Source organism: Anopheles gambiae, chromosome X, assembly GCF_943734735.2.
Source record: "Anopheles gambiae chromosome X, idAnoGambNW_F1_1, whole genome shotgun sequence".
NCBI classification, from domain to species: Eukaryota; Metazoa; Arthropoda; class Insecta; order Diptera; family Culicidae; genus Anopheles; species Anopheles gambiae.
Genome location: NC_064600.1, coordinates 11,808,848 through 11,917,708, shown reverse-complemented (window position 1 = coordinate 11,917,708; position 108,861 = coordinate 11,808,848). Strand labels below are relative to the sequence as shown.

General features: G+C 41.2%; 8 protein-coding genes and 1 long non-coding RNA gene across 41 annotated transcripts in view; 3 read left to right on the top strand and 6 right to left on the bottom strand.

Moving 5' to 3' along the window:
• Positions 1 to 2,941: 2,941 nt before the first annotated feature.
• On the bottom strand, positions 2,942 to 17,035 carry LOC1272412 (dopamine receptor 2). 7 transcript variants are annotated; one of them, XM_061642566.1, is made up of 6 exons: positions 16,378 to 17,035; positions 15,866 to 16,093; positions 13,396 to 13,634; positions 10,732 to 12,079; positions 10,458 to 10,542; positions 2,942 to 5,795 (listed from the first exon to the last, which is right to left on the bottom strand). In XM_061642566.1, exons 4-6 carry the CDS (start codon positions 12,042 to 12,044, stop codon positions 5,706 to 5,708), a joined length of 1,488 nt encoding a protein of 495 aa, XP_061498550.1. In that variant the 5' UTR covers positions 12,045 to 12,079; positions 13,396 to 13,634; positions 15,866 to 16,093; positions 16,378 to 17,035; the 3' UTR covers positions 2,942 to 5,705. The 7 variants fall into 7 exon arrangements, with proteins under 7 accessions (XP_061498550.1, XP_061498623.1, XP_061498420.1 ...); XM_061642639.1 differs by having other exon boundaries at positions 15,866 to 16,142; positions 16,463 to 17,035; XM_061642436.1 differs by having other exon boundaries at positions 16,463 to 17,035.
• Positions 17,036 to 20,759: 3,724 nt separating this feature from the next.
• Positions 20,760 to 25,037, bottom strand: LOC1272450 (ubiquitin carboxyl-terminal hydrolase 16/45). Its single transcript, XM_311192.6, has 3 exons — positions 24,846 to 25,037; positions 23,989 to 24,387; positions 20,760 to 23,866 (listed from the first exon to the last, which is right to left on the bottom strand). The coding sequence occupies exons 2-3, from the start codon at positions 24,343 to 24,345 to the stop codon at positions 21,251 to 21,253; spliced, it is 2,973 nt and encodes a 990-aa protein (XP_311192.6). The 5' UTR covers positions 24,346 to 24,387; positions 24,846 to 25,037; the 3' UTR covers positions 20,760 to 21,250.
• A 1,848-nt stretch (positions 25,038 to 26,885) lies between these two features.
• On the top strand, positions 26,886 to 52,615 carry LOC1272442 (solute carrier family 41 member 1). 6 transcript variants are annotated; one of them, XM_061641771.1, is made up of 9 exons: positions 26,886 to 27,029; positions 37,803 to 38,941; positions 43,051 to 43,424; positions 44,764 to 45,088; positions 45,194 to 45,340; positions 45,427 to 45,574; positions 45,679 to 45,884; positions 45,989 to 46,137; positions 46,216 to 52,615. In XM_061641771.1, the coding sequence occupies exons 2-9, from the start codon at positions 38,602 to 38,604 to the stop codon at positions 46,489 to 46,491; spliced, it is 1,965 nt and encodes a 654-aa protein (XP_061497755.1). In that variant the 5' UTR covers positions 26,886 to 27,029; positions 37,803 to 38,601; the 3' UTR covers positions 46,492 to 52,615. The 6 variants fall into 6 exon arrangements, with proteins under 6 accessions (XP_061497755.1, XP_061497798.1, XP_061497609.1 ...); XM_061641814.1 differs by lacking the exon at positions 26,886 to 27,029 and adding an exon at positions 28,253 to 29,817; XM_061641625.1 differs by lacking the exon at positions 26,886 to 27,029 and adding an exon at positions 36,832 to 36,971.
• On the bottom strand, positions 31,744 to 32,412 carry LOC133391151 (uncharacterized). Its single transcript, XR_009764636.1, has 2 exons — positions 32,277 to 32,412; positions 31,744 to 32,114 (listed from the first exon to the last, which is right to left on the bottom strand). It is a non-coding gene; the product is annotated as an uncharacterized LOC133391151 (long non-coding RNA).
• A 1,795-nt stretch (positions 52,616 to 54,410) lies between the features above and the next one.
• LOC1272427 (forkhead box protein K2) lies at positions 54,411 to 72,294 on the bottom strand. 21 transcript variants are annotated; one of them, XM_061641021.1, is made up of 8 exons: positions 67,779 to 67,939; positions 67,512 to 67,555; positions 67,079 to 67,334; positions 61,474 to 62,745; positions 60,223 to 60,880; positions 59,928 to 60,139; positions 57,984 to 58,270; positions 54,411 to 57,870 (listed from the first exon to the last, which is right to left on the bottom strand). In XM_061641021.1, exons 4-8 carry the CDS (start codon positions 62,241 to 62,243, stop codon positions 57,728 to 57,730), a joined length of 2,070 nt encoding a protein of 689 aa, XP_061497005.1. In that variant the 5' UTR covers positions 62,244 to 62,745; positions 67,079 to 67,334; positions 67,512 to 67,555; positions 67,779 to 67,939; the 3' UTR covers positions 54,411 to 57,727. The 21 variants fall into 21 exon arrangements, with proteins under 21 accessions (XP_061497005.1, XP_061496878.1, XP_061497084.1 ...); XM_061640894.1 differs by having other exon boundaries at positions 67,512 to 68,049; XM_061641100.1 differs by lacking the exons at positions 67,512 to 67,555; positions 67,779 to 67,939 and adding an exon at positions 67,967 to 68,039.
• Positions 72,295 to 75,331: 3,037 nt separating this feature from the next.
• LOC1272437 (TATA element modulatory factor) lies at positions 75,332 to 79,000 on the bottom strand. Its single transcript, XM_061663622.1, has 3 exons — positions 78,653 to 79,000; positions 75,712 to 78,575; positions 75,332 to 75,642 (listed from the first exon to the last, which is right to left on the bottom strand). The coding sequence occupies exons 1-3, from the start codon at positions 78,915 to 78,917 to the stop codon at positions 75,394 to 75,396; spliced, it is 3,378 nt and encodes a 1,125-aa protein (XP_061519606.1). The 5' UTR covers positions 78,918 to 79,000; the 3' UTR covers positions 75,332 to 75,393.
• Positions 79,001 to 81,527: 2,527 nt separating this feature from the next.
• Positions 81,528 to 97,614, top strand: LOC1272415 (protein sidekick). Of its 2 annotated transcripts, none has more exons than XM_061663444.1 (13): positions 81,528 to 82,909; positions 84,814 to 84,912; positions 85,875 to 86,051; positions 86,127 to 87,002; positions 87,067 to 87,186; positions 89,347 to 89,502; positions 89,585 to 89,711; positions 89,796 to 90,283; positions 91,403 to 94,792; positions 94,875 to 95,153; positions 95,220 to 95,540; positions 95,649 to 96,034; positions 96,164 to 97,614. In XM_061663444.1, the coding sequence occupies exons 1-13, from the start codon at positions 82,567 to 82,569 to the stop codon at positions 96,401 to 96,403; spliced, it is 7,002 nt and encodes a 2,333-aa protein (XP_061519428.1). In that variant the 5' UTR covers positions 81,528 to 82,566; the 3' UTR covers positions 96,404 to 97,614. The 2 variants fall into 2 exon arrangements, with proteins under 2 accessions (XP_061519428.1, XP_061519505.1); XM_061663521.1 differs by having other exon boundaries at positions 81,528 to 82,924.
• Positions 97,615 to 101,700: 4,086 nt separating this feature from the next.
• Positions 101,701 to 108,386, top strand: LOC1272418 (pyrokinin-1 receptor). The gene is made up of 5 exons (XM_061642161.1): positions 101,701 to 101,966; positions 102,457 to 102,580; positions 103,967 to 105,144; positions 105,665 to 105,885; positions 106,579 to 108,386. Exons 3-5 carry the CDS (start codon positions 104,334 to 104,336, stop codon positions 106,666 to 106,668), a joined length of 1,122 nt encoding a protein of 373 aa, XP_061498145.1. The 5' UTR covers positions 101,701 to 101,966; positions 102,457 to 102,580; positions 103,967 to 104,333; the 3' UTR covers positions 106,669 to 108,386.
• Positions 108,387 to 108,479: 93 nt separating this feature from the next.
• LOC1272421 (sodium channel protein Nach) overlaps positions 108,480 to 108,861 on the bottom strand; it is a 5,983-nt gene continuing 5,601 nt past the window's right edge. Inside the window, exon 6 of the mRNA XM_061642262.1 lies at positions 108,480 to 108,861. This exon is cut by the window's right edge and continues 253 nt beyond it. The gene's annotated coding sequence lies outside the window, so the exon portion shown is untranslated.

Below are 108,861 nucleotides of genomic sequence, written 5' to 3'. Positions count from 1 at the left end.
GAATAGTGCGCACTGTGCGAAGTGTGCGCATTGTGCGAAAAGTGCTAGCACTGCCCAAGTAGCCTTAAGAAACTCTATTTGATTATTAACAGTTTTTTTAAGGCCTTAAAAATCAAATAGAGTTTCTTAAGAGAATATGACATTTGCCAGCGTTACAGCATAACGACGTATTCCGTTACCCTCGTTTTTTTATTCGGGTCAATATAACACACAGTGTTTTTCAAATTTTATCTACACCATTTCCAATTTATTCAATTTTCGAAAAATCATTTTCTTATTTATATAATAATGCATATTTATTTTCACACCAAAATATTTGTTTTGCTTAACTGTACGAAAACTATGTGTTTTCTTTTATTCCTCTATTTGTATCTGCGGTTATAATAAAAAAAAAGAATTTAAAAATATAAAAAAATTCATAGTTTTTAAATAATACATGTGAAGAGTTTGATAAAGGGTATGCAATATTTGCAAATGAGAAAAATCTTCATAAAAATATTTATTTTCTTGGGCAAAATAATATGCTCTAGATGACGATAATTTTTAAGACATACTGTACATGGTCACGTACATGGCGCCTCCATTTCTTATGTCAAAAAGTTCGTCAAGCTTCGTGTGTATAGCTTGTGTGTAGATGACAACAAAACCAAGCGTCTGCGACAATTTCTATCAGCTATTGTTTAATTTGTGTATCATCGTGCTTTTACAACAGGTCAGTGTATCGATATTACCATTCTCTTCACATGAGCTACATAAGTTTTATATTTCGCAGCATTTTCGATTCCGATAGCGTTTGGACATCATGTTTTCCGTACACGGCAGCAGCTGACCTCCACGATGAAGATTGACGAAATCCGCGTAATGAAAGAAAATTGTGTGATGCGGTTACCTAGTGAAATTGTGTTTTTATTCAATAAACGAATAAGTGTTTTATTTATTAATTTATTTCACGAAAATATAAGCACATTAAGCTTAACGAAGACCTTGCATGTCCCTAACGAAAGAGAAAGAAAAATACAGCCATCTCTGTCGATTTTTTCGTTAATTTTGATCTTTTTCGTTAAAAATACCGGTTAAATTTTAAGATTTAACGAAACATTGACGAAGAAAGGAAAGCGTTACGCAGTGTTTTAAGCCCTGGAATTACTGCTGTATGGAAAGCTAAAAGTAATACTTTTAGGCATACTTTTAACGGTTTCTTAACAGGATTGTGCTACATGGGTGTGCTAGCACTTCCGCACTGTGCTCAGAGAGCGCACTGTGCGAAAGTGCTAGCACTGTGCTAGCACTGTGCGGAAGTGCGCACTGTGCGCACAGTGCGCACAGCACACTTAGGGCAAAGTGCGTGTGCGCACAGCACACTGAATTGTGCTACTTTACCCAACACTAGTTGTGACCCATTGCTATGATCATAATGCTAAAATGCATGATTCTAATTTATTTATGTACCTATTTCGTGCTTCTTTAACAAAATATCGATGATATTCAGATGTTGGAGCTTTTTATCGTTCTTGTGTATATTTTTGGTGCGGCCACGAGAAAAGCTCTTTTTTGCAGTTGACAAGCAATTTTGATACGGACGTCACACGATGCGTAAACTTTGGCGTAAACTGGATTTCAGCCATACAACCCTGAAATCTTTTGACAGGAAGTTTACGCTCTCCCATACAAATCAAGCGTAAACTTTTTGAGTTTACGCCTCGTGTGACGTCCGTATGACAAAGTTGAAAAAAATTTCAACATTTTGTCACCTCCATGGCCACGCGCTAATTGAATTCCGGGAAAATATGTCAGCGCTGCCATGTTCATGCAGAGTGACCAGAAATACCAATTTATCTGCACAGTCATTATCCGATATACGCTATCGTACGGGACCGAGTTTACACTACTGGTTCCAGGGTTGAAAAATATCATAACAGAATTTAGCATATAAGTTTTTTGTTGTAAAACAGGTATCTTTTGCACAAATTTAATGCAATATGCTTTAAGAAGATTAAGGAAATTCAAAAAGAGCATAACATATTTCAAAGAATTAAAATATTTGCAAAAATCACATGAAGCTGTCAAATTTAGAGGAATCGCGTACTGCGAATTCGCATATATCGAGTATCGCGTACTGCGGACGATTGCTGTATTCCTATTATTTTTTTCATATGCCTGCCGATTGACAGATGATAACCCTGAAACTGCAGATTTTTCATTTGTTAAACCGAAAATCATAGGTTTTCTCATAATACTAACCAAAAAGTAATAAAAACATTTCCCAAATGTTTTAGTGCAGTAAACTCCATATGAAATATGAAAATCACTAGAGACCAGAACTAAAAGTTCAACACTGACAACTAAGGCCCGTGTGTGTGTTTCATGAGATGCGATGAAATTGGCTGGTGCTAGTAATACAAATTGAAACGCCTACTGAAAACTTTCGATAAAATTTTGACGCTTCTACCGAAAACCGCCAAAAAATGGCCACACTGTGTTCATGTTTCATGGAGAAGCTCTGCAAAAACGGTCTTTTCATTGAGCTAAGAGTTTGACAAGCCTGTTCGAGTCAAATGTCAACGGTGTTTCTAATACGGACGTCACACGATGCGTTAACTTTGGCGTAAACTGGATTTCAGCCATACAACCCTGAAATCTTTTGACCGGAAGTTTACGCTCTTCCATACAAATCAAGCGTAAACTTTTTGAGTTTAAAATAAGAAAATAAGAAATATTTTTTTACACGAACCCAAGGTGTTATAAATGACAAGGTTAAGTTGTTCAGAGCAAAAAGACATTTATCGACTTGACATATTTCTTCCGGGGGCTCCGGTCAAGGTGGAATGTATAATGAGGTGTAGTTATCCCAAGTGCCACAAATCCACTAAACGACTACTAAACGGCTTCTAAACGACTCAAGTTCTCTACCTAAACGGAATATAGAAAGACTTCGTTTAGCAGACGGCGAACGACTCATGCATTCTAAAAATAGCAAAAAAAGCTGGTGGCGCTACCTGTTGATGGGATACCCCAACCAGTTGAGCTTCATCGCTTGGAGGATAGCTTTCTCATTTCCTCTGTACTGTTGTATGGTTTCGCATTGAAGTTATGCATCGCTAGAACTAGAACGGCGATACGATTGTTTAAATACTAAACTCTAATGGAAACCACCAGCACTGAAGCAAGTGAGATTTGAGTAACCGTATTAATACACGATGCGCAATCTCAGATTGCGCATATATTCGTTTTATCAAAACATAAGTCATTTCGCGTAGCCAACCCTGAGCTATAAACGTCATTTCCATACATTTTCAGATTGCGCCAAGATTGCGCATAAATTTTCAAGATTATATGTCCGAGATATATACATTTTTTTTGACAGATAAATATATCAAACCGACCCGTTTGACAGATAAATATATGCGCAATCTGAGATTGCGCATCGTCTATTGCTACGGTAATGGTCGTTGGTGTTGATACCCACGTATCTGACCACACGACCATTCAGATTTTTGCTCAGAAAGTTAGGAGGCTATATAGGTCATGATAAGATGAAACTTGTCGAAACACATTGCAAGAAAAAGATAGCAATATAATAATCAGTTTTAATACGCCATCTATTGATCAAACCAATGAAGCTGTGGAGCTTTCATTTTTTTCTATGGATATTCAATTTTCCAGTCGTTTAAGCTTAATCTGTGCCGCTTGGGATATTATTTCATATCATGAATGATAGTGATTTCAACACCATGCAATACAACCCTGCTCAAACAATGCCGTATGCTGAGTTTTGGGGCATCACTGGACAAACTCAGCAGAAAGCTCAAGCATCACATATGGGGGTTAAATGGCTGGAACAGCGATCTCCAATCTAAAAAAGCCGTTTCCGTTCAAATAGACATAGAGCGACAACGTCTCGCGCTGGTTTTCGATGAGTTGCGTTGATAAATTTCATACCGCGTAGATCAAAGTAGCTCATTTCATCCAGTCAACCTACTTATTTTTTATTTGTAAGCATACACAAATAAGTCAATATGTATGTGTTTTTTCTGAGTTTTGCATTAAACTAGCACGTTAACAAACTGGATAGTTCAAGTGTTTCGGATGAAGCAGAAACATCGCGCGAGGCATGTAGCTCTGTTTGCGAAACTGAGCTACTTTTTTGTCGCGCGAGACGTTGTCGGAATATGTCTATTAGAACGGTTACACATCGAGCGTGATTGAAACGCGATTGCAACTGCCATACTGGCCGTTTAGAACCCGTTTAGTGGTCATTTAGTGGATTTGTGACACTTGAGAAACTGTCAAAATCGTTTTCGGGCTTGAATCAGCGTAATTGAAGCGCCGCATGCTGCCTTTGAGAGCGTATAATGCGGCCCGTGATGGGCTTATATGTATACGTTATTGTTGTTTTATTTTGACAAGTTTAATCAAAGTTTTAGTTTTTACTTTTTCAAGACGAAAATCAGGCTCCAATAACAGCTCAAGCGTCACAATTGCACTAAACAACTACGGGGTCTAAACGACTCAAGCTCTCGCTAAAATGACTAAAAGGAATCCCAACCGTGTGTTTACATTAGCCCTCGAAACTGAGCTACTGGATACCCGCATGTGATTGAAAACCCATCCATCGAACCCATAGTACCCTCAACTCAATATAATTTTGACAGGAGTTCGATGGGTTCGCTACTGGCGATTGGCATGTGTAAACAGGGGGATAGACAGATAGCGCCACGAACTATTTTTTTATATTTTCGAAATGCTCCAGCCGTTTATCTTCTGCTAAACCGAGTTATTTAGGATTACTTTTATAGCGACATTTTGAGTCGTTTGGACCCCCTGTCATTTCAGTGATTTGATGCGCTTGGTATCTCATTATATAAATGAAAGGTTGCTTGGGGTATGTGAAAGTTTCGGATTTATTCAGACCTACAGAAATCACGCCTGCATATGGTCTTGCTCAAGGGAATCCTGAGAGACCCTGCCAAATGGACAGTACTCTTTCTTTCTTGTGTGCCTCGCTATTCGTAGTACTGAAAGTCTCTTGGTATATGTTGTAAAGAGTTAACAAAGAGATCCATATGAAATGGTGGTAAAAGTGTTAAATTAATACGTTCCCCCGGCGCTGAATTTCATCAACTTTCCGTTCCACCTGCATCATGAACGCAAGCAGTTGATTTGAATGAATCAAATAAGTATGTATCAAACTTGAGTTTTTTGCTATCATTTCAACTATTCACTATTCATAAATATTTTTGTGTGTGCGATGAGATTTTTGCTTACTGCAATAATTATTAGAATACGATTATTCTACCTCCATACTGCGGCTGTTCATGCGGATAGAATACAGTTGTTCGCAATGATTGTTCTACTTCTAAAGTATTGTTTGGTTACTGGCTTTATTATATATTCGTGCTCAATTTTGACAAAAACAAAACTTACAACTACACAACCTACTGATAGCACTGACACAATGGCGATAAAAGTACTTTGTTGCAATCGACTAGGAATCTCTTTCTTGGGCATTATTTTTCTTTACATTAGATTTGTACGTATTGTTGAAAAAATCGAAGGGCTTCCAGTCTGAGTGTTCAGTTCTTTCCAGCAATCAACGGCAAATAGAGATTTTAAGTCACTCATAAGAACACAGCATAGAGATTGAACTGAGAAACATAAGAAACTAATAGAAGGCTCGTGCGGTCATCCTATCGTATTGGTGAAAACTAAATATGCGTCTGTTCGCATGAGTTTTGCCGCACTTGTTGTATCCCATGAAGTGAGCAGGTGGAGTAGCATCGTCTCGAAGCCAATCTCTGGAAAAAAACATGGATTGATAATGTTACATTTAATAGTCCACAATAACTTTAGGCGCCTGGAAAATATAATTCTATGTCGAAAGATATCATTACAGAATATTGCGATATTCCCATGATAGCAAGGCACTTTTACGATTAATTAAGTGGCTATAACCACACCCTATTTGCAAAATTACACGAAAATTAGTGATATTTCTGGAAATCACGAGAATTGTACTGATTTGACATGAACCGTCGACATTAAAAATCCGCGTAACTCGAGTGTCGCATAGCTCTTTTCCCGAGTATTTTCTTTAAGCTATCGAAAACCACCCAGAAAACAAAATCGACATTCTTTTCATTCTGGCAGCATAGTGGTCTTTTAGGATTGTTGTTAACTGGGAACTATTAACTTCGTGATAGCTTGCTAAACACGCTGTCTTGCTTACCGTCCAAATAGACGAAGTCTCGCGCGAAAAAAAGTAGCTCAATTTTGCAAACAGAGCTACTCGTCGCGCGCGACAATTTTGCTTCATCCGAAATAATCGAATTACAGTAGAGCGTCGATTATCCGGGCAGCTCGGGACCGGACGGTTGCCGGTTAATCGATTTGCACGGATAATGGTCCAAGAAATGTCAAACGCATATAAAACATATGAAATTCACTAGTTTTATTATTAATTCACCTAGAATCAATCGATTTATCGTTAGGAGAATATTATTTTAATCAATAACTGTAGGTTTAACAACTGTTCATGAACAAAAATGAATTTCGAAAATACCCCTAGACACTACAGAGCTACACAAGAAACTGGTTTCCCAATTGATTATCGCTGCAAACTTTCGCCGTACACAGCTGCCGTATTTATACGCACGGTTAAGCCGCCCGCCGGTTCATCCGTCCCCGGATAATCGACGTTCTACTGTATCTAGTTTTTTTACAAGCCAGATTAATGCCAAACACAAAAAATTAGATTTGAACACATTTCAACCTATTTTTGTGTGTTTTCAAATATAAAACAAGTTGGTTGACTGAGTCAAATGAGCTACTTTGATCTACACAAAGTGAAATTTAGAGCTATTTTTCGTCGCGCGCGACGTTGTCGCTGTATGTCTAACTGAACGGTTACACACGCGCATCGCTCAGCGCACAGAGTCACTTCCCGTTCCAGAGCGTTTCTACATACACCGAGACTGCAGCTGAGAAATGGCTGTGAGAGAATTGACAACCGGTTTCTCACGCTGGTGTGTGTAGAAGCTCTGAAAAGCGCCGAGATGATACTTTTAAAATGATGTTGAAAAAATCCATTTTAATCGCTAAAATGAATTCAAAAAAGTTTATTTTACTTTTTAATAATAATTCTACGATTATTACGATGGCAAAAATGCAAACTATAATTGATCGTTCGCTATAAACTGCCAATTAAATTTTTTCTCAGCTCCATCGTTCTTTGCAGAGCGTTTCTACATACACCGAGAATGCAGCTGAGAAAATAACTGACAGCATGCTTTGACAGCGCCTGACATCATTTTCGGTGAGAGAATTCTCCTCGGCATGCAAAGAACGATGGAGCTGAGAAAAAATTGAATGGGCAGTTCATAGCGATCGATCAATTATAGTTTGCATTTTTGCCGTCTAATAATCGTAGAAATATTATATTATTAGCAAAAGAAACTTTTTTGACTTCATTATAGCGATTCAAATGGATTTTTTCAACATCATTTTAAAAGTCTCATCTCGGCGCTTTCCGGAGCTTCTACACACACTGGCGTGAGAAACCGATTGTCAATTCTCTCACAGCCATCTCTCACCTGCAGTCTCGGTGTATGTAGAAACGCTCGCATGCCGAGGAGAATTCTCTCACCGAAAATGCTGTCAGTCGCTGTCAAAGCATGCTGTCAGTTATTTTCTCAGCTGCATTCTCGGTGTATGTAGAAACGCTCCCAGACAAAACCGCCTGTCCAGTTCGATGGTTCGCGCTGAGTAATTGCGCGTATGTCGATCTAAGTCCCGCGCGCCGGTGCTGTGTTTCCAGTCAAGTTTTAAAGTGTTAGGAGATTATCGTTTCAATTCAAAAGGTAGTTCACGTAAAAAGTACACATCAAGAAGAAGAATAGATCTATTCGTTGTCACGACTTTGCAGATCGGATGCCTCGCGGATTGGAGTCATTCTATAGTAAGTTTGTCAAACATTCAAATAAAAATAAGCACCAGGATCATTTGTGTTCATACAAAGTGAAAGCGTTTAAATGTGTTGTGAAGATATAAAATTATTGTTAATAGCAGCCAAACGTACCCTTATTTCTAACGTATAGTATATTCGCGATACATATATCCACATATATTTCAATGATATTGCAACTGGAAAGAAACATTCCAAGAAGAACTGAAGTGTGTGATAGTTAAATAAGAATTTGACACTCTTCCGTTACATAGCCGACAAGAGGCTCAGACCGGAAACTCGCCGTACGGACAAAGACTGTGCTGGTTGTTGAGCACCAGGCTCTCACAATATCGCTTATAGTTAGTGGGGGCTCGAGAGAGCCTTGTGCTCAATGCGGAATGATGCACTTGTGACTCTTTCCTGACACAAAACGTTCAATACACCTACATCAGCGGATGGGTAGCTTCTAATCGATACGAATTTGCATTTTTTAACTCTCACTATGAGTGATATGATACACAGCTACATGAGCAACCATCAATTGAGTTTTCTTGTCCCTCATCTGCTCAGCCCACCAGTATGGGGAAAGAATGTACACCAGATTTTACTCATTTTGTTTGGGAAATATCATTCTGTGTAGAATATGTGTCACAAGTGCATCAGCTATCATACACCGTATTTCATTGGCAGGTGTTTAGTCTAGTTCTTGATTGGGAAGAGCTCAAGTTTATGCAATTTACAGGTGAGTGACTGCAGGCAGCAATTATGAGATACACGCGGAGGCGAAACAGCATTTTGTTTCTTCACAGTTGTGACTAATTGACACTATAAAAAATTGCGAATGTATACTTTTATTATCAGTGATAGGCTTATTAAACGAAGAAAAATACTGTCACCGTCATTTAGTTTTTTTTTAATCGGTTTGATCGGTAAGAAAATCGGAACCAGTGCTGCAAAATGTCACTATCAATGTCATAAAAAAATCTGACTGAAACAAAATCCATATCAGCGTCACGTACTCAATTGTGATAATCAGAAGTGATACTCAGAACGATTGGTGTGACTAATACATGCTCATGACATGTTTGCGACCATCGCTTGGTCAGTCACTATATCACGACTTTTTTTTGCTGTAATCAATTTTGCAAAATGTCACTGACATAGTCATGAAAAATTCTGGCTGAAACAAAATCATCTCAGCGTCACGAGCTCTACTGCGAAGATCAGAGGCGAGCCTCAAACAGTTGGTGCGACCATCGCATGCTTGGTGACATTGTGTGCAACCAACTCGTATTCAATCACTTGGTCGCGACATTTTCAGTCGGTGATCATCGCGATGGTCACGGGAGATATGCATTGCGTGCGAGTGGTTCCAAGAAACAAAATGAGTATGTTTTCTCGCTCTGTTTGACCCGACAGATAATCAAAACAGATAGAGGGAGAAAGCATGCTCATTTTGTTAATAGAGCCTACGCGCCAAGTATACTCCAAGAATGTCGCGATTATCGCCGACAACAATGTCGTGACCAAGTGAGTGATCAAAAGTTGGGTGCTAAACTAAATGTCACCAAGCATGTGATTGATTCTTCAACTGTTTGAGTACAGTCACTGATCATCTCATTTGTGTACGTGATCTGATTTGAGCTTCGTTTCAGTCATGAGTGTTGATGATTGAAACAGTTGCATTTGGCAGCACTGTTCACAGCCAGAAAAAAATCATGATAATGCTTGCGACGGCATTAAGCTAAGCTTGTCAGTCAGAGTATCGCGTTGGACTCAAGGATTCACATTCACATTCAGCATGTCACGGCGCACTTTTATTGACTATCAGCAATGAGCATCAAGCTACCACGGATATGTTCATTGTTTTCGTTGGTGAAAATCTCGTGATACTCATGACATTTTGCAGCACTGATCGGAACTAGACATGCTTATCTTCGATTTGTTCCCTAGAGGACTTGTTCTTTCAAAACTCGTTAGAGGAATTTGAATTAATTCCTAACGTTTTATAAAAAAACACAAGTAATTAATAACACTTGCCAAAATTGCCAAATTTATTGCGTTTATTCGCGGCATATATCTATATGTCTAAAAAGGCACAACTGGAATGAAACATTCCAAGAAGAACTGTAGCGTGTGAGAGGTATATAAGAATTTGACACTTTTTCGTTACCTAACTCTTGTCTGGCTCAGACCGGAAATACGCCATACGGACAAAGACTTTGTTGTTTGTTGAGCACCAGGCTCTCACAATATCGTTTTGCACTCGAGAGATATTTCCGCTTTTGTGCAAAATCGCATCTAACAAATACGTTTTGTCTTCTAAAAGACAGCACATATTTTCTTATGGTAGATAAGCTAGTTGTGGCTATGAAACTGCTGCAACTAGAACCAATGTTCTTCCACATGTTGTTTTATAAAGAAATCGCCAGTTATTGATAGTTTCAGTTCAACCCAACTTGATCATGTCTTTTTCAAACTTGAGTGATCTATGAAATATGTATTTATTATTTACCTGTGATGCTATCGAACGCCTTGTCGGCTGGTACTTGAGTCTTAATTTTCGTGGGCAGCAAACACACAAAATACGCAGAAATGCCCTGAAAAAAGGGACCCCAGATAATAAAAATTGAAGTCCAACAATATAAATACGTGTTAAAACAATTCAATCATTATTGGTATTTGTTAATCGTTGGCATTGTTTTGTTGGATAACTGGCCTCAATTAAGGTCTTGGACAGCAATTTTAACTGGGTGTAAATATATTTTAAACTATTATAGCATACTTACCTTCGAAAATCCCGACTCCAACAGGCATAAATAACTGGATTCATGCCTGAGTTGATCCAGCCTAACCAGGTTACTACAGCTGATACTATTTCTTCGTGAGCAATGCAGTCCATACAAAAGCCAGATAACAAATTTACGACAAAAAATGGCATCCAACAGACGATGAAAACTCCCATTACAATTCCTAGAGTTTTGGCAGCTTTCTTTTCTTTGGCAAATTTTGTAAGCTTCCGGGACAGTGAAAAATGTTTTCCCATATGAACGCGATGTCGTCCTCCGATACCGTTGTTCTCTAGGGCTGATAACGGTTCTTCATCGGGATCGTCTGGGGTAGAGTTAGTTGTCTGCAGCTGATGAAGTTTTTTGAGCGGAAATTGATGCTGAGTTGACAACGACGGCTGTGTATTAGGTTGCATTTGATCCAGATGTTGGAACTGCTGGTAGTGATCGGAAGCAGCCAACCGCGGATGGTTTAGGCGCTCACGAGTGGTTCCACCACGATGTATTCGTAACGTGAGCTGAAGTTCGCCAGATGCCATTAAGACTTGTTTAGTGCCAAGTTTTAGTGAGCGTGTTTGAACGGCGGCCGCTCGATATATTCGGCAGTATGTAAATACCATTACTATTAATGGTAGGTAAAACGATATGATGGATGAAAATACAAGGTAACCAAGGTGCTCAGTGAATGTACATTTAAACGGTAGCATATCTGTCTCGCGAACTGCTCTCCACCATAAAATCGCCGGGAAACTGATCGCGCTAGAACAGATCCAAACTGCCGCTATCAGTACTACCGCTTTTTGGCGCGTCATTTTCATTGGATAGGAAAATGAATCCGTGATTGCCCAGTATCTGTCGAGCGAAATGACGCACAGGTTCAGAATTGATGCAGTGCTAAACAGAACGTCAAGAGATCGCCATATGTCACACCAGTCCGTGCCAAAGAACCAAGTATTTTGTAGTACCTCGTACAATGCAGAAAAGGGCATCACTACTAATCCTACTAAACAGTCCGCCACTGCCAGGCTGGTAACAAAGTAATTGGTAGCCGTATGAAGATACCGCTCACGAATAACAGCTAATATAACTAGTGAGTTACCAAACACAGTAGTGAACGAGAATAGTAATAAGAAGGTCAGCAGGCCAGCTTTGTCATTTGGAAGCGAAACTATGTAATTGGAAAAATTCGGTACAACTGAACCACAGTTTATGCTGAATTCCACCGAACCATGAGATACATTATAGAAGGATATATTCGTCAATGCTGTCAGTTGCAGAAACTCCCAAGGAACTTCGCTTGCATTACTCATCATTCACCGCCACTTTAGTTAATCTTGTTGGTAACCTGCTGAGAATTGTATAGAAATATCGTAAAATAGATTTGACATCATTATCAAATAAACATCATTATGATACAGTTCAATGTTCAGCAGAAATAAAACAAACTATATTTCTAAATACATCTTTCTGGAATTACTAAAGGATCATCCATCAATTACATACGCAAAGGAAAGTAATATTTAGCAACCATGGGGTAAAAAAGATGACACATTTTTATATACCAGTAGTAGGAGAATGACAAAAAAAGAAAGTGGCAGACAAAAGCATTTGAATAGTTTTTATAAAATAGTTTTTTACCCAAAACTTTCCAATTCCAAAAAATGCAAACTCATTGGGCCCAAATTGAGTGCAACTGCAATTGTCACAATCGTTGTCAAAATGGTGTTTTCAATCGCGGTTGCGCTGTGCATTACAAGTCGCATACAAAATAAGATAACTATAAAAGCCAAAGCTTTGTATAATATAAAGATTTTTTTATAATTGGCGATTCACAATATGAAACATGTAGTCTAGCTCACGGATAAGTAACTAATAGAGCTCACTGTGAAGCTAACATTGCAAACGGTACTTTGATAATATAAAACTTCTCTACCACATTTAACTGGAACAATTTTCGCACAATTTTTCGATTGGTGTTTGTTTGGAGGAACATTTATTTTAATATTACTGGGATTGGATAATACTTATATCATGTTTGAAAAAAAACCCTTTACAATCATTTCGTAAATAACGCCAACAAGAATAAAAATCGAAACCACAAGAGCAAAACCGATGAAGGCGCGAGGATACGCTTTTGTAAATTCCTCATCCCCCCGTGCAGTTACGAGCAGATCACCTTCTCTCACCACATTGTCAGCTGAGCACGACTCTTTTGATCAGCCCCCCCCCCCCCCCCCACCTAAAGCTGACACCATAGCTTGCCCACGAGATTGACTCGATGGAAGATAATAATGTCACATGAAAACGACCACAGCACATTCAATTAATAAACAATAAACAAATAAACACGGCCATCGAACAGAACAACGGGTAGTGTCAAATTTGGTATGAGATAGAGTCCAACGCAGCAACACGCTTTCTGGATGTAATAAGTAAAACATTGGAAGTACATAAAGTAAAAAATATATAAACAGAATATTTGATACACACATATATATATATACACACACATATACAAGATTTACAAACATATACATCATTTTAATTGCTAGACTTGCTACATATTAGAGTATAATTGTTCATGATAATTTTATAATAACCAACAACTAATAATAACAAAAAAGTAAATTTTACTTGCAAAGCAGGGGCTTTGATGTTACTTACATAAAAGTTAGCTCTTATTTCTGGTGTGGTATTTTGTCGATACGTCTATATTTATTAATAGTCTATCGATCGAAAAATTCAATGAATCCTGACTACTCTTGGCAAAGGCAAAGGCCAAGCATGTGAGGAGAGTTAATTCAGTCATGTGGAAAAAAGGTTCTATAGATGTACAGTCGATCAATGAACCGTTGAGCATCGATTTTGATTAGGACATCCTATATATTTTGTAATGATATTAGCTGTACGGGAAAGAAACGTAAAATATAAATTACGAAATTGAACATTTTTAGATAACAAGAAATTTAAACATAAGCTAACGATAATATTGATTATAATTATGGCTTATCGATATCTCCTGTATTCATTTTGAAACAGACTACGTTACATCGGAAATAGTTATGGGTTCTCGCTTCCGCGCATTGTTACTCCAACTGAGTCGAACCCACGGTTCCGCTCATCATATACTCGGTTCCTTCAGAGCCGTCAGGAGTTGTTGAGGCTGTCGGAACCGCCAGACACATTTGTAGCCGATTGCAGCCGCTAGTTGGCAGCCAGAGTCGTCGGGGTTTATTTGGAGTCGTGCGGAGTCGTAGGTACCGCTCGGAGCTGTTTATGTTAACGGTTTAGATGGCTCCAACCAGCTCTATTACGTGTGGTAAAAAATAATCGTAACAAATTCCTGTATGTTTTGAATGAGCCATTTTACAGCCCATGAACATTACCACGTTTCTATTTTGTTACTGGAACTAATCCAATTCCTTGTTAAGGACTCATCCTTTTTTCTCTCATTGAGTATATAGATAAATATTCTGTTTTCCAACACATTTCCAATTACGGTCCATGGTTTGTCTTTGATTGATTATTTAAATATTATGGACTGATTGCAACCTCAGCGAAATTGTAACAGCGTAATTAAATTGTCTTGAACTCAAAGACGCATCCTGACCAAAGATTCAGCCGTGGCAGTGCCATATCTATATAAAAAATACAGGGAAATCTCTCTTGAAGGTGAATTATTTCTTTAAGATGTACATTTTGATGGTCCCGTTATATTACATAAATGTTTTGTCTCTCTAAGATGAATGTTTTTCCAAGGCGAATATCCTTCAAGCTGCATTTGCGATTTGGCAGCCAAAATTCTCGAAGATTAATTTTTAGGTGGGCTAACAAAAATATTAGTCACAGGATTCCATGTTTTTTTCGTGGTTTCTTAGATACTTCATAGTTAGTTTTCCTCAACATGAATATCGCTCAATGCTGACGGCCCCTTGAAGATTCACCTGAGAGAGATTTCACAGTAGTCCAATATAATTAAACTCTATAGTCTTATGCTCTGCTCATGAAATATAAACTTTCACCTGAAAGATTATAAAGTACCCTACTGTTTTTAAAGAATGTTTACAGTCCTGGTCATTATTTGAAAACGACAAAGAGAGCTGTGGTGGACAGCAAGCACATGACGATTATACGTTCTGTACATAGAACGTCTTTGGTGTACATTATATTGCCACATTAGGAGACAGAACAGATCAGCAACAAGGAAACTCAACTGACAATCACACACTTTAGCTGATCAGTTTTAGTGAGAAAAAAGAGAGCGGCATAATCATATCAAACAGGTACTGCAATTCCGATAATTTAACATTCAATGAAAGGAACGTGTCAGAAGTGTATCAGCTCACATACACCACATTTCTAGTCTGGTGAGTATCCGTTTTGGTAATCTGAAATTGTCGATCCGGTTGTCTCTGCTTCCACCTGCACATACTTAAAGGATAACGCAAAGCACTGCAGAAGTTCAGACGCGCTACCTGCGTACTTACAGTAACGGTAGCCAAAAATTCGAAATAAATGTGCGCACTGATCAACGTCGATATGGTCCTAACTAGAGATTTATACACTGAGTAATATATTTTTATTAGTTGAATCCTGCAGGTAAATGTTAAGATTCAACCCAGAACTGAGATTGGATACAAATATTTTCATTATTTACTCTGTTTTTATAACATAAACTCTTTGGGAATATATTCACGCTAATACATGAGATAGAATCTCAAAAGAATACTGATCTAATCATGCCTTTCAGAACGGAAAGAGAAAAGATCCTCGTTATTATTGAAAAAATATTTGAAACTTTCATATCCACAGTAGCTTTGAATGTTTGGTTTCGATTCACTTGCCTGATTTCTTTAGCAAGATATTGTACAATTTGTAATATTGGTTATACTTCTTACGAACATTTCAATCACAATCACCCTATTACACTCTCATCTTGTTGTTTTCTTGATAGCTATCATGCAAATATATATATCATGCTATGACCAATGCAAACTTTCAGAATTGTTTGGCATGAAACAAATATTTTGACGTTCAACTCATCGCCTACCGTTCGAGATGCTTGCTTAAGACTGATTGTCTAGAATAGTATATGTAGTTCGAAATGTAGGTGGTAATTAAAATAAAAACTTACGTTTCAACACCATTGGTTCCTCGATGATGTGTCTCGAAGTGTATTACCCATTTTTTTTTATTTCAGAAGATTTAGACAATTCACATTTAGTTCCACTTGCGCTATCAAAAAAAAGTGTCATTTATTCACACACTCCAGGATACTGAATGGAGCTTCTGTCCACACTTTTCATAGATTCTCTTCGGGCGTTTTGTATGTCTTTGTATATACAAGGTCTCACTAGAGGATCTGAAATTCACGAGAAAAAAAATTACCCTTCATTAGCACAAAAATTGCGCTATGGTTATTGGCCCGTTAGTATTGCACTTTTGTGATCTAGTATACCCTAGTAGCCACCATATCTTGGCTTAATAGAAACAGTACAACGTTCAATTTTAATGCACTCACTTCATATTTTAAACATAAAATCTGTGCGATGCTGCAGTAATTCATGATGTGAATATGAAGTAGAGATTTGAGTGTAGTTCGTTTGATTGAGATTGATAGCCGTGTAAATAACGTTATCATCTTACACGGTTGAGGTACTCTAACAGCCGAACGAAAGTGGCCCAAAACACTGGAACTACGCATTCACTTGATTGAATATACATAACTTACAATGATAACGAAAAACGAACTTTCTGTGGTATGTTGTATCGCGTACGGATGGCTTCAAACACAGCGAACAACATTCATGGTTTGAGTAACGATGTCGACTGACGTTGTGGCTGACGTTTAGTTGAAATTAAAGCTTAACCCGTTTACATTACGTTGGCGTTATCCTTAGCCTCAAACCCAAGCAGCAGTTTCCATGCTCCCATTTTCTCATGTTGCGGGCTGTCCGTTATGGTGTTGTTTCTTCAGGGAGAGGAGGGCTTATAGGATCTCTCCGCAAACCTCCTTGCTCGTTGACAATTTAGAGTCCTGCAGAGAATCAAAACCAGAATACCCAACCAAACTCTTCAGGAAGGCGCATATCCTGGGGCAAGGGGGTGGATTTACATAACGACGAGTACGTAGTGACCAGCTGTAGGGAGAGACCTTGTAGTTACTGAGTTCTTCAGGGATTCTTTTAACTTTGGAACACTTTCTTGTAGGAAGTTAACTTTATGTGATGGGAAGTGGACTCCTGGGTACTTAAGGTTTTGGAGAGACCCATTGAAAATTGGTATTGGATTCCAAAAGCACGATATGCCACTCGTAACCGGATGGAATACATTATTGACAAAAATTAAAACAAACCTTAAATAATTGATCCTTGAGAGCCTGAATCACTATTATTATATTATTATTATAAATAAATAAATAAATAAATAACTAAATAAATAAATAAATAACTAAATGAATAAACAAATAAATAAATAAATAAATAAATAAATAAATACACATACATTGATATGTATCAATCAATCAATCAATCATCCATAAAAATCTTGTAATTAATTTATATTCTAGTTCTTTTATTATTTGATGGTTATATTATTATTATTTTAATATTAGTATTAGTAAAAATAGTATATTATTACTTAGTTTATTAGTAAATTAAGTACTAGTTAATTATTTTATTATTATTGTTATTTATACTTCTTTTTCGACCTACTCTTAACTAGTACATATATATTTGGTACAAGAACTACATATTTTGAACACCAAATTGGTCTAAGGCCAAAAAGACTACCGAAACACTTGTCAAGCTTGGGACGTTTGATGGTGTGTTGTACAGAGTACGAAAGCATATTGTTTTTGTTCGTAGCTAACTGCTCAATTGTTCTGCATGTGAAACGTTTAGTGAGCAGTTGAGTGAACAGTTGCTGCCAAAGGAAACGATCGGCGGGGTTTTCTCGCATCCGTCGTCGCCGTACCGTTGACGAGCGAAAACCGCACGAATGGGTAAAATAAGGGAAGACTGTTGGGCTGGGTCGCTCGGAACCCTTGCATTGTTCAGCGGCTTATTCTATTTTCTCTGCCATATCGCTTTTGTTTCTCAATTGGCCTGTCTCGAGACTTTATAATGCAGTCGTGAAAATGGCAGTGAAGTCAGTCTACTGTCTTTTGATGTCTGTTTCTAGCACAGTTGGCACAGCCCCTCTTCAATCCTCCTTCGGGCTTACAGAACGCTTTCATAGGATATGGCACGAGTGAGACTGAGAATTGTTTTGTGTTATCCGTTTTGCTTCCCGTGTCGCGTGGGGAAGGGCGATAGAACATTGGTGACATTTTTTTACACTACATTTTCCTTACAAAGTTTTCTTGCACTGGCTTAAAACATTTTTTTACTTACATTTGGTCACAATTTCCTTAGAAATTTCCCTACTTGTGAAACAAAAGTAGGTGATATGTTATGTTTACTTTCACTACATGGGCCCTTCAAGTTGTACTTGACCCACTTTTGTTGGCTTTATTTTGTTCGGATTTTTTCAGAGATCTATTCAAACATTTTGCCGGTCTGGTGGTACAGTCGTCAACTCGTACGACATAACAACATGCCCGTCATGGGTTCAAGTCCCGAATAGACCGTGCCCCCATACGTAGGACTGACTATCCTGCTATGGTAACAATAAGTCACTGAAAGCCAAGCTCACTTCACTAGTGGGTACAGGCAGGCCTCGACCGACAGCGGTTGTTGTGCCAAATAAGGAAAAGAATTGAAAGATTTAAAGCAGGATTAAAAAAAGGTAAACATAACCATAGCTAGTTTCTATATCCGCATTCGTATTTTTTGGGTTTTTTTCAAGCAGTTATAAAACGCCTCGTGGTACAGTCGTCAACTCGTACGACTTAACAACATTCCCGTCATGAGTTCAAGTCCCGAATGGCGAACGTGCCTCCATACATAGGACTGACTATCCTACTATGGACAATCAATAACAAAGTGGTTGTTGAACCAAAGAAGAAGAAGAAGAAGAAGAAGAAGAAGAAGAAGAAGAAGAAGAAGAAGAAGAAGAAGAAGAAGAAGAAGTTATCAAGAAGTTTATCAAGAAGTTATCAGGTTGTTTAAGGCCATTTATTTTTTAAAAATATCGTAGAAAAAAGTAAAATTTTCAGCAACACAACCGACATTTTGTAGTATCCACACGAATACGGTTACAAAAATGTGATTCTAGGACTTAAACAAATCTTACTTTGACGTGTTCGAAATTCTGATCTGAATTTGGTAGAAAATATTTTGAAATAATTATGACAAGGCTATATGCAAACAATATGCAATTTTACGATGCAAATGAGTATAAAAAGCTATTTTGAAAGCTGGGATGTAGTTTTTACAAGCAATACTGAAACACTTGGGCATTTGTATGCCAAACAGGACATTCGATGTAATTGCAGGTGCACAAAATGCAAAAAAAAATAAATTAATAGAAAAAAAGAAATCTAAGCAAAGTAAACATTTCTTAATAATTTGTTAAAGTGCGCCTAAATAAACTACACGTTAACAACGTTCATAACGTTAAATAATTAGTGTAAGAACTACATGCATGGTAAAAATAATTAAAAAAGGGGCAAATTTCCTATTTTACAACCACAAACAACCATCCCAAACTTATCGAAGATATAGCAAAAACACGAAAACTAGAGATGTGGCTATAATAACTAGCCGCAGTGTAGTAAGGGGTGCTACGGATAGCAGTAAATTGCTGATAGTAGTAGGAGTAAAGTATTTCTTTTTTTTTTTATATTTGGTTCAGTGATAATCATTTTGAACCCACCGGCCTGCCCAACCCATCCCATCTATACCTAAGAGAGGCGAAGGTGGCATAGGCCCTACCAAACGCCCTAAAGCGCCATCCATCAAATATGTAACGCTAATAGGGGGTGCGGGTGGGGGGAGTGGGTGTCGTCAAACGTAACAATTTGTTACATAGGGGAGAGGGGGAGTTAATCTTTTGTTACGTAACGCAAAATTTTAACATTTTGAATTTATATTTTTTCGAATAACTAATACAGGGGTTCCAGTAGTTCTCATAGCTGTGGGACACTTCATTGACTCTTTCATACGTTGCTTTGACTGCGGTTTGTTTTCTAATATCTCTTTCATACGTGAAATGAACCTAATGTAATGGGAATTGGAGCAGCAGCACCCTTGTATAGGACCCTTGTTCAACAAATCTAATAGGATTTTCCAAGCAACCTGTCCAAAAATGATGCCAATCTGTATGATCGAGTCCAATTTCCAACATATGAAGTTCACTTCCAACAAGAAAGAGTCAAGGAAGTGTCCCACAACTTTGAGAACCCCTGGAAAACCCTGTAAGTTATAAACGAATATTCTTCTTCGTGACTTAACAACCTTCGCGGTTATGCCCGCCTAAAAAAGATCATCCTACTTTTTAGGCAGCCGAATAGTCCGTCATTTGGTCCGTCTAATTTGGTAACCACGGACGGAAAAACTAAACAAAGGATCGTCGCAGTAGCGTTGCATTCCGTTACTGCGACGACCACAGTGTGGGTGCCCCACTCGATTAGTAGGCAGGCAGGCATTTCGTGATAGTAGCATACGATTCACAAGTAACGATACGCGCTTAGAAGCAAATGGCACAAGAATTAACTGTAACGCTTTTAACACGATTGGTCGTAATTGTATAAATACATCGAAAATGCAACCAAAACTCTTGCAAACATTACCGATGTTGTTCGTAAGTTGTAAGACATGCGTAACATATTTAACATCACATGTTATGTGAAATAGAAAAATTAATTTGATGATGTTACAACATCTAAAGCCAAATAATCATTTCTGGAATATTTATGGAGGACCAGGAAGATGGCTGGAAAACGCTTCTGATGATAGTGATGTAAGAACATTGCAAACCGTGCTGAGGATCCGATTATCACAATCTAGTTGAATTTGATTGCTGCATTTTGCGTTTCGTAATTGATGGGTGACGCCTTAAGTGTACGTAATGCAATCATTAACAAGTTACAATTTGTTGTTGTTGTTGTTTATTGTTCTTTAGCACAAAAGTAGTAGCTGAGAAGCAAAGAGTAACCAACCCACACATTTTATATCATACACACGCTGTTCGAGAAGAGGATTTGAAGTTTACCTTTACAACAGTCATTGATTTTTTTGTTTTGTTTTAACAACTTCATTTTAGCCGCATCAAGCCGCACGGCCAAGCAAAACATACAAATTTAAAAATGTTATACGAGAAATTGTGACGCTATAGTAACATGAAAATAGATGGCAAAAAATATAAATTATTGACCACTCATCAAAATTGAGTAAACGGCTCACGATTGCTGTCGGTGTACTACGGACCAAAAAAAAAGAATAAAAATAAATTTCTTCTACACTGAGTAGAAGATCCTAGGGAGTAATAACATAGTAACGAGACTGGCGGTAAACATGCATCTGTGCGGGTAACGAAATGCAAGAAAGATCACGGATCGGATGGATGACGAGAGCAGTTAGAATATGCGCTCATAGAATAGCAGGTAGGCCTGGACCTTCAGTACGCTCTCCTCCGTGACCTCGCGCACGTAGCTGTCCGATACGCAGTACCATTTGCCGGGCGGCGTTTCCACCTCCTCCGCCGCGGGCCGGGCTTGTGGCTTGTGGGCGTACCCGACCGCACCTTCCAGCTCGTCCTGCGGCTGCCTGTCCCGCGGCTGGGACCGCTTGCGGCCGCACTCGTCGTTGTCGCTGGGCGTGTGCGAGGAGCTGAACGAATCATCACTGTCCCGCACGTGCAGCCCCATGCGCATCGCCTGCTCTTTGGCCATCTCCTGCTCGGACTTGCGGTCCAGCTCGTCCTTCGTGCCCTGCGGAATGAACTTCCACCGCGGATCGCCCGGGCCGAAGGTCGGCCGCACCTTCACGTACGCGACATAGTGGCCGCCGTGCATCGAGCCGGAGTGTTCCACCAGCCCGTACAGCGCGTACAGGATCTTTTTCTGCCCGGGGCGGATGTGCGACGCCCGCTTCACCTTCGACCCGCAGAACGGCGCAATGTCCAGCACGAACGGGAAGGACACCAGCTTGTTCAGCTTTTTGAACACACTGCGCAGCCCGACCTGGAAGCGCTTCAGGTGCAGTATCAGCACGGCGGGCGGTTGCGAGATGAGGAACTGCTTGGTCGCGTTCGTGTTGACCGACGGGCCGCCCTTGCCGTTGATGCGCTCCGTGCACGCCTCGCAGCACACCTTGTTGTTGCCGGTCATCAGCTCCACCGCGGTGAAGTTGTTGAAGCAGGACTGCACCGAGTACTCGCCGTCCTCGCACTGGTACCGTGGCGCGATCGTGTTGCTCCAGTCCGCGTGGCTGAACGTGCGCTGCCGGCCGCGCTTCGGCTCGCCGGTGCAGGTGTCGACGTCGCCCGCACCGCCGGCCCGCGCGCCCTGCCGCTGCCTGCTCGCTTCCTCGTCCGTTTCGCTGCTGCCGCCATTGCCCCCGGACAGCTGCCGCACCATGTGGGCCGCCCGCTGAGCGCTGATCCCGACCTCGCACACGATGTTGCTCCCGTCCGACTCCTTGTTGCTGTTCTCGGGCGCATCGTCCGACTTCTCCGGCATCGAGCGCAGCTGATTGCCGTTCTGGTCGACCGCCGGCGCGGAACCGCACTTCGATAGCGCGTCATCCGTCACGTCGTTGTCCTCTACGTCCGCGTCGGACGGTTCGCTCGACTCGTCCGACGAGCCGTCGTCGTTGCCCTTGGCGCAATCCGATTGGAATGAGTGATCCTCCGTCAGCGGTACCATGTTTGCCATCGCTTCGCTCTCGTCGCCGGCGCTGGCCGGCTGCTCCGCCGCGGCAGTCGTTCCAATGCCCCCCACAACGCCTCCCACCGAGGACAAGTTGATTCGATTCTTCTGATGCTTGGCAATTCGCTTGGCCTTTTTCTCTCGCTCGCGCTCCTTCTTGCTCGGCGCCTTGGAGAGCGCCGTGTGGCCGCCGGTGGCTGCCGCTGCCGTGCCCCTAGCCCCAGCCGACACCCCGGTCATGCCCGGCCCGTCCGGCTCGGGGCTGCTGCGCCGCCGGACGGGCGGCTGCGGCTTCTCCACGCACACGGGCAGCGAAATGTCGAGAAAGTACTCATGCTGCGACGAGGTATGGTGGCAATCCTGGCAGGTGAGGGTCGACACGAGCGAGCCGCGGAACACCTGCTCCGGCCGGAACACCCACTGCGAGATCTGCTCGTTGTAGTACTTGGCCAGCGCGCGCTGCGTGCCGTCCGTGTTCTGCCGACTCTTGCGCGACTCCAGCCCGAGCTTTTGCAGTATCAGCGACTGGTAGCGCCGCAGATCGTCCGTGCGCACGCTCTCGAGCAGGTGCCGCAGCAGCTCGTGCGAGTCGTGCTGGTCGCCCCCGTCAAACTGGGGCCACTTGCTGGTCAGCTCCTGCAGCAGCCGGTTCGGGGAGAGCGTTTCGGGCGCGTTCGCCTGCAGGTCGGTCAGCAGCTCGGTCAGCGCCTCGGTGAGGCTGCGCCAGTTGTCCAGCACGCCGTCGATCGGGGGCGCCAGTATCTCCGTCCCGTCCGGCAGCTTGATCGTCCCGCCCGGTATGTGCACCTTTTCGCCCTCGGTCGCCGACTGCTTCAGAATGTCGGACAGGTAGGGTGTGCGGGCGAGACACTGCAGGACCGCGTTGAAGAAGCACGTGTTGCCGAGATTGGACAGGCCGCGCACACGCGGCAGCGCGTCGATGAGGCTTTTGGTCGCGTGCGGCACGAGGCTGGAGGACGATGCGGCCGGTACGGCCGCCTCGGGCCCCTTGCCGCGCGCGCTCTGCTCGTACGTTTGATCGCTGGAGTTAAACTTGGCCGCGTCCGGCACGTCGAACGAGCTGTTTGTGGTTGATTGTAGCGCGTCCAGCACCAGGTTGCGCACGGACTCGGTCGCGTTCTGTATTTGCGCGTCGGTATGGGCGGCAGCCGCTCGCACCTTCGCTATTTCGCGCTTGACAAACTCGACTATATCGAGCAGCTTCGGCTTGGCGTACGGATCGACCGGCACGCTGCAGGTGTAGCACCACACATCCAGCGTGGTGGTGTTGATTGCAAGGGCGTGCATATCGGAGCGAGGCGTCTAGAGGGCGAACGTAGAAGCGAAAGAAAGAAAGAAAGAAAAGAAAAAACAACCACACACACACACTGTACTAAACGAGTTCAAACAGTGTCACTGTACGCAAGAACGAAAAACAAACTTACTGCATAATGCTGCAAAGCGTGCTGGTTTTTGTTCCGGCCACAGAGCTGTGTGCCACATTTGAGGCAGAACCACAGCGAGGTATCACCGTTGATATCGTTCGGCGTTTTCAGCGGCTCGTTGACATAACTGCCGCCGCGGGCCGCCTGCTGCTCGTCCACACACTTGCTGCACGTCCTTCTGCACCACTCCTCGTTGCTTTTGATCTGTTTGCGTATCGTGTTCAGGTCGATGGACTTCTGTATGTGCGTGCACATCTCGCCGCCGTTCATTTTGGTGGCGAGTAGCGTTTCGTCGTTCGATTCGGTCGAGGAGGCACCACCGTCCACACGGTAGTCGCTGCGCTGTCGTTTGCCCATTGCCAATGTCAAATGCCACCCTTTGCCGTGTGCCTGCTCGCTCTGGGGAGTAAAGGGAAGGCGCTTTTAGAGACACAAAATCGGTCGACAGTGAGCAGCGCAAAATATGAAATAAACTGCTTCTCGCACAGATATTGGCACAGGGCTATCGGAGGAGGGATCGTAGAAATGTCAGAACATGCACATGAAACAGTCAAAATGTATTTCTCACGTCATACGCAATATTGCTTCGATATGCCCATTCGGATCGATTTTTTTTTTTTAGTTGAGGAAAACATGCTTCACCGAGTACTGCATCCAATTTATTGGGTATACACACGAGCATTCTTGCATTATCGAACGATTCATGCTTTGTGTAATAATAAAAATTCCAACTCGCTGTACAAGTCAAAATGCAGTGGCATAAAAAAAACAGCTACCCCACAAAAAAAAAGATAGCCAAACCCCGTGTTAAAGTTTCGGCAAGCGAAGAGGAACGAAATGTAAAAGGGGTCGCTTACCGCTTTTGCTATTCCTTTTTTTTTATTTTTTGCTTATATTTTCGTGGATCCCGACGAATTGGTTCAATGCGTCTCCACACTAGAAACCGCACACATATAATACTGAGTTGTTCAGCGCACCTAGTTTGTACAATTTGTACAGGATGTGGCCAGCCGATTACACCGCAAATGTAATAGGATCTGTCATTCGGTAACGTGCACGCAGTGGCTCGATTGCTCTAGATCATTTTGACAAGGTGTAGAGAACGAAAACACAGTGTAACGGAAAGGTGTATGGATTCAAAACGGGATGTAGGATAGGTCTACCAATTGTTGTGCTATCGCCAAAAAAGCCAAAATTAAGAACAGAATCTGGCAATTGGCGGTTGCATAACCGCACCATAGCACAATATTTGGATCACATAACACAACAATTGGTACATGGAAAAGGTTTTGCAAAAAGGCTACAACTTTTGTAAAGTACTATATGTTGTAGTGTTCAATTTACAAAATGTTGCTAGTATATGTGTCTATCTACTTCACCTTTGTTTACGAATTTTTATTCAGTAGTTTCGTCACAGTTCTTATTTTAGTCCAAACGGTGTACAAACTCGTCCATAATTAGTGCACTAGCTTGTAATAAATTCCACAAAAGCATTTCCATGGCATGCATCGCATCCCAAGCGCCACAGATTAAACTTAAACGACTGGAAAATTGAATATCCATAGAAAAAAAATGAAAGCTCCACAGCTTCATTGGTTTGATCAATAGATGGCGTATTAAAACTGATTATTATATTGCTATCCTTTTCTTGCAATGTGTTTCGACAAGTTTCATCTTATCATGACCTATATAGCCTTCTAAATTTCCGAGCAAAAATCTATACGAATGGTCGTGTGGTCAGATACGTGGGTATCAACACCAACGACCATTACTCAAATCTCACTTGCTACAGTGCTCGTGGTTTCCATTGGAGTTTAGTATTTAAACAATCGTATCGCCGTTCTAGTTCTAGCGATGCATAACTTCAATGCGAAACCATACAACAGTACAGAGGAAATAAGAAAGCTCTCCTCTAAGCGATGAAGCTCAACTGGTTGGGGTATGACACCAACAGAGAGCGCCACCAGCTATTTCGCTATTTTTAGAATGCATGAGTCGTTTGCCGTCTGCTAAACGAAGTCTTTCTATATTCCGTTTAGGTAGAGAACTTGGGTCGTTTAGAAGCCGTTTAGTGGTCGTTTAGTGGATTTGTGGCACTTGGGATCCGACAAAAATCATTTTTTTCAGTACATTACAAAATTTTTACATCAAAATGAATCTAATAGTTTTGAGAAGTATATATTAAACGTCCAACATGATGTATTTAATTTTTTTCTATAAGTCATAAAAAGATAAAGAAGTTTCTATTTGAATAAAAACCGTTATATCATGATACTTCTTGGTAGAAAGACACCAAAATCAAATAAAATTTACACAAAATGTTTAATTTCAGTCTCTTTACAATGTATATTCGGTTTAACTAATACATAGAGAACCATTTTCAAAAGTTTTTGCATTTGTCGCAATTGCACATTTTATAAAATTATGATGACAAGTGTGTTGTAACGTTTTTTATTCAAATTTGTAATAGACGTCTAATATACAGTTCTCAAAAATATTAGAGCCATTTTGATCAAAAATTGTATAGAGTACTAAAAAAAAGTTTATTATGCTTTGTATTTGTTTTTCCTAAAAAAAATCCTGTCAACTTTGAAAAGCTATTACATAAAAACGGTAGCAAATTGACCCGATCTATGCACAGTTATAGAAACTGCATAATTTTATTCAAATTTTCATCGGAATATTGCATCAATATTGGATAACGCATTCAAAAGTTATATGCCTCAAAAGTCGCCCGGTGTCCCGGTAGCCTTACATATTGATGTTTTTTTTTTTTTTTTGGTTGCCAGTGACAGGGTTAGCTTCATACAAGTCCGCTTGCTTGTTTCTATACACCTCGCAGATGTCTGTCACTGTCACACCTTACATATGCGTCTCTTGGCCGTACAGAAAAAAAAACACTTGCAAACAAAACACCAAACAAAACATTAAATTTGATCGCCAAACCCCACTGGCGCACGCTTGTAACATGTGTTCGTGATTGTTATAAAAGTTTTATGTATTTTGCTACGGTTTATTTTGATGCTGCTGTGTCTTGCCAGGTACGTATACAATGTAAAGCAAAAAAAAAAAAGTTTGGAGGACAAATACCGGAGCATTGCTGAAATTGGTCGTTGTCGTTTGTCGATTGGACACTGATTGTTGGGCAGCTCTTCAAGGATACCGTTCGAGGCTCTTTTTTCGCTGCAGCACCACTTTCTAAACGATCAAGGAAAAAACGACACGAAACATCGTAGAATAAGCAAGAATCCCATGCCCACTGTTACACCCTGCTAAACAAACATAGGAAGTTTACGAGCGCTAAACAAACTGAAAGCAGTTGGCGAGCTCGTCCTGAGCCCTTGCAATTCTAGCTTTTGTCTACACGTGCAATAGCCGAAGAATAGTTGGTCTGTTAGTTTTTTTTAACTTTGCATAATTTACTGATTATTTAGCTCTATCGCATGCGAGTAAATATTCATGGCTATGCAGGCTTTTTTTTCTATTATTAAACACCACCAACAAATTCAAATCAAACTACACACTTTGACAGTGGGGAAAAAATCCTCCCGAGAACAAATCGGAAATGAGCATGTCGAATTCCGATTCCCAGTTTTGAATTGTCAAGCGTAATTTGACAGAAAAATACCACATAAAGCTGACAGGACTTTCCTGGGTTCAACAAGCCTTTGGCATACAGAATATGACGCACGGTTTTACAGTGCTATAATATTCTTTATGTCCGTTCTAAGATTCTTTTCCTTAAATTTTAAGCCAATGATCGCTTCGATTAATCTTTGTCCAATTCATTAGTTTCGGATAAAATAATATGCTTCACCCTCACGAATCTCAACCTTTCGCATTCAACGTATTCGTTACGCACAGGCGGTAATGCTTTGACACGGTTAATAGTGAACATGAGTCCAATTATAACGCTACAAATGTAGAAGACGTTATTATAACCCAAAAAACAATATCGCGCTACGCTAAAGAAACCTTCAATTTAATTTTTATTGCTCTGATTTCTATACCTTTCCTGCTTACACGCGCACGCGAGCGTTTCAGTGTATTTCCCTCGCCCAGAAAACAAAATGAACATGCTTTCTCGCTCTGCTAGGTACCGTGGACTGTTCGCTAGAACGAGCAAGCGTGTTAATTTGGTTCCCTGGACATATACGTTTCTCGTGCCATCGTAAGAAGAATGTAGCAGTGCCTATACAGCGCACTTTGCTTCTAATTCCCGCGCTCGCATACACACACACACACATACCCTGATCAGCAGTGCGGTACAGCTGTGTGCCATGGTGCAGCACGTGTAATAGCACGCCACACTGCCCGTTCAAAAACCACACTTGTATTATTCTTAGAAACCACAACAGCCGGTGAAACCATCAGCGATGCATGTCTCGTGCTGAACAGCACGTTAAACCGCATAATGACAGTGCCGCGCGATGACCAATGCCACCGTAGGTCTAAGCGGATCCGAACCGATCGGACAATCAATATTCACCATTGCCTTTTCCAGTGCACATGCACTACCGGTCACGGTGGAAACAGATTTGACGCCGAAAAGAGGGTGATAATGACAAAAAAAAAAACTCCACCACTCGCACTACAAGACAGACACGTGTATTCAGTTACAAATACAGCGCGAAGAAGCAAAATAGCAAAACCGAACCGTTCCAAGAGCGCGCACATTAATGGCTTCAATGGTGTGCGTTGCAAAGACTCCCGTTTTGCGTGTGGCTTGGTAACAGCCTTCGGCAGCACACTGAAAAAGGCGCCCTCCACGAGCTAAGATCGATTTCACCGCTTTGAACTCTGCGGTGCAACAGTGCTACAAAACCAAAAAAAATAAAAAAAAAATACACGAGCATATTGAGAGATTGTTCGTCACATCACAGTCCAAGGCACAAGGAACCGATTTCTTAGTTTGCACAGAAACGCGGATGCAGTTAAATAAATGTCTAGTACTGTATAATACCGCGCATGAGCAAACTGTTCCACTGTCTAGCTCATTCAACCAACAGCCTAAGTTTGTGATAGAGCTTATAATTTCGCTCCGGGGGATCTAGGAAAAATAACACTATGTGAAGATTGTGTCATTTGTCGCTGCTCGTCGTCTTTTTTCGGTATTTCACTCCCTAACTATTTTTGGGGACTCTTAGACGCGTATGAAAATGTGAACTAATTGCCCTCGGGAGAGCACACAACACCCTCACATCCGCGGGTTCCCTTTGCAAAATTCCGGTCGCAAGTAAAAGAAAACCGAAAAGGTTGAGGAAAGTTTGTTTTTAACATTTCAATGTATGGGATGTGTAGAACCAATTAATATTACAAGTGTTGGCAAATCTCTTCGTTCATATTGATTGCCCTGCAGCAAGCGTGTGTTTGGTGATGTTTTCGAGGCAAGCAAAAAGAATGTCTGTCTGAATCAAACGTTGCAATAAAACAGGCGTGAAACCCACCACGAGCTAAAGGTAGCTGCTCTCAACTGGAGACAGTAAAATAAAACAGGGGGAATACCAATTCCCCCTGGGTTTACAGGATACACAAAAAAATCTCTTTGTTGCATTTATGAGCCACGAGCAAATACCGGGCAGTGAAATATTGTTACCAGTAGTGCTGTGTCTGCAGAAATTTGTAAAACATTCACATTTTAGTGCACGGGAAGCATCGTAATTTAGCTCAATCGCCTTTTAGTGCAATTATTTTCCATCGTGTTTGTGACTTATGTAATTGACTCCTTTGATATTAAGAGTCGGTACGCACAATTCCGAGTGAATCAACTGCAATCAACAATGAACGCTACACGAGTGACAAATAAGGATTATTAATACAATTTTTCAGGTAAGTCACTCTATGGTCACATGTGTCTGCTGCTCGCAGGAGCAAATTGCAATGAAGTCAAAAAAACTGACGGGGATTGCAATTGTTTGATATAGCCCTGAGTGGACGATTTCACAAAGGTTTGGAAAAATGAACGTAGCCTGAAACTGCCGCATTTCTTGTTTGCTAAATATTTTATAACCTAACTTTTCATAAAGGAACGAGTTCTTAAACACAACGCAAAGAAAAATGTTGGTAATAGTACAAGGACGCTTTTGTTTCCGTTCGTTTCAATTATCTCCTTTTTAAATATTTTTGCATTTGGCTTTTTTTTATAGAGCATTTAAGCCTTTAAAATATTATTCATCTCTTTATATAATAACTTAAGACTAACCTACCTAATACCTTGTTGACGAGCGATTACAACACCGGCCGTTTCTTTCAATATATAGTTTCTGAAATCCTAAACTCACTGACATGAATAAATCAGGAACATTATCTTAAAGCCATGCATTCGATCTAGCGGTACATTCTACAGCGCGCTTGTCATGACGAACGCATGTCGAACGCAGTGACTAATGCACAGAGAAGGCTATGACGAATAAATTCGTCATCCGTGAACAAGGTATTAAAGTCTATCTTTTTCTTCTTCTATTCAGACATTTCCTACTTCCATTTACCCTTATTGCTGTTGGTTGGTTAATAGTTGGTTAATTTAACATTAGACTTATAATTGTTATTAACTGTTTTGTTCTAACGTAAAGTGGAGTATTTGTGTGCGGGACAAGAATTAGATATTTCCGTGTAATGGAATGTATTCGGAGCATTTCGGGCATAATATAATATATGTGGCATGGGATGAGAATGTGTCTACCAATGATATCTACATCAAAGAAGCGAAATAGCTACAGACTGGACATAAATAACAGATAACTGTGGGTGGCTCGAGTGTTTCAAATACGTAAGCGTAATCGATGCGCTATTTTATTTCCCCGAACACCTTTGTGGCCAGGAATTCACTAGGTTTACGAGGTACACGGGGTGGAGGTCCTAAGGGTTGTGAGTGTTGTAAGTGCAAACGCTGAAGTGTTAGCGAGAAAACGATGATACCCGAGAACTATTAAATCCATGTGGGGTTCCGTGAACGATTGTGACCCTGTGACCGATAGGACTTTGATGCCAGTCTCACAGATAGCCTTGTGCGCGCCAAGTGCCAAGTGAAGCATTTCGAACCACCTGCCCCCATCCCCCCGTTTAAGTAAGCCGTTATTCCTATTCCATCGTAGAACTATGTGAAGCATAGCTTTTGCCTGACCGGTTAAGATTGAGACATAGTTTGGTAGTCTAAGGCAGTGGTCTCCAACCTGTGGTCCTTGGCGTTAACAGACGTGGTCTGAGAAAAAAATATGTTTGAAAAAAGAAAAGCGTTTTACGACATGCATGTGCAATTTTTTTTCCCACAATTATGGTTAAATTTTCTACCAGCAGATGTAGAATAAGTTTTAAACATATTTTTTATCAAACACTGTTTACTAAGTCTACAAAATGGATGCCCTCAATGCATGTGGGCAAATGTATTTTAAAAGTCAAAGTCAAGGTCCGCGATCCTAAAAAGGTTGAACAGCACTGGTCCAAAGAAACTATCGTATGATGCTACTGTAGATTTCTCAGCCAGCGGAACCGTCGGATCGGTGTATTGTATTGTTGTATTGCTGTTATGGTTTATTTGTTTAGTGTTTAGTTTAGTGCGATAGACATTAGCGAAAAGTCAATCGCAATCAGTCAAAAAATGGATTTTGATTTTTAATCCAGCGGTCGACTCGCAAGCCTAATACAGCCCGCGCGCCAAAAGAGCAATGCTTAAACACAACATGGCTATTTCAGACGTTCAACCAGCACATATTCTATAAGAAAATTTCTGTCAAACACACAAACACACACGGCATCTATAAATCAGACCAGTTAAGCCTGGTGGCTTTCGACTTTTTATTGCATCGATTATCATTTAAGCTTCATCTGTGTTGGGACTTGTTAAGGTAGGTCCTCGAAGCTGTGATAGGAGGGAGCGGGAATACATGAGCACCCGCAAATGCATGGCAACAGGAACAGTATAGCACCTGGAGAGAATAAATTTAGGTATTACTCTAATTTAGCCAGTTTTTCTCCATGAGGGTGCAAGATTGTTCCTTTCCGGTGCATATCTTGATGCGCTACCGCGTATCCTCTTTTGACAGAATTCAGGTGCTTTCCTCGTCCTACCCCCGGATGTGTTTCACCTTTACCTGGATGTTCCGAAATTTTGATAACGCATAACCTTACTGAAAAAATGGTAGAAAGAATTGAATTAAACGCAGAACTGAAATTAAATGAGTTCCGCAGAAAATAATTCCGTTGTTTGTTTAACGCACAAAAATCAAATCAAATGCACAAAAGTTAGTGATTAGGAGTCACCCTACGAAAGGTAAGGTAATATATCGTACCATCAACCTTTACTAGTACTAAATTAGCTCCATGTGCAGGAAGCTGCGGTGATTGATGTGATAATCAGTAGCAATCGATTTTTTATACATGCGCTCATGAAAAAAACGGGTTGTAAATTTGCTATTACTATCGGTTAACGCTGGTTGAATGCATGCAATCAAGGCGAGGTTCAAACAAGAAGATATCATTATCGAAAGTGCTTCACCTACCTATCAGTTATTGAGTGAACTATCTTATCAACATTTGTGCTCATTTGCCAATACGCTGTCTATTTGTGAAATCTTCACGTTTAAAGAATCCCCGCACTCAACAGATGTAGCCTTTGCCATACGGTACACCTGGCACGATTGATGCGAATGGAATGTACCATTATTGATAACATAATAACGAAAATCAAATAGGACCAGACTTTATCTAGCATTGAACGACGTGATCAAATACTTTACAGTTTGCAGCACTGATTTCTTTTCAATATTTGTTGCCATTTCAGGCTGCGTTAAATTGTATTGCAGTAATCTTGACCACATTTAACTCGTAGATTTTTAGCCAACTACTTGTAAAATATCAAATTTTCTTTCAAAAACAACATTTAAAAACCTTTAAAAAAAAAGCAATACAAAATGTAAATAGACATACTATTGCAATCTGGCTGATAAGAAGATAATGAACCCGTTTTTTTGTTTATTCATTGATTTTCAGTTCTACCGTAAAATATACCCACATATGACTAAGCTTGGGCCTGCTACCAAAGGGACCGAAACTGTCATGCGTCTTCTGTCAATCTGTTATCTCTGCCTTAATATCGCACGCCTCCACGCCATCTTGTCACTACGCCACAGTAATTTGGGACTACTACCTTACCTGCTGGGTCATTCGGGCCCATGGTATAATATCACCAGACCAGTGGGGCCTGGCGCAGTTAGATACGCTGCAGTTGATACTCTGCATGACCGTTACATCGGCGTTCAGCTCGTTGTAGTGGTTTCTCCATTGTCCTTCTACATATACGAGGCCAAACCAGCATTTGAGCATCTTCCTCTCGAACGCGTATAAGAGAGTTTCGTCAGATCTGGATCAGATGTCCCAAAGGCATAAGTCGACAGTATTGGTATGATAGAGGTATGATACATAGGCAGCCTAGATTTTTGAGCAACTCAGCTTCCATGCTGATTTTTTATCCGAGACATATGCAATCTTGGATGACTTGGAAAGTGTGGTCACGTGTCCGTACATCATCATTGTTAATCAAACGCCTAAGTAAACACATGTACATCGGATTTTTTTCATGGGTGTCGCTGGTGATTCCACCATCAATTAGGTATTGTCTCTTTGATCTGCAATCCGAGGTTCTTTTTCCCCTGCTCGATCTCATGGTAGGCTTTAGCTACATCGAAGAGCCACAAACCAATGATGTCAACATATTTAGCGTAAACCAGCATCACGATTGGCATATAGAACATGGATCTTGAAGTCTCTACTTTGGTGTCTTATATGTCCATCTCTAGAGCGAGGTTGAAAAGTATTTGGCAAAAAGTAAATTCTAGTCTGATTAAATTCCATTACGGAATCCTCCGTGAGAAGCAAGTTGCTCTTCAAGGACTAGGAAGGATTTTATAAGCGGTATTGCTGTTCAATCTATATCCCTTCTAGTACATAGATCACAAGGCATCCATTCGCTATTAGATTATTAGACAACATTAGGTAAGTTTCGTGTTATACTAATGCTACTATTACTACTACTACTACCTCTATTTTCATCTAGTCCTGTCGCAATTCCGTCGGTTATGGGTACCTTGTTATTTGTCAACTAATGAATAAATGTTCGTGGAGCCTCTAAATATTCGTTAAACTTGTTGTTAAGTCATTTATCAAATTATTCATCCTATAGTAAAAGGACCTTTTCATTAGTATGGTTTGTTTTAAATAGATCTCCATCCTTGTTGCCGTTATTACATTATTCGGTATGCATTGCTGTTATGTACTGTTACTTGTCTTCATTCCATTCAACCACCCAACACCGTGGTGAGAGTGGATTTATTGTACAGTTGAGTATTTTCGTTTATTAAGCGCTCTACCTTTCGCTCTAGTTTCATGAGTGTTTTCTTGATACTAGAGGCTCATCTAAATCGGCTATGCATTTCTGATAGATACTGGTAGCCCTTAGAGAATACGTGTTGAGTTGAGGCTGCGAGTTATCTCCGCCTAGCACGGGGACTCCAGTTTGCTGTTATGTCCACCACTCACCTATTTGACTATATGATGCCATCGGGTTTGCTAAGGGTAGGAATAGGTTAATACTCAACCGGACAGCAGTTGGATAGGAGTATCTATATTTTCCCTCAGAATAAATTCGGATAGTATCCTTTTGCAGAGGAGTACATATTGCTCCTGTTCTTCCATATCCTACTCCCATTTATCTAGTCCATGCAGTAATATCTCTCCTGCAATAATACTATTTTATACATTACTGAATAATTTTCCGTGCTGTATTATTTCCTTAAGCATTCGACATACCATCTCCACATTGAAATCATCATACTCGCATGGATCATCCCAGCCTTCATTTTTAAATACGGCTGCTTAGTTATTTCTCTTGTTCACATTACATTGTTATGCTGCGTTCTGGAAAATCGCACTACTATTCTGATACTTTTCTATTTTTCCTTGTTACTGTTAAGGTTTACACTGTTTTTTTTTAACGAAGTTCTTTTTGCACTGCTCTTTTCATTCTTTCTTTAGACTATTTGATCGATCTAATATCTAAAAATTGTTATAATAGTATTTTTTCAACTTTTTTCCTTCCATTTTTTTAAATTATATGTTGAATTTCTATGCGTAGGCCTTCTACTACTGACGTGGGCAACTTGTTTTTTTGTCCTGATAAATCTTAAGCAATTTACTTCTCTCGCTCATTAGTGATTGTGTATTATGGAGTATCTTAAAGTCGAAAGAATACTTTTAATACTTTTACATCAGTCAACATTAGCATATAACGACCACATTCATAATATACACTACCAACGAGACCCTTGTTCAGCTTCGTTGGATTGTATCTGATTTTCATGATCTGTTTTCCCAGATATTCGTGCAGTTTACTCCTGTAAATTGTCCTCACTTGAAGTATCCCGGCAAGAAACCTTTCACAACAGAATAACTTAACAGTTCACGAGTTCGATGAAGGAGGAGTTGTTTCATTTGCTTGTAAACGAAAAAAAATCGTGCTATGTTCACAGCTACGGATTGCGTGAACGCTACGAACTGTCAGATTTTCAATCGTAGCATTCAAAACGAGCAATTCTCGTCAAACTTGCCAACTGTTAAGTTCATACGTTGTGAAAGAGCTATACACCCGTGTGTCAACATTACCTTAATTTCTTCCTTCTGAGATACTCCATTGCCGGCAAGTGACGGAGAACTGATCCATCTAACTCATCAGTCTCGAACGCCGTACAAAGCGCAGTTCGACATGCTCGCTACTGAAGTTTGAACAGTTTAGATAGCCGGCAAGAGCCCTTAACCAGTTCAGAATGTGGCCGTACCAGTTGTGACATACCGATTCGAATTCCATCTACTAAATCTAATAGCACCATAAGCGGATGGTTTGTCGGTAAGCGGTCTCTTAGGCTTATATTTGGTATTCGTGGTGCAATGATTTGCTCGTTAAATTTTGGTATTTGGCTTTGACCGATATATGTACCATTACTTTAGCGACGGCCTATTTCAACCGGTTTATAATTTAATTAAGCGAAAAACTCAAAAAATAATCCCATTAAATATTTTCATGACAAAAAATAATCTAATCTAATCGGAGCTTTTACGCCCACCCATAAAAACATGTAGAATAAAATAACAAGTTTCAAAAATTTATTTAAAATCCTCAATTCATGTCCATCTATTACGATATACAAAAATATTTCGAGAAGAAACAAATTATTGTATTAAATTTATTAAAGCTTTCTGAACACCGTTAATTTTTCCACTAAAAATTCAAAAACTCTACTGCTCTGGCCTGCTTGGGTTATTCTTACACTTTATGGCTGAACAGTTACGTTTAAGTTTAGAACTGACACAAAAGATCAATGAAACCCCGTCTTATCTAATTTTGTTACGTTTGGGCAGTCGGCGCTCTCAAAACTCAGCGTACAAAGCTCTAAAGCGTTTGGCGCCGTGTGCTTCCCACTCGTGTGGAAACATTCCATGACAGCTGCATTCGGACGTAAACATAATTACATACACAATTTCTTATATGTGAGCGATGATGATTGCGTAGGAATAATTTAACATGTGTGTGCGAAAGGGTTAGCTTGATCGGAGAGCATTGGTGTCAAGGGGAAGGGACCTGGGAGAAATATATCTCTCCATTGCCGCTTGCGTTGTATAATCACGGGAGAAAAAGAGCGAACATCTCTCTCGAAAGCTGCTTGGGATGCAAGCTCGAAAGCTTGTCAGAATTCTCTTTCACCCGCGTGTAGTAGCAAGTGAAACAGATTGTGGCATTTTCTCTCTCTTTTTCTCCTGTTTATCGCTGTCAAAGGGGACTTGTTCCTGCTCTGGAAGCGTGAGACCTTCCATAACATCAGCGATTATCACAAGGTTGGCATTCATTTTCCCCTACAATGCCAGTTTGCTCGCGTCGAGTTTGCGAATCTGTCTCACCCCAGACATATAAGCATTTACAATAGGGTGCTTTGTTCGTAAGTGTTTTCATGTCTCATTACACATGATCTTCGGTAAAAAAAGCGAACAGTTGTGTTTTAGTTATTTTCGATTTGGTTGTGATTTTATCTCTCTCGCGATAGAGCAACGAGCCAGTGATATAAACAAAAAGTTTCGAACGGTAGTAAATAAGTACACAGCAGACCAGAACAGGTGTTCGTTCTACGAGTCAACGTACATAATTAGTTTCTCCGCTAGTTGATTGTGTGGTGCATTTCGTTTCCTATAAACAATTTTTACGTTAGTAAGGATATTCGCCAGGAAAGACCACAGATTGAACGAATCTGAATTGATAACAATGTAAAATTCCGCTTCCATCAACGTAACCAACAAACGAAGGCTCTCCTAAAAATACCTTGTGACGGATTTTTTTTAAATATTCACAATCAATTCAATCAATCACCGATTACTGTATCTAGCAGCAAACTCGTATGTTATTCTCCAAGTTCCGTCTAAGACAATTTAATACCTGTGTGCTCACACTGGCATTTCTTGTTATCTATCGCGTATGCACAACCGCGGTGATTTACTTCAGTTACCAAATGCAGGCGAATTTTCGGCTTAGAGTGAGATCCGTTGATTTACCAATCACCTTTGAAAGCATGCCTTCAATCAGTACTACTGTTTGTTATCAATGCTACATAAACATACTACATACCACTACATACTAATGTACTCTAAATTTAGCTATAATCTGTCTTGTGCCATTGAGTCTCTGATTTTCACGGAGTTTCAGTCACGGATTACGTTTCGTAATATATCAGCAGCAATCTGCTCACTGACTATGTCTCTGTCTCATCTCACACTAGCATATCATATCGTCCGGCATCGACAAGTGGCAAAACCTTCGAAGAAACAATTTGCGGATATGACCGCGTTGTGGACCATTTTTGTCACATAGTGCATCCTGGTTAAGCGATCAGGGTGATACACCACAAAACATATCTGTGGCAAAAAGAAAACAGTGTCCAAAGACGGTCGTAGCAGTTCCGCAAAAGCACGCATCTAATTCATTCTGGAGTTCGATCCTGCGCACCCCTGTATTGCATAGAATATGAGCGTGTTTGTCACGTGGGTTTGGAACAAGCTCCCGCGCCGGTAAAGAGGCACACAGTGAACTAGCTGTGAAATGAATGTTCCGTAAGCAGCATATATACGCTAAGCTAAACGCCTAGCACACAAACTTAACCGGAAAAGAGGAAGATACAAACTCAAACAAAGGGAACATTTCTCAATAGAAAGGAAACCAACCGACGGTCAAATTATATAGCCACAACTTTGGTCCTAGTGTCATTTAAATAGTCTACTCGCAGAATCCTTTCCCCGAAGTGAGAGGAACACAAGTGGCAGTGATCTGCGTTTGCTTCTTAGTATATCGTACAAGCACTATCAACTTTCACTCTTTGTTCTTACTACTGATCAGCCGCCCGAATTAACCCACTAAAAATCACTATAAAACCAACCCACAACGGCAACGTCCAAAATACAGTGTTAAGCGGTGTTCACTTCGGGCGAAATCTGCATCCATCTAATATCTCGAATGTAAAGCATTCCCGCACGAAACACACTTTTTACATCGGAAACAACACGAGCACAAGAAACTAAAACATGAAGCCAAGGGATACAGTGAAACAAGATACTAGTGACGTAGTGACGGGACCAACTCTCCATCGGGATAATGTAACTGCGTGTGATACGATGAACATAATGCTGCTAGACAGTCAAGGCCCAGTCCCATTCAGTTCCAGAAATGAGAGTCAGCGATCGAGTATTTCAAACGCGGAGACGGTGGCCATCCCTCAGTCGCTCGCAGCCATTGCGCTAGACACGGGTCATACTTTTCGGGATGATTTCGACCACGGGATACAAATCGACACTCGCGGTGCCACCGAATTCTATCGTATCGATGATGATAGCTATAGACCGTTTACAATTTACGGGTCAACCGGTGAGTTTTATAAATTTTACCATCTTTTCCACTTCCTATGTCTCTGTAGCTTTCGGTTACCTTTCTTTGATCTTTTCTTCATCTACTACTACATCCACGACTCCATCCTCTGTAAATTGCGGTATTACGTTAAAATGCTGCAACAGTCTTATTGCAGCTGAATAGAAAGTTATATTTTCAAATGAAATCTAAAGTACATTACAATATAAAAAAATGCATTTAAAAACATATATACATACATATGTATAACACAAATTATATATACATCAAAATTATATATATTAATGTAAACATTTTGCATTGATTTACCTTTTTATGACCTTTGAATTATGAATCATTCAAAGCTTATTTTCCCAACACATCGCCAGTGTACAATCCAGTGTGCTACAATCCCTACAAAAGAAACCGCAAGATAAAACTTTATAATAGCCGGTGTTAACACTTTGTCCGAGATACTACGCTTTGCCCAGTTGCTGATACTGCCGATATTACACGCGTTCCGTTTACGAACAATGTGGCTAAGGCTTGGCGAACTAAAAATTATCACCGCTTTAATCACCAGACATTAACAGTTAGACTCTTAATCAGGTCTGCTACTTGAAGAGATAATAGAACCAAGTGTTACAAAGTTATGACCCGTGGAAAAAATGGAGCAGGCACCTGTAGTATCTTTGAAATAACATTCCACTTACTGTGCCTTTGGTCTAACTCATTTCCTGCATTTGTATCAACTCGCTGTGATGACTGTGCAGAACAGGCTTTCCAACCAACTCGAAATTTAAAACAACTAACGCAGTATTAAACTAAATAACTAAATAACTGAAAATCTTGAATGCAAAAATCAAATAAAACAGTAGTTAGTTACAAGGTTTACGTTTGGTACGGAGCGGTTTCTTTTTGAATGTAGGCGAAGCGTCGTGAACTAATAACTTTTTTTTTATTTCACGTATGAGATACGTTAATTAATTTTAGACATGGATATTTCGACATTGCTTTCCAATTTAGAATTTTAGACATCAAGAGTAGCATTACGGTGTCTGTAGGGTTACTCCTATGATCATACAAGTATAATCATACTTGTCAAATACTCCATGTATACCCTACTAAACGAAGATTTGCTCTTAGTGGAATTTCCGGTATCTCAGCTTATCATTCGAAAATTAGTATTATTCCTTGATACCACGGGAACTAAGAACTGAAGAAACGTAACATAAGCTCTTTTTAATTTATTACGAATTATAAACCAAATTATTTGTCTTAATTCTTGCCTATTCAATGTGATTCATAACAGCTGGAAACAGTTGCATTTTTAGTGCATATTTTACCACAACTAGTGCGGATTTGCTTTACGCTTGCAATAAGAGACCAGACCAGATGACAGTGTAGATCAGTTGTGATCCAAAAGTTGATTCTATACAAATTATATAGTAATCACGCTTTGTCTGCGTGTATATCTCGCTATAGAAAAATAAATAAAGCAACTACGAAAATTGTTTCAACAGCTGCACAAAATCAAAACTGTATCCAGTATCTAGTGAATAACATTTCATGTTCTTGTACTAATAACTGACTTTGTACGTTTGCAAATAGCAATTGAGGCACTCGAATTTTGCACTGCAGGCTTTAATCGAGATTGACCAAAGCCGGGGTTTTATTTCATTAGATATATCTCTAAGGCCATCTCGGTACCTATGCATGTATTGGTAGAAACCGTTGATGAGCTGTTGTGTGTCAGCAATGTCAAACTCATTTGATCACGAGGGTTTAAATGCTGCCTGAAACATTAGCGTGGTGCAAAAAGTGGTGCGCATCGAATTTACGAAAATGGTTTCGTAAGCAGTTAATTAAATGGGAAAAAATCTCATTTGGCTGACAAAATCTAGCGCTAAGCGCGTTTATACGCGGAAGTATGCACTTACCGACGCACGAGCTTGATACGCTCATTGCTCAATTGGACTGTCATCTGCTGCGTTTGGCATAAGAGTCGATCGTGATGTTTTATCATATATAAAAAAAAACTCTGTATAAACAAGATAGATATTTTTTCTCCTGTACATATATGAATACCCCTTCTATATATAAACTTCGAATCTATAGTTCCTTATTGGATAAACAGGATTTTTCAAACAGGGTTTTACTGAAGATAAAGATTATTTTGCTCGACCTTAAAATTGATTGAATGTTTTATTAATCAAATAAAAATTAGAAACAATATTTAAGCCCCATTCAAAAGCCCGCCAGCAGCCTCGAACCTCCAGGGTCGCACACAGCTCGTGGGCCGCATGTCTGACATCTCTGTTGTCTGTTATCAGCATTATGGGTGTACAGGTGAGCTTATAGCTCCTCCTCACAAGGCCATATTGAGTCAAAGTTTTGACAAGTCGTAGCATTATTTTACACTGTACCTTTTCATCTACACCACCATAAACCATCTGCGAACGGCGATTGAATTCATTTTTTTTTTTTGCTTCGTTCATTGCATACAAATCAGCTCAGAACTGTTATAAAGCACGATATTCGTCAACTTACGTCGAACGCTACGCAACAACACTCAATGACATACACACTCACACCATCAAACGATCGTGCATCCAAGCGTCAACGGACTTATAATTTGTCTCTACAAGCGCGATTGTCACATTGTTAGGGATAAACCCATCTGTATGTAGCACCCACTTTGCTCGCACTCGAATGCAAAACCCCTGCTTGCGTATTTAAAAAAAACCCCCGCAAGCACACAACCCGCTCAAATTTGCTTGTCGGGAATTCACCATCCGTGGGAAATGCGTAAACCCCGATCGTCTGTATCCAGGGAGTTTATGAGTTCCTACAAGGCAGCTAAGAAACATCTTTGACGCATATTGCCTCATTGCATTGTTTACATCGCTAAATAGATCCGTATTTGAGTACTCTTCACATGTTGAGCTCGATTGACCGCTCCTCTTAGCTGCAGTATGTTTTAACGTACCTGTTCCTACTATTTCCTTAAGCGTTCACCATCTTGCGATTTTGGATGATACCAGGAATATTCAAATTCTCACTTACTTAGGAAATTAATTCAACATATTATTCTATAACATTTTCTAGAAAACTCGAGAGTACAATAGTTAATTCCAGTATGTGTTTGTGTCTAGCATTGGGCTGATTTTCCTGGGTTCCCGTGGGTCCCCAAGTAAGACTAAAAGCTCTTATTTTACGCTCTTGAGCCCTCACTTTTGCTTGTCTCACGTTGTTCGCTCGTTGGACGCCCCGCGTGACACCATTATCACACAACTGGAAAAGCGTTACAGTACCAAGCTTCCGCTGTAGTCATCCTGAACAAATGGAACAGTTGCTCGTTATACAAGTATGACAACATAAGAGGACACGTTTGCTCTTCTTGTTCTTTCGACTATTCAAAGTTTACATGGACATGGAGATCAAATGTTCAAGTTTTAGTTTTACTTTTGTTTAGTGTTTATTAATTGATGACTACTCAGATGCGATCTTGCCAAGATATATGAATAGCGGTTACAAGATGATAAGTCAACAGAAACACATGTGCGGGTACAGTATGTGGCAGCAGAGGAAAATGGTAATATGCAGGCCCGTAGTGTGGGGTTAATCGAACCAAGGGCGCCAGCTCTTCACCTCAAACTGGCGAAACCTTGACAGATCAAGATCAAGAGACAATTACTGGGTCCATGAGACCAACCGTGTAGGAATAGAAACAGAAGATACAAACGGGTCTGAGAATTTGTAAATGGCAGATCTCGAGACAACATTCAAATTCTGAGACACAGGTACAAGCATGACATGGGGTGGATCAAATAATACAAAAATGATCTTTCTAATGGTGTTTTAATCGGCATGCGTTGATAATTATATTCCTGTTCCGCGAAGGTATCACATTTTACCTTAGCTGTGTACACCCCTATAGCTTCGTACGTCCCCGAAGAACTATTGTGCAGCCTTGTAACCAGGCCACACATACTCCATGTATATCTATTCATATATATTAGTAGTCATTAAGCGATATAATCTTCAAGTGGCGGTGCATAACGATTCCTATAGTGTTCGTTTTCTTTTGTTTTGACGTATTTTCCTTGTTTATATTCCCACTTCGCCAGGTGATGGCAAGGGTAAAATTGCTACACTACCCGCATCCACGACAGGATCGCTAAGCTCGATAATAACTACATCAATTGCTTCTTCCGAGCCGGACCGGGTCGATCACCGCAGCGGCGGTGATGGCGGTACCGGCTGCTCCGGAAGTCTGGTGGATGAAGTCAGTGATGGAAGGCCTCTTGATCAAAAGTGCGCGATTTCCTGCGGCGGTATTGCGGGAGCGCCTGGAGCGAGCGCAGATAACGGTGGAGACGATGGCCACGGTGCGGACATTCGCCAAGAGAAGTGGTGGTACATGACACTTCAGATCGCAATACCGTTCTTTGTCGCCGGCGTAGGTACCATCGGAGCTGGAATCATACTAGGTCATGTGGAGGTAAATTATATTCTAACGACTAAATACCTTTTCTTTTCAGTAGGCCAGTCATTACCGAGAAGCGTTAGCTATGCAGCCTTAGTTTTTTATATTTATTTGGGAAACCGTCGTTTTGAATAATTCTTAGCGTAACACATCTGCAACATTTGCAGATTGTGCAGAGCAGCTACTAGTGTTGGCAAAGATTTGGTAGGTGTTCTAATGATCGATCGATCAGAAGAAATTGCTCATCATGAATTTGGTGAATAAGAATTAACTTGTGTTAGTTTTATACGATGTAAGTTAATGTCATATTGGCGGTTACAAATATTAATTGTGTAATTCTTATCAATTTCTTAAGAAGTATCATTTTATTCAAAACAAAATGGTAAGATTCAATGAAAATGATTACAAAAAAAAAAATGGTAGTTGCGCATTTGAATTCCAAATCTATTAAGAAATTGTTTGATTTTTTTGCGGACAAAATTCGTCAGTTAGCTTATGACCTAACAATTTAAGTGCAGCTCAACAAGTCATTCATTTTAAACACTCTGCCACTACCATAGAGTTGTTCAGTTTAACATTCTTTATTTATTTATCTTTTTAACACTTGTGCGGTAGGGTATTATGGTTGTGGTGGGATTTTTGTGTGTGAGCTACAGTTGATGGATGTGCAGGAAAGAGATAGTTATCAATAGAATTAGCTCTGCAAATTCGATTCGACCATGTTTAGACAGGCCTTTGGAAAACAAGCGCATGGAAATTTCCACTATGTGGGTTTATCCGTCGTTATCTCCAGTGTTTTTTTGTCTATTGCGGTGAGGTTCCGTCCATTTGTTTACCGTTATCTTTTTCTTCTTTGCACATCCTTTCCGGTTTTCTTACACGTCCGAAACTCCTTATCGTCATATTTATAGGTCCTATCCGGACCCCTTTTTTCCCTGGACAAGAACGAAGAAGAAATCTGTATAAGGAGGGTTTGGCCACGTAGGTCGTTATGACAAGCAAGCGAAGATTTTTTTGTTGTAAATAACGGTTTAATTTTAATATTTAAATGTAAATTAGTTTTGATGTATTTGAGACTCTAACATACCGACATGTTTACTCATTGCTGCATTACTTCTGCCAAAGAAAGAGTGAATATTAACCCAATTGTATAATCTATCTCACTCGGAAACCTTACGGCTAACTGTTTTTACACTTGCTGCATTATTCCTAACTCAATCATTAAGAGTTAATAATGAGGGTATAACTGCAAACTAATCTTCTTTTTTTGTTGGTACTAATTATTGACAAACCGATTTGATTTCACCGTATAACCTCTTTCATTTTGGCCTTTACATGCGATCACCACACAAAGAACTGGAAGGTATTCGTTCATATATCGGAGCTATTCATCCTGGTGCCATCGTTACTGGGACTAAAGGGTAACCTGGACATGTGTCTTGCGTCGCGCCTCTCGACACAGGCGAACCTGGGCAACATGTCCGGGCGGCGTGAGATCTTCCAAATGGTGCTCGGCAACATCGCACTGGTGCAGGTGCAGGCAACGGTTGCGTCCTTCATCGTGTCCATGTTTGCCGTCGTGGTGGGAGCTATCATCAATGGTACCATCATCTTCGATCACGTTATGTTGCTGACCGCCTCGGCCATGTTCACTGCCACTAGCTCCTGCTTTGTACTCGGTATGACATATCTAAAACCCCAATCCTTTCCCCCCCCCCCCCCCCATTTCCTGGTTTACTAATAGTAACTGTTCACGCACATGTGCTCTCCTCCCATTGCAATAGACTTCGTGCTGGTGGCTGTGATTTTAATTTCAAGTAGAACAACAATGAATCCTGATAACCTGGCCACACCTTTGGCGGCATCGATTGGCGATGTGGTTTCGATATCGTTGCTAGCCGCGATGGCCACTCTACTTTTCGAACATATCGGTAATGGTCCACAGCGGGTGACAGTGTCCATAAATCAATCTACCTAATCCTGCCGCACTTCTCGCTTATCAATCATTTCCTTCCAGATACACACTTGTGGGTAACGTTCGTCATGGTTGCGGTGTATGTGTTCCTGCTGCCGTTTTGGATGCTCCTCGTTTATCGCAACAAATATACACGATCTGTGCTTTCTACTGGATGGGTGCCAGTTCTGTCTGCTTTATTTATTAGTGGGTAAGTTTGACGGCGGGGCAGCCTTTCGTGTGTAATGTTCCAGTCACAGAAAGTTTGGCTAGCAATGCTAATAACCACTTCCGTACCGCATTTCCTTACCCCAGCATGGGCGGCCTGGTGCTAGACAAGGCGGTTGGCATATTCAATGGATTCGTTGTGTTCCAGCCAATTATAAACGGCATCGGCGGCAATCTGGTGTCGGTGCAGGCAAGCAAAATATCCACGATGCTTCACCAGAGCAGTATTATCGGTATCATACCGCCGCACGCGAAGATTTTTGAGCTACCCTGGCGGGCGCTGTTTCACGGAGGTACAAACAGAATACAGAAAGAGCAGTTTACAGCGCCAGTAAAATTGTGCGAACAAGAGCAGAACAATATTTAACTTCAACCTATATTATTTATTTGCTTTCAGTCCCTTACGCTAGAACTGCGCGCATTCTAATCGCAATGTCCATACCCGGTCAAGTGTTGTTCATATTTGTGGCAGACTACATTCACATGTCGCGCTCAACCATCGGTGCGCCCTTCGTGTTGTCTTACTTGTTTGTCAGCACACTCCAGGTAAGATAGTGTGTGACCCTATATATCAACTCATACCCCACCCATTGATGATCAAATGTATTTCATGCCCTTTCTTAGATTATGTTACTGCTGTACATTGCGCACATTATTATTCATTTGATGTGGAAATGGAAAATCGATCCCGATAACTCGGCTATCCCATACCTGACTGCGCTGGGTGACCTGTTCGGCTCGAGCTTCCTGATGCTGGCGTTCCTATTCCTGCGATCGATAGGCCACCCGTACGGTGAGAAGTCGAGCGAAACAGTGGACGGATTCAAACTACTGCCGGAGCTGACCACCATTAGCGGCGGTTCACTGATGGATCAAATACAAGATGACAAAGGTATATGAGAGCTGATCATAGCATCGCCGCCCTGTTTCGCTCTTGGCTATGAGCACCTTAACACGGTCTAGAAAATGGTATATGCTAGTTATAACTTGAAACGTATGCTTAAAAATATGAGATCTTTATTACCATAACATGTAACGTATGCATTAAAAAAAATGGACAAATTTCAAACAACGCTGAACAGAAACAACAACAACAAAAAACAACGTACGTAAGATAATTGATTTCTTGACCTTACCGGGCCAGCCTTACGAGCAGGTGAGCCGAGAGTGTTTGTCCAGCGGGCCGTTTGGAAAACAGCGCGTTGGGATGTATAACTACCAAATGCTTTACAAAACACCCCAGAGAGGGTTGCAATGCTTCAGTACTGCAATCATTAGTTCGATTGGTTCGTTTTTTGTTTGTCCTTTGTGCGCGTGTCTTTGAGCATAAGGGGGCTAGCACAGAGGATCGCATCCTCGCATTTATGGTGCTGCTTGATGGTCCTAAACACTGCAGGAAAGTGTAAGTGCACCTCAGAATGCACCGCCAGACCCTGCTCAAAGACGCTGCGATGTAAACAGTTTCTTCTCGCTGTTAGCAAACCACAAAAGGGGCATTTTTTCGAACATTTTCAAACATTCAATATATTTTCTTTGATATATACTTTTTTTACGCCGTACACGGCACGTGGTGTGCGATGCATTTGCATTTCAATTCCCATGTTCTTGAGGAATTACCTGACAGTTTGGATGCTCTACTCTTTTTTTTCCAGAAGTGATAGTAGGCTATAAATGCCACACCGCCTGCCACAAGATGACTGCTTCAGAATCCGAACGATAAAACACACCCTCGTATGCCATTCTTTCACTTTGCTGCTTGATTGAAATGGACTAAAAAAAAACTATCGAATTTTGTCTTCCCGACTCAGGGTTGCGATGCTTGGTGACAATTACGCACAAGGCTGTCATAGTGACCGCCTGAGCATCCTGTAAATTTGTCTGTTTCTTTTAATGCATGAGTTACTGTAAGGCAAAACTGCAGATTTTAACAGCCGCTTAGGTTTCGTAACCAAGCACCATGAAAACATGTATATTTGTATGCGAGTGTGTTGGTTTCTATTCCGTTATGCCAGTGTATATTCCAACGGGGCATTATTTGGCATTATTCCCAGTTCAGGCTTTCGGTACTTAAACTTAAACTTAACTACGTAATGCGATATTTGATCCCGTACCTACCCATGTATGTATATATTTTGAGCTTAAAAATGATTGAAAAGAGAATATTCAAACAAACAAAAGGAAGACTTTCTTTCGGCCCCTTTGGCTTCTTACGCGATGCGATTGAACGCATATTGGAATGATACTGACCAGACGTGATGCAAGTAAACAGCGTCAAACCGGGCGGGCTAGCTAGGCTGCACCGCTACGAAACAGAATAAACGTACGGAGAGCATGTTTCTTTCTTTTTGGTAGACGTTGGTTACTGTTCGAAATATTCCTATCTGTATATATCTATATTTTTTGTACTAGTTACCTTGAATTTTTTTTTAAATTATCATAGCGGTTTGAGTTACTGAATGTCGGGCTAAATCTAACGGCAACTTTGTCCCAAGACAGTATGTATGTATCCAGTCAGCACAACATAGTACATTATTGCTGGAATGTTTTCCAACACCAATGTAAGAGTTTAGTCCACAATTTCACGCCCATAAAATCGTTTGCGCGCTTTGAAATATTATTGAACATTATTAATCATTTGGCTTTGTTCATATCTATTTTGCTCATTAGCCTGAGGGCTTTTACAACAGAGCGCATCCATTACACCCTTTCTAAAAGCTACCGGCTATGTTAAAGCCGTCTCGGTTTGACAGGAAGTTGCACGTTTTACAGATACGGTTGTATCATTAAACATACAGGATCGAGGTGTCCGGTTTTTTTTCTTTTCTTTCAATTTGTTAATTAATCCCTTTGAACAAAAAAAAAAGATAAAATATTGCCTTCCATTTAGAAATACGAAAAAAAAATAATAAAAAGAAGTAGAACTAAAGTATAGAAAAGAAACATAGTCGAAAAAATCGTTTTCAATTACTAGCTATTCTAAATAAAATGCTCTAAAACACTCACACACACACACAATCAATTAGCCAATTTTGGAGATTGATCATTTTGACATCAACATTTTTTCGTTTTTCCTCATTACTTTAGGCAGAAAAAAGCGCGTGCTGCGAAATTTGTCATTTGTAATCTATTTCAAAGAATTTTGACCCGCCCTTCTTGCTCGCTTGAAGAAATGATTAGTGAAAGTGGTGTGTTTTGCTTAGATTTGTTAATCTCACAGGACTCTTGGTAATGAAATTTAGCGATACGCCTATGTCCCCTCAATTGTTTAGAGCAGCAAGTGAGTGAAAACTTTGTTTTCTTTGTGTTGATTGTGTTGAAGCAAGAAGCAGAATGATGCGTTTGAGGTGGTATGATGCCAGATGGTTACCATAACATTACACTGTAGATGTAAATAGAAAAGAATTATATTGTGTCCCGCACAGACGCGGTGAAGCGAAAAAAAAAACAACAATTACAAAGTATTAGTACAGTCTGTTCCCGAGTTACGCGCTCCTATGCGTTCCAAGTACTACGTTAGCGTGACTCGAATCCGCGTTTATCCGCGATATCTATAAAGTTTGGGTACATTTTGATTGCAGTAAACAGATTCAACAACTTACTCAATTGCTGATCAGAGTGATTTTTTCTGTTTGTTCGACGAAATATTATTCGTATTGCATTTGCATTTTCGTTTGACTGTTGGCGTGTAAGATAAGGTAAATTTTTCAACGAATTCAAATGCTTGTAAAACCTTTCTGTGAATCTACGTAAAAGTTTTCAATTACATCTAAAACATGCACACTAGATAGCGAAGGAAATGATATTCGGCCAAAAAGCAAAAAAAAAGATATTGGATCGTGTACGCATCATGCCATGCTCGGAGCAGCGAAAGAACGCGTTAATTGTAATGTAAAATTGATGCATTACCGTGTAAATAGATGACGAATGCAATCCTTTTTCGTTTGCTAGATAATACGCTAAAACTCTTTGAATGTTTTTGAATTTGTAATTTAATTTAAAAAAAAACTTCCCTAAACTTTCACGTTCCTTATGCCTCGGTCACGAGAACCGCGTAACTCGGAGACAGACTGTATGTTTTGCAAAACAAAAAAAAAATATGCTTAGTTTCCTACAATATGCTTAGTTCCAATCAATAATACTGCGCAACATATAGTGTTCGGTTGCAAAAACATGCATGAACACGCGTACAAAACGGTTCGTTTGGAGAGAGTCAGTACAATTAAATGAAATAAAAAAGTGCCTAAGGAAGTGCGTGCGTGTGCGTGTGTGCGTGTTGTAAAACCAGCGTGAAAGAGAGGACTAATTCAAAATTCCAACATTTAAGCATTCGATTGTTTCTGGTTTTGAATCGGATGGAATCAAAACAAGGCAATCTGAATTGGTGAATGACTTGGCGTGTTTCGTACGACTTTTGTGCAGCCTCTTCTTGGAAGCCGTGTGTTCGTTGTGTTATGCGAACAAATTATCTTGTGATTTATTCTGCCAAACAATTTTACCGTATGCGAAAGTGTAGTTGATACAACTAACCGATTGGCTAAGAGATAAATATATGCTGTAAAGAACGGAGTGACGGGACAATGGAAACACCTGTACTGGTAATGGTTGGGCAAATGAATTCAATCCATGAATTCAATTATCTGTGACAATAAAGATAATCAGCTTGTTCTAAAAAGAACGCACTGCGTTAAACGAATGAAAATTTGCATTACCTTTTTTTTACCCTAATTTGAAGTCCTGCAGCAAAAGCCAGATAAACAAGGACAGTTTGTCAAATAGTCGGAACATTCGAGGTTAATTAAAAGATCCAATCCAGTTCACCTTGTATGCAAGCGAAGGCACAAACACAAACTATGGGAAAGTATGCGTACTTTTGTGTGAAATGTATCAACACAAATTTAAACGATTACGACAATTAAGTTTCAAACTAATTTCTTTTTTTTAATAACAATTATTATTCTGTGTGAAACATATTCTAGAAGGAAAAAAAATTAGCTTATTAAAATATTAAAATTGTTTTGATCGATCAAAAGATTGCTCCCATATTCTGGCACAAATATAGCTTATGAATTTAGTCGTTTGTACCCAAACAAGAGATATTCATTCATTGAACAATTATCAATACCGACAGCATAAACAGTTTTGCCATAGTTTAACGAGGGACGTGATCCTGCAAAAAAATAGTTGAAAATTCGACCCAGGAATAATGAAAACGAGTTTAGAGCCTTGATTGATTTACCAGTATGACAATTAACCCTTAGAACTGGACAGTTTGTACGAATTGTAACGTTGCACGCACCGTCCCATGCTGTGTGTAGACTACAACTGCAAACTACAAAATACTCCTGTAGGAAATGACCGGCCAGAGCTCCCTTAGGCGTTTGCTTCAAAATAAGTTCATCGAAATTATTTGAATGATGATGAAATCCAGTGATTGCTTAGATTGCGCAAATAAAAAAATACTGCAAGGATGCTCCAAATCGAAGAAGACGATACAATTCTGAGTTCAGCTTGAAGTATACATCTGCAAGCATGAGTGATTGTTTCATTCTGGCAGGCAAAGTTCGTAAAAATGATTAAAATTAGTATCCGCTCTACCAAACCTCGTGAAATTCATTTCATTCAAATTGAAACGAATGTTCCCGTTCCCCTAGAAACTCCATTTTGCACTGCGCGTCAACATCAACATTTTGATCTAGGCGGCTAGGACGGCTAGGACCTGAGCGGTAAATGAGAGGAGATTAGGTGGTGCGCCAAACACTGATTTTGGTGGGCTTAGGCATAGGAATTCAAAAAAAGGAACGTTTCTAGACAATCGATTAAATTCGGCGCACAAGCACAAGCGCAAAGGGTTTGATCTGGCCCAGGCCCTGCGTTGTAAGGGCGTAAGGGAACTGCTGACAACATTTATCCCAGCACTGGCACTGCATCTGGAACCGGTCTTTTCACTGATCCCGAACCTTAACCGTTCCTGGTAGCTACTCCCTAATATTTGAAATGGATCTGATACCGAAATCACATTTATCTTGGATCGCAACCCCTAGCGGATACCAATCCGGAATCAGACTAGCATTAAAATATGTGCATCTTGGTATATTTTAGTCAAAATCAAATCTTTCTTGAACACCACTAAAAACAATATTTGTTCTCCTTAATAACTGCAATGTTCTCCTTATTAGGAAGTTAGCCCTCTGATCTCCTTCTCCTGCGTACCTCCTTTTCATTCTCTTTCCCGCGAATTTATATAACCATATCCATAGCGGTCTAGGGACGGATTCTGAATCTATCTCAATCTAGATATCTTTTGCCAAACCTGGCCCGGAATAGATCACGGACCTATCCCGATCCAGCAACCGGTCCGATATCCATGGTTGGTCTATGAAAAGATACTATCCCTTTAAATAATTGGTCTGGAGATGATGAGTATTGAAATGTGTTTGGCAATTCATTGCGTCTTATTTGAAAATTAATGATTTATACTTTTCTTATTGACCCTACATGAATGCTCAAGGACCTAAGATACGCAGAACAAATATCGAACGATGTAAACCAAACGCGAAACGAATTGCAAATTTACAATGAGAAGATACACAAATAAATAAATAAATAAATAAACAAAAATTATGAATAGAACTGACAGGCTGATGATAATGATCATGATGGTGCAGATATGGCGTTGATGCAGGTGAAGATGAAAGGGACATGTAAAACCAAGCAATAGCGCACTTATTATGGAAAAAAAACATGTAAACATTACACGTAACTAGGAGCAAAGATCGAAAAGTAAAACCGAAAGCTAATGTATTGTGATAAAAAAAGTAATGTTGTTTGGCCATACATTTACTCCATGCAAAAGGAAAATGTACAAACAGATTTATTTGAGAATGATGGCTAAAAAACTAAAGTCCAAGGCAAGGCGAACGAAACTGCAAGAAGGTAAACGTAATGATGAGAGCAAGCAGATGGAAACAGTGGGGAATAGAAAAACATAAGAATATAGAATATATATGATTGTACCTAGCTTAAAGTGTGTTTTTGATGGATTCATTTTGAAACAGTTGAAATTAAGAAATTGATTTGAAGTCTTAATCATCCTCTCTCTCACTGTCTCTTGTTGGCCTGCTCACAATAGAGCACGTCGATGTGACATGACCCGGTCAACAATCGTTCTCCATGATGCTCAGACCCTGTCTACTGCCTCCCATCCGTGTCATCGCTGCGCATTATGCCGAACTGGGAATCGCTTCTTGGTGAGGCATGAGTTCGGCATCTTCATGATATGCCCAAGCCATAGTATCCTACTTACCTTCTCCACCGTCAGCAAGCTCGTGGTTCGTCCTTCTCCTCCAAACTGCATGCTCGAACACGCCGCCAAAGATGGTCCGTAGAATGCGTCGCTCAAACACGCCCAGAGCGTTTGCATCCTCCGCTCGAAGGGCCCAAGACTCGTGTCCATAGAAGACCATCGGGCGAATCAATGTGCAATATATCTCACCTTTCGTGCGGTCTTGAAGTCTTCTAGATCTCAGCAGACGGTGAACCCCAAAGTATGGGCCCTATCGCGGACTGAGCCTACTGCATAGTTACTTCGTCTTCGTCGCATTGATTCATAATACAATTATTGCTGCTTCGCGTTTGAGTCGGGTGTACGCCTCACCAACCTTCGCTGCCGTCTTGCCGATGATGTCGATGTCATCCGCGAAGCCAAGAAATTGGAGAGATCGTTAAAGGATCGTGTCACGGATGTCGTTGTCTAGCCCCGCGCGTTTAGCGACATCTTCCAGGGCGATGCTGAAGAGTCCGTCACCAGTGCCTCGGACCCCTGATTCCCCGCAGATTCGAATGATTCCGACATCAAGTTCGACACGCTCACCTTGTATTGCACCCCGTTCATGGTAGCCTCTAACAGCCGCATCAACTTCCCATGAAAGTGGTACTGCTGCATGATGTTCCATAGCTCATTCCGGTCTATGGTGTCGTAGGCCGCCTTGAAGTCGATGAACCGGTGGTGCGTAGGGATCTGGCGCTCTCGGCACTTCTGGAGGATCTGCCGTAGAGTGAACATTTGGTCGACGGTGGGTTTGCCTCTAACAAACCCAGCATGGTAGCTGCCGACGAAATTTGTAGCAAAGGGTGCAAAAGCCTGCAGAACAGGATCTGGGACATGATCTTGCAGACGGCATTGAGGAATGTGATGGCTCGAAAATTCGAGCAATCCAGCCTGGCGCCCTTTTTGTAGACTGGATGAATGACACCCAGCTTTCACTCTATTTCCGGTATTACACAGTGTTGACGTGTTGAAGTTCGTTTTCACGGGCAGAATCGTCCGCTCTTCGGCGCAAAGTTAGCAAAGAATAAAGCCAAAAAGGCAAACAAAACCGCCTGCAAACAGCATCACAGCTCGGATGCACAGCCCTTGGATCCGACCCTTTGCCAGCTTTCTTGCACAGAAGCCTTTCATGTTCATCGCAAAAAAAAAATAGACCAAACACAAGCCGAAGATCAAAGACAACACGGCAGCACCGCAGTGCTGAAACCGTACAAAGTAAACCGCCACATGCAGCACAGTTGTTTCTTACCCGCCAAAACAAACTTTTCCCGGCCGTGGATGTTTTGGTTTCGGCCGTTGCCTGCTGCTGAAGTGTAGATCAAAACTACACTGCCGACTGCGTGCCATAAGGTGTGAAAATAAAATGCGGGAGAAAGATGCACAATAGCTTGGATCCATTCGAGAAAAACTACACGGTGATAGAAGGGGAAAACCAGGGCGTAATGGAAGCAAATTGTGTGACGGAAAGAAAACCGCTTACAGAAGTCGCGCGTCTGGATCAATTTGATTGATTTTATTTTAGTTTGTATTTTCCTCATTTTTCTATTCTGACACAAATTCTTACAGAACACACCTAATCATGAATTAACATCTCAATCAAATGGTCTTAGTTTTATTTTACTATACATTTCGTTTCGTGCGTATATTTTTTTTTTGTGTAAAATATCGTGCAACATACAATAAGATGTGGGGGCAGGGGGAGTGTGGGGGGGAAGGGAGATGTAATTTTCTGCTGCTTTCTTATTGTTGTCAATTTGCACATTCTTAATGACAAACCGTTGCATGACTGGGGTGTTTTTACTATGCTGCGGTCCAATAAAAACATTATTTTAAAAAAATAATACAAATCTCCACTTATCACGATGAATGTAAAAACGCCGAAAAGGTGTGTGTGTGTGTGTGTGTGTGTGTGTGTGTGTGTGTATGATCTGGTCTCCATTTCATCGTTGATTTTAATGTATGTTCACAAGAATCCTGATGTTCCCGATGCTTTGTTATAACAACGACACGAATATATCTATATGTATATATGTACAATCTGTTCCCGAGTTACGTGTTGCATACGTCCCGAAGACGCGCGGGCATAACTCGAACATCCACCGAAGCCGAATATCGCAGTGTTTAGCCACATTTTTACTTAAGTAGATGTAATTTTGATAACAGTGAGAGATTGAATTGATTTATTTGAATTTTTTAAAACATAAAGAAATTAGCTTTTTTTTTTTGCTTCAAATCTTTTAAAATATCAATAGAAAGGCGCATTTGGTTATGCATTCGACAATTGGGTTTGTCAAATTAGAACAATTTGTTCTAAAGATGCTTGTTAAAAAAAAAATCAAACAAAACATGTACAACAATGCACATACCGCCCAACTCGTGCACGTCCAGAATCGCTCGTAAATCGGGTACAGACTGCCTTATCTAAAAATAAGATTTTTTTTTAATGGGAGTACACCCTATACATACTAACGCTAATTGTTTTGTAAGAGACTTACGCTATCCTGCTTAATTTCATCTAATCATCCCCCATCGTCCATTCCTGAAACTTTCATGGAACCACAAGATGGAGTTTGTTTGTTTGTTTGTTTTTTTTCCTAAAACTTATTGTAAGCTATGCATTATGTTTGAAGACAAGATTGGATGGATTTACAGGAAAAACGAATAAAAAACAAACAAAAAATGACACATGTACGATCCGCGCCAGGTTGATTTGGGTTTTCATCAATCTTTGGGGCGTAGGCAAAAAAACTCAAGAGACGGGGGGTGTGGTGTTGTGATGCCCGGACGAATGAGACAGCCAAGACAAAGGTATAAGGGAAAGGGTAGAAACATTTGAAAAACAAAAATAAGACTGCTACACTACTGCCTGTTTCTTTTCTTTTCTTACACTGAGTTTGTTCTCCATGTAGTTTGTTATGTTTTTTTTTTTCACTTTTAATTACAACTTGTTAGTGTGTGTGTGTGTGTGTTTTTTTTTATAAATGATACCTTCTCCTTTTTTGCTGGCAGAAAGGTGTGGAGGATTTGTGATACAGGGTATCTTAATTCAAAGCATAAAGCTATATACTTTCTCTTATTCCTACCCTAGTGTTGAAAAAAAAGCCATGTCACAACGAACACATTTTCTTCTCGAGTTCACGATTTACCATTATTTTTTCCTCAATCAACATAAAACACATTCGCTTAGTTTACTCCAGCAGGAGAAGACAAACACTGGTGTGCGCGTCCGAGCTCCTCACCACAGGTTAGGAGACTCTCGTAGGATTTTTTTTTTATACTTAATAAATACACCAAAATGTGTATATATCTCAACCATATACATTCTCGATCGCCAAGCCAAACACGTGCGTCTTCCATTCAACAATGCACTAAGTTCTAAAAAGGTGTTGCTGTACAAGTAAAACGATACGCTGAATTAAATCGAACATAATATTTCTTTTTGTGTTAATGCTAATACCGAGTGTTGAAATTGAATCAGTGTGCCGATATTGACAATGCAATAAACGCTGTACGTAAATGGTGAACGGATGAAACCCCGCGCTTTTCATCTTGAAGTTTGTGTGTTTCATCTTATCCTTCCTCTTCCGCTTTGTTGCTTTTCTGCACTCCAGTACACACACACGATTGAGTTGTTGATTTGCCCCAAACAGGAAAAAAAAACAAAAGATAATGTGCGTCACGATGTAATAATAACTACGGTGAAGTGTCTCCGGGGTTGCATTCAAGATGTGTTTGTTTGTTGGGGCATGAATTTCTCTAAGTTGTATCTATGATTTGGCTAGCCGGATTCTCTCGAAGTTCAATGTTTGAATGCAAAGCGAGCCATACTTGATTTATTTTCCCAATTCTATGCAGATCCCTTCCAACATTCACCCCATAGACGCGTCACTGTGTAGGTAAAAGGGACTGTGTTTTTTTTTTAAAATGAAATTCTTTTGAGAAACAAAAATTGAAGAAAAAAAAAGTACAGGACATGTTTGCAAATATTGTTCGTCATTGTGAATTCAACGCTTATAGCGGAAGTGCGCGTGTGGTGAAGGAGAAATACAATGTTTGATCATCTCAACAGTTGTGGCGGATTTGTTAGTGATTTTCTTTTCTTTTTTTTTAATATTTTCATGCATTAAACGAGGCGTTTCGAAACAAACGAACATAGTGTTCTTGAGTGCAAAGTATATCGTACGAAGAAACGTGAACGTAAAAAAGGGGGGGTTTTATCAACGTGTTTGTTGTTGCTTTTGCTGGTTTCAAGAAGCATTTAGTTCTTTCTATAGTTCTCGTGTGGGGGTGGGGTTTGTGGCAATTTGCTGCACCAGTAAAATCATCAAACGCAAGCAGAGCTACTACAGCAGCTGTTTGCCGGAACTAATTTTTTTAAAAAAAGGCTTAAAATCTGACCATCTGCAGATTGGGGGAGGGTAAAGCATTCCATCTTGCTTTCCATTCCATTACAAGCAACTGCGTACACTGTTGTGGTGGTACCGGTACAACCATACCGTACCACCTCTGCTGGCTTATAGGGCTTCACTCACGCTTAGCAAAATACTTCATTAGTTTGCCTGCTGCTAAAATCTAAATACCAAATTACATAAGCTTTACGGTGGAACGCAATTAGAATCCCACATCCTGTGCTTTTGAAATTAAACGTAGCGATAAAATTGAATAAACTACAACAAGCGCTCACTAAACTGAAAGGAAAATTCTGACAATTCACGGAATCTAAGGTTAGCATCGAGTACCATCGAGCCAACGACACCAACGTATCCACACAGAGAGCCCTTGCGTGCGGGCGGAGGATACCAGAGCAAGTTACATCTTTTGGCGCTTGTTGCCCGGCTCGTAGTCGTCGCTTTCGTATTCGAGCTGCTCGTCCTCCTCGTACACTTCGGCCTGCTGGTGTTCGGCACTCGCGTACGCGGTGTACTGGTTCTGGTACGAAGACTGCTGAGAACCTGTAACAGTTCACAAAACAAAACAAAACAAAACAAAACGGAAAACGAGATTAAACGGTTTTGAGGAGGAAAGGGAAAACGCCCGTACAGCGGATCAATGGAATGCAACGTACCGTCGTGGTTGTTGGCAGAGTAGCCGCTGTTATTTGGTCCGGGCGAGCCGGGAGCCGACATCAGCAGCTCCTCGTTCATAGGCGAACACTCACGCGAATTGTCAGTGTAGCTGGGCGAGACCGGCGCCGAGCGCGGCATGCCGAACGGCGAGCGAAAGCATTGCGAACCACGCTGGCGTCGCTTCCGGTAGCTTTGATCGATCAGCTTCAGCTCGCTGGACGGATCTATCCGCCAGAAGCTACCCTTGCCAGGTTCGTCTTGCGATCGCGGTACCTTGATGAAGTATCTGTGAGTGTATGAGTGTAGAAAGCGAAAAAAAAAATGATGAAAAACACGTTTGAAAATTAATTAAAAATGTACAAAATTCTAGAGGGCAGCGATGTCAAACTCATTCGACCCCCCGCAGGCCAAAATGCCTTTGAAAATAGTAGCACGGGCCGCAGAGCCTAGTTTTTAAATGATATTATTTGATACAAAAATCAGATCATTTGCAGTTATTTTTATTTCATTTTGCGATAACGTTACAATAGTTAAAACTTGGATGTAAAATAAAGTAACAAAATGTGTCAGCTCATTTTCAATTCGCCATAGACTTCTGATATTTCCAAAATTTCCATTGTTTTGTGCCAACTAACAAGATAATGACAGAAACTGGTCATGACTAACTACGTTGGTTTATCTAATACAGAATAGCAAAATTGTATCTTGATATTGATGACATTTTGATTATCAATATTTTTGAGCTTTTGATTGAGAAAAGCATTTAGTGCAAGGTGTCATACAAGTTCTTCGTAACCGTTACTCCCTTGCTGCAAATATATCCATAGAAATCCTCATTCATTAGGGCGATCAAAAACAGAGTCATGCATTTTTATCTAATCACAGCGGTCTTGGCTGCCTCATAGAAAGCTTGAGATCGTTTGTAACAGCCTCTATCAAAAGTAACACGTTTTTGTGCTGACATCTGATTTCATCTGTTTTCGAAACTTTTTGCAGAGGTAAAATATTTTAAGATGCCTTTCCCAAAAACAATATGCCTTGCGTTTAAGATTCCTGTTGGAAAAGTTTACATAACAACCAAAACCAATTCTTCTTCTTATAGAAATTACTTGTTTTGTCACCAAGTACCTTGAGTACTACCTTCCTTAAAACAAAAGTAATGTTTCAAAACCACATACAGATAGGTAAGATACTTCCGGACATTCCAGAGTTCACACATTGGTATGAGGTTGAAGCTAAACTGCGAGTTGTTTCTTTAAAAAAATAAATAATCATCAAATATCTGTTGCTTACAAATGTATTAATCGGAAACGGTATAACGGAATTATCATTATTTTTCCAGGGGTTCTCATAGTTGTGGGACACTTCCTTGACTCTTTCTTCAGGGAAGAGACTTCCATTGGAATAGGAACAGACGTCTATCTATAGGAAATTAGATTTGTCCAACAAGGGTGCTATAGAGTCTAATTCCCATTACATTAAGTTCATTTCACATAAGAAGGTGTCAATTAAGTGTCACACAGATATGAGAATTCCTGGAAAACCGTTTAAAATTGTTTCTTTTATTGATCAATTTTATCTTTAATTGATTTTCGTTTTGATTAAAATAAATAGTATTTGAAATTCTTTTTTTGTAAAGATATATAATGAAGGTACGATGAAACAGCGACAAGGGTTTTATGGCGTTGCGTGGTCTGACAATTAGTAGAGAAACCTGCGAAATTGAACAACTCTTTATATTTCAGGGCGTTCGGAATTGATTGCTATGTACTGTAGAAGCAGAAATGCTTCTACAAATAAATTTTAGCTCAAGCGGTCGCGGGCCACACCGAAATATCTCGCGGCCCACCAGTTTGACATCACTGCTATAGCGGTTGTTTCGTCCACGGAGGCGAAAACTGACTAACGCACACAGTACTACATGCTTTGGTAACGCCACTTACCGGTTCAAGCTCAAATTGTGCCGAATAGAGTTCTGCCACCCTTTGTTTGCTCCGGTCCGGTAGTAGGGATAGTTCTTCGAGATGAAGGAATAGATCCCCGAGAGAGTCAGCTGCTTCTCCGGCGAGGCCGAGATAGCTTGTACGATCAGCTGCGCGTAGCTGTACGGTGGCTTATCGCTCTCCAGTGATTGTGTGGCCGGGGCTTGAAATTCCTGCGACAGAAAAGAAAATAACAAAAAAGGAAAAACCCGGTTACAGCACCATCGCGCAACTAGCACAAACGGTAAACACTCACGGAATAGTTGTTATTGTTGTTGTTGGTGGTGCCGGTTACGCTGGCCGGGGTGTGCTGATGATGGTGATTGCTGCTGCTGTACTGGGCAAACTCGTGCACGTTCTGCCGTGGGCTGGTGGGGCAACTGTTCGCAGCACTGATCGTCCCGGTAGGGGACGGGTATCCGCTGCCGCCCATGCCGTGCAGCTCACCGCCCCGACAACTGCCGCCGCCTCCCCCACTGCCAGCTCCACCACCACCGCCACCGCCGCCCCGTACGGAGCCGCGAGATACATCGCCGAGCAGACCGACCGTGCCGACCGCACCACCGTGCTCGGAGGGAATTGAAATTTTGAGCGGTGCGTAAATCACACTGGAGGAGGGCGACTTTCCACCACGGTTGTGGTGGTAGTGGTGCTGCTGGCCGCTGCCAGCTAGCCCAACGCCGCCGCTACTGTTGCCACTGGCGCCGCCGACGCCGCCGCCGCCCTGCGACATGCCGCCGCTCATCGATGCACCGCTGATGGAGCCAGCGTGCAGCGGGATGCCACCGACCGGACCGGTACCGATCTTGACCGGCGTGTGCTCGTTCAGGTCCACCAGTATACCGTTGTTGGCCTGGTCGATCAAATTTTCAAACTGGATCTTGATGTTTGTACTAGGGAAACGGATGCTGCATCTGGAAATCGGACGAAATAGGATACACGCGGCAAACAGGCAAATCAAAGAAGAAAAAACGGGCAGTTAGAATAGAGCAGCTTTTTTTTAAATACAAAGTAGTGTTGGGTAAATCCGATTCAGATTCAGACCTCGAAAGATTAATAAATCTCAAGGGATTCATTATTTTGAAAATCATACATCTCTAAAGAATCATGAATCCCTGAAGAAGTATGAATTTTCATGGATACATGATCCTTATATCTTTTAAGATTCATGAGTCGTTGAAAATTAATTAATCTTTCATGTTTCATGAATCTTCAGAAATTCGTGATTCCTTGCAGATTCATGAATATTTGAAGATTCAAGAATCTTTCGAGATTCATGAATCTTCAGAGATTCGTTGGAGAATAATGAGTCTTTTATTTACGATTCCTTAGAGATTCATGAATATTTGAAGATTCGACTCGAGATTCGAATCACACATCACTCAATATTCAAATGAATGAATCTCAACGAAAGATTCATGAAACCCAACACTATTAGAAAGAAGAAGAAAAAGAATAAGAAGAAGAGGAAGCGCAAAGCCTAGTGCGCAATCGATCTTTCACTTACAGTTTTGGTAGCTTGTACGGTTCGCCGCTTTTCCGGTGAAACACGTTATCGATGAACACGCCGTTTTTGCTGAGACAGAACAGCGTGAACTCGTCGTTCATGTCGTGCTGGATGATGAAGTGCTTGCGGGAGATGAAGCTGTTCTTGCCGACGTGGAAGTCCACCTGCGATTTGGACGAGTTGCGGCCGACCTCGATCACGTCCTCGCTGATGAGCAGCATGTTGTCTTTGCTGATCAGCCGCCCGATGAAGTTGTGATAGTTGGCCGTGTTCGGGCCGGACAGGCCCATCACGCTCGGCTCGCCCCCGCCGCTGCCGGCTGCCGGCAACGGTGCTGCCGGTGCTGGCGCGGCCGCCGGAAGGGCAGCCACGCGGGAGGAGGGGCCGCTGCTGCCGGTCGCACCGGTCGCAGCAGTGGAAGCCGCCACCTTGCCGGCGCCATTGCTCAGCTTCGCCGACGCGGTCGACAGCGTGGGCGATGGCGAGGACACGGGCGAGGACGCCGACGTGCGCCTTGAGCGGAGCGGTGTAGTAGCCGGGTGGCTGTTGCTTGAGGTGGCTGCTGACGATTTTTGATAGGTGGAGGAGGGGGAGCTGCCCACCAAATGCTGGGCGGCGGCACCGGCACTACCGGCGGCATCGCCGCCGCTGCCCGCGTCGCTCTGATTGATTGATTGTTGCGGTTCCTGTTTGATCAGCTTCATCTCGCCATTGTTGCCGCGCGGCGGTAAACAGTCCTGGGCTGCGCTTGACATGTTTAAATAGCTCATACGTAACACACGCGGATTTCACACACTCACAGACACACAAACACGCAGTGCAGGATTGCAAAGGTAACCCACCACGGAGGAATCCTAACACCACTGCTGCTCGCTAGTAGTTTGGTTTAGTGAGGCAAACGAGCGGCTAATATTTCGCATCGTACTTTAAACGCCGCTCAACCGGGGCCAGGCAAATCAAATCGAGGCTTCCGATGTCACTCACTGCCGCAGAGTGTTTATGTATGCAACTTGACTCCTTTTGTTGGTTTTGTTGGTTTTTTGTGTGTGTGTCAATCAGACACGCACGCTGCTGCAGTACACGTTAACCAAAAAGTTTGACATAAACTGTCCGTAAACACATCGGTTGCGCCCTCGGCGGTGACGAGCAATCAAACACTCACTCACAAACCCGTCGTGTTCGGCTGCTTTTTGCGATGTTTCCGATTCCGAACGGGGCGCGACGACTTCGATGTGTGGTAGGAGACGAAGGTTTAGCCAAACACTTCAGTGGCTGAAATGAGGAAAAGGAACACAATTAGATTACAGCTGGCAGGCAAAAGGTGTGTTTGAAAATTTTCCAGTAAGAGCAGATTGGATTGAACCCTTTGCTACAAAAGGCGAACGAACACAACAACTGCGCGCTGGTATTGGTTTATGGCAGGTAAATAAATACGAGCATTGGCTCGCAGCAGCACCGCACCGTTTGATGTTTTCTATTTACATCCCAGGCAAGTTCCAGCGTGTGTTACTACCAAGCGGAGACGACGACGACGACTTCGACCGGCAGACTATTGCGCAGTTTTCTCGCGGAGAAAAGAACGTGTGTGTACACAACACCGCGACAGAAAGAAAAAAAACCCCCCAACGCCGATACACACAGGAAGAGCAGCAGCATCGCCACAATACCAATTGTTGGCAATGAATGTATCCACACCAATTGATTTTGCGTCCCTTAGAGGAAATAATGAAAAAAAACGACGACGACGATGGGTTGTCGACGCGCGCGCATGCGTACAGCAGGAAGCACCTAATCTAAAATGAGGGATAATGTTCCTATGCTGTTTGCCGTGAAGCAAAAACACACAGGCAACCCACCACCCCACCCCCCTCACATATGGCCATTAAAATAACAAAAAAAAACTGATTGAAACGAAATTGCCTTTGATGTGGTGAGTGAAAAGATTCTCAGTTGAGGTTGATTTTTCGAAGCAAAGGGTAACAAAAAAAACAAGAAAGAACTACATTTGATGATATACACAACCTCCGTCCCTGCACCTCCTCAACGCACAACACACACACACACAGTTTGCCAACATTTAACGATCAAACAAAATGCTATCCATGTTTTAGCGGAGCGCTACTCTGCAACAGGGCGTAAACGGTTTGGCCTCGTTGCCCGCAAGACACTGTCCGTTGTCAACTAGAACAACAAACAACATGGCGGAAGGGGTGGGGGGAGCAGTAAGAAGAGTTAAAATAAACCCCGAAAATCGCACAATCTTGCACAAACACACGCGCGCGCGTGCACGCACTCGCACATTACACACGGGAGAGCATGCGGGAAGGGCGGGGGCTGGGGGAGGGGTGCTCAGTTTCAGCAAAATCAGCAAAATCAAGGGTCTACACACCACGGCTCGGAATCGAGCCACCAACACACACACACACACACCTTTCAGCAAAGCAAAAAGTTGGCAACAACAACAATCTCACACACCAATTCGGAAACAATAGCACGCTGTACTGCACTGAACAAAACATGGAGGACAATGGCACTGCACTGAACAAACAGCAGCGCGCACGGCAAACATGTCCGCATGTAAGCATGTGTTATTCTCTCTCAGCCCGTGTGTCTCGATACGTCACGGCCAAAAAAAAAAAAACGGGGGCAAGAAAGCACCACCTATACAGGCTTACCGGGCTCGAACGCACACAACTGTATGCTTGTTGTAGCAAACGTGCGCGCGCACACGTGGTTTGGCGTGGATAATTATTACGAAATTAAGATGGTAAATCATGTGCGTGTGCACGGCTGTCTGCGAGCTGGCCGCACCGATATGACAATAACACCGAATCACTCCGCCCAGGCGGATTCGAGCGGACACTCTAAAACTCAACTGCGCTTCTGCGATGCGCTTCGAAAAGCTGTGTTCCGTGTTCCGGGGATGGAGGACCGACACGGCACGTTCACTCACATTATGTCAGAATGAAAATACATTGCTCGCTGGCAGTTGACAGCTATCGGCTACACACCGACCCGCTTGTACACGTATGCGCGATTATCGCAAGCGAGACGCAATATTCCGAACTCCAAAAGCGCCACTTCTTGCACACACGTGTTCAGTCTTTGTTTTGCTGTTTCGCAAATATGTTGGCATGGATTAGGATTTTTTCTTTCAATAACACTACAATCACAATTCATTTTCTACTGCGTCACTGCGTTGCTCTACGATCGTGCGATTGTCGCAATTACAAACAACACAACGAATTAACAAGTAAAAATGAATTGATTTTTGCAAATGCGATTGAAGTCGAAATTAAATTTTTACAAACCATTTTCAACAGCTCGCACAAAAGATTCCCTCGGTCTGTCAAAAGTTCAATTTTTCGCCGCATTCGGCCGCGGCGTTGATTACCAGTGTCACTTTCGAATGTAAACATTGTTATTCACCGCATCCAAGATGTTTTTCAACAGCTGTCAAATGGTTTATTTGTTTCAAACTGAAGTTTCAGTTTAAATAATACATGATTTTCAACATCGCATGGGAAATGCGAATGTAACGATTATCAGCCCAGAAATTCAAAAAATATATGTCAATTTCTTTTCAATGACAACTTTAAATTGTCAAAATCAAAATCATCGTATCTACGAATTGTCATAACTCGAGGGAGTCGTATCTCGGGGGACGCCTGTATTCCTCCATTTTGATGAGAATAATTGGAATATTTAGTGATATTTGTGTTAACTTGTTGGTATGCACTGCAGAAACAAACTAGCCGCAACTTCTTTTGGAATTCGTTGCGCCGACGGGTGAACCGAAATCGGACGACCGATATTACGGTCACACGAGGTGTAAACTCTAAAAGTTTACGCTTGATTTGTATGGGAGAGCGTAAACTTCCTGTATGACTGAAACAGCTGTCAAATGATGTATTTGCTTCAAAATTAAATTTCAGTTTCATCACATACATGACTTTCAACACATAACAAAGAACTGTCAAACTCAATCCTGCTTGAGTCGTTTTGAAAATGCTTCGTCGTTTTGAAATGGAAATGAAATATCATATTGATGTGGATTAGCATGTTGCACGCGGTGAATAACAATGTTTACATTCGAAAGTGACTTGGAAAACCCTGTAAGCTTGGTATCAGTGCTCAATGGGATGTTCTGTCAAATGCTATATTGATAGTGGTTGCGATTATTTGGATGATATTTTTATAGTTTAGCAATATTGAAACATCAATTTCAAAATTCTTCCTACAAACCTTCAAGATTATCTCCACAGAGAAAATCGTAAGCGACGATTTGACCGAATTCTAGGGCGCATAAACGTACCCCAGGGATGGCAAGACTGACTGCTTGGACAGTTTGACAGCTTAGATTATTAGATTATAATTGTCATTTAAGCTTTTAAAATGCAAATCAAAATGGTTTCTTTTTCTTCGCAAATGAATTAGTGGGACTAGTAACACGCGAATTTCTTATTTTGACAATAATTAAAACAAAATTCTTCGATTAGATACGTGCCTTATGAAAATGCAACACACATTACTGGTTATCCCCGATATACATTATGGCGGACCGAGAAAAAAAAACCGCGTATCTCGAATTTCCGGGTAAGTTGAATTTGTTGGTTTTTTTTCAGCTAAAATATAGACAATTTTTGTGTGAATGTGCTTCAAATGGTATATTTTAGCCACTACATTAATTATTTGACTAGGATTCTGACTGAACCATTTGTTCTCCAGAAACCACTGACTGGACCTTATTGATTTTTTTTTTAAATTCGGCCAAAAGGGACTTTATTTTGCATTCGACAATGTTCTTCTTCTATTTGGCGTAACGTCCTACGCGGACGTACCGGCCTCTACAAGCTTTCGAGACTTCGACAATGTATTTGTCACATCTATGCAATTTGCTAAAAAAAAACTGTAATGTTTAGAAAAACGCATCTACGAATTAGCGTATCTTGGGACTACATGTACTTTTAAATTAATTTAATTAATTAACTACTTTTGCCGTGTTTAAACAAAATGTTTTTGCTTATATGTTAATATCACATCTAAACCAAATTATATTTTTTTGACTAGCCAACAATCATGCCTCCACTGTTGTTTCAATAAATAATTTCATAACAATATTTGTGACAGTCAGCGATAGTAAAAGTCGCTAAAAATATTTTTTATAACAACTTTGTTCGAGCCTTTCGTACAAGCCTATCGTGTTTAGAAAAAAATCAGGATTTTGTCCATCTCTTCAGATGAGATGGTGGCATGCGACTATCGCAAACGAGGTGTCGTGTAGCAACAGTGTAACAACCTTGAAAAATAAGCATTTCGTTTCCATTGCAGTGGCATTGTTAGCCACTTTTCCGATCGGCTTCGGTTATTTGCTCTGATATGTTTCACTTTGCGAGGAATTGAAAATAAAATAAAACAACACTTCTGATCGACAACCAATGTGGGGGGGGGGGGAGTAGTAGCGTAACGAAAAAACATCATTTTTTTTTATATACGCAGTTTAATATTTTGAAGCTGAAGCCAACACTCCATGGTCAAACCATACTCCAAATAGACAACCCTATTTTCAGCCTGAAAACATGTAAACAACCGATTTCGTGCTTACCCTGCTGCTCCTGCTGTATGTCTTTTCTACTGATACTGAGATTATTTGTTAATACATTAACTGAAACACTCTGAAGTATTTTGGTAATAAATGTAGAAACAGGTTTAAACGATGCTGAACTTTTTAAAAAAGGAAGAACGAAAATTCACACATTCTCGCTGCATGATTGTTTGTACACAATTGGTAAAATCCAAAATGGCTGAACGCAACTGTCAAGTGGGGATGTAAATACAACCCGGTTGATGAAAGATACAGACTGAAAATGTAGTTCTTCTAATTTAATACACACAAAGCACACCAATGACAATTGAAATAAAAAAAAACATCATCGAACTAGTTTTTCATCCCTTTTTTTGAGATGAATAAAAATCGTAAAACATGTAAATGCATGTGGTGGGCAAAGCAATGGTTTAGCGACAGCAGAACATGCTACCTGTGTCATTTGCTAGCAGCTAACCTTGTGGTGCCGATGCCACACTTCGAACAGGAATGGAAGAGAAAAACGGAAAGTTAGTGGCAAGAAGAAAGAAAGAAAAAAAACAAGACACTGAGACCAATGCTGATCGACGAGTAAAAAAAAAAACACTTTTGGTCACTTTTGAAAACTTTGTTCCGATACTATTGTTCAATAATCATCGCTTTACGCTGACACTATATATTATCACGCCGCAAATAAACGGGGAACATCAAACATATTTACACTGCGGACACACATACACACGCACACACTTATGGGGTTATGAATCAACCACACTGTTCAATAATCTATAATTTAGCCCACTTTTAGCGGCAAACACGAGTGAAAAACAGCTTATTCAAGCGAATTTAGTTTGCGCATCGAAATAGGGGAACAAAAATAATGTTTTGGCTAAACTTTTAACACCACACCTTTACCGACACACACACCACTGCCCACGGCAATTTCCTGCAATACGAGCAGCAACATCGACTGGAGCGCGCTTGTTTGAGTGACAACAAAATAAAACCGGGCATGACACAACGACACGCTCAGACACAGCAGAGTTGCGGCAAATTGTTTTTCTTCAGAAATTCTTGATATGTCACCCTCGCGGGTTACAGCTCCACATGCCGTGTGATATACGTTGTTCTTGGCTCTTCTATTTTATGGCCTATTACATGCACAATATTGAATTGTTAATGTATAAACCAACAAGTCCCTGCACTAAGATCACTACAGGGTTTGTCAAGAAGTCGAATATTATAAAAAAAGGATTTTTTTTTATCAATTTCAGTTCGGATCACACACTAAATTATTTTTTTACTAAATTGAAAAGATTTCAAATTAAAAGAAACCGTACAAATCGAGTATCACGGGTCGAGTGCTGTACACTGCGGACTAGCTGTGGACATTGACGAGTTACTCTAAAACCTTATTGCAATTGTTACTAGTTGCAGTTGTGACCGGCGAATGGATTTGATTAAAATAATCTTTTTTTTCATTTTTTTAATTTAAGCTAACTAAACGAGAAACGAAAATAATTCATTGCAATGGAACATCCATGGCGTGTATTCTTAATCAATAAGGTATTCTTTTTTTCACTTTTACTGGAAAAGCATCCTTGTTTTCTAAGAACGTCAAACTCACTCGCACAAATTTTAACATAAACAAATCAAATGATTCTATCGATCGTTAATGAGTTTGTTGCGCGTTTGTCGTGACGACAAGTGCGAGCCTCCGGCAAGCTTTGACAACGTTATTCGATAGCTCTGGTCGTATTCCTGCTACTTCTGATTCCCGGCACACTTTTTTCCTGCAACAAATTTGCACACAGAACAAGCGAAGTGACACCAAGTCCTATTTTATGCAGAATTTGATGCGCGGACCTCTCGCTCCCGCTCAGCCAAAGTTTCTTTGGTTCGCCCCCTAAGCCAACATAGTGCTTTTTCGCACTAATACCAAAATCCGGTGTTTGACATTTGCCTCGCGCAGTTTTACACGCACACATACACACACGCGCAAAGTAAATGGCGCGTCAAGTTGGCTTATTATTTCAACGTATTTGGTGGGGTAGGCTATTGATGTGATTCAAACAAAAAAAAACAGATTCTGAAAACATCTCCCAGTGGCAAATTGCTCCATAAGCTTCATGTACACATATGCATAAGAATATTCGTATAAGAATACCATTTGCAACAGGATTGAGGAATACAATTTAAAAAAAATCAACTCGAAATGTAAACAAACGTCTGTGCGAGACAAATTTCAAGCTGCGTACCACCGCCTTCACTTTCTTTCATGTTCTTAGCTAACAATGGTTGGGTGTGGGTTTGAATTCTAGACGTTATGAGACATGCAATAATGTACCATTATCTACGCTAAGATCTTATTTTTGCGCAACTTTTAGTATTGTCCCATATATTTATGCAAAGATAATCCTTCAAAAACTACAACAAAAAACTCGCACACACAACACACACACACACACACACACACACACACACACACACACACACACACACACACACACACACACACACACACACACACACACACACACACACACACGAGACAGTGGGACAATAATCGGGGTTAGGCGAAAATCTTGTGCAAAGTTCGGCGAAAAACAGGAAAAAAGCGTTTCGCAGTTGTGTGGGTTATTCTTTTTTGGTTCTTTTTTTTTCCTACATGGAATTTTGCATGCGATGTTCGCGATCGTCGCGCAGTTGTGTACAAAACGGTGTTACACACACACACACACGATCCGGCGGCGGGTGTGAACCGAGCACATCCGCCGCATGAAATGGCACCACAAATAGCAAAATAAACACACAAACACACATCCTGCGTCTCGCTAACCAACACACATCCATCTGGTTGTCAGATGTTTATGCCGCCTCACTTTTCTACGGTGTGGTGTGCAGAACTATTCCCTAGAAACGGGTTCGCCGTTTTTTCCATCACCATTGTTTGATGTAAGTTTATAGAGGTTTTATACATTTGTTTTTCTCTCCTTTTCACACTGCTCGCAACCATGCCCCGCGCGCCTCGCCAGTGGAACATGAAATTCTCCAACTATGTGTGTGGTTTATTAAAAAAAAAGCGTCAAAATGTTGTCCGTTAGCGTGAAAATGCGTTTCTGCCCATAGCCACCTTTTCCGCGACCTGTTCAACAATAGAACCGATAGTTTGTCGGCTTTTTTGCCTCTCTCTCTCTCTCTCTCTCCCTCTTACTCTCTTTCTCTCACTTGCGTTGCTTGGCTGTGTTGTTGTTTAAACGCTATCTCACAAATGTTTAATTTTAACTTTCAATCGCGGCGCGCCGATCGAATGTCACAAAAGAATACAGTTAAATTAAATGCGTATGCCGCCGTACCGCTTTGATAGAAGATTAATAACATTTGTGTTAGGTGTCCCCGCCCCCTCAGGTACCTTTAGATTGCTCCCGGCTGGTAGACAGATGCGTTATTCCTCTAATTTCGTCTCAGTAGTTTGATGAACTTTTAACACACTCCCCCCCCTCCCTCCAATGGGCTAACAATCGTCTCTAGCTCGCTAAAAATGAGACACCCATATCGCATTGTTTGGATTTAGCTTGAATTTGCCTAATCAATCACTCACACACTACACGTTGAACCCAGCCGCATTCGAACTATACAAAAACTCGAGCTCTATAGTTAGATGCGTACGCTCAAACACGCAAGTGTTACTGAATGCTACGTGCAGCTAGAGCTCGCAAACGCCGCGCGTGTGTATGTGTGTGTGTGTATTGGTCGCTTCGGTTGGTAACACATCGTCGCTTTGATTCGGATTCCGAGTACGCTAGCCCGCGCGTGTATGTGTGCGCTTTGTGATCTCATCAGTCGGTGCGAGGGCGCGCGCAAACGGCAGGGTTTGCAAGTACAAACTACGAACAGAGATAGCAGCAGCAGCAGTTGTGTTGTTTGTGTGTTTGTGTATGGGTGTGTGTGTTATGTCCAGCCAGCAAAACAGTCATGCATTCTCGCTCTGGCAGATGGCAAATGCTGGGCACAGAACAGAACAGCACGCCTGTTTTGCCTGCTGGGTTATTTGCTATGTTATGTACAATAGCTCGCGCGTATACAGCAACGAACATCACCCAGTAACGTAATACGCCATCTTTGTTTTTTTTTTATTCTAGTGGCTGCTATAGATATTCCGCAACACACAGCGTTTTCCTAAAACAAAACACACACACACATACACACACACGCACGCACACGCGCACACACACACTAACACACTCACTGTAATATATTATTTTTGTTTTTATTAATCTTATACCAATGCGATGGTGGTGGATGCCGCATCGCCTCAGCAATGTATATTTGTTTATTTTACTGTATATTACATGCGAAATCAAGCATCTTATAGCATGGAAATGGTATTTCCTAGGATGTTTTTGTGCGAGATAACAAAAAAAAACACCGGGTGCATTTTTTTCCTTGTTTTGGCTCCTAACCCAATCGTCTAAAACCTAAACCCCAAATTGCCTAACGATAATAAAATAGTAAAACTACTTACCGCATCAAGCAAGCACAGCAGGCGTAACTTCGTAGAAATGATGAACACTGGAATAGTTTTAACTTTATGCAGCCGCTCTAATTATACTTTCGCACTACGGCGATGCTAAAAATTCAGCGTAACAGTGCCGACTGTAGCCGATAATCCATGCAGCGATAGACGCATGCCGGAACTTATTCGATCCCGGCGTTTCCGGCTCGCATGGGAGAAACTTTAACAATGTAATTGGTGTGTTTTCATAAACGATTTTCAGGCATACGCTTGTGCGAGGCGAGAAGGAACTTGCTAAACGTCAAAGCTTTACAGAAAAGTGGCCCGGTTTGTACACTGCGTTACAAAAAGGCATTGCAGTTAGCCGATTATTCGGGAAACTAGGCAAGGTATATGCAGATGGAAGGTAGAGTCGGGCAGAACAAATTGACATTCGTCGGAAATACCTTGCTAAAATTGAATCTCGGGTGTATTGAAATTTGTACAGCAGGTTTGACATTAGCAATTGCCAAAGATGGCGCCGAGCTGAACACGATAAATAAAACCGTAAATTCATACGGCTCGAAACCAGCGACCAAACCGTGACCGGTTAATCGAATTCAACGGATTATTGAAATGAAAAACCAGGTTGAAAGACCTAACCTAACACCTAATACAAACCCAAGGTAGATTTTCAGCATGGTTTCCTGCTCTGCCGGGCTTTATGTTACATTGAGTAGAAAGAGTAAGCATGTTAATTTAGAATATAAAGATGCGATGCGTACCCAGCAAACAAAAACCTTCCGTACGATCTAGTTGCCCTCCCATCTAGCCACGGGAAGCGACACGGCGGCCTTTTGGATCGCCCAAGGACTGTGCAGGTTCGTTACAGGCAGTTTGATATCTAAGAGCCCACTTCGATTAAATTTTTAAATGTGATTAAAATGATAAATCTGGCCTGGTCATTGCAAGAAAATTGTTAATTGGATCATACATTTTACAGGAAGAGTATGTAGACCTGTAATAATAGTAAATGTTTGAGGGTATGCTGAGTTTTTCAAGGCTGAACCTCTCATAAGCCGGGGAAAAAGATGATAAGTGGAGACACTCTCTCTTTTTCTCATGGAACGTTTATCTGCGGGTTTATCATGGGTTAGCTTGCGCATCTTTTTTCTCCTATATATATGTATCTCATTCTAAACCTTTCATTTGTGAGTTAGTACCCAAGCGCCACAGATTAAGCTTAACCCAAGCGCCACAGATTAAGCCTAAACGACTGGGAAATTGAATATCCATAGAAAAAAATGAAAGCTCCACAGCTTCATTGGTTTGATCAATAGATGGCGTATTACAACTCATCATTATATTGCTATCCTTTTCTTGCAATGTGTTTCGACAAGTTTCATCTTATCATGACGTATATAGCCTTCTAACGTTCTGAGCAAAAATCTATATGAATGGTCGTGTGGTCAGATACGTGGGTATCAACACCAACGACAATTACTCAAATCTCACTTGCTTCAGTGCTGGTGGTTTCCGTTGGAGTTTAGTATTTAAACAATCGTATCGCCGCCCAAGCGCCACAGATTAAGCTTAAACGACTGGAAAATTGAATATCCATAGAAAAAAAATGAAAGCTCCACAACAGCTTCATTGGTTTGATCAATAGATGGCGTATTACAACTCATCATTATTTGCTATCCTTTTCTTGCAATGTTGTTTTGACAAGTTTCATCTTTTTATGACCTATATAAGCCTTCTAACTTTCTGAGCAAAAATCTATATGAATGGTCGAGTGGTCAGATACATGGATATCAATACCAACGACCATTACTCAAATCTCACTTGCTTCAGTGCTGGTGGTTTCCGTAGGAGTTTAGTATTTAAACAATCGTATCGCCGTTCTAGTTCTAGCGATGCATAACTTCAATGCGAAACCATACAACAGTACAGAGGAAATGAGAAAGCTCTCCTCCAAGCGATGAAGCTCCACTGATTGGGGTATCCCACCAACAGAAGAGAGCGCCACCAGCTTTTTTGCTATTTTTAGAATGCATGAGTCGTTTGACATCTGCTAAACGAAGTCTTTCTATATTACGTTTAGGTAGAGAACTTGAGTCGTTTAGAAGCCGTTTAGTGGTCGTTTAGTGGATTTGTGGCACTTGGGCGTTCTAGTTCTAGCGATGCAAAACCATGCGACTTCAATGCGAAACCATACAACAGTACAGAGGAAATGAGAAAGCTCTCCTCCAAGCGATGAAGCTCAACTGGTTGGGGTATCCCACCAACAGAGAGCGCCACCAGCTTTTTTTTGCTATTTTTAGAATGCATGAGTCGTTTGCCGTCTGCTAAACGAAGTCTTTCTATATTCCGTTTAGATAGAGAGCTTGAGTCGTTTAGAAGCCGTTTAGTGGTCGTTTAGTGGATTTGTGGCACTTGGGGTGAGATTTGAGTAATGGTCGTTGGTGTCGATACCCACGTATCTGACCACACGACCATTCATATAGATTTTTGCTCGGAAAGTTAAAAGGCTATATAGGTCATGATTAGATGAGGCTTGTCGAAACACATTGCAAGAAAAGGTTAGCAATATTATGATGAGTTGTAATACGCCATCTATTGATCAAACCAATGAAGCTGTGGAGCTTTCATTTTTTTTCCTATAAATATTTGATTTTCCAGTCGTTTAAGCTTAATCTGTGGCGCTTGGGTTGTTGTGCCAAAGAAGAAGAAAGAAGGTCAGATATGTTACGAAGAAGCTTTTTAGTGGGAAATTTAAATTGTACGGAAGGAAGAGTAAATCTATATCGTTGTTTTACTCATTAAAGCAATCTTTTATTTGGATGCATTATCCAAACAAGAACATTAGGAAAGTAACGATTGCTGAAATTGGGATTTCAACAGATGATTGGAAAAAGGGTAAAATGGTATTCCGTTACGAAAATAACTACCACAAAGAGAAGATATGCGGAGGCTTGCTTGATATAGTGAGCCAATTGAAATATTTAGTCTGATACTGAATTTATCACACATGTTCAGGGATTTAGTGAAACATTCTTTGTACGTCTGGAAAAAGAGACATATCACAGTGACAGGTTGATGGATAAAAACAGAAACAGTGAAAAGTATGATTAATTGTAATCTACGAACATCGTACGTCTTGCAATTTGCAGATATCCCGCGAATTGCGGTTACAGCCCGCCATCCGGTCCATACTAACTAATCATTGGGAAATTGGTTCGCTACTAACAGGCAAACTCGATAGAAGGCAAACCCTCACTAAGCTATACAATTTACAAACTTTTAGTCTCTATAGGCGAAAGGCCATGAGAGTGACAAAATGCTGACAAAATTTTCAACACGTGAGCTTTTGTCACTTTTTTGAGCTTTTGTCAAAATTTTTCAACCTGGAGCAGCCAGGAAATAAAGTTGACAAAGTTGACAAAAAGTGACAAAATTTGACGTTCGCAAAAAAAGCGCAAACAAACAGCTATTTGGTGCAGTTGTGAGCCATTGTTATGATAATAATGCTAAAATGCATGATTCTAATTGATTTATGTACCTATTTAGTGCTTCTTAAACAAAATATCGATGATATTCAGATGTTGGAGCTTTTTGTCGCTCTTGTGTATGTTTTTGGTGCGGCTACGAGAAAAGCTCTTTTTTTTGCAGTTGACAAGCAATTTTGACAAAGTTGAAAATTTTTTCAACATTTTGTCACCTCCGTGGCCACGCGCTAAATTCAGATGCCACTGCTGTTAATTATCTAACAGTTGTGATTGTTGTTATCAATCGACCGCGATTAAAATAGCTCATATATTATTAACAATTCAAAAATAGTTCAACAATTATTTCTAGAGGATGAAAGTAGTGATGACTGATGGCTCATAGATGCGATAAGCTCACGCTGACGTTGAAGCAGGTCATCAATTTGAATTTTGTACATGTCCTTCACGTCCGCTAAATCCAGCTGCAATTCTTCGGTTTTTTCCACCGCCTCACCATACATTTGCAAAAGAGCATCATAGCGGTTTTGCAATTCTGTGTGTTCCTCCTCTAATCGAATACTGCATTCAAAACGTTCTCGAACCTGGATAGGGAGAAAAACAAAATGGGGTTAAACATATTTCTGGTCGAATTCTCGCCAAATCATACATACATTATCTAGCTCGATGGTAAGATTTGATATTTCCGCACTAAGCACATTACGTTCCTGCTGAAACCGAGAGACTTCCCATTGAAGCTGACAGATCTCGCCATCACGTTGCTTAAGTGTAGCTTGCAAGGTCTCAAGATGTGATGTCGTGTTGAACAAATTAGGTAAATTATATCCCACATCAACTATTCCATCGTTGAAAGGCTCAACCTTTCCTAGGGAAACTGCATCATCCTCGGGAGTAGTCCATGGAATGCTATTTAATGAATCTGGAAGAGATAGATTTCCAATACTAGTAATAGAAGAGGCTTCTACAGGCTGCATATCCATTCCAAACTGTGGCATAGAGCTATCAATATTCGGATCACTCTCGTTGGCTTCTATTGTGGCTGTTTGCTTCGTAGGGGGTATTTTATCAGCACCATCTAACTGTGTTTCATTTTCGTGAGCATGTTCGATAGCAGGTGCTGCTTCCTTTTCCAAGCTCTCTCCTTTACCCTCATGCTTGTTGCAATCTTCAAGACGTCGTTCAGCCTCAAGAGTCTGCTGTTTTAATCTGGTTACAGCTTCTTTAGTTTGAAGCAGCGCAGCTTGTAAACGTTCCTCCAAATTACTGATGCGATTTTGCATGGTGATAATAATATCTCGCTGTGTTTTCTCTTTGTCGGAAATTAATTTGATACGCTCTAAAGCTTCGGACAGCTGCTGGGCAAATGAAGCATCCCGTTGTTCGCCCAAACGTTCCTTATGTCGCAGTAAGTTTTGCAAGGAATCAAGCTGTTTCATCAGCGGCATTGTGAGCAGGGCAGAAGCATTTTTTTCTTCCTCCGTGCGCAATTCGGCAGCTTCTAGTTTGCGTAACACTTCCGCATGTTCATTTTTCGCCCGATTCAGTCGTTGTCCGTAGTCCTGTTCGGTTCTCCGCAGTTGCTCGCGCAGATCTTCCAGCTGTAGCATGAGCACTTCATTGGTTTTCTGAAACGTTTGGGAGTCGGTTTTGCAGTTTTGTAGCTTGTCCAACCGTTTCTGTAAATCGTGGCACAGCTCTGATTTTTCGTTCAGTTCGTTGCGCACAAACTCCAATGACTTGCGCATCGCTTCACTCTTTTGTATTTGATCGTTTAATTTATCATCTAGCATCGCGCGTTCGCGTTCCAGCTTGCCCTTTTCAGATGTCAGCTTGTGCACAGCATCAATTTGCGAACGCTCTACCTCTTCCTTTGCCGATAACGATCGTTTGAGTCGTTCGGTCTCTTGCGTCAGTTCGCTTATTTCATCACATTGCTTGCTAATCAGTACGCTAGATTCTTTTTCCTTCGCACGCAACTTTTTAATAATATTAGAATGTTGCAACACCTGCTTGGAGAGGCTTTCCCCCTCCTTTTGCAGCTCGTTGATCATAAAATCTCTTTCGCTCACTGCTTTATCCATATCGCACTTGGCTACCTTTTTGTCCGCTTCCATTCGCAGTGCATCAAATTTGCTCTTCAGATTTTCCTTTTCCCGGATAGACTGCTGAAACTTACGCTCCAGGGCAGATAAGCGTTGCATGTACCCGTCCAGATCAGATCCACCCTCCCGTTTAGCTTTGCTCTCAAGCTGCGCAGTCAGCTGTGCGTTTTGTTCGTTTAGTTCCGCATTCTGTCGCCCAAGTTCTACCAGCCGGTATTCCCGTTGCTCCAGCGTCTCTGATACCTCTTCCAGCCGTCGCATCAGCTGTTCGGTTTCGGGCAGATGACTAGAATCGTCACTGTTGCCGCTGTTGATCGAAATTTCCGACGGTTCTCGCGTGTGTCCGCGACGCCTTTTGATTAGCATCATATCAAAATTTTCACCCTTAGCAGTGGACATTTTGAGTGGACTTGTGCGGTAGATGCCACTGTTAGTGCTGCTAGAATCGCCCCCGTTTGGGCTGGAAATAATTTCTATATCGGACGACGTCGTCGTCTCAATTTCATCCTCGCCTAAACTTTGAAACAAATTCTGCCCCGCCCCTAGACCGCCGAGTGTCTCAAAAGCGGCATCCGACAGTTTGTCCGTTGTTTCAAACTGTTCACTCGAAGCAGTGCTCGGGAAATGGCTACCAGCAGCACTGCCGCAAGACTTTAGGTCCTCAAAACTGTGGGTAAGGTCAGTTAGTTGTGCTTGAAATTCGAGATTCTCGTAGCTGTTTTCCAGTTCTTGCTTTGAAGTTAAAAATCGTTGTGATGGCAACGCATCGGACAATTCTTTTGATACTTGCTGCACTGGATCGCCGGCTCGATTGTTCGGATCCTTGTCGAAACTTTCTTTGGATTGCGGCTCTTCGCACTTTTCGCTTAATGTTTCTATGGTTGGACTAGTAACACCAACGACGTTCATCGACGGATCATTGGGAATAGAAAACCGATAGGAACTACGGCCAGGTGCAACAGTAATGGGAGGCGAGTTTACACACGTGTCCTGGACAGTATTTGGTTGCTCGGACAATACGTACGAAACCGTATCACTCTCAACACTGACGTACTCCTCGTTCCTGTCAGGATGCTCTTTTACGACGGTGTACTGTTGCCCTTGGTGCGCATCGAAACGTGTACTATGATCAACAATAACTGGCGATTCCGTGTTAGAACTTGTTGATGTTCGTGGCGTATCGATTAGTTCGACCGATTCTGTTCCCATGCCGTCCTGCACATTAATTGCCAAAGGAGATGGTTGACTAGGTGAAGTGATGATTGGGACAGCAGTTGATGAGCTGTCTGCTTCTGTTGTCGAAGAAGTGGAATCATTTCTTTTCTCAGCAGCTTTAACACTCACGTGTCGCAGATTTGATGGGGTTTTAATGGCGTTGCTAGATTTCGCTAGAGTTGATTGTTCTAGCGATGTGCCTGTGAAAGAAATTCATACCATCACAACAACGTTACATTACTCATCGAAGGTCACAAACGTAACACTCATTGCATACCTTCGCTTCCATCCGCATCTAAATCAACGGAGCTAGGCTGCAACACACTCGTGCGTTCGGCCGTAGGGTGTATAGAAACGACAGAGTGCATTGAGCTATTTACTAACTTTTCGCCACCACTGGTATCAACACCAACGCTAGAAACACTGGCAATGGTCGTTTCTTCCTCATCTTTGATATCCAGCGCTTTATCGATTTGCTTCTGTGCTTCTTTGAGTGCATTTTTCGCCAAATTAGCTATGCCCGTGGTATCGAACCAACTCATCTTTATCAGCTCTATGTTTTACGTTCCTTCAATCAATCAATTTGGTGTCGCTACTCACCGTAGCAATAGACGATGCGCAATCTCAGATTGCGCATATATTTATCTGTCAAACGGGTCGGTTTGATATATTTATCTGTCAAAAAATATTTATATATCTCGGACATATAATCTTGAAAATTTATGCGCAATCTTGGCGCAATCTGAAATTGTATGGAAATGACGTTTATAGCTCAGGGTTGGCTACGCGAAATGACATATGTTTTGATAAAACGAATATATGCCCAATCTGAGATTGCGCATCGTGTATTAATACGGTCACATCACCGTGGCGAATAAAAACACCATTCTTCTTGCCAACTTTGATCGTTGCTATTAAAACCATCAGCTGGATATGTTGACCAATGGCAGCTAGCACATAAGTGGGTGTGAACTTAGAACCATTATAACTTTAAGTTTACGAATCACAATTATTTATTATTATATTTCTAACACGACACGTCATATGATGTTTGTCAATACATGTCTTCATAATCTACACCAAAGTGGGTATAACCGTAGCAATAGACGATGCGCAATCTCAGATTGCGCATATATTTATCTGTCAAACGGGTCGGTTTGATATATTTATCTGTCAAAAAATATATATATATCTCGGACATATAATCTTGAAAATTTATGCGCAATCTTGGCGCAATCTGAAAATGTATGGAAATGACGTTTATAGCTCAGGGTTGGCTACGCGAAATGACTTATGTTTTGATAAAACGAATATATGCGCAATCTGAGATTGCGCATCGTGTATTAATACGGTAAGGTTGTGTCCACACAATAGCGCATGTGCGTGTATGTGTCAAATTTGTATGAGATCAAGGTGTTTACAGGAGGCTAGGTGGTGGAAGAGCACCTCCACCACCTAATTCCAGTGACATTTAATAATTTTAAATCGTAGACCGTTAGACCATTGCCACACACACCGAAATTGTTAATTGGTTCATGAACTTTACAGGAAAAGTATGTATGCCTCTAGTGATAATAAATTTTTGAGGGTTTGAATAATTGTCAAGGGCTTTCTGCTGTCAAATGGCACCCAACATGGCCAAAGAAGCCGCTGCCAGACACACCGAAAAACCGCCGTAACGGAAAAGTTTGACAACCGAAAAGTAACGCTTGTTATTGTAAACAAACTAAAAGTGAGTTTTGTTTTCCTCAATTGTGATGAGAATAACAGGAATGCTTAAGTTTATTTTGTGTTAAATTGCTATTTTGCACTGCAGAAGCATGCTAACAGTAATTTCGTTATGATTTCGCTCGCTGACCGATGGACCGAAATCGGTCTACCGAAAAGAGGAGCGTTACAATATTCCTTCTTCAATTAACTTATATAGCTTGGGCAGCAGCAACGAGCTGATTGGCGGCACCAGTGCTTGACACTTTGACAAGAACCACCTCGTACCGATGTCATGCATTAAAAAGCTGTGTAGTTCCAGCAAGTTCGGTACGCTTTCTTAACAAGCCTTCAAGTTTCATCGTGAACCATACACATCAGGCTAACTAGCCGCAAGGTTCCAAAGAGTACCAAGTGCTTGTTAAAAAGCGCCATAGATCCGTAAACTATCTCTTATCTCTTAACCAGCCACAAAGTACGATATTGGAACGAGTTTTCGTTAAACAGCCTCTAATCAGTTATAGAGTTCAAGCTGGCTGTTTGGAATGTAGGTCGCGTTACAAAAGATAGGCGTTACAATGAGTTATATTTCATCTGTATTTTTTCATTATAGGTTTATTAGTCATATCGCAATTGACAGATAACTACAGATCTAGAAATTGGAATTCGACATGCTCATTTACAATCTGCTCCGGAGAGAATTTTTCGGTCGAAGTCGATAGAATTACAGTGAAGTGCCGTTCAAAACATTTGATAAATCAAAAAAAAAATCAAGAATTTGTGACTAAGAATATCCTCTGACTCATTATCCGTGTTATTCGCATATCCAGGCGAGGTCGAGTCCCGATGAGCACGGATAAACGGCGCTCCATTGCATTTGAGTTTACTTGGTGTTTGATAAAATCTACGTAAATGATAAAACAATCTTGATTGATTGTGATAAAGCTCGGGAAATCAATAAATTGGATGAACAATGTGAGAACTGACAGAAAAATTCTCATATCTTATTACACGTATGGCAGGATTTTTTGTGTCAAAGCCCGAGATTGACAGAAAATACCAAACGAGGTTGACAGTACTTTCCATCGTCTATTAAGCCTATTATGATGGTTTTTCGATGTATCGGGCCTAAGAATTCAAGAGTAAAAAATAAGAAATCTTTTCTATTACATCTTTTCACATTCACTTTTTTCTATCTATTAGACGGATATAAGATTTAAGTAGAATTGCTACTCCCATCTATTTGATTTTTCTTGACTAACGAAATAGTTGTGCGTTAATATAACTCCAACTTTTTCCAACGAAATCAATAAACCCACAAACTGGCAATATTTTGGAGCTCCTACTGTGAAACGTCAAAGCAATCTGGCCACCCAGCCAAATGGGAGTCGAGCGTTGAACGCAGAGCAGGCAAAAAATGAGCACAAAAAAGAGCAGGAGGCACTGCTCGAAACCGTCGCAACCGTGCTCGGCGGGTTGGCATTGGTGTTGACGCGAGACCGAACAAACGAGTTTTCTTCTTCTTATTGTTAGTTTGAGGAATTGGTAAGATACATTGGTGGAATAGTTTTCTGTGTGTGCGCTGTTGGATTTTTTATGGATTCTATACTGTACGCGTTGGATAAAGTGTAATCTTGTGCAATGTGATTAACTGTGTGCAGCATAAATCGTTGGTTGGCACGACGAAACGCTAGTTGTATGACCCGTTTAAATGTACTCAGTACCGTTCACCAGCAAAAGCAACGGAACGGAAACAAAAGAACGAAGGAAATGCTTCGAGATTGAGATACACGCTCCAGTCAACCATCAGCTCGTCTTTGCCTGCCCATCAATCAATACAGCAACGTACTTAGAACGTTTCAGACGGGATAGTGATTAAAAGTGATACGAAGAAAAAAAAATCCTTTTTTCCATTGGGCTTCAAATTTTCCACATACCACAGGCTGAGAACAATTCTATGTTGCATTTGTGTGCATCGCGTTAAGAAGGTTGGTGCAGGTTTCAGTGTGTACGTGCGCACGCTGCTCAAGACGCGTTGAATGCTTCTGGGAGCGTATGTACCCTGTGCGTAGGTGTGTGTGTGAGTGTGATGCTGCTGCTATGCTTGCGTTGATCTATGCTGTCAATAGTTTTGCCTGTGTGATGTTCGTAGAGCGAGAATTGGAAAGGAAAATGCAGTGCTGATTTAAATTACCTTCGGCAGCAGTGCTTCATCACCCAGTCGTCGCTCGTTATTGTACATCTTGCGACCAGCGAATAATTGTAAGTTTTAAGCGGGGCCAATTCCCATGCCCCTTCTGACACTCGCGAGTGGTGTTCTAGGGCAGTGCAGTTGGGCGTTTCTTCCCGTACTTAAGTATGCCAGTGCGAGATCGTACGGTAGATAGAACAAACTATGGTACAGTAGCCATCTAAACCCCCCCCCCCCCCCATTGCACCAACTACGTCTGGGCCGTGTTCCGAAACAGCGCGCAAAGCACGGCAATGGAACGGGACAGTCAGCCTTCTTCAGGGTCGCAATGCAGCGATCAACCCCAGCCGCCAGCAAAAATGTTCCAGGAAAAATTCCAGCGGTACGTGCGTCACACTGCACCCGTACAGTGCTGGTGGATAGCTGCCAGGCAGGACGGCCTGCCCGTAACTACCTGCACAAAAGCCCACCAGTCGCGGAGACGGCCGCGCGGTCGGCGGCGAACGCCTGCATGTGGCGGCGGTGCGGCGAGAACAACGATGACGACGGTTTCGATGCACTTGCTGCTGATGCTACTGCTGTGCGTGAGTCGAGATTCCACCGCCGGGACGGTGAGCGCGTACAGCTTGTCACCGGGTAAGGATATCAAATGTAAGACATGTTTTCAGCCAGCAAACGACGGTATACCACACTCCATTCTGCTTCTTCGATCCATTTGCTGCTTATAAGAATACTAGATCCTTTTTGCTGTGCGTTCATTAATCATTACTCAAATATCTTACCGAAACTAACTAAACATGAATACAATTATGTGGTTCTCGACTTGGACGCGGTTTAATCTAACTTACCCATTTATGAATAGTATTGTGGCTAAAAAAAATGCGTTATTCGACTTACTAAATGCTTTTATATGAGCTAAACATAGTGTATAGTGCAGCGATGTCGAACGCATTTGTCCCCGCGGGCCAAAATGCTTCTGAAAATACAGTGCAATCTCTCTAAGATGTGGTCTCTTCAAGATGAATTGTTTTAAGATGGATATCTCCCCAAGGCGAATATTCTTCAACCTGCATATGCGGTTTTCCAACCAAAATTCTCAAACATGAATTTTTGGGTGGCAGTGCACAACAATATTGATCAAAGGATGCCATGTTTTTCCCTTGGTTTCTTGGATATCTCATAGCAACAGCTTCGTTAGTTTTCCTCCACATTAATATCTCTCTAAGCTGGCGGTCCCTTCACCGAGATTCATCTTAGAGAGATTTCACTATAGTAGTACGGGCCGCAGCCTAGTTTTTACATGATATTATATGATATTTACGAAGATAAAACTTTGATGTAAAAAAAGGAAACAAAAAAGCAGTAGAAGATTATTTTGAACTGATCATAGGCCTCTGATATTTCCAACATTTGCATAGTGTTATGGCAACTAACAAGATGCAGTACGCTAAAATAATGTGCGAAAAGAGATTTTGCCAGAGCATTAAATTTTGAAACGTAAAGTTGACATTGGTATCATTTTGATTTTCAATATTTTTAAGCTGGAATTGAAGTAGCGAATACTTACCTTTTTATGCTTTCTTAAGTCCATAAATTGCAACAGCTTGTTGAGTCCAGTTCAGATCTTCATTTTACAGAGGAGTGCAAGGTGTCATACAAGTCCTTTGTACTTTAGTATTGCGACCAAAATCAGAGTAATAAGCCTGTTGTTTATCTAATCACATTGGTCTTGGTAGGATGCCTCATGGAAAGCTTGAGATCGTTTGTAACATCCTATGAAAAGTTACACGTGTTTGTGCTGATACCTGATGTCATCAGATTTCTAAACATTTTGCAGAAATATTATGTTTTATCTTTAGTATATCTAAAGATGGGTTTGACCTTTCCCAAAATAATATGGCAAAAAAGTATAAAAGCTGGCGTTTTTAATTGCTGTTGGTTGAGTGATTTTGTTAATTCGTACTAGTATTTTTCTTATAGAAATTGGAAAGGGTATACAATAATTTTCATTGATGTTTTTGTCCATTTTACTAAAATTGTGCGTAATTGAAAGCTCCGTTCCAACATAATAACCATGTTTGATTTTCCTTCTATGACTACAACAGTTTTTGCAATTATTATCTTTTTCATGGATACATGCATATGAAGAAGGTACAATAAAACACCGACAAGGGTTTTATGACGATGCACCCTTCATGGACATGGACTGACATGTACTGTAGAAGCAGAAATGTTTCTACAAATAAATTTTGGCTCAAGCGGTCGCGGGGCCAAACCAAAAGACCTTGCGGGCCACATTTGGCCCGCAGGCCGACAGTTTGATTTTTTTTTCTGAAGAACGAAGAAAACTCGAAAATGTTGGTCCAACATTAGTCTCTACTCGCCTGTATAATGCTTGTTCTAATATGTTTCAAACGTAAACGTTCAATTTTTGTAAATGCTCATGCTTCCATTAACTTTTGCCATTGCTTCCATCTATAGCTCTTATTTGAGTTAGTTCGTTAGTATTTCTTGGTTAATGTATCAATAATTCGTTTCAGATACTCAACTTCAAGCGCCGCGGTTTACCACCCAGCCATCGTCATCCGGTTCGATTGTGAATGAGGGCCGAACCAAGATCCTGCAATGCCACGCTTTGGGTAAGTTTGTAAACTAAAGTTTGTAAAGTGTAAAGTTTGTAAACTGTACCTGTACCTAGATGACTAAAATCTGGAACGTACGAAACAGTGTAGGATTTAAATCTCGATAAATTGTAAGCGATTCTTTTTTGCACAGGATTCCACTGAGTGTTTGTCGAAAATTCCAGAGTAATTGTGGTTTCCTTGGATGTTTAAAGAACGTTTTATATTAATAATAATAATAATAATAATAATAATAATAATAATAATAATAATAATAATAATAATAATAATAATATTATGTTAAACTTTCCTTTACCGGCGAGCTTGGTAAACTGGCTGATTGAGAAAAGAGATGCTAAGACAAATGTCATGAGACACCCTTCTGCACTTCACCAAGCTTCCATGGATTATCAATGGAAGTGATGGATGAAGATCACTTCAGAACGAATTTTCGACGATTTTGAGGATTTTCAATTACTACTCGACAATTACAAAACAAACAAATCATTGTTCCAAACGAAACGTTTAAGCGTTTGGTGTTGGGTTTCATGAATCCTTCGTTGAGATTCATTCATATGAATCTTCAGTGATGAGTAATTCAAATCTCGAGATGAATCTTCAAAGATTCATGAATCTTCAAAGATTTATGAATTTCTAAAGATTTACGAATCTCTAAAATCGCTGGGCCGGTCTGGTGGTACAGTCGTCAACTCGAACGACTTAACAACATGACCGTCATGGGTTCAAGCCCCGAATAGACCGTGCCCCCATACGTAGGACTGACTATCCTGCTATGATAACAATAAGTCACTGAAAGCCAAGCTCACTAGTGGGTACAGGCAGGCCTTGACCGACAGCGGTTGTTGTGCCAAAGAAGAAGAAGAAGAAGAATAAGTATAAAAAAACAAGCACCCAAAGCTTGTCACACGTGAGAGTGTTTTTTGGACTGTATTTTAAAAATTGTGTTTCATTCATTATAGGTTTCCCGCAGCCTACCTATCGTTGGCTAAAAAATGGCGTTCCAGTGGGAAACTTCAGCAGCAGCCAGTATTTGAAGATATTAAATATTACGCGAGATGATGCCGGTTCTTACCAGTGCGAGGCGTCCAACAAGGCGGGAACCATCTTCAGCGAAAAAATTGACGTTGTTGTTGCCTGTAAGCATATGCTGTAGACAAACCGTTTATAGGAATCAATCTATATTACCATATGTTTCATTTGCACGGTTACAGATATGGGCGTGTTTGTTGATCAGTCGGAAAGCATAATATCGGTAGCGTCGGGCTATCCGGCTATACTAAACCTTTCCTTCATTGAGTCCGTCCCGTCTCCCTCGGTTACCTGGCAAACCGACGAAGGGCCGCTAGAGTATAACATCAAGTATGCGCAAACTTCTAGCAACCAGCTCATCATCCTGAGCGCCGACGAGGGAGACATTCGCGCATACCGTGCACGTGCCTTCAATACTCAAATTGGTCGCGAAGAAAGCACCGGCTTCGTGCGGCTGAATGTGACCGGCAACCCGTACACCGAGATTGCGCCGGAGATTATTGTACACCCGCAGAACACGAAGGTGGTCCGGGGCGCGCAGACGGTCGAGTTGGAGTGCATTGCAAACGCGCGACCGCTTCACGAGCTCGAAACGATATGGCTGAAGGATGGTATACCGATCGAAAACACTGGCATCCATTACACGCAAACCGATCCGTGGAACCGTACAGTCACACTGCTGCATGTCAACCTGACGCACACCGGTGAGTACACCTGCCAGGTGCAGATGCGCACCGGCGGCCATCCGATCGTGTTCTCCATGGCGCAGGTAACGGTGCAGGAGCCACCGACGTTCGTGACGCCGCTGCGCACCGAAACGCTAGGCGAGTACGGATCGCGCACCGTGCTGGCGTGCGATGTGATCGGTGAACCGCTGCCTAAAATAACGTGGTTCAAAAACGCCTGGCCCATCGAACAAGTGGCTGGCCGGTATACGGTACAGGACGATAACTCGCTAGAAATCTACAAGCTAGGCATGGACGATACGGCTATGTTTCAATGTCTAGCAACGAACGAAGCGGGTGAAAAGTCTGCTTACACTTGGCTTAAAGTGAAAAGTAAGTAATGGTTACCATGGTGCATCAAAGAATATGCTAGTAAAATGTTTCTCTCTTCTTCCAGCTTCAATCCCCTTTATGGAGATTCCGCCGGCGAATCAAACGATTCTTGATGGGAAAGATGCAACGATGAACTGTCGAGCAATTGCAGCTCCCACACCCAGCATCCAATGGATATTCAATGGTATTTATCCAAGTACATTTATACTATTAGTTAAACATGGGCTAGACTGAATGATCTGCGTTGATACACTAGGTCCGCGTGAGCCTTTTTATGTTTAAATCAATTCGACCTAACTTACAATTCATTTGATGGTGTTTATTGTCAACTCAGTTTAGCCCTTGTATTATTACAGCGTGGGTACGCACAGCGTAATTGTTACCGTCTAAGAAAGTATAAAGACTGAATCAAATAGTAGAAAACATTTGATACTAAACTGAAGGGATTGGTAATCTTGTTCCGCATCGATTTGATTTGGAAGAGCTTCTTCGACACTTTTGTAGCGCTAATAATTACGGTGGACCCTAGCGAGCATAACGAGCTTAATTCGTTCCAGTGTCTCCAGTGACTCGGCATACGCGAAATTCGTTATGCAGAAAGTTCTTTTCTATAATACAGGGGTGTTCATGTCATTTTGCAATGTGTGCTACATATTTTGTCGCTCGCGAATCTTCCTTTGACACCTAGTATGTACTTGGAGTGGTCCATTGATAATTTTAACCCGTCCAAGATTAATTTTGACAGCCCTATAGAGGTTTGTGACACATTTTGACATGCACTAAAACGGAAAGAGGAAAGCTTAAGTTCTAGCTTTACAATCGTGTGTCGTTTGGTCCGTTACTCGTTTGATTCACTGAATAATTAACATTTAAAAATTCACTCAATAATTGAGCGTAGCGCCATCGGTCAAATCTAAGCCAAACGAAACGTAAATAATCAATGTTGGAGAGAATCAGAATCAGTATGTTTATTGGTATTTTTCTTATAAAGTTCATGAATACATTTGATTTGTGAGATTCAGCGTGACGCTCGCTATTCACCGCTGTGGAGGATTTTGTCAGGAAGCTGTTTGATTGCGATATTTATTAGGCCTATAGCCCTTTGGTTACGTTGAATTAAACTAAATTGAATTGAACTAACCTATCTACTTACACTATTCGTACAAAAAAGCAAACGATAAAAAAATAAATTCAAAAAGAAAAGAAAAACAAATGCTAATAATTATTAAAATAAGTGCCTTTAGAAGGGGATAATCTGATGTAACGCAATTTTCTTCAAGGCGTTCTGTTAGTATAGATCCAATTTCATCAATTGGATGTGTACTGGTTTTACCGTGCCGCTTTTCTAACCTGGTCCAGTAAGGGGCATCCGCAATGAGTCGTAAAAATCGATTCAACCCTACATGAACCCTGCGGATGTTGGTAGGAACGTTACATTTGCACATTGAGATGTACTGTATGTTGCGATGGAAATAGCTATTTGCTTATAGATCGCGATCTTATTCTTGTAGCAAAGGCGAGAGCCACGATTTACAAGGGGATACAGTTTTTTTTAAGCAGGACAATGATTCGAATTGACCCAGATATTTTACCCTTGGCAACCAGGGGATTAATTTTGGAGAGAATTTTCAAATGCTTCATAGCAACCTGAAAACGTGGACAATCCTGATGAACATTATAAAATATTATTGTTCCTTAATGAGAATATTTATTTTTGTTTAATTTATTTATTTTTGATTTTGTATTGGTTGTATTGATTTTATAGTTAGATGTTTTTGGCTCGTTTTGGCTTACCATATGGCTCTTCTTCAACTGCGTCTGCTTCAACTTATTCGATTCTAAACAGCCTTTCTCATGATCCGAATATTCCTTTCTTCTTATCTCTCTTCAAATTCAAGCTTTTATTAATGGTAAACAAATAACAGTTCGCGTTGGCTCAAGTCCAACTTAATTCGTGTGTATGATACAAAAAATGTATCAATAACGCAAATATTACTTCTTGTTAAAATGGGTATATGCGGATCATTTAGATTTGCTCATTATGCGAAAACTCGTTAAGAGGAGTACACTCGTTATGAAAGGATTCACTATACAGAAAAAGGAGCTATCACAGAATCGCTTAGAAATCTCAGTAAACGGTATCTCATTTTTATATGAATTCATTTTAGTTTGATGATTGAAAGGGTTACATAATTTACAGCCCAAATGCTTTCAGTAAAATTTACTAAACTGTAGTTAAAAAAAGAAGATCACAACTGCTTCAAATACACCTTAATAAGAGAGAAATAGTCATATCATTTCTTCCAGCAACAAACCGTTAAAGAGACCCATTTCTTCCTTTCAGATACATATCCCATAGAGACTTCCTCGCGGATGCAGATACTGGATTCGGGGGATTTGCTAATTTCGAACGTGCGTGAAACAGATGGTGGCCTTTACACATGTATAAGAGAAAATGAGGCCGGTCGTGTGATAGGATCCGGCTATTTGACTGTTCTAGGTATGTCATGTGGCAAAATCGGTGTGTCTGTTACATTAGAAACATTTAAGTGAACTTGTTCCTACTATATCCGTACTTGCAGTTCGTACGCAAATTAATCGTCCACCCGCTGATACCACCGTGCTGCTTGGACATTCGGCTGCACTGGAATGTGGCGTTTCCAGTGATCCCACTGTGCCTTACAACATCGATTGGTATCGGGAGCCCAAGTGAGTGTTTTGCTTGTTACGAACACACCAGTGTGGCATGACATGCAGGAGGCTTATTCATAACATATTCATTCTCCATTTCAGTCGGCTGCCGATCAAAAACAGTCAACGTATTGGAGTAAAAAAGGATGGCACTCTCGAGATTACTGAGGTGCGTCCTTCGGACGTTGGCCAGTATTCATGCATTGTAACGTCCCCCGGTGGCAATGAAACGCGCTCAGCACGGTTGAGTGTCATCGAGCTGCCATTCGCTCCGTCCAACGTGCAAGCTGTGCGACTGACCACACCGCAAAACCGCGCCATCAACGTGTCCTGGACTCCCGGGTTTGACGGTAACAGCAAGATAATTAAATTTATTATTCAGCGCCGCGAGGTACCGGAGCTTGGCCCACTGCCAGATCCTCTGTTGAATTGGGTGACCGAGGTAGCTAACGTATCTGCGCAAGCAAAATGGATGCTGTTGACGAACTTAAAAGCGGCAACTGCGTATCAATTCAGGATCAGCTCTGTAAACCGAGTCGGTGAAGGTTCACCATCCGATCCGAGTAACGTAGTGAAGCTACCTCAGGAAGGTAAGTTGTGATTTATTAATGCATTTAATTTCTCGTTGTATATGATAATTTGCTGCAATTCTTTATTTTGTGAATTTTGGTCTTTAAACTAAATAGTAACCTCCCTGTATATGATATAGCCTAGGGAACTAGAATCTCTTTTGTCTACGTAACAGTTGTTTTTTTCTTCATCATAGCTGCCTTTGAATGTCAAAAATTATACAGTCTTTAATTTTTTGATGCTATTCGTAAAGTAAGCTTTATCTAATTATTTACTTTTTTTATATTGGTCATAGAAAATAGGAAAAACTAAAATATACATACTTGTTCTATTATCAAAATCGATTCGTGGCGAAAAATTTGGCTCGATTGCTCTACAATAGTTGTAGTTTTGAAGTCTATAAGAGAAAAACTATAGCTTAGTCGTCGAATCGCTAGACGAAATTTGGTAAATAAATTATAAATTTATAGATGGGAGAAGATTTATACAGGGTTTATCAGGGGTTCTCATACTTATGGGATACTTTTATACCTCTTTCTTACAGGAAATGAACTTTATGTGTGGGGAATTGGACTCTATAGCACCTTTTTTTGACAAATCTAATTTGAATTCTTAATAAGCCGGTCCAAAAAGGGTGCCGTAGAATCCAATTCCCATTATGTATAGTTCACTTTCCATAACAAAGAAGCAATAAAGTATCCCACAGCTATGAGAACTCTTGAAATACCTTGTAAACGAAAGCCAAAACGATTAGGAATGTCAAGCAGGCGAGGAACAAAAAGCATGAAAAAATACAATAGATGATTTTTTTTGTGTTAGTCAGTTACAATTATTTCTGACGGATTCTTTTTTTTAATGAATTTGTTTGGTTTGATGTCGGAAAGGATTATTTTGCATCGTTTCTCGAATCTATAGAACACGTAGATGAGTTCACGCGACATGTTTCTATGGTAATAACAAATTTGCTGTTAGAAGTGAGGTCCTGTAATCGATAAGTACACCTGTTTTGGTTGCTAAGTAATATTCAACTCGACGTCGATTGCAAGAATGGAACAAGCATGACAGATCGAACTGCAGAGCAATTCCAATGCCACATGTATACTCATGCTAATCTTTTTATTGTATTTATTTACAAACAGCTCCGTCCGGTCCGCCAGTAGGATTTGTTGGTTCGGCGCGTTCCTCGACGGAAATCATTATACAATGGCAGCCACCGCTTGAAGAGCACCGCAATGGACAGATCCATGGCTATATTATACGGTATCGACTTTTTGGATACAATGAGAGCCCATGGAACTATCGTAACATCACGAACGAGGCTCAACGCAACTATCTCATTCAAGAGCTTATCACCTGGAAGGATTATGTGATCGAAATTGCCGCATATAATAACATGGGCGTTGGCGTGTACACTGATGGGGCCAAAATCAAAACGAAGGAAGGTGTACCGGAGGCACCACCCACAGGCGTGCGGGTACAAGCGATCAACTCCACCGCAATCCGAATCTGGTGGACGCCTCCCAACCCGCAGCAAATCAATGGCATTAACCAGGGCTATAAATTGCAAGCTTGGCGCTATGAAAAGCCTCCGACTCTCGGCGCTGGTGGAGGTGGTGCAATAGCGTCGGGTGCGGGTGATGACGGCAATGAGCTAATCGAGACGGAGATGAAGGTGCTTACCGTGCCGCCCAACTTGCTGGACCCGCTGGCCGAACAAAGCGAAGTGCTGAGCGGGCTGGAAAAGTATACCGCCTACAATATCACTGTGCTGTGTTTCACCGATCCGGGCGATGGCGAACGAAGCGTCCCGGTGCCGGTACAGACGCTCGAAGACGTGCCCGACGAGGTGAGCTCGTTGCAGTTCAGTGGCGTCTCGGATCGGGAGGTGACCGTAACGTGGGACCCACCACGACGCACCAATGGTGTACTGCTGGGCTATCAGATCCGTTACTATGTCAAAGATCTGCCAGAAACAGCCCGGTTCGTTAATTTAACAGCAACACAGTCTCGCTTCAAGGTGACGCATCTGACGGCGACAACGCATTACACGTTTGAGGTCAGCGGGTGGACGGTGGTGGGTGCTGGTCCACCAAAAGTTGCCACCATTCAGTCCGGCATCGAGCCCGTGTTGCCCCATCCACCCTACCAGCTCGCACTCTCGAATATTGAGGCGTTCTCGGTGGTTATTCAGTTCACTCCCGGCTTCGATGGCAACTCGTCCATCACGAGCTGGATTGTCGAGGCACAGACGGCAAGGAATCTCACATGGTTTGTTGTGCACGAGCTGCAGGACCCGGACGCATCTACCGTGACCGTGCTAGGCTTGACGCCCTTCACAACCTACCGGTTGCGCATCATTGCCTGCAACGTCGTGGGCCGCTCGGAGCCATCGGAAGCGACGAAAGATTTTCAAACGATTCAGGCGCGCCCGAAACACCCTCCGTTCAACGTGACGGTGCGAGCGATGAGTGCCACCGAGCTGCGGGTGCGCTGGATACCGCTGCAGCAAACGGAGTGGTACGGCAATCCGAGAGGGTACAACATAACGTATCGCAACATTCATGAAAGCGAGACATTTGGATCGGCCGAGTCGATCGCCACAAGCCTGGAAGATTCCGAGAAAAGCATCTGGTCATCTGGGCGCAGCGTGGTGATCGAAGACCCTACCGCCAACTCGCACGTGCTGGATGGACTAGAGGAGTGGTCGGTGTACGAGATCGCTATGACAGCGGTGAACGAGGTGGGCGAATCCATTGACAGCCCACATGCCTTTGAACGTACCCGCGAGGCCGTACCTTCGATGGGACCGGCCGGGGTTGAAGCTGATGCCACCTCGTCCACAACCATCGTAGTGCGCTGGACGGAGGTACCGAAAGTGCATCGTAACGGCCAGATCGAAGGCTACCGTGTGTACTACGGGTCCGTGGCCGGTCGGACGCCGGTGCTCCACAAAACCATTGCCAACAACTACACCTTCACGACGACGCTAACCGAGCTGAAAAAGTTTACCCAGTACGACATTCAGGTCCTTGCGTACACTCGCCTAGGCGATGGTGCACTCTCTACGCCGCCTGTGCGCATTCAAACGTTTGAAGACTCACCCGGCGCACCGTCGAACGTGTCGTTTCCGGATGTGTCGTTCAGCATGGCGCGCATCATATGGGACGTGCCGGAAGAACCGAATGGCGAAATATTGGCCTACCGCGTGACGTACCTATTGAATGGGTCCCAGAATCTTAACTTCACGCAAGAATTTCCACCCTCGGATCGCACGTTTCGGGCCACCCAGCTGCTCGCCGAGCGCTACTATCTGTTCAGCGTGACTGCGCAGACCCGCCTAGGGTGGGGGAAGACGGCGGCCGCCCTTGTCTACACCACGAACAACCGCCAGATTCCGCAAGCGCCCTCGGCTCCGCAAATTTCACGGTCGCAGGTTCAGTCGGAGCAGATCACCTTCAGCTGGACACCCGGGCGAGATGGGTTTGCTCCACTGCGCTACTACTCGGTACAGCTGCGCGAGAACGAAGGCTCCTGGATGCTAATACCGGAGCGCGTTGATCCGGACGTAACGTCGTACACGGCGACCCGGCTCAAACCGCACACTTACTACCAGTTCCGCATACAGGCGACGAACGATCTTGGCCCTTCTAGCTACAGTCGGGAGAGCGTTCAAATTCGGACGCTGCCTGCCGCTCCATCGGAAGGCATAACGGGGTTAAAGGTGGTCCCAATCACTACCACAAGCGTCCGCGTACAGTGGGTAGCGTTGCGCCCTAGCGCATGGAACGGTGACGCCGAGACGGGTGGTTATCGCATACTCTATCAACCGTTGTCCGACTTTCCCTCCACGCTGCAGAGCACACCCAAGATGGATGTGCTGGGCGTGAATCAGGTTTCGGCTGTATTGGTCGACCTAACGCAGGATCGCAATTACGAAATCATCCTGCAGCCGTTCAACTCGCAAGGCTCGGGACCACCGTCGTCCCCGGTGGCGGTTTACGTCGGGGAAGCCGTCCCAATCGGTGAACCGCTCGACATCGAAGGGAAAGCAATTTCATCGACCGAAGTGTCGTTGCGCTGGAATCCTCCCCAGCAGAACACTCAGAATGGAGAGCTACTGGGCTACAAGATATTTTACCTTGTGACCGACTCATCTACGCAAGATCTCGATCCGGTACCGGCGGCCGTTGCCGGTGGAATTAACAATGGAAGCGCCGTGCGGCGCAACAAACCGCCCGAGGAAGAGATTGAGGTGGTGCCTGCATCGTACAACACGCACAATCTTGTGTTTCTCGACAAGTATACCGAGTACCGGATTCAGATACTAGCCTTCAACCCGGCCGGCGATGGACCGCGGTCCGCTCCGATAACCGTAAAGACAATGGCTGGCTTGCCTGGACCTCCGACGCAGCTACACTTCTCCGATATCACTATGAACAGTCTTACGGTGAGCTGGGATTTGCCGCGCAAGCGCAACGGACTTATAGTCGGTTATATCGTAGCGTACGAAACAACCGAGGACAATGAAAGTAAGCACGCGATAAATGCTAAGGCTAGCGCATACACTAGTTCAACATTTGTAACACTATTTTCTTTTTTTCGCTTCAAAAGAATTCAGCAAACAGGTGAAACAGAAGGTGACCGGTACGAGCCTGATCGTTCAGAACTTAGAGGAAGAGGTGACCTACACGTTTACAGTACGCGCGCAAACCATTGACTACGGACCGGCAATCAGTGGCAATGTAACGACCGGGCCGCAGGAAGGTTCGCCGGGCTCACCCCGGGATCTTATGATCTCAAAGTCGCAGGCCAGTGTGCAGATGCACTGGATCAATGGGCAGTCGGGAAAGGGCCCCATTCTAGGGTATTACATCGAGTCGAAGAAAAGAGGTAGGTGCAAATGTCTTCACCAGTGAAAAGATTATCCTTTTACTCATGAACATATTACTTTTACAGATGATCTGCGCTGGGAAACTGTGGCCCGTTCAACAAACGGACCGATTCAAGAGTTCACTGTCAGTTTCCAGAATCTCTTACCATCCACCGCGTATAAGTTCCGAGTAATCTCATACAACCGTTACGGTATTAGCTGCCCCGTATATTCAGACGATGCTGTTCTTACACCTTCGAAGCTATATCTGGAATATGGCTACCTACAGTTGAAACCTTTCTACAGGCAAACTTGGTTTATGGTAGCACTAGCGGCTACTTCTATCGTGATAGTCATCATGGTCATCGCCGTCTTATGCGTTAAGAGCAAAAGTTACAAGTATAAGCGTAAGTATTTGTGTTGCTGTGTCCCTGTTGGGATTATAGAACTAAATAGTGTTGCACAAAACTGTACAAATGGCTCAACTCCTGTCCTATTCTATTTTACCAATGCAGAAGAAGTTCAGAAAACACTAGAAGAATCCATTGCAATGTCCATCGACGAACGGCAGGAGCTGGCCCTCGAGCTTTATCGCTCGCGCCATGGTGTATCAGCGAACGGTGCAGCAAATGGCATTACTGGTGTATCCGGTACAATGATCCACAGCACGCTAGGTCGACGTACTGGCACAATACTCAGCAGGAAGGGCGGCGGGGGAGGATGTTCGAGTACGGCAGCTGCAGCAGCAGCCGCCGCATCGTTGGGCAAGTCCCCACCCCGGCCCTCACCTGCCTCCGTTGCCTACCATAGCGATGAGGAGAGTTTGAAGTGTTACGACGAAAATCCCGATGATAGCAGCGTCACAGAGAAACCGTCCGAAATGAGCTCCAGTGATTCTCAGGTGAGGCAAAACTTTGATGCTTATTTTTATGTACAACGGCCAATCTGGAACTACAGTTCAGGAGTTGGTTTAGCTAAAAAAAAATCAATTTTTTAAACAACTCTTTTCTTTTGTCCCTACGACCTCTAGGCATCGGAAAGTGAAAACGAAAGTGTCCGCTCGGATCCGCACTCATTCGTAAACCATTACGTAAACAACGATCTGTTGCGACAGTCCTGGAAGCGGCAGAAACCGGTGCGCAATTATTCTAGCTACACCGACTCAGACCCCGAAGGTTCGGCGGTGATGAGTCTGAACGGGGGCCAAATTATAATGAACAATATGGCACGATCGCGGGCGCCCTTACCTGGCTTCAGCTCCTTTGTGTGAGAAATTTGTGATTGCCAACTTGGTCCACGCCATGGTTTTCTGCTCCCCATGAAAATATGCTAGCAAATTGGCAAATTACTTCCCGTCAGCGTGTAAACAAGGGCAGCACCAGTAGAACCAGTTCAATGGTCATACAATTGCTGCATTCTGATACCAATCGAGTAACACGGTTTTTGGACCAGGGTTATGAACAAATATCAGCCTAGGCACTTTTCTCAAATTATTTGTTTTGAATATCCTTTTTTTTACAATAGAATACATATAGCATAGGCTACTAGAATATTGAAACCAGGGCAACTTTTTCCGGGTAGACTGTTATTTGGTAGCATCAATAGTGCAGTACAGTTTCCCTTATAGATGAGAAAACCAAAATATTACGCTTACGTTTGTAAAAAACGTATTGAACAAACATTTCAAATCTATTTTTTACATCTCCTTACAAGCACAAAACTAGTTTGGATTTTTCGGTTTTTAGCTTTGCGAGTTTAATCAATGTTTTTTTTAGTTAATCTTTTCGAATGCACAACCAATAAGTAATTGCTTGCATTTTTTTAAAGGCTGAACAAATCCTGCCAGAAAGAGAAAGTCTTAATTCGTGTGTAGTTTTATGTCGAGCGTTGACATTAGTTAAGTCGCCAATATAGCATTTAAAATGAGTATCTCCGACATGAACGTCCGTAGAAGTTGCCCATCAATCAAACAAACTGTTTGCATTTGGCAAAGTTGCTACTGTTGCTACTATTACTGCTACCGCGAAATAGGAACCCCTAGGAAATTATAGACGATTAGCATTATACAAATGATTGTACTGTCCCTTTGTCAGGCTGGCTGCAGCTACTTACATACTTAGAAATGAACTATGTGATAATCGTACTACTTAAGGATTTTAAAACAACGACAATCGAGCTCTAGCATCTTTACGGTGGTATCTCCTGCCTTTTCTGATCCCGTATTTTGTCATCATGGTTCAAGTTTTCAGATGCCAATTTTGCGTAGCACTAATCAAAAACAAACAAAAAAAAAGTATTTGCGATTGCGGACCTATACACAACATATTACTATATTGAAAAGATCTATGTTTTACACTAGACTTTAAAATTTTATCTAGTATATGTCTATATTAAATGTGAATATTTGCAACCTAAGAAAGCCATTTTCATACATGAAATATACAAATAAACTTGGGACGGAAGAACCGTCTGAGGCTTTTAGATTTGCTTTTTTAACACTCTCAAATATCACAATCTTTCACTAAAATAAAGTAATTAGTTCCAAGCGGATTGGAAAATCAAAATCAACGCACTTTGGATTACAAATGAGCCTGTCCAATAAGGGTGCCTAGTAATCCACTTTCCATCACAAGAGATCCAATTAAATGACAATTTTAACCAAAAGCATCAGAACACCTGAAAATCTCTGTAATCTAAACCAATCACCAAAAGCGTTTCAATCCGGTTAGATCCACAGTGTCAAGCAAGATATTTGGATAAAGCTAAACTGTATTGTCCAGAAAGGATGGTTCAGTACTCTCCTGTGTCTCAGTACTCTCTCCACGCTAGTGATGTGCTCTTTGGAGCGCACCCACGTCTCCGACCCGACTCCGGCTATTGTTAGTTCGACTCCAACTCCGGCAAAATCTGAACCACTAGTTGCGCACGGAGTTGGAGTCAGCTGGAGTCGTTCAGAGTCGTTCGAAGTCCTTCGGAGTCGTTCGCAGTCGCCCGGGGTTGCCCGGATTCGTTCGGAGCCGGAGTCGTCCAGAGTCTTCCGGAGTTGTTTGGAGTCGTTTGGAGTTTAGAGTCGTCCGGAGTCATCCGGAGTCGTTAGGAGTCGGAGTCGTCTAGAGTTGTTTGGAACCGTTTGGAGCCGAAGTCATCCGCAGTCGTCTGAAGTCGGCCGGAGTCGGAGTCACTCGGAGTCGTCAACAGGAGCCGTCCAGTTCAATGTTCTTGTGACCAGACATTTCATTTCGTTGTGTTTGTTGTCTTTTACTTTGTGCCTGAACTTCGTATACAGCCCATTGTTTCGAAGATCGACTCGGGCCGATTCCGGAAGTCTTCGGCTCCAACCGATTCCGGATGACTCCAAATGACTCCGGACATCTCAGAATGATTCCCGACGACTCCACCTCCGAACGGCTCCGAACGACTCCCAACGACTCAAAATGACTCCACCGACTACGATCGACTATGGACGACTCAGAATTATTCCGACTCCAGCCTAATCCGGACGACTTCGGACGACTCCAGACGACCTTGGACGACTCCGAACAACTCCGGTCGATTCCGGACGATTCCGAACTCGTCTTAATGATTATGAATCTATAGGTTCTTCACCGCGTGACGTTAAAATTACAACAATTACACCGATCTTTGCTCACTGTACCAAGGTGCAAACATTTTTTTTATTCAGGAGTAAAGGTGCAAACATTTTGAGACAAATGCAATCGAAGATCTTTCTACGTGGATATTGTCGGTCGCTGGATTGTCATTGTTAAATTAGAGTACTTAAGCGATAACCGAAGTTACGTAATATGGCTGAGTAGAAAAACGTGTCCTTTTTTAACATTCTCTCATAACAAAGGACGCTGTATTGATGGGATTTTGTCAGCAGTTTTGTAATTAAACTTACTTATTGTTCGAAATTGCTTTGCCAGCCAGATGGAATTTTGATACAGGATTGTTGCTCCATGATATGTTGTTGCTCAACAACACGCCCTATTTGAAACGTTCCTCCTAAATAAAAAAATATATGATCCGTTGATCTAAACTGAATCTAACTAACCTGTATTTAACTAAATCTAACATCACATTTAAACTAGCGAAACAAATATCTATAACGGCGTAAGGTTCGCTGGAGAAGATAGTTTTTTTAAGGTTACAAAAGTGTACATGAAATTTTTTATCATTTTTCTTCTGGTTGGTAACATTACACACAGGACCTAATAGAATCAGTCATAGACAACCAAGCCCGTATGTGCCTAAAAAGGGGCACACATAAAAAAATAATAAACACACCCAGAACAATAAGCTAACTGTCTAACAAAATTTGGTTCAAATCGACCTTTTCGTTGTGGCGTGATGAGAGAATATACATACGGACATACATGTACATATGTACATATACATACAAACATTAATTTCTATTTCTAATATAAGACGATTTCATATATGTTTTAACCATGCAGCTATTCAATAGTCAATGATTTATTGAACAGTTAATATTGAGAAATTGATACGATGTCAAGGGAACGGTAATGGTGCTGGAGAAGGGGAGTAGGTCTAATAAGTGAGACGAGGAATTAAATGTGCGGATAACGCGCAGCAGCGGATCATTAAGTCGTACTTCTGTGGGGCAAGGGGCATACGCGTAATGGTAGGCCAGTCTATTATTATAATTATTGTCATAAATATTCTTACCATAGTTGTGTTTGTGATATCGTGGGCTCAATGATGTAATAGAATAGGTGTAGTAGTGTAAGCCTTGAATAAGTTAGTAGCAGAATACAATTAATGTATTAGTGTATGGTTTAGATTGCAAGGAAAACGAGATGGATTTACTCTAGTATCATCCGACCCCGCAACGGATCGATAGGCGATTTCATCGTCTCCATGATCAAGAGTGTGGCTAGTGTGAGAGGCAATTTTGTTCGATACACTTTCATTATGAGTGAGTCCGAGCACTGAGCCGGTGCTGCTCGGCGCTCTGTTTGTGAGCGCCACTTCTAGTTTGGCGCAACAGCCGTAGTTGGTCTAGGCCACTCATGGACTTGGCTATTTGTGCCTTGCTATGACTCTAAACTATTTTTTTTACACAAACACTTCCTAAAACCTTACACACACTGGATTTCATAACGCGCATTTTACGCTGGGCCTAAAACTATACGTTAGCGCTTTAAATAAAAAAAGAAACAACGTAAAATGGATGAAAAAAGCATCGATCATTATTGAAAAAAGATAATGGATCATTAAAAGCGATAAAAACAGAGAGATCTCTGAACGTTTTCTCTTCGTCGCACACGCAGTTCGCTGCAGCACAAAATTGTGCGCTATAACACCATTGCAGAAACAACAGTCTCTAGCACTGTGCGAGCATGTACACAGGAAGGAATCTTCACTGCACGGAATACGGAAAAACAAGATAGTCGAAGCACTGGCGACAAGACTGGCGGTATACGGGGATATTCCAGACATGTTGCATGGATATTAGCTTTTTAGCTGATTATACATAAATACATAACTTATAACTTAGGTAATACTGGCAGCCCGTGCGTTCTGAATAAATAGGAAGAATATATCTCCATTTGCACTTTCACAAAGTTAGATCACTGCTTAGAGTTAAGTCATGTTTCTATTTAAAAGAAATATACTGCCAAAAATGTTACACTTAGAAATTTCATAGCTCTACTTGTACCTCTCATAGTTCTCATACATTTAAACTTGTTTTCAATGAGTTCATACATTGGGTTTATTTTTTTAAATTTACTTATTCACAATTGTGCAAAAATATGTGTGTATAAAAGTGATTTTGATGTTTTATATTATTTGAAATATCTGCTTTATTTCCAATAAGCAGTTTTGTTGCAAAATGGAGACCGAATCGTTAAGAGTACATTCATGACTAAAAATTACTTATCTCCCATTCTCAATTTTTCCATACCTTGCATCCTCTCCAGAGGTTGGGTTCCTCCGTATGCCCAATGTTAAGAAAATGAAGGAAAATTTACCGTTTCGTTATGACTACAGAGTAAGAGAGGAGAGGGGTTGAATGATAGAGTTATATATAAGCTGTAAATAAAATTGAAGACAGAGATAAAAAATATCAATTAATCTACAGCTATAGTGCTTAGTGTTTTTCAATCATTAAAAAAAACCTATATACTTCACAGTTGTACGTGAATATTATTTTTTATATTGTACTGGCAATGGAGGAACTGTTATAACGACGAGCTGACCAAACTCCACAAGCAAACAAGGACGTGGTGGGTTCAAGCTGAGGTAACAATAAGGCGTGGAGCCGCACTACATTAAGGCCGATCATTTTCATTTTTGCAGTAGTTCACGATCTCGAAACGGTTGTAGTGGCTGCTAAGTAAGTGGGTAAGTTAGTAAGAATTATTTTTGGACAAAATAAAGTGAACCATTTTTCATTTCTTTCGGTTCTAGAAGCAAAACAAAAGGAATACTGAATCAATACGTTTTATTTGATGGTGCTCAAGTGTTTTGAAATCTACCTGTAAACCCTGCAAACTACACTTGCAAGTGTATGAGCGTGAGATTACACAAAAGTGAGAGTAAAAACGAGAGTTATCTTCGTACAGCGCTAGTCCATCCAGCTTGCCCTTGTGTTCAGTACGCCACGTGTTACCGCGTTTGCAACAAGTATAGTGCCCGATGGGTCGTACTAATTGAGCTTGCACTTGCGAGGAGCGGAATGTTGAAAATAGTTGTTTACGTTGAACGTGCAGCAATCGTGAATTTAATCGAGAGTTTTGCAGTCTTTCATTGATAGTTGTAATGCGGGCTGCCGTGTGAAATTAATGAATATAAGTTTTGAAACTGGTGTAAGAATGGTTTCCTAATTGTGATCCTTTATTTGAACCCCACGTTTGAGATATCACTTAAAGGACATCGTATTCATAGCGAGTACATATAAGCTTCGCTATGAGTTGAAATCTGTGTAGAAAGTGACTTTGTAATTTGTAGCCTACATTGCCGTGCCTGCCTAATATAGACCTTATTAGAATTGCCAGAAGGATGTACCTAAATAGTGATCCCTTTCTACTGGAGGACGTATCTCCAGATCAATTTCCAGCTGGGAATTGTAGTACGTCAAACCATTACAGTGGCCGGTGCGTCTGCTGTTAGACACCTAATGATACTCATGCGTTTTTAGTTTCATTGCCATGTGTGTCATTGCTCTTAAACTGGTTATTTAAAATCTACGACTCAGAAAGGAATGCTGAAAAGCAGTTGCCACCAATCTAACCACACAATCAAATATTGCAATTGTAAATAACCAACATAATCAGCAGTCAACATTTATCAAAACAGGTATTTGCGGAGTAAACGTCGATCGAAGTGATGAGTGGTTGATTGATCTTTGACGATTTCAAGTGCCTGGAAATTCTGAAAGAATGGTAGCTGCACATCAAGAAGCTGTTATGAGAAGATACAGGTAAGTTATTAAAATAAGAAATTTAAAGTAAACTAAATTTTAAACTCAAAGAAATACAACCGTATTGGATCGCCCTTCTGTTAATAAATAATGATATGGTTTCTTAACTGAACGGTTCATTCTGATTCCCAGTAGGGTATAGTTGTTCCTTAACCCCTTCGATGATTAACAAACGATTTACTGAGATAAGCAAAAGGTTTTTGTATTGATATTGTTAAATCTTATCGTGGTTTTTCTTTGCATTTATCATTGTCTCTTCTCACATGAAAATAGTATCATACAATTTCTTCTCTTACATACTTAGCTAGCACATACGAGATGAGTCAAAGGGGTTTTTTATCGCTACAATAATTTCAATTTACATTCAGGGTCAGTTCTAGCAATACGCATACTAAGTAGCCACATGCGCCCCAAGGACTACGTTCGTTAGAAACAGGTGCTGCACGGGCGATTGAAGGCTTTGAGGTTGGATGCTCTTAGCAAACCGTATTTTAGTTTTTTTTTATTTCTACGGATTTTTTAAAGTTTCACACTCCACTAAAGTCATAGTGAATTATTGAGTTGAGCACTCCTGACTCTCGTGTGATCTTATGAGATCTCCCTACTCCGTCTAGGTCCACTCATTTCACCTGCAACGTGTGATCTCCATTTGCGACGGTATATTGTACACATACGGTGCTTCCCGCAGTATTTTACTTCCAAAGTGGACTTGTTGTTCTTGATCGTTGGAATCTCGTTCTTGATCGTCCTTGCCAGTGATCGGCAAACTTGGCGTCATGAAGTGAAAAAATGCGAAACAAAGATACGCAAATGTTCATGTGTACGAGCCAAAATGTATAAACCCAGCATGCTGGGTTGAAACGATTGTAAGAAAGGAAAGAGCCGTCACCTCCAGAAACCAAAAAAAAACCGTACAAGTTGTCAAACGTAGTTTTAACTGCATCATAGGTATTTTGACGGATTCATAATGAATTTAAAAACGCTTAAGATTGTTTTTTGGGAGCTGGATATCTTAATATTGCTTTTCAATTACTTTTTCTTTGGTGGTAGCCAAATACCTAAAATTACAGCTTATAACTAAATTGTATTGACATGAAAAACCAAATCGAAAAACGACCTTTTTGGAACGGAACAAAAACGGTACTTCTACAATCAACCTTAAGGTATCAAACATCGTTTTGAACCTGTCAAACTTCATATGTCTAGTGAGGCGAAAAATGAATCTTTATAGCATGCGAAGACGGCTAGTTGACATTTTATTGTAATAATTTAACTTAAAATATTTTTAACCTTTTCAAATCTTAAATTTTAAGTACTTTGAAAGAAAATAATTATGCAAGAAATGTAATGATGATAATAAAAAATGCTTTTTGATATTTTCCACAGGTTTTTTAGTATCCAAGAGAGTGTTGAAGTACAAACAAAGATCTACATCCATCTAAAGTATATTAATTAATGACGAGCCGGAACTTACAACGAACAGAAATCAAACACATTTCAAGACAACCACTGGAAACGGATGAGACGTGTTCCGCTGACCTCTCAACCAGCTGAACATTGAGCTATTGTAAACAAATTATAGAACACAGCTACGTTCCACCATGTGGCCAAACTGACCAAAAGCAGCGGCTAGCGAACAAAACGTGCAGCAGAGCAGTTTTCAGCATAAACTGGCTTCATCGTAAGTTCGAGAGACCATTTGAATGCTTTCTATGAGCTGCTCCAATCACAAGAATTGGGTTTCGCAGGAAGTATGAGCACTTCGTTAAAGAACATGCCATACGAGTTGCTTGAAATTTTGACAACAGACAACGAGAGCATACTTTCCGATGGAGTTGAAAGTTTGACCGAAATGTATGGGCCGAAGCGGGATCCACTATACGTGGTAATACCGATCACCATCATCTACCTACTGATTTTCATCACCGGTGTAGTCGGCAACATTAGCACATGCATCGTGATCGCGCGCAATCGCTCGATGCACACCGCCACCAACTATTATTTGTTCAGTTTAGCCGTATCGGACTTTCTGCTGCTGGTGTCAGGAGTGCCGCAGGAAATATACTTCATCTGGAGCAAGTACCCGTACGTGTTTGGCGAAACGTTCTGTGTGTTGCGTGGCATCGCCGCAGAAATGTCTGCTAATGCCACCGTGCTAACAATCACCGCGTTTACAATCGAGCGCTACTTTGCTATCTGTCACCCATTTCTTTCACACACCATGTCGAAGCTCAGCCGGGCGGTGCGTTTCATCTGTGTGATTTGGCTCATTGCGATCGTTTCGGCTATACCGCAAGCGTTACAGTTTGGCGTCACCAACCAAGGTGGAATCGACCAATGTGTGGTGAAACGCATCATAATTCAGCACTCTTTTGAACTCTCTACATTCTTGTTCTTCTTTGCTCCGATGACGATGATCACCATACTGTATGCGTTGATTGGGTTGAAGCTGCGCACCTCCACGCTGATGCAGCGCGATGGCACATTGCAGCGACGAACCCAGCCCAGCCCACGCCAATCGTTTGCCAATAGTCAAGGCAGTCGCCGTGTCCTGAAAATGCTCGGTAAGGTTCAATATATGGTATATTCTGAGACAAATCCACTACAACATATCACATGCTATCAACTATAAATGGCAAAATGAATTTGAAAATAAAAATGCTACCTACTCTTGGCCACATGTCGCAAGGCAGAGTTGGAGCAAATATTTGGAATATTAAAAAAAAACGTAAAGAGAAAGAAGAATTTGTTAAATAATTTAAATGGTTCAATGCAGTTATTTTTTCGTTTTTAAAACAGTCCGCTTTAAAAACATTAGAAAAAAATGCTTGTGGTAGCTTGTCCGAATCTGACGAGTTGCTTGAAAAGATTGGCTATTGCAGTATGACAACATTTTTGGAACCTTTGAAAATGCGAACGTAACACTGAATAACTTCGACAGCATTATTATTTATCCCTAATTCAAATTGTGTTCACGGATTGTTAAATAATTACAAAAATCTCATCATGTTACCAGCGAACAAATGTTACTTCTTATATTACTGGATTTTTTTTAAATTATTTTATGTCTCGTTTCGTTTCTAGTGGCTGTGGTTGTGGCTTTTTTTATTTGCTGGGCCCCGTTCCACGCACAGCGGCTCGTTTATATTTACGGAGTTAATACGAATCATCAGCCCTCCGACCCCTTAATACTGAAGCTGTTCATCATCACAACCTACATATCCGGTATCCTATATTATCTATCAACGTGTATAAACCCTCTACTGTATAACATTATGAGCAACAAATTCCGACAAGCATTCAAGGTAAATATTTGTTCCATTTATCTTTGTCAAACATTGAATTGTTGTGCTAATATTCATTCTAAACTATCTATTACGTTCTTACATGACAAACCAACCGTAAAAACACGAACAAAATAATTAAAGCACATTTTAAATTGTATTATATGCTTTCAAAGGTCTTAAGTTTGAAATTGTTAATAAAAAAAACGATAAATTGTAGGTATATAAAGACACTGATACACCTTGGATATTTGCAGTGGAATACTAATTTATGAAATATGATATTTTTTAAATAAGTCTCATTCCATCTATATCAAGGAACTTGGATCGAAATGATCAGCGGAATTGAGCGGTTTCTTTGCTAATGAATAAACTAAGATTTATGTCCAAAATTATGATATTTGAACCGTCCCGAAATAAGCATGTTTGAGAATGAGTTAAAATATTAGTTCATCCAAATACAATCTACCCTTTCAACTACAGTGACTAAAAGCTGCTTTTAGGAAACGCCTGTTGAACGGTAGTTGTTAGCGGGAGACAAAATAAGTTCGCCAGTCATTGATTTTATAGTTTGATTTGATTGTTCATAATTCATTGGGATCAGTTAACTGTGTTATGATATTTTTCGGTAAATTGTTAATTTGTAGTTTGATCAGACATTTTTGAGATCCTTACTGAAAAGCATACGAATTAACTCTAAGCTTGATTTTGTAGAATATGCTGACTGTAAGATCTGCCAGAAAACCTCCGTGGCAGACATCCTACGGAGCCAGCCCACCCCACGGCTCAACCTGGACTGGTTGATTATATATGAATGTGGCATTAGGGCCGACAAAAACATCGCCTCGATACCCCTCAAAGGTCGCTGGTATTTGATGGAATGTGCCTTTGACACCAGAACTAACCAAAGGAAGATACGCGAAAGAATTCCTGAGTGAGGCCAAGCCCTCTCTCAACCATGCCAACAACAACAACCGACCGAGAAGAATGATTGCGGCGTCCGCAATTAGCATGTCCGCATTTAGACCCGTCAGAGCATGAAGAACTGCTGGCGAATGAAGATTTTTTTCCCAACCACGTTACAGGGGATTGGAAAATGCAAAAAGGAAGTTCGATACTCGAACCGATTGTACCGTTATGCACAAGGTTCTAGCTGGGCGGTGATCTAAAGCCTGAAGTATTCTTCGACGCATAGCTGAAACGATCAAAGACTACATATGTTATCGCTGATACAAACAGCAAAGCGACATCAGCAGCATGGATGCTGACGACTAAATTTACCGTCATCTCTGGATAAGGGTGCTAGTGCTAACAGACATTTGAAGAGCAGTGATAGAGTGATGGCTCTTCAAGATAGGCTTACTGGTTTGATGCAACTTCAGATCAGCAGAAAGATCTTGAGAAAAAGTGTATACGATAAAAATATATAAACAACGATAGCTGTGTAGAGTTTTGCAATCTTTAAAAATGTTGCAAGTGTTGTTGGCAGGTTTTCCAAAATTATTGTAACCGGTTATAGAAATAGTCGACAAAGTACGGCTTGCAATCCGTATGCAGCTCTTTCACTCTCGGATTATGTCACTTATTAACAAGTAAGATAGTTTGATGTTCATACAATGATTCTTTTTTGAGTCACTTGTGAATTAGAAACAAACACATGAACACAAGTCCAAGCTGTTAAGCAGTTTACAAAATCCAAAAATATCTATAATCGGTTTTGCCAGAAAGTAATTATTCTAGATTTTATAAAACATTTCTTAAGACTCTCAGGCCAATCAGCCTGCGACATTTCATACAAAATCTCTCGGGTGTTCATTTAGTTCATTTTTGTATCGTTTGAAGAGTTCCGTTATGGTATAAATAATCGTCGGCAGTATCGAGTCGATGAACTTCAAAATGGTGTCGTATATCCCGAACGGCTAGTCAAATTGGACAAATTTTCTGACAAACAGCTCAAATTGATAGACACGCGTAAATTAAACCATTCCAAGAATTTAAGCCGCTGTCTATGATCATAAATTGCCTTTAACACTGGTTTGACAACACTCTAATCTATTGATTTTTCCTCAGTGTCAACAAAAACCATCAATTAAAAAAAATGTTGCTCACATCTACTTCGCCCGTCGATGAAACAAGAACAAAAAGTCGACATAGCCCTTTTTGACTTGATCGGCAAACACGAAACCAAATATACTGTTGTTTGTTGTAAGCAGCTAACTTTTGATAGGCTAATTGTGAACCAGTAGAATAAACAGGAAAGGCTTAACAAGTTACCTGATCCATTCAATATTAACGAAAAGCGTAAATTGGTGGATTTTTTAAATTTCAACAACTGTTTATGTTTTTAAAAACTCTTAGTACTAGTTTATTGGTATTCTCTGTTTAGAATAATAATGTTGAGCCTTTACAAAACTGTTTGCAGGCTATTTTGAGAGTTATGTGTAAGTAGCGTAAGTAGAATAAGTAAAAGATGAATTGTAAAAGTAATTGATTTCATTAGCAATAAAGACATTGAAGCAAAACGAGCTATCGAATCATTGGTCCTTCGAAACGGATATTTATCCAAATCCTAAAAAGTTTACATTTCTGGTATTAAGATTTTCTAATCAGTAGAGATACTAGATTGTCCAGTTGTCGGATCCACGTGTGTATTATCCATACATTTTCATAGACAAAGTAATATTCGCTCTCGCAATCATGTACAATCAGTGATTATCTTCGGATCGACCATCGTAATCCTTATGAAAAATGTATTTTACCTAGACGGAAGGATATATTCGGTCATACCGGCCCAAACATACTTCCAAGACTTATGAGCACCCAACCCGATACTTCATCTTTGCTACGGAATCGATCCCGCACAGTGCCACCACTAATTCGACATGGACTTGGAATTGAATGAATAACATTACACCCAAGCCTCTATTACAGTATTCAAAACTCTAGCTACAGTATTCAAATGCGTCAAGTGCTCTGAATTGCAGTGCTGCAAACTAA

Coding starts and splice junctions, on each gene's coding strand:
- LOC1272415 (XM_061663521.1), top strand. CDS start 82,567: ATGGAACGGGACAGTCAGCCTTCTTCAGGGTCGCAATGCAGCGATCAA. Junction 89,503..89,584: donor CGGCTATTTGACTGTTCTAG/GTATGTCATGTG, acceptor CCGTACTTGCAG/TTCGTACGCAAATTAATCGT. Junction 95,541..95,648: donor CAAAAGTTACAAGTATAAGC/GTAAGTATTTGT, acceptor TTACCAATGCAG/AAGAAGTTCAGAAAACACTA.
- LOC1272442 (XM_061641771.1), top strand. CDS start 38,602: ATGAAGCCAAGGGATACAGTGAAACAAGATACTAGTGACGTAGTGACG. Junction 45,575..45,678: donor TCTGCTTTATTTATTAGTGG/GTAAGTTTGACG, acceptor TCCTTACCCCAG/CATGGGCGGCCTGGTGCTAG. Junction 46,138..46,215: donor TGTTTGTCAGCACACTCCAG/GTAAGATAGTGT, acceptor GCCCTTTCTTAG/ATTATGTTACTGCTGTACAT.
- LOC1272412 (XM_061642566.1), bottom strand. CDS start 12,044: ATGATGAGTAATGCAAGCGAAGTTCCTTGGGAGTTTCTGCAACTGACA. Junction 10,543..10,731: donor TGGAGTCGGGATTTTCGAAG/GTAAGTATGCTA, acceptor CCCTTTTTTCAG/GGCATTTCTGCGTATTTTGT. Junction 5,796..10,457: donor GGCGTTCGATAGCATCACAG/GTAAATAATAAA, acceptor GTTTTTTTCCAG/AGATTGGCTTCGAGACGATG.
- LOC1272418 (XM_061642161.1), top strand. CDS start 104,334: ATGAGCACTTCGTTAAAGAACATGCCATACGAGTTGCTTGAAATTTTG. Junction 105,145..105,664: donor CCGTGTCCTGAAAATGCTCG/GTAAGGTTCAAT, acceptor TTTCGTTTCTAG/TGGCTGTGGTTGTGGCTTTT. Junction 105,886..106,578: donor AATTCCGACAAGCATTCAAG/GTAAATATTTGT, acceptor TTGATTTTGTAG/AATATGCTGACTGTAAGATC.
- LOC1272450 (XM_311192.6), bottom strand. CDS start 24,345: ATGGGCAAACGACAGCGCAGCGACTACCGTGTGGACGGTGGTGCCTCC. Junction 23,867..23,988: donor ACGCTTTGCAGCATTATGCA/GTAAGTTTGTTT, acceptor TTCGCCCTCTAG/ACGCCTCGCTCCGATATGCA.
- LOC1272437 (XM_061663622.1), bottom strand. CDS start 78,917: ATGAGTTGGTTCGATACCACGGGCATAGCTAATTTGGCGAAAAATGCA. Junction 78,576..78,652: donor AGATGCGGATGGAAGCGAAG/GTATGCAATGAG, acceptor TTTCTTTCACAG/GCACATCGCTAGAACAATCA. Junction 75,643..75,711: donor TTACCATCGAGCTAGATAAT/GTATGTATGATT, acceptor CTCCCTATCCAG/GTTCGAGAACGTTTTGAATG.
- LOC1272427 (XM_061663712.1), bottom strand. CDS start 62,243: ATGAGCTATTTAAACATGTCAAGCGCAGCCCAGGACTGTTTACCGCCG. Junction 60,881..61,473: donor CCGTACAAGCTACCAAAACT/GTAAGTGAAAGA, acceptor TCCGATTTCCAG/ATGCAGCATCCGTTTCCCTA. Junction 60,140..60,222: donor ACAACAATAACAACTATTCC/GTGAGTGTTTAC, acceptor TTTCTGTCGCAG/GAATTTCAAGCCCCGGCCAC.